General features: G+C 44.7%; 3 protein-coding genes across 5 annotated transcripts; 2 read left to right on the top strand and 1 right to left on the bottom strand.

Moving 5' to 3' along the window:
• Nucleotides 1-48226: 48226 nt before the first annotated feature.
• SHQ1 (SHQ1, H/ACA ribonucleoprotein assembly factor) lies at nt 48227-85161 on the bottom strand. Of its 3 annotated transcripts, none has more exons than XM_085590296.1 (12): nt 84096-85161; nt 82402-82584; nt 81886-81950; nt 81320-81442; nt 80408-80559; nt 79609-79721; nt 77759-77886; nt 73151-73305; nt 71830-71883; nt 69895-70018; nt 67096-67216; nt 48227-49404 (listed from the first exon to the last, which is right to left on the bottom strand). In XM_085590296.1, the coding sequence occupies exons 2-12, from the start codon at nt 82542-82544 to the stop codon at nt 48756-48758; spliced, it is 1827 nt and encodes a 608-aa protein (XP_085446422.1). In that variant the 5' UTR covers nt 82545-82584; nt 84096-85161; the 3' UTR covers nt 48227-48755. The 3 variants fall into 3 exon arrangements, with proteins under 3 accessions (XP_085446422.1, XP_085446421.1, XP_085446420.1); XM_085590295.1 differs by having other exon boundaries at nt 84984-85161; XM_085590294.1 differs by having other exon boundaries at nt 85111-85161.
• A 3593-nt stretch (nt 85162-88754) lies between these two features.
• GXYLT2 (glucoside xylosyltransferase 2) lies at nt 88755-109646 on the top strand. Its single transcript, XM_085590293.1, has 7 exons — nt 88755-88978; nt 94815-95004; nt 95227-95358; nt 100998-101249; nt 102948-103071; nt 105665-105837; nt 106438-109646. The coding sequence occupies exons 1-7, from the start codon at nt 88803-88805 to the stop codon at nt 106618-106620; spliced, it is 1230 nt and encodes a 409-aa protein (XP_085446419.1). The 5' UTR covers nt 88755-88802; the 3' UTR covers nt 106621-109646.
• Nucleotides 109647-113489: 3843 nt separating this feature from the next.
• On the top strand, nt 113490-140020 carry PPP4R2 (protein phosphatase 4 regulatory subunit 2). The gene is made up of 9 exons (XM_021538964.3): nt 113490-113650; nt 114348-114429; nt 129730-129900; nt 134354-134447; nt 135262-135299; nt 135621-135695; nt 136061-136204; nt 136474-136742; nt 137686-140020. The coding sequence occupies exons 1-9, from the start codon at nt 113617-113619 to the stop codon at nt 137997-137999; spliced, it is 1221 nt and encodes a 406-aa protein (XP_021394639.2). The 5' UTR covers nt 113490-113616; the 3' UTR covers nt 138000-140020.
• The last annotated feature ends 3472 nt before the right edge of the window (nt 140021-143492 follow it).

Below are 143492 nucleotides of genomic sequence, written 5' to 3'. Positions count from 1 at the left end.
AGAAGGGATCACCCGGCGGAGCAGCACACAGTCCCTGTGATCCCGCTGAGGTCAGACCCCAGTGCTGTCACCAGAGTCCTGTCTCTCCCTTCTCACCCACCCACACCAAAGAATCTCTTCTTCTTTTTTTTTTTTTTAATCTATTTTTAGATAGTCTTTCATAGTTTCTTAGGAAAAAAAGTTGTAGAACTGAATTAGCAAGTGATCAAATGCCGACTATCAGGAACTTCAAACAGCAAGCCAAAAACTTTCTATCAGAAACAGCCTGTCGAAGAGCAAGGAGAAAAAGGATCTGAAAGATGAGGAGCAATATGCAAGCAGCAGCCAGTGCCAGGAATCTCCAGGGTCTGTAAACCCTTAAAATGCCAGACAGACTGGAATGAAAAACAGCCTGAAAGGTAGAGAAGCATAAAACACTCTGCATGCAACAGTGTTAAATATAAAACTCGGCTGAGTAGTAAAGAAAGCCAACAAAAACTAGAGGCTCTAGCTAAGCATCCTGCATGCTGTACTCTACAGATAGCAAAGGCTGTGCAATTTAAATCTGTAATCCCTTCCCAAGCAAAGAGGCTTTTGCAACAGCACAATCTGGATGTCACCGGCATATGAATAGGCATCTTGGGACTGATCTGGAGTGCAGAGGTCAAAGTTTAGTGATGTATGTACTTGTCTCCCTAATGGGTCTTATTGATTATTATCCATAGAAACAAGCAACATCTCCAAACCTGCCTCCCCCTTTGGGCTAGATGCTGGCAACCAGGAAAAAGCACCGTGATCTCCTAGGTTCACACTGTTTGTAGAACAGTGAAGTCTGTGATAGGGAAACACACAAATGGTCATTAGATCTGTGTAACATCTGCATAGCAATGATCAGTGGGAGCGCAGTATCAAAAAATAACTCCTGATAAATGTATTAAAAATATTAGGATGACATGAGCGAGGGAAGTCAACATTGCAATTCAATCATCTAAGTGAATTATGCATTGTGGAAGGGACTGAAAAGTCCCAGTACTGGTAAAATCAAATTCACAGTTGTCCAACCACAAGTATTTGAGCCAGGCACCTTAAATACTGCAGTGAAGTTGTGCTGTGATACAAAGTGATGGCAGTCCATTGCTATCTCCACAGCACAAACCCCATTTTGTTGAAGCATCTTCAACAGGAGAGCAAAAATGGGAAAAGCACAGGAGGATGGGACCAAAAGTACCAATGCTGTGTATTCCTGCCACAGTGAGCACTGCAGTGGCAGCCAGCCAGCACAGTGGTGTGAGCAAAGCCAGCTCAGGTAGGGCACTGGGAACGCCCTCGGGTGGAGACTAAGCTGATAAATAAGCAAGGTAAGGGTGATTATCAGACCTCCTCAAACTTCCTGAGTTTGCAAGGTAGAGCCAGAGAAAGCAGGCTCACTCTGGAGACTTTGGTACTCCCGCTTCTAGCTGCTGCCAGAAACTGGAAGTGAGGAAAAAATAGGGGGAAAAAAACCCACTCAGCTTTGTCTATAGTATTTCAGAATCTCAGAAGCCGTCCCATTTGGGTTCAAGTTCAGGAACCAGCTCAGGTAGCAGAGAGGTCCTGGCTCTCTATGGAGATGTTTGTCCACCTCCATCAGCAAACACAAGGCCACTAAGGCTGGTCCTGCTGATGTGCAGCCTGGGATCTGGCTGTCTGCTCTGGCCTCCTCATGCTCTCCCATCTCCCAGCTTGCAGGCTAAAAAGTGGCAGAGGAGTTTGGCAGGGCTTCCCTGGACAGCAGCAGCCATTTCCCACCAGTGACTCCTGCTCCTGGCTCTGTGGGATGTGCAGTTTGCTAGCAGGGGTTGCATAAACCTGGTTATCCACCTGCACAGCCTCATTTTGCAAACAGTGGGTCTGCACACCTGAAAAAGCAGAGAAGCTTGGGAGGATAAAGCCAAGTATGGACTGTCATGGATATTGAGCCACAGCACAAACCAGAGCAGCAGTAGCTCTGTTACTCCCGTGGAACTGTAACAACATGATCCCAGCCCCTGTCAGGAATGCTGTTGTTCAATACACATCTAAGTCACACAACAGCAGCAAGCCTGCTGCACCCTCAATTTTCTCCCAGGTACAGCAGATCTGGCTTGCTCTGGGGTGTGTGGAGGCACCAGCTCCAGGCAGCCAGAGATGCTGTGCTCTGTGCAGCTGGCACTGGGATCAGCAGCATCTGGGGGAGTGCAGCTACTCACTACTCACCAAAACAGCAACAACAAAAAAGCCTCTTTTCTCATACAGCTGATTTCCCTTCCTCCCATTCTCTTAACAGATGTCAGAAAAAAGCATGAATGGCTGCAGCTCTGTGCTCAACTCACAGATTTCACACTTGCTGCGGAGCTGGCCTTCTGCTTCTGAACCCAGTTCTGGAAGGTGTTGCTTTTTGAAAAGAAAAATAGAGAGAAAGGGGGAAGAAAGCCCTTAAACACTTAATAGTAAACTCCTTCGAAAGAAAACTTGCTTCAAGCCAAAAAACATTTGCCAGGTTTCAACTAAATGTGGGTTTTCACAACTCTGTAATAAACACCTCAATATGGGGGTTTCAAAATGAGAATGCTAAGACAACTTTGCTTCAAGCAGTTCTCTCTCTCTCTATATATATATATATAATACATAACTTGTTTTTTTAAAAGAAAAATCCAACTACCCCAAGGAGACATTTGATGGTGTTTCAGTTACATATATATATATAGGAAAAAAACCCCAACCAAACACAGAATAAAACAAAACTAAAAGCTGTGGATTTGTGAGTTGCCCATCATTCCAGTCAAGCAGGAATAAGACTCTCCCCAGAACCAGATCATAGATCTGGATGCTGCTGCAGTGGATTAACCTGAGAGCACTGCAGAAAGGAAGCATTTCCAGGTGAGAGAAGGGGTTCACTGCAGAAATGCTCTTGCAGAACCTACCTGGACCTTTTATCTCATCCAGACCCAGCCAGCGTTCCCACAGTCTCTGTGACTCTGAGCCCAACCACAGTGGAGCTCCAGGTCATGCCCACTAAGGCTGTAGGTGTCAGAGGAGAGGCAGCAGTGCTCTCCAGTGCCAGGTAGGGATGGAGTGAGCCATTTATCATTCCTGGGGCTGGAGGAGTCTCAGTCCCTGACCTCTCAGGTGTTGAATGGCTTTTCCTGATGCATAAGGTGAGATCCCAAGGAAGCAGAGCTCTGGGTGTGAGAGATGAGCACATCCATCTCTGCACAGAGCCAAGTCTGGCTGTTTTACAGACAAACTTTGATTTGTTTTGGAATGCACCAAAACGCCCTTAAATCCAATTTAGTCATTAAAGGGAAAATACCCCATGAGTGCCTCATGGCAGCTTTGCAGCCCCAGAGGCACCTACAGCTTGTGAAGGGACAGGGGTGATCCAAACCAAGCTGCCATCACGGTGCTGCCAACCACAGCATCCCTGCAGAGAGGAGCAGTGGGACTCTGCTGCCAGGGGACCAATGGCCTTAGGCTGGTTTTAATTCTTTAATTCTTGCCAGCTCCCTCGTGGTGTCACACAGAGGAGGGATTGGGAAAGCTGCAGCAGGAGCACAATCCACATTTCTGCAGGGAAGAGACTGTAGTTAGGATGGCAGCCATGAGTTAGCTAAACTTGTCCAAATAAAGGGGGGGAAAGCTACTTATGTTGTTTCCCCAGCCTCAGAGCAATATACTTCCCTAAGATCAATTCATAACAGGTTGTTGTGTTCAGAGCTAAAATTAATCTTACACCAGGAGAATGAATTAAAACAATGAAGAGTTTCCTGCATTCATTGCTAAAAAAATTAATCTTCTGAGAGCTTCCTTTTCTACTTTCCAACTGGCCACCTTGCTTTCATTCAAGGAAAGTCTGAGTAAAAAAATGTAAAACTGCTTCCAGGTGGTTTTGGTTAAAGCAAACAAAGAGCTGTGAATTGTGTCAGAGCCTGGTTTCAAGGCATGGCAGAAGGTGGAGGGTTAGCCAGAAAGAGAGAACCACCACTGCTGAGATACAGCCACTGGCCTAATTAGGTGGAATAGCTATTAGTGATTCCACCTAATTAGATAATTAGATTAATTATCTAATTAACTGAGATTGTTGTTAGACAAAGGCAGGTAGAGCTTCAGAGGTGATAAGGAAGACATCAGGGCAAGGTTACTCTGATTTATATTGATTTCTTTAACAGTTCAAGAACTCCCCTGGTTCCCACATTTATTTACCCAAGTCTTGCTCCTCTAGGGTTGTTTTAAAGTGATTAAAACAAGGAAGGGGGAGGATATCCTTTTAAAAAAAGAGAGGAAAACAAAAAGGATGTTTCACTGCAAGTCTCCCCCCTGCTACTGAAAATCTGGGATTTGGCAGAGCAGAGAAACCAAATGTGGCAGGGGAACGAGAACTACCTGTGCTCCCCCTACTTCTTGTGCTTGGATCTTGCCGTGCATCCTCCCCACAGACCTTTTTGGCTACACAGTGTGTTTGTCTTTGGGGAGAGAGACAACATGCGAGCTAATGATGCACCAACAGCGAGCGGGAGCTGTGGCTGGCAGCTTTTCCTGCATCCTCGCTCTGTGCTGGCAGTGCTGGTGGGAACCACAAGCCAATTAAGGAGGCCTGGTTGTGGTAGACGTGGCATAAAAGGAGCATTAGAGCATCCTACCCCAGAGACCCGGCAGTCCTGGATACCCAAGGGCGAGAGCAAGGCAGGTTTGTCAGTTTAATAAGCCAAGTCCTCCTCACTCAGGCGTGAAGATAATATTATGCCAGGCAGGCCCAGGTGGAAGAGGCAGAGCTGGAGCCTCCAGCTTCCACAATTTCAGCCACCTGCTTTGAACTTCACCACCACAGACTCGGGCCCACAGTGCAGCCCAAATTTTTAGGAGGCACATGAGGGGATGCAACTGAATCCACCCTGTCATTCCGCTCCTACATCTATTGTTAGATGCATCAAGGAATTTGACCCACTTTGGGAGTTTCTGGTAGTTTTTCACATTCCATTTGTCCTTTCTGACTAACATTTTGCACTTGTTTTTCTCAGCCCTGGCTCTGCTTCCTGTGGTGGATGCTCAGATTGCTGGAAAAATACCCAGCTGCTGTATCCCACTGTGTTTAGAGCTTCTAAGCTCTGAGTGGATCCAGGACACTACCCACACTGGGTTTTGGGGCATCCTCCTTTCTTGCTGAGCTTCCATCCTCCAGCCGACTGAATTCAGATCTTACAGGCTTTGTACACTTGTCCACACCAAAACCACAAGCTTTGCACACCATGACATAATCCTTTCAGAGGCCCATAATAAATGCAATCCCAGGTGGTCTTTCCCTTGGGTTTTGGAGCTTGGCTGGTCCCAGCTCATGCTGCAGAGCACAACAGCATTTAGTGATCTGGTGACTAGCATGTCCTCAGCACAAGGGCCCTTTGGCTCAGCTCCCTGCAGGAATCCTCACAAATCAGCCATATGGCAGAAGAAAATGGTTTACACACCTTGTCAAGAGCTCTGAGTGACTTACAGTTTATCTCCTCTGGCTCTGGATGATCCCACAGATACACCAGCCCCTTCCCACAACAAATGCCTCCCCATCTCTCTGCCTAACTGTGCTGCACACCTCTGAAGTTTCTGTTTTGTATGCCCTCCTATCACTTGACTTCTTCATTCAGCCTTAATACCTGTGTATAATAATAGCTTAATAACTTTATAATAGCTTCAGCCTGTCTCCTGGGAGGTACAGAAATAAGCCTATCTTTCCTGGTTGCAGACACTATGTTAACATATGCATTATTGGTCACACCAGGACCATTGGAACTCTCAGCACCTATTGCCCCTACTCCAGTGCATGTGCCTGGACATCCTTTTTGGCAAGATGCTCTTCCAGGCCACAGCATCATCCCATGGAAAAGCTGCAGGGTGTCACTGCCACAGCAGTGCCTCGGGTATCTCATGGGGCTGGGCAGGCTGTGCCCTGCCAGGTGTGGTATGTGGGGTTCCCACACTCTCTTCCTGCACCCCAAAAAGCCACAGAGGCCACAGCCACGATCTCAGGCAGAACTTGCTGTTTCCTGACAAAACAGCCACATCTCCACGGGAACTAAAGGGTTGCAAACACAGCCACATCCCTGTGAGCCGTCGGCCATCTGGTAAGAGTATTGGAGCGAGGGACTGTCAAAGCCAACAGACACTTATTTTGCAGAGTTTTTCCACTGCAGAGAAAAATCACAAAAATTTCTATTTTGTTGCGTCATAATCCTGGTAGCTAAGAGAGATTTTTATCAGTTTCAACAAGCTCTGAAACCCATTGCAGACCTTGGGGAAGGAGCACTCTTCAGCCAGCCATGGGATGTGGTGCCCAGGGAAAAGACAGGTCTCCAGGAATCCTGGAGGGTCATGTCCCCTCTGGAAAAACTTTCCCATTGGAAATCTATTACCAATGTGCCAAGGCTGTCCCCCATTATTCAGTAGGACAGAAGGAGACCACAGGCTGAGAGAAATTAAAGCAGATTTTCTGTCCCTATCACAAAATCTGGCTGTTCTGCTACAACAGTAGTTCAACAAGTTGCAGGAACCAGGCTGCAAGAAATCAGGCAATAAAGCTGGAGGCTGATCATCCACAGAATCCAGCAGCATTAACGTGCTGATCACATTTGGTGCTGAAGGGCCCAGGTGGGCAGTTATTTCATTTTTGGGGGCTTGGAAATGAACCAGCACATCTCGCTGGCATCCCCAGAGCTCATACCCCCAGAGGACAGTAAATCAGGGAACGGTGCACAGGCAGTGCATTGACACTCCTCAGCATAAATATTAATTTTCACACTGTGGTCAGGTTCTCCGAGTGTGGGGAATTGGTGTGGCAACGGGATTTTAACGAGGTCTGGCTGCGATTAATCCCTTTCTAGGCAGCTCCTCTAAAGACTCCATTCCTTGCTCAGGAATTACAAGACTAAAGTGAACTGTAAGAAACCACAGTGAACACACAGATGAAACCATCCAAGGATGGAAAACAAAGGTACTCGCTAGAAATTATTAAAACAGCACAAAACCATGGAACTTACCCAAAACTGAAGGTACATTGGAACGAGTAAAAAATATCATATTGCAATTAATGTAGTGCAGGACATGAGAGCAAGACAGAGCCTACCTAAGAAACAGCATTCCAGTACTGGAGCAAAACCTGTGGCCAAGCCTGGCAAGTGTGCTGGGAGACACCCATCCTGGCCGGGGGCAGATAGGAAGCAGCAGCAGCCCGGACAGGGCGAGATAAAGCAGCACTCTGCAAATAAACTGAGATCGGTCACTGGGGTCCCGGCTCTTCCACCACGCACCCCCTGCCTGCTTTTACCCCTGCGGCAGAGAAATTCCCTGCCCAGAAGGCAGCCTGGCTGCTGCCAGAGTACGCTGGGAAAAGGGAGAGCGAGTTTGCTTTGCTGGGGAAGCAAACGCCTTCCTCCAGCCGATCTCCATCGCTCTTTATCCGCCCGCAGCTGCTCACAATCTGGCCCCGCAGATAAGGAAGCAGCGCTCCCCATCCTTCCCGTCCCCGCAGCCGGGGAGGTCTGGGGTCCCGGGATTCCCGGGGCTGGGGATGGCAGCCCCGCATTCCCGGGGCTGGGGATGGCAGCCCCGCATTCCCGGGGCTGGGGATGGCAGCCCCGCGATTCCCGGGGCTGGGGATGGCAGCCCCGCATTCCCGGGGCTGGGGATGGCAGCCCCGCATTCCCGGGGCTGGGGATGGCAGCCCCGCATTCCCGGGGCTGGGGATGGCAGCCCCGCATTCCCGGGGCTGGGGATGGCAGCCCCGCATTCCCGGGGCTGGGGATGGCAGCCCCGCATTCCCGGAGCTGGGGATGGCAGCCCCGCATTCCCGGGGCTGGGGATGGCAGCCCCGCATTCCCGGGGCTGGGGATGGCAGCCCCGCATTCCCGGGGCTGGGGATGGCAGCCCCGCATTCCCGGGGCTGGGGATGGCAGCCCCGCATTCCCGGGGCTGGGGATGGCAGCCCCGCATTCCCGGACTCCGGCGAGAGCGCGGCCAAGCCCCGCGGCTTTGGCTGGAAGGTGGCACGGAGCGGCAGCTGGCCATGGGGATGGCAGGCATGGCACGGAGCTCCACACGCATCTGCTCCAACCCACAGCCCTCCTGTGCTTCAGGAGGGTGCTGAGGGCAAGGGCTGCTCTGGATCCCTTCCCAGACCCATCCCTCCTCTCCATCCTTTTTGCCATCCCTTTCCCAGCTGTAGTAGTAACTCAGTACCTTCCTTTCCTCCAGCTCTGTCGAGTGCATCCACTGTAAAAGGGCCAAATTCATCCCAGGTGTCCACACAGAGGCTTAACCGGAGGGACGCTTGGGATGGATTTAGCCCATTACACAGCGTGTTAATCATATTACTGCAGAAATCTGACGCAGTTCCCAAAGCACAAGCCGATGAATCCTCCTGGAGCCCAACAGGCCTCGTTCCAGCATGCCAGAGGTTCTTTTATTCATTAATCATATTTGCTTAATAACCTTGTATCTCTCCAGCGGAGGGAACTGCCAGGCTCACAGAAGGTAATTGTGGGATGGCTCTTCTGGAGAGCTGGAAGTACTGGCATTTTCAGCCTGTGTGTGTGGCACAGCCCTGGAGTAATTTCCCTCCTCATCCTCAACCACAAGGACATGGAGAGAGATGCAAAGCCCTGCAGATGCTTCATACCCTTCTGTCAGTGCTTCTCTCTCAGTCTGGCAGCAAAGTTTACGACAGCAAATTTATGATCTTTGGGTCTGAGCTGCCTCTTGATTGACAAGCCCCCTCCAAGCAGCAGCAGCACATTTAGTGCAGGTAATTACTGATGATGTCAAGGAAAAAATTGCAGAGAAGATCCTGTTTGCAGCCTGTTAATTGTAACTGTTCCTCTCACTAAAAGTTTTGATAGGTGTAATCCATCAAACATGCTTTATGCAACTTTGCAGTGCTTGACTAAAGGCCGATTTTATTGCTTTAGCAATCAATGGGGCTGCACTGTTGGAAGCAGAAGATCCCATTGGTGTTTCCCCATCTCCTGTATCAGCACCCGGTGGAAGAGAGGAAGGTGCTGATTCCAGAACCTGTTTCTCTCTGCTGCTCACTCGCTCCATGAGGTATCTGCTGCTGTCGTCCCAGGAGCATATTTGAGCTCTTGTAGTCTATTAAAGCCTGAGATTAGTGCTCATGTTGTTCCAGCATGTGGTCTCGCTTTGTAGCTGAGTTCAGGAACTGCCCTTTTATTAGGCTTGCTGAGAATCAAGCTTTTTAAATATCCTGTGATTATATCACTGGAAATCTTTAACTGGCACATTTTCCAAAGTCCGTGCTGTTTGCTGTGTGTGGTTTATCAATCATCCCAGGGTTCTCCATCCTTCAACACACTTGTTTCCATACATTTCCTGGGTGTCAGTCCCAGAGCAAGATGGAGTGATACCCCACTACAATCCCCAATCCTCAATGCATTTTTTTCCCCACTTTTGTTCAGGGAAAGGATTCCCAGCTGGCAAATTCTGGGGCTGGAGCATGGAAGGAGCGCTATATTTGATTGCTCATTCCTGTTCAGTGTTGTTCACCTCACCCACAACTGAGTTGCAGCCCAGCAGATGATGCACCATCCCTTGAAGGGCCAGGGGTTTGTAGGGGATGTGCAGTGCTCATCTGCTGCTTCCTCCTCTTCCTCCTCCCAGATGAGCAGATTCACATCAGCAGTCCCATGGATGCTGTTAAACTACAGCCTGGGCCAGTTTTAAATGAAGCCCAGATGATCCCTCTCCTCCTTCCAAAGGGTGGTAAATCTCCTTCAAATCCCACCAACCTCAGAGGTGCTGGAGAAGACCCTCAGCCTGGCAAGGTGCAGCTTTTACCAGCGCTCCCTGTGCCGCCAGCACTGCCAGCTGCTCGTTAATCCCTCCTGCAAAGGACTGCCTTCATTCCCGGTTTCCAGCTGGAAAAATGCAGGAGGACAGGCACCCAGGGACAGGCGGGCAGCACACGTGAGGGGTGCTGTGAGGGGCACAGCAGAACCCTCTTCTGCTCCTCCTCCTTGGCTCATCCCACCGGAGCAGCACATCCCGCTCCAACGCAAAGCACAGGTGACACTGACGGAGGACGACAGGAATGTCAATGCTCTTCCCATCAACAGCACAGGGAAAACAGGGAAAGCATATGTGTGTGCAACTGTGTCACTCTTCTTCCTGAAATGCACCACCCCAGTCCCCGTTCTGGAAATAGAAAATCAAGGACCTGCTGGCACATACGTATGGTGGGAAAGAACTTGGAAAATTCAATTTAAATGCTTTTAAAAAGAGAAGGGAAAGCCAACACCCTCCCAAGACAAGGAGACTAAAAAGCACTGCAGCCACTGGAAACAGCCACAAATACAGGCTGGTTCTGGCAGAGTCATGATATTGTTTAATAACATTGCTGGAAAGCTGATTGCATGGTTTAAAAGCAGCCTTAATAAAGAAGTAACTAGAAAAAATGTTAGTTTTGAAGTTACATTATTAGGAGAAAGCAGACTAGTCTATGCTGTATGTTAATGGCTGAATCAATGTATTAGAGCAGGAATCTGCACTTGGTCTCACTGTGTAAACCTGCTCGATATTTCAGCAGCCAGATATTTTTGCCTTGGTTCTCACAGAGAAAAATACACTCATTTATTTCTCTGAAATACCATATTATGATGGATGCAACTGCCAGGTTATAGCTAATGGATGTAACATGATGGAAAACATCATTATTTAGGTGTGGGAAATTGTTCTTTAGGAATCTGGTGTCTGTAGCAAACCTGCACTCCTTGAACCTCAATTCCACAATGCATTTCAGATGTGGATTTTAAGTGACTGTTTCTAATTAGTGTATCACAAAGCCCTGTCAAAATACCTTTTGGTGAATGGCAATAACGTGTGCACAGGATTTAAAACCCTGTCTAGAGAGCAGCTGTGGAACTCCATGCTTGGCTGAGCAGCAGGAGAGCAAACGTGGTGACCACCCCTGGCACTCGTGGGGGCTGCTGCTCCTGTGGCACTCATCCCCCCACGTCCTCTTACAGGGAAGGTGCCTGGGGACACAGAAGCTGGCAGTGCAGATCAGGCTGCTGACATGACATCTGCAAGATGCTTCTTCCAAGAGTCCTGCAGCTCCCGAGGGCCCTGCAGCTCCCATCTCCCACAGCACGGGTACCCAAGGGCCACGCTGTGGGGGTGAGGTGCCTGGCACTGCTAAGAGACATTCCCAGCTGCAGAGGGAAACTGGGAGCTCCCCAGTGGCACTCAGCAAAGGGAGAAGGCGTTTTCTACAATTTCCCACAGGAAAATGAAAAGGAGCGATCGAGGAATGCGAGTGCAAGCATTCCAGCTGCTGCGGTGAAAACTCATCCCTGGTTTGGGATTTCCCCTTGCTGCCTGGGGTGATGGAGTCAGCCTGGTGTAACACCTGAGGAGAGCTCCAGAACCAGCCTGTGCTGAGCTTTCTTTGGCCATTTTTTCACAGTCCAGCACTGACTCATGTAATGTCCCATCACACTGCCCAGCCCGAGGGTTACGGGTCACAGAACACAGATCCCTGAGCCCAGCAGCCCCAGCCCAAACACACTCACTCACAATTCTGACACCATTTCCTTGCAGCAGAAGAAACCCCTCTGCTCCCCAACAAGGGCACACATATAAACATTTGCAGCTGGCTCCCATCAGCCACACAGAGGCGAATGCTTCAGGTGTTTGATAAATGCTCCTTGCTTCCTATTAATGCTTCTGCTGTGTATCAAAAGAGGCATTAAACCTGCCTCTGCAGCCCTAGCAGGGGCACTCCTGATGGTTTCTGCTCTGCTGGAATAACACGCTTTGCCACTTCAGTGCTTATTTGTGCTCCCAGAGCTGCACGGGCAACTCCCACTGAATCAGGGCTGTTCAAGGGATGGGCTTCAGAGCACTCTTGTGGGTGCCTTAGCCAGTTTGAGAGGTGCCAGCATCCAAAGCTGGGTGCTTTGTGACGCTGTCAGATCATCCCTGTGCCCAAACAAGAGTGAGACTCCAGCTGCAGTTAATGTGGGCTGAGCCTTTGTGGTCACTCAGGCTTGGCTGGCACCAGAGGAGCCACCAGACCTGGCTCTTACCAGCTCTGCTAGCATTGAAAAGGCACTGACAATATTGTCTCTCATTAGCTGATTGAGAAATTAATGCTAATCACCTTGTACCAAGCCTCCATCTCCGGCAGTGTTGTGACTGTAGCTGTCTTGTGTACAGTTCTCTTCTGCTTCTCCAAACTGCCCCAAAAAGCCTGGTCCACGCAGAGCTTCAATTGACCACAGCACCAAAAAAATGAAGCAGCAATCATTATTTTTTTGGAATCCCAATCTTAGATCATTTCTAGCAACCACTATATAGTTTTAAGCAGTTGGCCGAGTCCTGACTGTCAGAGGAAAATTCACCATGCTGGATCCAACAGCCCGAGGGGGGAGGCTGCTGCTGCTCTGTGCCCTCAGCACATGCACAGCACAGAGCCCACATACAGAGAGATACCCCGATGTACAGCTGGCCACACACATCCCAGACAGCACTCATTAATGGGGCCAGCACCGGTGGCCTCATCCTGCTGCCCTTCCTGGCTGGACAGGGTGGAATTCCACTGGCAGCAAGGTGGCCCATGGACCCCGTCACCTGCACAAACCTCGCCAGGGAAGCTGTCATGCTGCCAGCCAGCAGAACCATAGACTCACAGAATGGTTTGGCTTGGAAGGGACCTTTAAAATCCTCCAGTTCCAACCCCGTGGCACGGCAGGGACAGCCTCCAGTAGCCCAGCAATGAGAACGCTCAGTCGGCTCACGAGCCAGCACACAGCCCCTCGAGTTATCCTCATTAAAGCTGGTACCTGTTGCAGAGCCAGGCTGGAGGGAATTGCATTAGGCTGTTTATGGATGAGAGCAGAGCTGCAGGGAGGAGGAGGAGGAGGAGAAGGAGGGGGAGAGCTGTGCCGCAGCCACCGCAGCTTGCCGAGCAGGGAAAGCCATGCCAAGGGGCAGCTGGGGAGCCACAGGCACCTCCCAGGGCTGCAGCATCCCCATGGAGCCAGCCCCTGCCAGCAGCCCTCCTGGAGGGGTCCCTGCCCCAAAGGAATGGGGACACCCCCGCCAGCAGGCCCAGCACACGGGTCAGGGCATTGTTCTGGCCACGCTTTTCTCCAGCCCGCACAGAGGGCTTGCAGCTGCTGGGGGTTTTGTTGGGCTTTTTCTTCTTTCTCTTTCATGGCTGGGAGCTTATTGTGCATTTCCAACAGCAACCGAGTGACCCAGGTGATAATTCAGCTGCCACTCGGCCTGGCACCGGCACAACTTGGACGCGTTTCAGACACCTGGCATCACGCAAGCAGGGAGGGAGACAAAGGGATCGATAGCCTCTGCCCCAAAGGCAAACAAATGGCATCGATTAACTCCAGCGGCCATGGAGACTTGCAGGAATTATCTGGGATTCAGCAGGTCTCACGGAGACAAACTCCTCCGCGTGTTTCTCTCCGCAGGGAAGTGGTTTCACGCCCCTGCGCCTCCTCCCCCGAGCAGTGCTGCGGGGCGAGTCCCCATCTGCTCCTGCTCTCAGGTGTCCCAAACCCTCCAGGAGCACACACAGGGGCAAGAGGCCCCAGAAACCTGCCAGCCCCCCTGGGATCACTGCTCAGAGACAAACATTAAGTAGAACACAGGGGGATTTTGCTGCAAATAGCAACAGTGCAGTTACAGGGTTTGGAGACAGATGTGCAGAGAGAGAAGCAATCCACGCCTGTAGCTGCCAACGCCTGGTTTCAGCTCCAAGGCATCTCTGTGTGAAGCAGCTGATGGCTCTTGGGATACACACACAGCTCCCAGCAGCATGGTCTGGGACCACAGGCTGCCCTGGAAAAGGGTCCTGGGGTCTTTACACCACATTTTCCTCCTGGGGTTCAGCTCAGCCTCAGGCTCCCCCCTCAGCCCTCCCTTTGGCCATGGTCCCTCCCAGCATTTCCTGCAATTCATGACTCCAGGCTTGATGGAGGTCAGGAGTTAGCACTCTTCTCTAAACTAGTCCCTCTGAACTGAATTCCCCTCTAAATTCTGGAGGTGCTGATGCTCCCCTGGCAGAGCTCGGTGGGACCTCCCAGCCAGGCACTGAGCAAACCTCCCCAAATCCTGCCTGTGAACAGTCCCAGCCCCCTGAGAGGGGGACACTGCTTTGTGGCACAGAGCCCCATCCTCACCAGTGCGCTGGCAGCCTCTTGCTGCTCCTGCTTTGTCCCAAGAGCTTCTCCCAGAGCCACTGTGCTCCTGCTGCCTTTTCCTCTCCTCTCCCTTCACCCTTGCACTGCTGTTCTCGCTGCCCAGCTTGATACTCAGCCAGCAAGGACATAAGCCACTGATAAAAGGCTTTTATTTATTATTCAGCCATCTCCAGGGTTTCAGTGCCACAATGCATTACCCTACTTCCCATATCCATTATTTATTTCCTGGTTCAACACAGGTAAAGCTAAAGTGAATGTGAAAGATGTTTGAAGCCCATACACAAAAGATTAATCCAGCCCAGCTTCCCCAAGCTGAAATCCCTTCTCTGCTCAAAACTCGGACTAAAGATGAAATCCGGCTCCTGCTGAAGCCAAAGGGAGTTTTTAATAATGGATTTCGAGGGCTCAAAGCCTTCACAGATATCTGAAGGAGGAGTGGTCCTGGATGCAGGCTTCTCCTCCCAGGTGGGTCTGCCCCACCACCCCTGTGGTGCTGCCCTCACCATCTCCCACACAAATGGTTCTGAGCTCACAGTGCTGTGAGATCAAAAAGTCTTGGGATCTTGCTACTTTTTTTTTTTTTTTTTTTTTTTTTGGCATTGAGAATTCGAAGGGAAGCAAATTCAGGAACCGGAGATGTTCCCGAGCCCTCGGGTCACAGCCTTACTGCCATCTGCAAAGGAAGCAATCGAATTTCACCTCAACCCCCGTAGAGCCCAGGCTGGCGCCGGGGCCAGCCCTGCAGGATGCTGCCCTGCTCCCACCTCCCCGGGCTGGCACCTGCTCTGGGCACCAGTGCTGAGCTCCCCTGGGCAGCATTTCTTCAGAGAACAACAGGATTTCTTTGGATAAACTGTGTCTCCAGGAAGGAGAGGGAGGAATTTTATCTTCCACACCTCAGTCCCAAGAGGAGAGTGAAGAAAGATCAGCTGAGATTATTCAGGCATTTATATTCTGAAGAAAGCCAGTGCTCCAAGAAAAGGGAAAAAATCCTTAAAAAGGCAGGGAAAAATAAAAAAAAAAAAGGAAATGTTCCCCATTTTTTGTGCAAAGGATTGAGAAGATCAGGGCAGGTAGGCTCACAACAGCCTTCAGAAATGCTTTGCCATCCCTAGACCTACACCCTGGGACATGGAAGGGGAACTCCTCAGCACAGGGTGGCTGGCTTCCCTCCCTGCCTTCTCCCACCCTTCCCACCTGCTGTCCTGCCTTCTCCCACCCTTCCCACCTGCTGTCCTGCCTCTCCCACCCTTCCCACCTGCTGTCCCAGCAGGCCCATGCAGCTGGGGCTCCCCAGGCAATGTCCCTGCCAGGCTGGGCTCCAGGGACCCCACGTTTCCATGTCAACTCATGCCTCGCCCTGTCCCTGCCTCCTTGGACGGGCTTTAGGATTCGGATTCACCTTTTTAGCCCAGGTTCAGCTGTGCCCAGCGGCAGCAGGGTGTGGGAGATGTCCCACAGTCACACCCCGTGCGAGCATCCTCCAGTTCCCTGCTGCTGGTGCCAGCTCGGAGGAGCGATGCCCCTCGGAGGGCAGGGACACGGTGCTCAGCGTCAGGAATCCAAAATCCCTCGCTGCCCCTGCCCTGCTCACCCAGGGCTTGCTGGAGAAGCGTGGCAGAGGATGGAGACCTGCGGAGCACCTCTGTTCCCCACCTCTGCGAGAGGATGCTCCCCTGCCCCTGCCACCCCCTTCGCTGTGACAAAGCCAGCTCCGGGGGGCTGCAGCCCTCCTCAGATATGCAAGATCCCCCAGGCAGGAGTGTTGATACAATGATTAGCCTGTTTGTTATGTTAAATAGCGCTACTTAAACACGCGGTGCCCTTCAGCCGGCGCTTGGGAGCCCGTGTCAATATTGGCTTGGGAGCAGCAGCAGCAGATAAGCGGGAGGTGAGGAGTCGTCTCCCATGTACCACAAACAATGCCTTCGCCGTAGCTTTCAAACCTTCTTTGATCACTCCCTGCAATTGTCTTGTCATCAGGAGAGGACTGCATCTCTTTATAAATAACATCAGCTTTGATGTGATACCGCCACCTTTTCTCCGAATAAAACGGCCTCGATTCAGCGCAGCTCTGAGTAAAACCCCTAAATATTGTTTTTTCCCTCCTTAAGAGCACATTTAAGTCCCTCGGAGAGCACGGGAAGGTGCACACATGCCCAGCGTGGGGAGGATTCATCACACGCTGCGATTTGAACGTGCACTTAAGTGATTTACTGAACCGCAGCATTAAATGGGAAGCAGCGATTTCTTTTAGCTGCCTATAAATACCAGAAGTTCTTCTCATAGCTGGAGCCTACTTTTAATGACTGGTGCTTAGCTACATCGAAGTTTTAAACCCCGTGGAAAAAAAAATATAATAATAATAAGCCCTACTTCAGCACATGGCTAACACAAAAGCAACACTTCTTGTCCATATGGAGAACATATTGGCTGCACTCGGCTGTGAGGCGACCTTTATCTTCACTCGAGAGATGAGACCAATTAAGCCGGAGGTGGCAGCGCTGCCGGTGAGTTATCACTCTCCTTCCTCGGGCAGATAAAGGTCGTGAGGCGATGGGATGCTCCTCCACCACGCTGCCTCTGCTACCTGTTGCCCTGAGACAGCTGCGGATGCCCACAGGCTGCTGCTCCCTGCATGGCCCGGGCGCTAATTTCCAGCTAATTGGAGATTTTCCACCCCCCAACCTGCGCAGAGGGTCTTTAAATGTATGTGTATACATAAAAAATGCATACATACACCCCCTGGCTCCAGCCCGAGCAGCCTGAACCAAACCCTCCCTGCAGTGCCAGGGGTTTCTCCCCGCGCTGCCAGCCCGGCCCCACCGCTGGGCACAGCTGGGCACAGCTGGGCACAGCTGGGCACAGCTGGGCACTCGGTGGCCTTCGAGGCATCCATCAGCACAGCCGGGTATCACGGCCGGGGCGCAGGGCAGCCACCTCCCCCCGGGGATGAATTACAGAGCAATAAACCACGCTCGTCTCAGCGGCAGCGGTTTATGCCTGCCATCAATCAGGAGACACAAACAGCTCTGTTCCCAGCAGGGCTGGCAGAGAGCGAGGCACATCCTGGGGATTTACGGGTCAGGATGGGAGTGCTGGGCACCTTTCTACCTGCCTGCCCGAAGCTGCCCAGTGGAAAAAATCAAATCACAAAGTAAAAGCCCAAATCTGTCAGGAGGAGCTGGGGAGGGAGGTTCAGGAGCAGGGTCCAGGGGGGGCTTTGGCAGACGTGTTGCAGGTGCAGTTTTGCCATCTGCTCGATAGTTTGATCTCAAATTGATGAAAGAGCATCATGTGGAAAAAAAAAAAAAAAAACAATATTTTGGGATTTGAGGTTTTGGAGGAAGGGAGTTGAATATGTGTATTTGCAGCTCCAAACCCTTCAGTGGCCATTAGATACCTCAGTGCCTTGTTGAGTATGGCCCTAAACATCTGCTTTCCCATTACTTACAATTAGGAGAAAGAGCAAAACCCAAGCTGGCTCATTTAATGTCTGTATTCTAAGCACAAACACCTGGACAGGGAGAATATCTTCACTTGATACCTGCTCTCCGGTGAATTTGCATTTTCCTATTAGGCTCGTTTCTCCAGTGGAGTGGAGCTGCTTTCTGAAGCATCCCAAGCATCCCAATTCCAGCGCTCTGGGGCAGCCAGCCTCTTGTGCAGACCTCAACCAAAAGGAAAAGGCAATAAAACTACAGACCCCAGCTCATTCTTCAAGAGGAAAGCTCAGGTCCCCGAGCAGCACAAAGTCTGCAAACCTGTTTCACTGGGGTGCAAAGGTTGGAGCGAGCTGCAGCAGCACAGGCACATCCCAACCCCGGAGCCCCTGGGGTCGTGTCCCTGCGCTCCTTGGGCAGAAGCGCTGCCTGGCTGGCCCGGGTGAGCAGCAGAGCAGCTCCTCCCTCCCTTCCCCAGGACATCCTCCCCTGGCACTGCGAGCACCAGGCTCACACATCTCCACGGATCCCAACGTGCGCCTCGTTTCCTGCAGGAGACACTTCAAGGACACGGATAACAAGGGATAACACAACAAAGAACCATTCGAGTACTTGTGAAAGGCTTTTCCCTGGCTCCAGGTAGCTTCTCTAAAGCCATCAGTTTTAATGAGTGTTTTGTTATTGCCTAATGTTTCAGGACCTTACATTTTATCTTGCTCTGCTAGGAAAGTTTTCCTTGCTGTTGTATAGATGTTTTTCCAAGCTAAAAATAGGACTATCTTTTTACCAATCAAGTCGGTCTGGGATTATGTATTCAAAGAGCGTGACAGAGATGTGGAATAAAGGTTTTATGAATCACAAAATTGAATTCTTTAGGGGCTGGCAGCATTTTTCTGAATAAAACAACAACTTAATGTCCTACGTGTTGTACTTTATGAACTGGGACCTAAACTTATCTTGTACAAAGGAAATTACAGAGGCAATCATGGGAGGTCTTTTATTAGTATTTCTTCTCTCCCCGGCACAGAGGAGAATATGAATTGATTGTCAAAGATTTTTTAAGTGCCTTTGATTGAAGAGATGATCTCTGATAAGCTGCTGGAGGAAAATAGAAGCCAACAGCTGCTCCATTTACCATCACTTAGCCTCCAGTTCTGGCAGTTTGCTAAATAACTCCTTTACATTCACAAATACACCCCTGTGTCACGGCCATGCCACACACACCTCCCTGTCCTGTAAGTGTGGTGGGTGCCAGATATTCCGTGGGGCTGCAGGAGAAGTTGCACTGTGATGCTGGGAACACACCCAGGTGCTTCCCCATCTCCCCAGCCTGCATTCTGCCCTTTTCCAGCAGTGCTCCATCCCTTCTTAAGCTGGGAGAGAGAGAATCATTCCTGTTTTAGAGCCCAGGAGAGAAAATAAGCCACTGGCTGTCCAGGGCATTGTGTCTAGCAGATAATTAAAACATCAAGACTGAATCTTTGCCGTTAATGAATTTTGAAGGGGTTGCTGATCCCTGCATAACTCTGCCACGTGTTCCCCCCTGCGTCTTCCCCTCACAGCTTATTACACCAAGCCATTGTCAGACCCTTCTCATAACTCTGGTAGCTGCTTATTGCCATAAATCACCTTTGCCCATGCCACACGACTTGTTTTTATTTTAACACCTTCACTGCCCGTGCATTTCCTGGGCTATGCAGGGATCACAGCCTGCCCAGCAGGAGGGCACTGTCAGCTCCCCTCCCTGCCCAGCCTTTGCCTCCCCAGGCTGCAAATTGGGACAGATGTGGGCATGCCCTGCCCCAAGCCGTGCCAGGGTGCTGGGCAAGAGGCAGCACCAGACTCTGCTGCTGAGGCTGCTGGGTTTAGGCAGTCCCAGCTGAGATCTGCTCCCTCCAGGGAGTATTCCCCAGGAGACCCTTTCCTGCTCCATCTCAATTATAGAATTAATCTAAATGACCTCCAGCTCATCAAACAGTGCCAAATGCAGGGTGCACATCTGCAGCCCCCACCTCTGCACGTGGAGCAGCCCTGCATGAGCACAGCCGGGGGACAAGAAACCTCTCAGGCTGCTGGTACTCCCCCACCCAGTCCCAAACAAGTGCCCTGGGCACAGGATCACCCTGCAGATGTGGGAGCAGGGCTGGAGCAGGGCACCAGCCCCACACTCCCTCCTTGCCTGGCTGCAAATCCTGACCCAACAAAAAAATGCACATCCCACACCTCTCCTGCAAGAGGTGCCTCGAGGCACCAGAAATCAATCCCTCTGCACAGTTTTATTACTCAGTTCAAAGTGCAGTCAGAAGATGTCCAACACATTTCCTCCTCCTCCCTCCCTCCCTCCCTCCATCTAAAGGAAAGGAGGAAAATTAAGTTGCTGCTGCTGTTGGCCCCATCCCTGCCCCGGGCACTCCCGAGCTGGCTCAGCAGCACTTCCACACGTGTTGCAGCCTGGTTTCTTGGCAGCCTGCATTTGATGCTATCCTGGAAAAAAGGCTCTGAGAAGCTCACAGGCTCTGCATTTAGCACAAGCAACGCCTTTTCCGAGGAAAACACTTAAAGGGTTACACAAGAATAAAGCTAAAAGGGCTTGTAATTAGTCAGAGTTGGGCAGGGGCTAAATTAGCCAAGCAAAGTCATTACCCGCCTGAGATCTTCACTGCAAGGCAGCAGAGGATGCACACACATCTCTTCAAGGTGCTCTGCTAGGAGGCTTTATTTATCCCAGAAACCCCCAGTGCCCCAAACGAAGCACAGCTGCAAACCACTGGCCCTGCAGAGCCACCACCTCGTCCTGCTGCAGCACAGGAGGAGCTGATGGGAGCAGATAAACCCTGCTCCAAACCACCCTGACCCAGCCTGGCACATTCTGCAGAGGGCTTCATGCCCTCTGACCTCCCTCACAGCCAGCTCTGGGGCAGATGGGAATAAAGCAAGGGATGCACTTTGGGGTGCAGCAGCCCTGGGGGGCTTTGCCTGCTGCCCCCATCATGCCCCAGATGATGCAGCTTCAAGAATGAGTGGAAGAAATGGTGGTGGATTTTGGGGCACTTGCCAAGGCAGAACTGACTTTTTCCTTCTGCCACGAGGCTCTTTCTGCTGGAAAACATCCCTTGGATGATGCCTGGGATTGAGGGATCGGAGCAGGACACACAAAAATACCAGTCTGGGCCAGAGCATGGTGATCAGACCGTGCTGGGAGCGTGGCTTTCAGGGAAACTCCCCCAGCCTGAGGGGAATGGAATTCTGTCCCACTGCAGGGCTCTCCAGGATGGCTGGGGGCAGTGGGGATGGAGGAGCCAGGCCAGGACTGTCCACACAGGTCAGAGAGGCCCTTACCTCATTTTCCGAACAGAAGGGAGGAGGAGCTGTGTTTGTACCGTGGGTAGCTGTGAGGTTACTGGAGAGATGGAGGGAAACTGAGGCAGCACTCTCTGCAACACAAGCAGTTCCCAAGGGGCTGGAGGAGCATCACTGCAGCGTCCTGACCCAGATGGACAACTCTGCTGGTGGATGAACCTGCCTGGAGGCCACTGTACCAGGGCCAGAGCTGCCAGCACTGTGACACCGTGGCTGTGGGACACCCAAACACTGGAGATCCAATCTCCTCCTGGGGTCTCTGAAGCACAGATACAAATCTGTTAGAATTTGATTTCAGGATGCACTTGCACCGTAACTGATACCATAAATGTGGAATCAAACAAGGCCTCCTGCTCCCTCCAGGCTGGGAGTGCTGCTGGCCAGGCAGGATCCTGAGCTCTGTAGTTATAGCAACAGGCACCGTCCTGATGGTTGCACAACTCCCAGCTGCTCCTCGGAGAGTGCAACTCACTGCACAAACCTCTGAGCAGCAACAGCCACAAAAACCCCACAGGCAAGGGCTTGGGCATCCCTGGAAGTGGCCAGGGCCAGGTTGGACAGGGCTGGGAGCAGCAGTGGAAGTTGTCCCTACTTGTGGCAGGGGGTTGGAATGAGGTGGTCCCTTCCAACCCGAACCATTCTGTGATTCTGTGGCATGAGCCCCCTTCCTGCAGCACGCCTGCCTCAGGAGCCTTGGGAGTTCCCCAGCCACTTCCACGCTGCCACCTGTGTGCACAGCCCCCCAGAAAAGCAAAACACCACGTGTTTTGTCTGCACGGACCTCAGAGTGTTCAATCCACATGATGCAGAACATCTCCAATGCCTGCTGCCACCCCCGGGAGTAACGTAACACTGTCCTTGGCACCCAGGGTGTGTGGGGTCAGCAAGGCACACTGCATCTGTAAGTGACACTTTGCTGATTTCCTCTTCTTCACCACACGCAGCCAGGCTAAAGAGCAGTTCTCTTGCTTGCAGCTCAGACACCCTGCTAGAAAATCAATAGTCATTTGGTGGTATTCTGGCACTTGGCTGGCTGCATCGCAATGCCTCGGGAGGAGCAGCTCCTATTCACCAGCCTCCCGAGCAGGCAGAGACCAGCAAGAGTCAGACTGGCCTTGGGCAGATTCTCTGAGGCCATTTGTGCAGCAGAGCCTGACAAATTCACCCAAACCTTCAGGAGTTTCATTTTGTGCCTGTCCAAGGGGCTGCCCCAGCCCATCCAATGGCAGAGAGCAGCCTGGAAACATCCCCTGGGCTCTCTGCATCCTCCCCATCTGGGCAGAGCATCACTGTCCCCAGCACCCCCATCCTGAAAGTCCTGGAAAACAGGGAGCACACCTTGCATCAGCCTCACTAGAGCCCTGAGAGCTTTAAATGTCAGGTTTCTATGGAACACATCCCAGCCCAGACCAGCAACGGGTGGCCCCAGTGTGGAGCCTGGGTACCTGGAGCCTCTGTGGCAGGGAGCAGAGCAGGCAGGGAGCATCCCAGGACCAGCTCATGGATCAGCCACAGGCTGACCCAGAAAGACTGCAGAGCACAAAGCACAGGTACCAGCTTATCTACCTCACCTTGGCTTACTTACCTCCAGAAACAAAACAGGAATTACAGAATTCACTGCTAGAAGCAGGATCACTGCTTCAGCACTGGCAAGTGCCCCTGGATTCCTGAGCCAGTATGGGACCAGCCTAAAGCAATGTGATTCTGCTCGCTGGCTTGACCAGGGAGCCAGGAGCAAAAAAAAAAAAAAGTGGGCATCAGCCACCGTTTAAAAAAATCAGGAGGCATAAAATAGCTTTGAGCTGCTTGGAACCAAACCCAAAAGCTGATGGAGCGGATGGCATCTTTGTTTAATGAGGAACAGAAATTGCTCTTTTCTGCAAATCCAGGACAGCACCAGCAGGGCTGGATTTCAGCAGCTTCCAAAGGGCAGCAGACACGGTACTTTTAAATGATAAATAAAATGTAATAGTCCGACCTCAGGAACACAATTGTCTGTTCTCAATGCTCCCCTGTTCCTTTAATTCTTCTCCATCAGTGCAGATCTATGAACTGCCACAAAGCCTCCCCATCTGTGTGGCACAGGCACAGCACGGGACGGGCTGCACGGGGAAGCAGATCTCTCCGAGAGCAGCAGGGGAAGGACATGACTCTTTCCCCTGGGCGCTGTCTGCGATAAGAGGAGAATTAAGACCGCCAATCTATTTCTAATGGAGAGGTTACGACAGGGCATTTTGGAAGCAATTGAAAGGTTGGTAAAGGGGCTCAGCCAGGAAATGTATGGAGTCTCATTACCTTTTATCTTCTCAGCACATAAAGTTTGCAGAATCTCTGTTTAGGTTAGCAGGAAAGCTCTGCAAGAATTATATATGCTGCCCACATGCTTATCAAGGAGAGCGAGCTGTGCTCTATCAGCCAGCTGTGGGGCTCGGCAGAGATAAAGACATCGCCCTGCCCACGGTGCCTGGGGATAAATCATCCTGTCCTCGCTCTGCCATTAGCCCTAACCTCTGCCTGGCCCCTTCCAGCCCTCACAGCACCGAGCTGCCACAGCCAGGGCCAGGAGCGTGCCTGGGGCTGCTCCCATCACCCTGGGCTCTCCCTGCAGGGAGGGAAAGCAGTTTCCAGCACAGCTGTGAGTGCCCTGTTCTACACAGCCATGGGGGCTGCAGCTGAAAGATGTGCACCAGGAAAACCAGGGCTTGCATCAGCTGGATTTCAGGCTGGATCCCCAGGCTGGGGACCAGGGGCTGGCTGGGCAATTCCTGTTTTTCTGCGGACCACCATCACCAGCTCCGTGGGTGTCTCTGTCCCTTTTTGCCTTCAACCTGGCTGCCCATCAGGTCCCACGGTTCCCAGGTCCATCAGCTCCCCCAGCACCTGCTGCTGCCCTGCTCTGCCACTGGACACCATGGAAAAATCTGGCTCCATCACACACATTTCCCCCTGAGACCTCTGACAGCCCCAGACCCTGCGTGAAACACAGAAAACCACATGGGCCAAAACGAGGTATTCCCAAAATGGATAATCCCAAATATCCAACGGAAATCTCTCCAAATGTATGGAGAGGTTTAGGATGGATATTTGGGAAAATTTCTTCAGGATGATTGGGCACTAGAACAGGCTGCCCAGGGAAGTGGCGAATTCACCATCTCTGGAAGTGTTCAGAAGTTGTGTGCATGTGGCACTTGAGGACACTGCTTAGTGGTGAACACGGTGACAGCTGGACTCAGTGATCTCAGAGGGCTTCTTCAAACCAAACAATTCTGGGATTCCATCATCCTCCCCTATTGCTGTGGCAAAGAGGGTTTGCTCCAGCCCAAAGCACTGCTGGCAGGGTTGGCACTGTGGTCGGTGTGGAGGGGGGACAGTGGTGACAACCTGGGTTGGAGGACAGCAGTGGGGGACAGCAGTGACCATCTGGGACAGCAGTGGCCATCTGGGCCATCAGTGACTGTCAGGGCTGTCAGAGCAGCCCAGTCCCCACATGGCCGATGTCACCACCAGCACTTGGGGACTGCCAGAGCCATGAAGGCAGCACAGGGATGTCCTCAGGTGGCAGAACCTGCTGCAGATCTCAGGATGTGCACACAGAGAGAGACAGCCACCTCCTGCAGCGTGTGTGACTCCGCAGTGTGGGCACAGACAGGGCTGTGGGCACTCAGGGAAATCTGCCACGGCCACCCAGGGAAATCTGTCCCTTCCAATGTGTCCAATGGTCACGAGGAGTGTGCTGCTCAGGAGGCTCCAACAGAGCTGGCTGGCCACAGGCTGCTGTGTTTGCCACCAGCCACCAAGGCATGAGAAGTCCCAGAAGACTCATTGGTTTGTTTAAGCACCGTATTTACACCCAGAGAAGAAAACTGCCTGCGTGAAGGAGAACAAATTAAAATTCAATTTCGTCTCTACCAAATAAACGCTCTCATCAGTGGGAGGATGGTAGAGATATATTGGTACTCACATAATTCCTTGGTGGATTTTATGGGCCAATTGATAAAAAATATTCTCATGAGAGCAATGCACATTATTTCTAGAGCTCCAGTATTTTTACTAGCGAGGCAAGGCAGAGATGTGTGATTTACACACTGTGTGCAGAGGGCTGCCCCGGCACGGGCAACAGAAGCACAAGTGATCCAAGGGGAATTCTCCCCTGGAATCAAGGCACAACGCCTCTGCTTGGCCTGTGGGGAAATGACAACCTGAGCCAGGATTTTTGTGGGTGTCTGCCGTGGGCCGAGGTGGCAGATGGAGCACACAAGCAACGCAGGAACACCTGCAGAGCATTCTGTGTGCACAAAGCCTTTCCTTCCCCGCGGTCTCAAGGGCATGAACAGTTAAATAAAAGCAAACAAAGATGGTTTTTCTGAGCTCTGAGTTTCTGGTTTCTTTGAATGCATAAGTCCTGTCTGTGAGGAGCAGAGCTCATTTAGTTAATTAGTGTCACCTACATAGAAAAGAGCACTCTGAAGCTCAGACTCCGGAGCACAAACTTGAAACTCACAGGAAAACTACCCCAAAACTTGGAAATCGGGTGCTTGACTGATAACAGCATTTTTGTATTTTACTACACCCCTGCTGTCTGCTGCTCCTGGCAGATCAGCAAAGACCAGGACTCCAAGGAAATTTTTCTGTGGGATTCTCCTTGCCCAACTCAAACTCTCCACCCCAGGCACAACCTCTCACCTCTGGGACTGGGAAGGAGACTTGGCTGTGACAGAGGGCTCTGCCAGGAAATATTTACTGGGCTTCAACAGCCACCTGTTGGGGTTTTATTTCTTTATTTATGCACGTTTGCATCAATATATATCATAGCTCAGACAATACTTCTTGGCATAAATTTTAATAAAATAATCCAAGATGGTTAAAACCAAAACTGACTTCATTACTTCTGACTGTACCAGTCACTGTAATCAACTCTGGCATGTTTTAGGCCACTCAGAAGGTTTGTCTCTGCTCATCTGTGCTGACACATATAGCTATTTTATTAAAATCTAATCCAACTACAGAATAAATAAAAAAATACGATAGTAATACTGAGGTCTAATTAAAGATAAAAATCTGTTGCCATCTTTCTAGCTTGAACTGTCTTCATTTTGCGTCACAGATTTGTATTCATGTCAATCAGCTCATCAGGCTTTTCTAGCCATGTAAACAACTCCAGGGGAGTGACAGGGGCCCTGGAAAGACACCCTGGTGATGGTGACGTGACCTGAGCACTGCTTGGGCAGGTTCAGGTGAAAATGCACATTTGATTTTGCTGGTTACATCTTGGGCTTCTTGAATCAAATCTTACTTTCCAAAAGGCATTTCCGTGGCTTCAAGGTGCTCACCATGAAACAGTGATTTTTGGTATTTTTTGGGTATTTTCAAAGGCAGGAAGCGCTGCTGCATCCCTCAGCTAAAGATACCAAATTTAGCATCTTGTGGGAGGCAGCTGGTCACAGTGTGCAGGGCTGTGTCTGTCATGGGAGAGCTGAGTGTTTGTGAGCTGGCAACATTTGGGTCTGTCAGACCTCAACAAACTGTGCAGGTCCACGTGCAAAGCAGACCCAGCAGATCTGACACTGAGGATTTCCAGGCAGACCACTGGGTTTGAAATCAGACACTGCTGCTGTGCCAGCTTGGGTCCACACCTTGCATTCTCCCTCTGGCCTCCCGTTCCTCGCTTTAAACTTCAGGAGCAGCTTCTCAGAGCCCCCAGACTGACCCAAACTGTGAGAAGACACAAGGATGTGACCAGACACTTGCAAATTGCTGCAGTGAGCAGCAATCAGAGCCTCCAGTACCAGCACCACCATGGATTTGCACCACTTCCCTCCAACACGATGTGCCTGTGCTGCCTTGTGGGACTGGGGGACTTCTCTGGCTCCCCAAACTGCAACAAACACACATAAAACCACATCCTAATCAATAATTTATTACACTGAGATGGCAGCATAATTAAGTAACCAGAGGGCTTTGGGCAAATATCTGGTAGCATAAGGTGCAATGGGCTTTTGGCACGAGTTTTATTCAAACACGTTGGATCAATTTGAATCAATCTGACATGTACACACTTCAGGGCATGGGTAGTTTCAAATCAATTAAACTCCTTATGACTTTATGATTAGAAACCTGAGGTTAAAAACATTAATACAAAATCACAGTTTATAAAGTGAAAAGTAAAATCCCAGCGTAACGTTTCATGAAGATCACAGGAATCATTATATAAGCTTCATTAAACAAACAAGGTAAGAGTAATTAGGCTGTACATTGAGCACAGTAGTTAAAAAAAGAGAAACTATAATTAGGAGGTGATGGCCACTTAACTAAAGATAAGGAAATATGGAGAACTGTATAATTTCAAAGAAAAACACAATTTATTTCCTCGTGGGATGGTGTTTCCAAACAAAACCTTCCATGGCAGAAGCTGGCTGGAGCAAACAGATGCAGGACAAGCAAGCGAAGAAACTGGTCTGAAATTGGCCTGGAAAGAGAGAAAAAACACCACATTAGGCAATGAGGTACAGATAGTTCTGGTGTAAAATAGTGAATAAAATCCTAATTTGTATCACAGCCACAAGCTGTGCTCTGAAGCTGCGACTCTGCAGAGTACTGAGCAGGTGCTTGGGTCTTCCCTGTGGGGAGAATGCACATGTAAGTCCCACTAATGTACAAGTACAGGAGTAAAATGTGACCATCATCACCTGCACTGATGAGGAATGGTTCAAGGTGGGTGTTTGGGAGCATTTCTAGGGGAAGGCCTGCCAGTAGATTTTGCCCTCTTGTGCATTTAGTGTAGGAATTGCCAAACTCAAACATGCCACCCCCTACTAAGACAATTAACAGGAATCTCACAAGAACAAAATCCTTGCAATGAGCATTTAGAGCATGATGATTTTACTGCTTCTCTGGCTTGGCACAAGTGATCCAAACTGATCCAAACCATCCCCAGCATAACTGCACCCTCAAGCAGATTGAGGCCAGCACATCCTTCCAAACACTGAGAGAGAGCCTGTAAGTGATTCTCCTTCAGAAATATGGATAACGACGTTGCGTGTGTTTTATCTGCCCTACCCAAAGCATATCTGTTAATAAAAAAAATCCTCTGTGGATGAGAAAATGGAAGGGGCTTCCCAGCAGCTCCCTCTCTTATGCACAGGGCATCAATCCCTGCTGAGGGCACTCAGCCACAAGTGCCAAAGGGCAGGGTCCAAAGTCTTCAAAGTTATCAGGAAAACTCATCAGCCTCAGTGAGCTTTGCCCAGGGCCTGGTGCCAGCAGATCTCCTTCATTCTTTCTTTTCATGGGGCTGAACACAGGAGGCCCACGAAGGCTGTGGGGACTTAACCTTTGCTCACCCCTAAATGGATGTTTCTGTAGTGATGTGGAGGAGCTGAAGAATAAAAATGCAAGATGCAGACTCAAAGAATCATTAGAAGGATTAGAAGGGACCCTAGAGATCATCTGGGACAATCCCAACCTGTTCCAGGCAGAGGAAGGACTTCCAGCAGCCTTGCAGGCATGCAGGCTGCTGGAATTGTCCTCTGTGGTGGTGTCCCAGGAAACCCAGTGTGCCCAGTGTGCCCCAAGTGTGCCCAGTGTGCCCCCAGTGTTCCCAGTGTTCCCAGTGTGCCCAGTGTGCCCAGTGTGCCCAGTGTGCCCAGTGTGCCCAGTGTGCCCAGTGTCACAGCCAGGTGAACAATAATCTTCTCACATTCAGCCCAGGTGTTTCCAGGCAGCCCAGCTCCATGTCCTCCTCTCTCCATCCTTCTCCTTGGAGAGCCCCTGCCACCCACCCAGGCCCACACAGCCCAGTGTGGGATGTCTGTCTGTCTGTCTGTCTGTGGCCAGATGATTCACTTCACACATAAATACATCTGGTTCTCCTCCCCCTCTCTCCTCCAGGCTTGCTGGGGCTGCAGCACTGGGTCAGCAGCATCCCCTGCCTGGAGGGGTCTGAGCAAACACAGGACCTGTTTCCCAGCCACACAACCCAGCCAGGCCGCCAGAGCCCCCCAGACCCCATCACAGCATCCCAACAGCTCAGAAAATAAGGTGTCAAGAGTTGAAACAAACCCCAGATCTGCCACTTTGAACTTCTTGGCAACCGGTTCAGAGCCTTTGAAGCTGCATCCCACCTCCCTCACGGTTCAAACGTGCCCTGCACGCCTCCCTCAGCTGGCCAGCACATGGATGGGCAGCTGCAGCACCCTGGCAGCCCACCAGCACCACAACAGACCCCTCAGCACCCCAAAAAACCCACCAGCACTATGGCAGACCCACCAACATCCCAAGAGATGCACTCCAAGAGAGCCGAGCTGTGCGTCGAGGGAGGAGGCTGTGGGGAAGGCAAAGCCTGGGGGTTGTTGCAGGGAATGAATAAACAGAAAGAAGGGCTGGGCCCCTGGGATCAGGCCCTAAAGGGTGAGGAAAGTGAGCCAGGCCCCAGAGCCGTGACCCCGGGTCAGAGCACGGGGAGGTTTGACTCGCTGGCCCAGCCTCGGCCGGCTCCCTGGTGGGTTTTGGCTTGGTTTTCAGGGGTGGGATGAATCACTTCGCCACGCTTTTCCTCCTGCCCGGAAAGGTGAGAAACTGCTAAAACCCAGAGAAACCCCTGAAGTCGGTGATATTTCCTGTGGCTTTGCTGCAGGCGCCAGAATCCATCTGAGCCCGGGGAAAGGCTCCGTGTGCGCGAACGGGAGGGGAAAATCTGGTTTTGTCCCACAGGTGCTGGGGCCGTGGTGCCCGGGTGGCACTGTCCAACCTCCTCCCTGCCAAGGACAGGGCAATGAGCCTCAAGTACGGCTCGGGGGGCTCACAGAACCTGGCTGTGCCACCAGAGGGGTCTGGCTTGGGGAAGGGGAGCCAGCACAGGAGGATTTTACGAGCTGGCACAGGGCAAGTGGCCAGGGACGCCGGAGCGCTGGCCAGGAGCCAGCACGACGCTCCTGCATTTATTAGGGGACCCGCTGGCTTGCCAGGAAATTACACAACAGTTAAATACTTTATATGCTGAACTAGTTTATTAAGGAACTGCTTGAGATTTTTTCCTAGAGGGACCGTTGTGGAAATGGTGATGCTGGGAGCGGGAGCTGGCCCCGCGATGTGGCACAGGCTGCGACACAGCGTGACGCTCAGGGACATGGTGCTGCTGCTGCTCCCAGGGAACAGGAGCACAGCGTGCAGGAAAAAGATTCATAGAACAGGGGATCTATCCCAGGAGCCTGCAAACAAATCCAGAAGAGCAAATCCCAGCGGGCGGCTACAGTTTCACATCAGCAAAGTCGTGGCTGCAGCACAGGCTGGCAAGCCCACGTGGGCTTTTAATCTGTGAGTGTGGGCACTGGTGGGCAAAACCCACAGTAGGATAAATCCCACAGGAAATAAATGCTTGTTCCATGCCTGGGATGGACAGGTTGCCACCAGGGCTCCCTGTGCCAGCACCCTTGCCCTGCTGTGCTCTCAGGAGATGGGATCAGACCCCACTGTGCCTTCTCAGGTTTCCACTCATTTTCCATGGCTGCAAACCCAGCTGTGACTCAGCCTGGCCTCACGCACCAGGCAGGCCCTAGAGGCTGCCAGGATGGTAAATGCCAGCACAGAAACTAATGAGGAATTGTCCCTGCAGGTGAGAAGTGACTCAGGGGCAGACCCCGGGCTCGCAGGTGCCAAAGCCAACACAGATAAATGACAAACTGTAAACCTTGAGACTAGAAATGAAACAATGCACTGAGTGAGAAGGTCACAGTATGGACTGAGCAGGAAAGTCATCAAGGATGTTGTAGATAAACACAGAAAGGAGAAAAAAAATAGCCCCACATTTTCTTATGGCAGTGAAGAGCTCCTGTCTGACACCACATGCTGGTGGCAGGGGGACTTTGCTTTGCAGAGGGACATGACCACAGCCAGGGGGTTGCACACACATCCCTACAACCCACCCAGGTTTTGGTCAGTGGCCTCAGGCACAGCAGCAATTGTCTGCAGGGACAGGGAGGGGAGGGCAACCTTTTCTGATCAGGCAGGATAATCAGGGAGCCTGAAACTGCCAGGGTGGCTCTGGCAGGGAGCTCCTCAAAGGAGGGTGTGAAAATCAATCATAGACTGGATATTACACAGGAAATTATCTGAGATTGGCTGTTAGGAAAATGTTCTTCACTTGAAGGGTTGTTAAGCCCTGGAATGGGCTCAGGGCACTGCTGGAGTCATCACCCCTGGAGGGATTTAGAAGACGTGGATGGGGCACTTGGAGATGTGGGATTTAAGACATGTGGATGTGGCACTCGGAGACTGGCACTGGCAGTGCTGGGTTAACAGTTGGACTTGATGGTCTTGGAGGTCTTTTCCAACCGAAATGACTCTGTGATTCCATGAAAATTGTCTCTGCCAACACAAGCCAGAAAGGCGGCGCGTGGCAGGAGGGGCACGGCCGTAACCGAGGGAGCGGCGGCCGTCCTGCACCTCCCAGTGAGGAGCAGCAGAAAATGAGTTTTCCATGGCCACAACAACTGTCAGCACCGTGTTTGCATCTCATCGATCACCTCTGGACAAAACAGGGAGGGTGAGTGTGCTGACCTTTCCAGGGAAGCTGCCGAGTGGGAGCGCAGGGCTTGGCTGTTACCCTGAGAAAAGGATTTGTCTCGCTCCCCCCAGCCTCAAGGGCACAGGAATCATCTCCCTCCAGGACTGGAAAAGTGGATTTCCCCTTGGCTTCGCCCAGAATTCAATACCTTGCTGCACAAGGCATTCTCAAGCTCCCCTGAGCTCCCACTCCTCTCCCTCCTGGCTTTGAAGACAAAGTTGTGCCAGGTGCTCGTGGAGCTCCAGAGCGCTCCAGCCTCAGCCCCCTCTGCTCCTGGACAACCAGGCACACACAGCCCAGCGGGCACTAGACCACGTACAACTGCTGGGGTGCCACCAGCAAGGATGTGGCGAGCAGCAGCTATGGCCACTCACCCATGAAATGTAAATTTAATGTAGCTATTTGCAATGTAAAGTGCTTTGCACTTTGAAATATATGCTATTATTTGTGCCTTTTATTGGAGAGAGGGGGGAAAAATATATTCAGAAACAGTCTCTTGTGCGTGTTCAGTTCTTTCTGCCTCCAGAGTTACGGAGTTTATACTGAAATTTAGCAGCTGTGGGATCTGTGGACCAACAGTGCCATCACCACTAAATCATCTCTTATTTAGCTAATGCCCTTCATCGCTCGCACTCGCCTGCAAAAGCTACATCTAGAATAGAAAATTACCTGCCAGGCTCCCAGCACACTGGGCAGGAAAATTCCTCCTTCCTTCAGGTCCTCCAAAATACATCATCCCAATAATACCAACCATGTATTTGTAAATATTTCAGGACTAGTAGGTTTATTTTTAGGCCGTTATAATATTTTCCTAAAAGTCCTTTTTTTTTTTTTCTGGTTCTCATTCCCCTTACCAAAAATGTCCACCTCCAAACAGTGAAATCTATTGTAAAGGAATAAATGAATTAAAGACTGTTTAATCCGGTCACAGAATTTTATTCTATTTAAAATGATGATAAAGACTTAACTTCCTAGTTAATAAAATGAAGTTATTTTTTTAACTGTACCTCTGTAGTTATTAACGAAACAAGAAATAAGTGTTCACAAACAGAAATATTTAAATTCATTCAAAATATCATGGGTTTGTTTTGTCATTTCCTGACTTTCAAATGCTCAGAACCATAGAATTACAGAATGGTTTGGGTTGGTTAAAGGCCATCTAGATCCAGCTCTTGTGGCAGGTGGCTGCAAGGGACATTCACCAGAGCAGAGCCACCCCCAGCCCAGGTGAGCTGCAGGAGTTCCCTGCATCAGCCTGGTGGCACAGAAAATTGGAGATTGATGATGGTGAAGGAGATTTTCCTCATTTAGTGAGGTAAGAGGCAGAGATAAACACTCCTGGGGGCTGCAAGGCTGGGAGGAGGGGTCTTCCACCTCGTTAGGTTTCCAGAAAGCTCCATCTGCTGTCACTGAGGGCTACACAAGGGGACGTGGTGGTTTTCCAGGGAGCTGGCTCCAGAAGAGAGCAAAACTTAATCCAAGCACTCTGTAAGCCACAGCCTTAGTGATGAGTAATAGAAAAAAAAAAAAGGAAAGGGAAAAGAGCAAAATGTGGGTCAGTAAAAGCTGTACAGGTGGTTCCCTCCATTTGCTGTGCCACAGAGGCCAGTGGGAATGAAGGAAACCCAGAGCAGAGAAATCCCAAAACCTTATTGCCAGATCTGCAATGCTTCTGGCATAGGAAGTCAAGCAACAGAGTTCTGCAGGGCAGCAGAGAACTATTATGAAAAACCATCATTTTCTGGCTTAAATTGGTGAAAATTAGGAGTTACCAAGGTAAAGGCTAAAGCAACAACAAAGCAACAGAAATATCCATCCCAGAGAGCCAGATTGTGCTGAAGTGACCCCAGACACGAGGGGGGTGGCCCAGGTTCCCTCCCTGGGTGCAGAGGTGTCAGAACCCAAAATGTCCCTCAGACATTTTTGGATGTTCCGGGCCCAGGTCAGAAGCATTTGAGACCCTGGCACAGCTGGACACAGCTGTGATTTTGGGTTTGAGCCATGGAATGATTTACCAACCTTGCAGGAAGAACAAGAAGTCACAAAAGTTTAGATATTAGAGTAGAAGTAGTCACAAAGTAGAGGGAAGAATTTCTGAGTGCTGTACAGGGGGGTTTGGTTTTGTACATGGGGGTCAGAGGGTTTAAGATGGATTTGGGATTTGGGCCTGCCCTGTCCTCCCTCTTTCTCCTTCCTCACCTCCATGTTCTTGGTGATGTTGGCACTCACAGATTGGTTTAGAGTAGAGAAGCACCATTTAATATAGGTAATAGGCATTGGGGAAAAACTGTAAACCTGTAACACGTAATGTACCATATAAAAGATAGAAAAGCACCATTTAATATAGGTAATAGGCATTGGGGAAAATCTGTAAACATGTAACACGTAATGTACCATATAAAAGATAGAAAATCACCATTTAATATAGGTAATAGGCATTGGGGAAAACTGTTACCATGTAACACATAATGTACCATATAAAAGATAGAAAATCACCATTTAATATAGGTAATAGGCATTGGGGAAAACTGCGAACATGTAACACGTAATGTACCATATAATAGACAGCAGCAGCCCTGGGCGGGGAGAGAAGAAGCAGTCGGGGTCAGAGAGGATGTCAGGGTGTGTGTGTGCCTCTGCCTGAGCTCTGAGCAAACCACAGCAGCCCCAGGAGAAAATCTTTGAGATAACTTGCAATAAACTGCCTTGAGACCAAACAACAGAAGATTTCTGAGCTTTTCTTTGGAAGCTTGGGTTGGAGGAAGGATTTTTCCACCACACGGAGCCACCCTGACCCAGGCTGAGCTCTGGCACAGAGGTGACACCTGTACATGTGCAGGGGTTTTGGGCTGGACTTGGGCAGACCTTGCTCCTGGTCCCACAGCCTCCATCCCCAGGCCCTGCTCCCAGTGCCTGCCAGCAGAGCTGTCGCTGCAGGGACTGCAGGGTCAGACACCCATGGCTCATGTAGGACCTTGCAAGTGTCCATCCCCCCAGGGGTGACCACGGGCACTGAATTGGGTCAGGCTTGGACTCAGCTCCCCTCACTCCAGCACAGACCTGGGGCCATGGGGTCCCAGCATATCCATCATCTCCTTCCCAAGCTCCTGCCACTTTTCTGCCCGGTTTTCCTTCTCATTCAGCACGCCCAGAGATGGGTTAAAACCTAAAGCCATTTATAGTAATTATGCTGAAGGTTGTCTGCAGATAATGCAGCAAATAACACTGGATTTGGAAAAAAAAAATCTCCACTCTTAGCTTTAATAAAAGCATTTCAAAGCCCTGGAAGGTTATTTATAGGGTGTGTAAATGTAACTGGAGGGGAGGCAGAGTAAAGGGAGTTCAAAGGGTGTCTGTGAAAAGAAAAAAACCCACTGTGTTATTGACACTGCTTCCTGCTTTCTCACACTCAACAACCTTCTTAAAACAAACTAGAGGAAACAACAACAAAAAAAAGCTACTGAGAGCTATTTGAGATTAAATAATACTTTTTGACAGCTGGTAGGAAAGGGACTGATTCTGCATTCATGCCTACAATAGCATGCTGCTCCCAGCCCTGGCTGGCATTGTAGAAGCATCTGAAAGCCCAGAGGGAGCTGCTGGTCGGGGCTGGCAGGGACACAGGGATGGCAGGGACACACACAGGGATGGCAGGGACACACACAGGGATGGCAGGAAGATGGGGACAGGGATGGTAGGAAGACAGCTGTGGGAAGAGCTGAGCTCTTTCCTGCAGCATCAGCAGGCTGCGGTGCTGCCATGAGGTTCTCCCTTGGACCATCATCCCCCAGCATCACCCACGGGGTCTCTTTGTGGGATAAGTGGTTTTCATTCCTTCAGGCTGAGCTCGCTGCTCTCCATCTCATGAGGACCCCAATTATTTTGGGATGCAGCTCTGGCCTCTCTGCTGCACTCTGGGCTTTGGTGGGAGACAGCAGCAGCTGCTGGGGGCTGCCCACGCAGGCTCAGCTCAGGATACGTGGGAGAAATTTTCCTGGCAGAAACTTGGCTTTAGGCAGAAATAAAATCATGTAGTGCCATCGTTTCCTCATGGATTTGGAGCATCTGTAGGCTGAACAGGGTTAAGAGCAAGGCTGAGGTCTGCCCTGTAGCTCCCAACTTCTCCAAGGAGCACCTTCCCACTCCTGGCCCTCAGGAAAACCACCCCATGTACCTACAGAAACTGCCAGAAACTCGGATTTCTCCTCCACCCACAGCATCTTCTGTGCACGATGTTTCCAAACCCAGTGGCTCAGCCCTTTTCTTCCACTCTGTCCGGGAGATGGCCCGAAGATTTTTGGCTGGCAAGAAGCCTTTGAGGGGATGTAACAAATGTTCTCCATTGTAACAGAAAGAAAAAGAAAAAAAAAAAAAAAACAAAAAAGTGATAGAGCAGGAAAAGAGTTAAATTCCTTGCAAGAACCAGGGTGGGGAGGGAGGCACACCTAGACAAGGATTTTATCCCTTCGGTTCAACCAGCCTGAAGGGGGAAACTGAGGCAGGTGCCCTGCTGTGTCCTGAAGTGCCACCTGGAAACCTGCCCCAACCCCCAGAGCTGACCTTGCCGCTCCCAAAAATGTTTGCAGGGAGCGCTGATGAAGCCGGGAGGATTGGAATCACGGGACGGGAAAGCTGCACTAACATCGATCCTGTAAAGCGTCTCCATCTTCTGCTTTTCCCTTAAAATACAAAGGATCACAGCAGGTCACGCAGGGGATTGGGAAGGAGCAGAGAGCCCCGGGGCATGCAGTTCCAAGGAGGAATTCCAAGGAGCAGCGAGCTCTGCTCAGCAGAGCTCGCTGCTCCTTGGAATTCCTCCTTGGAACTGGAGCTCTGCTGATGAGCATTTCCCCATGGCCAGGGTACAATAGCAGCTCCGTTTTTTGGGGGGTTCTCCAGCCTTCATCCCACCTGGCTGGGGGCAGAGGCATCCTTGGGCAGGGTTTGGATGTGCTTGGCTGAGCGCAGCAGCTCGGGGTGGAGTGATGCTGGGTGAAAATTTCAGGAGAATATCTCCATCCCCTGCTCTGTGCAAAAGGCAGCTGGGCTGGCTGCTCCCCTCCTGCTCGGAGAGCCAGCCGGCGTGTCGGATATTCATTCATTTTGGGCTAACTATCTTCTCCATTTTTGAACAGCTTCAATTTTCCTGATGTCTCGGGGAATGGTTTGTGAGGAAATAGAGCCTTGAGGGTGGACAGATGGAGAAAAATCTCTCTTCTCACCAAACTGATCGCTCTAATCTTTCATCTGCTCAGCGCAGGCCTGGGCTGCTGGCACGGGGAGGTGTCACAGCTTTACCTGTGGATCAGCACGTCCAGGGGAGAGGAGCCTTTGGAGCAAGGCTGGGAGGAGGATGCACGCAGCACAAACCCAGAGCATTTCACCTGACAGAAGGAAAAGGAGACGAGGAGTTCGGATCCAGAGTCCTGAGCAGCCTCAGGGTTTGCCCACAGAGAGCACTGGCACAGATTTAATTGCTGCCCTTGCCCCCTCCCTCTGCTACTGCTGTTCTGGGGGTGAAGGAGCTTCACATCACTGCTGCTAATAAGGAGAGAAGAGAAACCTGCTGTCCTTGTTATGAAGCACTTGTGTAACAACACATCCACGCCACAGGCTGCAACCAAAACTCTGACAGTGCTGGCAAAGTTCAGGAAGGGGTTAAATAAACAAAGAGCTTCAGGGAATTATTTGGACACAGATCAACATGCCTAAGGGCAGGAAAATAGAGCTTGCAAGGTCTGTTCCCTTCTGGCGTTCCCTGATGCAATGACATCATAGATACACGTTTCCCTGCCCAGTTCTAGGGTTGCTGAAAATGTGACCAGCTCAAGATGCTCCCCGTGAAAGAAACATCTTCCCTCAATGGGAAACACTGGTGAGCTGGCATTGAGCAAAATAAATAAAAAAGGAACATGCCATTTACTGTCCTGATACCCCAAATTCAACCAGGTCTGTCAGGAAGAAACAGAGCCTACAGCAGCCTACACATGGTGTAACTCAAGTGCCTGCACCCAGAGCAGCTGACTCGTTTGAACATCACCCTTCTGGCCCCCAGACAGCTTCTCAATCCTCCTCCTCCTCCCTCAGGGCTCACTTTTCACTTCCAAGCTGTCCAAGTTGCTCAGGAGAGCAGCCCCAGCCTGCCCAGCTGGTCCCAGCCTGCCCAGAGGTGGCCCCAGGGTGGCAGGACACCGGCCCAGCCTTGGGGACGTTTCTTGCCAGGACCTCCAGCAGCAGAAGTGAATCCACGCCTGGGGTGAGCACATCCCTGGGATGGATGTTGGTCAAGCCATGGGGTGAGGCAGCCTCTGAGACAGCACCCAGGGAGATCCCCCAAATCCTCCTCTCCTTTGCCTCCAACCACTCCCAGGACTCTCAATTAACATTTAAGATCTCACTGAATAGCTGGCTGATTTATTTCATTTCTAGGGCCAGTAATTTATGGAAATATATTCTTAAAAATCAAACAGAATGCACTTTACTAATAGCTGGGCTATTCTCTGACATTTTGCAGAGTAAATGAGCATTTGTGCCCAGTGGCGTGTTGTCCCATGACTGAACCCCTATAAAGGGCTTAGAAAATATCTATTAGCCAAGCTCATTAGCTTAAATATCATTAAAATAAATTTTATTTCTCTACACATAGGCCCCAAAGTGAACACTACTCTCAGTGGTTACAGGTCAAATGCTCACTTACTCTTAAGGACTCTGTGCTGAAAATAGAAAGGGTGTTAAAATTAGTTTACACATCTGCAGTGGTACAGAAATGATGTGCCCGTGCCTCACTGATCAGTTTAAAAGCGTTAACGTTGCATATGCTGAATTTTCTTTTCCAGAAACATCAACTTAACGATTTCCTGCTGGCTCTGTGAACATTAAAAAGATCTTTACCTTTATTGTTCAGCTTTTTAGATTTATTCATGTATCCATTTCTCTTGCTTAGAGACCCAGCTGAATGAAGGGAATAATTCAGAGTGGGTTTATTTTGGTGTAGCTCCGTTTCTCCCATTTCTGGTTTCAGTTCAGGGGGGTGGTTTGTTTATTTTCCCATTTAGCGGGGCATAAAATAAACAAACGCAGCACCAGCTCCACTGCAACCACACCAGCTCAATTAGGCTGATTTAAAACTCCCCATCAGCAGGGCTGATTTACGGCCCCTGCCCGCTGTGCTCCACTCTCCTCTGCCCCCAGCAGCTGCCACCAAGGGACTTGCTGCCCATCCCTGTCCCCAGCCAGGCTGTGGCAATGGCTGGCCCACAAAGCACCATCCCCTCTTGAAGGGTCCATGGGATATTAAACCTTAAACTATTCACATTCCTCCACAGGTGCTCAGCAGAAGCCGTGTAATTATTTTGCTTTGACCTGCCGTTAACAAAAGTTGTATTTTTTTTGACAGATACACATCTAAAACTGGAAGGTGTGACCCGTAAGTTTAATAAGCCCTGCATAATGGATATAAAAATAGGTCAGAAAAGTTATGATCCATATTCTTCAGCGGAGAAGGTACAGCAGCAGGTCAGCAAGTACCAGCTGATGGAAGAGACTGGCTTTTTGGTTCTTCACACAACAAATGGGGCAGTGTGTACAGGGGCACCTGCAGATGATGCAGGAGCAGGCAATGGACCTTCAACCCACAAAGCAGGTATTTTTGAAGAGCAGAGATGATGATTTAAGTGGTGGTGGCTCTGTTGAGCCCAGGCTGCCAAAAGGGAGCTTGTCCTTCTCTTTCTTGTTATGCCTCAACACCGAGCTGCTCCCCAAACTCAAAATAGTTGCATTTGTGTGATTGTAGGGGCTCAAAAGGCTGGAGAGGAACTTTTCACAAGGATTGTAGTGACAACCTGAAGGAAGGCAGGTTTAGATTTTACACAAATTAAAAATTCTGCCCTGTGAGGGTTCTGAGGCTCTGGCACAGAGTGCCAGAGCAGCTGTGGCTGCCCCTGGATCCCTGGAATGTCCAAGGTCAGGTTGGACAGGGCTTGGAGCAGCCTGGGACAGTGGAAGGTGTCCCTGCCATGGCAGCAGAGATAGAACAGGATGGTCTTTAGGATTCCTTCCAATTGCCATCCTGTGATTCCACGATTTTTGTTAGAATATGGAAGTTGATAGGATGCAGTGCCATCACCAAGGACAATACTGGGGGGGTGATGGCAGAGAGGTCACCCAGCCTTTGCTGTGCTCTACTCGACCCCCTGCTATGGGCACGGAGAGCTGGGGTGGCTCCAACGGCCCTGGGCTGAATTTGCAGAAGTTCAGGTCACCGATGAATAATCTCGTCACAGCACAGCGAACACCAGAACCCACAGAGTGATTTTCACAGCCAGGCTGAAGCAACGAGACCTTTTGAGCTCGAAAGAACACCCTCCCAAAACGCTGCTCGGGCAGGGAGCTGCACCCCAGCCCTGCAGCTGCTCGAACTGCAACCCGGGGCTGCAGCTCAGCCACCTCGGGAGAGAAAAGTACAGGCTACAACCAAAGCAATCTGTGTGCTGCTATTCTCCAAGCATCCCACGAGTTGTATTTTCCTCGTTAGCGGCACCTCAAGAACATTGCTGGCAGTGTAGGAGAAACCCAGCACTGAGGTGCCCCGGTCCGGGCTGTGACAGATTGCTCGGAGAAACAACGCGGTGATTGAGGAGCCGGACTAATCACAGCAATTGATATAAATTACCGTGTCAGCTACACCGATGCCGCAGTCTGCAGGTTCACACCTCATTAAGCTTCCAAGTGCCAAATGAATCAACAGGGTTCAGCAGAACCATTCTTAATTAATTGCTGTAGCAATAGGGGAAAAGTAACGGGAAAAAAAGGCTCAGAACTCGCGGGGCAGGCGGGCGGGCTTGCACAGACTGAAACTCTGCTCCGATTTAGCATTTGAGATTAAAGACGCCCACGGATTAATCTCAGCCAGCAAAGAATTGCCAGGGGCCGGTTTTGGACGAGGGTGGAGTGAAAATTCAGGCTGGCGACTTGCAGGCGTTTTTCCTCGAGTTGTGGAGTGCGTTTTGCATGGAGCTCTTGTGCCGCCTGTGAAATCTCCAGGTCCTGATTTCCCACCCCACCCGCAGCGGGCAGAGGCCACTGCTGGGCACCTCGGAGCCTCTTGGAGCTGATGGAAATTGCAGTTCAGCAGCTTATTTTGAAGACAGATGTGTCCATTTTTTCCTGCCTGTGTTCCCCAAAGAAAGATGCAAGCTTAGCAGGGAGGGAAGAGGCCAGGAAAGCTGTGGTCTCACCTCTGGCTGAGCTCCCAGCCTCTTTCTCCATGGACTCTGCAGTGCCAGGCTGCTGGAAGGACACGAAGTCAAGCTCGGGACAGAACAGCAGCAGCCACAACTGAGCTTGAAAAGCAAAAGACTCTTCAGTCACCATGTCCTTGTCCTCACAGGGGGCTTTCCTCCAGCACACGACAGCACCCAGAGGTCTCATCAAAGCCTGGAAGTCCTGGAGCTCAGGGAATGCTGAGGAAATGGCCTATGGGCTCGTGGCATCTCCTGTGGCTGAGCACGGAGCCAGCCTCCACAGGCACTTCTTGTGGCATCTATAGGATGGATTCTACCCAGCAGCAGCATCCAGCTCCCCAGAGCAGAGTCACAGCAGCACGCCCGTGGAGCAGATCCAGCAGCTCACGCTCTCCAGGGGAGGCTTGGATGTCTTCTCCTGCCTTCCCTCACACGCGTTCCGCCAGCTTAAAGCCTCCCTGGAGCTCCCATCTGCTCACCACACAGCTTGTAATTGTGTGTGTAACGCGAGGGGCAGTTCAGCACTCAAACCACATTCCCAGCCGTGGATGACTCCGGGTGGCTGCACTTTCCCCACTGCTGCTGCTCACCCGGCCCCTTCTCCCTGATCTATAAAACATCCATCTCCTGCTGATATCCCAGCAGCTTTGAGCTGTCACTGCTCTGCTCCAGCGTTCAGGCCCAGTTACACCACATCACCCAGCTTCCCTGCACCACTGATTAACCTGCAACCTGCCAGCAACATGTAAATGGAAGAGAAAAATGGAATATGAACGCAGATTTCAGCTCTTTCCTGCTCGTGGCTGGGGAGCACCACTGCCTGGTAAGGGAGATTTACTGCTGGAATCTCAAGGTGCCAGGAGTGGAAGGGAGGTGCCCATGGTCACTCAAGAAAACAGAGTAATGAGTCAAAATTACCCATCCTCAGCCCTCACTGCGCCTGGGGTGGGTTCCAGTGGAAATACCCAGCCAATTTCAAGGAACTCGGGGCTGTTTTAAAGCAGCATCAGCAGCCAGGAAAAGCTGATACTGCAGCTCCAGCCCTTTCTGCAGGGCCTGGTTGGGTCAGAGCCCATGGGCAAGGAGGATGGGGATCCCTGAGCAGCCACTCTCCCAGGGCTGGGCATTCCCAGCACAAAGCCTCCTGCATTCCCACAGACACATGCACCAGGGTCTGCTTCACATTATCAATGACAATATCTTCCCATGACTCACCAAAATCCAACAGATTCTCTTAATGGACTGGTCTGTGAGTTTTCTCACATTGAATCACTTCTCCTGCTGAGCTAATACATCACTGTTTTGTTTAGTTCCTCTTTTCCCCATAGAAATCTCTACTTAATTAATAAAGCCAGCAATTCTTTAAGGAAAAAAAAAAAAAAACCCAAAACTAAACCATATTTCTAAGCGTCAGAAATACTGTTCTAGCAACTAGCAGTATTTAAAAATATATATTAATAGCAGTTTGAGAATGAGGTTTTGATAAAGTTTGGTCCAGAAACACTTGTATTATAAATATTTATATTATAAATATTTTGTTATTTTATGCTTATTACTACAAATCAGCGCGATAACATTTCTGCCCTTGTTTTATTTTAAATGAGTTAAGGTGCAAATTGGAGGATTAGCAATCCAAACAGAATAGCAGGAGTACAAGCAGGCTTCCAACGTGTAAAAGCCAATTGCCAAAGAGTTTCTGTTCTAAGCGAGGAGCCCAACACGGGGAGGAAGGTTCTTGTGTGGAAAGTCTCTTCACACCTTAATTACAGCTCCTGCCAAGCACTTCAGCTCTGGAGTGGGATGTTTTCTCTGGTGAGAGGATACCATTAGCGCAAGGAGCAGCATCCAGGGAAAGCACCTCGCAGGGGGAACTCCTCGGGCTTCTGTTTTTAGGCACTTTGAAAAGCAAATTGATGAACGCACACACGCCTGTGCGAGCGCACACACGCCCTTCCCTGCCCGTGCTGGCTTTGCGCTGACACCCAACAGCTCCGCAGGTTGTAATCCAAGTGCGATTTAGCACTTTCCATTCGGGTCATTAAGAGCAGGCTATTAAGGCTCCACGAGCTGTTTCAGCTATCAGAATCCTGGAATATGCTGAGTTGGAAGGGAGCCGTACAGATCATCCCAACCCAGCTCCTGTCCTGCACTGGGCACCCCAAGAGTCCCACCCTGTGCCTGAGAGCATCGTCCAAACCTGCTGTGTCAGAAATAGATTCAGGGAAGGCGTACCGCTGCAATTCTTCACAGCTCAAACCTCCAGGATTTCAGAGCATAATCATGTTAGCACCAGGGGCTTCTTGGAATAGAGAATTATCCCAGTTTTTAGGCAGGGCTATTGCCCCTACCCTCTGAGAGCCTCTTCTCCCTCCACCAGCGAGACCGATGGGGTTTGCTGTCGGACATCTGAAGGTAAAAGGCGACTTTCCACTGGCGCCCCGTGCCAAATCCTTGTCTAATCCTTCGCAGCGTGGCAAAAGGACTGGAGCGCTGCCAGGCACCTCGGCTCAGCTTCGCAGCTCCTGAGCGGGACACCCGCAGCTCCGTGCTGCCGCCTGAGCGGATGCAGCTGCCGGGTCACCTGGACACAGCCTGGGTGTGACTCCTGACAGCACTGCCCCGAGTGAGAAACCCACCAAGAAAAAGTGCCGAGGCGATTTAAAACACCGCAGGATCCGCAGCACGACTTTTTGATAGTGTCCCCCCTCCAGGTGTGTTACCCCCAGCATGTCACAGCCCCTGCGTGTTGCTTGTTACATGGCACACAACAGGTTCTGGGCATTTTTTACCCTTCAGGTGTTCTCCAGTCGGGCTAACCAGGCTGATTTGCTGAGTTCCCTGCTGGCAGCAGCAGGAGAACGAGCAGCACATTTCCCCAGAGCCACCCTTGATCCATCAGCTGGGAGCGTGGCTGTGGAGAATAAAGCTCCTTGCTCCGGGCAGCAGTACTGACAGCTCATCCCACCCCTCCTGGTTCTCCTGCACTGGCTGCCACGGTCCTGAGCAACTTCTTCCTAAATCCACAGCGCAGAGAAGCACGCTTGCCGTTTGTGGAATGTCACCGCTGGAACTCAAATTCACCGCTCGCGTGCTTTGACCTTGTCAGCTGCGCTCCCACATTCAGATTTTAAAATTAATCATCTAATTGCGGGTAAGCGGTTTTAAATTCGGCCGAATGGGGCATGAATCTTGCTGGGTGGGAAACGCAGGGCTCTGCAGCGAGATGGATGAAGCCCTGCTCCATTCCCCGTTTCGCTCCAAGGCTTTCAGCGGCAATTGCCGGCTCTAATTCGAGATGGGAAGACTCGCTGTAGGGTAATTAAGCACGTGGGGAGCTCAGGAGAGCCGCCTGCCAGCACCTGGCAGTGGGATTCCCCTTTCCAGAGGCACCTGCACGAAATGGTAATTCCTTCCCTCCATTTCCCACTCCAGTCCCGGCGCTTCCCCGGCAGCTCGGAGGAACAGATGGAGCAATCACCCTCCTCCTCTCCCGCACGGACCCCTGCTGCTACCCAGCCTTGTAATACACGTAATTAGGCAAATCAATGGACAATGCGGCGTATTAGAGGAGGTGGAGTTACATCAAGGCAAAACACGGATGCCTATTTACTTACCGCAGGAAATGGGACATTTCTGCCTAATTGCCAAAAATTGCGGGCGGGAGATGAAATGTAATCACAGCCCTGGCAGGTAGGGTGCAGCCAGCAGGTCACTTACCTGGCTTGTCTGGAGCACAGCTGAGGGGAACTCGGTCTCATCGTGATATTCTGTTGATTTATGCTTTAAACATCTCATTACCATCGATGAGTTACACTCCCAAATCTCTCACACATCCGTAATTAGACAGAGGGATGTTTGCAGCCATCCGCCCCACCACCACAACTGAAGGTTGCAAAATGCAGGCGGCAGCAGCAGTCCCTGCCCTCCCTGGGAACAGAGCACACACAGCTGGGGGCTCCTGACTGAAAATTCTCCTCCTGGGGCTCCCCAGGCACAGCTTTGTTTAAGGTCAGCGCTGCCTCCGTGCTCCCTGCTCAGCAACTCCTCTGCTCTGCTTCTTCAGCCCTTGCAGCTCCCACCCTGTGGAAATCAGGACATGGTGAGCTCTCACCATATCCCAGCGGCACAACGAGAAAATAAAAAGTGATATGAAATATAATATATTGACCTAAAGAACGTGTGTGCTGCAGATGAGCACCCTGTGAGCAGAGGTGGGACCTGGTGGAGCAGGGAAACACTCAGGAAGGGGGCTCTGCGTGGAGAAAAGGGGTACAAGGCAAATCAGTGATGAGTGAGAGAGGCTTTTACCTTTCTGGGCTGTTCAAGGAACAAGGAACAGAGCAAGGGCAAGAAGTTAAATCTGCAATTTCTGATGTATTCTTAAACACCTTTCTGTGTATCACTATCCAAGTGACTCAAGGCCATCAGTGCCTTGGGAGCTGTGGTGCTCACCCACACCACTGCTCCTCTAAACCCCTGGAAATTTGACAAAGCTGACCAAAATTAGATCCTAGAAACCTCCTAAAAATGCAAGTCAATAGCAGAAAGAGAAATCTCCACTGCCAGATTTGAATTTTACTCCTTTTTACTCTATTTCTGTGCTCCCCTTCCAGAGTCTGGACCTTCCTCAGTTAGGCCTGGCGCCTCTGTGAAACTGTGGAAAATTATTTCATTTCAGTCACTCAGCACATCAGCATTAAAGAGAGGGACTGAGCACAGAGCTCCTGGGGTCACTGGGCATTACATTATCACCTTCTGACCTGCTGCTTTCTAGACCTGAAAATTCTTGTCCTTTTCCACGCTTTTCCCTTTTCCCACAGAAATGAGCTGCTCTTGGGTCAGAGCTGTCCCTCATGGAGCTCTGCCAACATCTCAGTCCTCACCTAAGGGACACAGATCTTGTTTTTGTCTCCAAGCATCCTCACAGTGCCACCAACTGTGCCTCAGTTTCTGCTTTGTGGTGGCTTATGATATGAGAAAACAAAGAAATGCAAACCAACATTACCAAGTGCATTTTGGATCTGATCTCAGTCAGGTCACCAAATTCAGCATTTGTCAAAGCGGGACTGTTACTTCTCCAGAACCTAAGGATATAAAAATAGCTTGATTTATGGGTACCACAATACTACAAACCCAGAGCTGTTGGATCAATGCAAAATCATGCCTCACATGTGCCCACACAGCCACGGGCTGCAGCCCACAAACTGAGGAAGGGGAGGAACAGCTCCAGGGCAGGCTCAGGGTGACTCAGACAAGTGACACAGACACCATTTGTTTGCTTGCTGTGAAGGTACAAATACCATCCACTGCTGCAATGCTCAGGAAAGGCCTGGGAGCTGCCATGGGACACTTCCCTGGTGCTCCCCCTGCTCCCTGCAGGCTTGGGGACCCTCTCTGCTCCCTGTGCCACCGCCCAAGTGCCACCACAGGGCTCCACATCCATTTTCTTCTCCCAGCTTATCTCCCCCCTTGGTTTTGGAGTGCATTCTTCCTTATCTGGGAGACAAATGGCCTCCACGGAGAGCCCTAAACAGCAGAGCCATTTATCTGGCTGACATGTGTTTCCCTGTTTGTTTTCTGCAGCCTTGAGCCACGGCTGGGCTGTGACAACGCTCAGCTGTGGCACTGGTGGAGGGTCACCCGGCCCTGCACTCAGGGCTCCGAATCAATGCCTGGGCCATATTTATCATTTATTGCAGTAAATCAAGTCTAATCGATGCTTTCTTGTTTGGATGTGCAGCAAAGCCCTTACAAGCTTTTCGCAAATCTGTTTGGAATTTTAAAAAGCCAGGGGGAAAAAAAGGGATTTATTTACTTGAGCTCTTCTAATTTTTGATTTGGGGAAGAAGAAAATGTGGCACTGTTCCCATGAGAAAAACCAATAAAAATCAAAACCCATTTCTGGTTAGCTCTTTCGGATGGTTTCCAGTATTTCACTTGTTGCTTTTAACACCTTAAAGTACTGCATGAATAAGCATATCCCTAAGTAATCTCCATCCTTTTCCAGCCAACTCCTGGATGCTAAGGCCTCCCTCCCTGTCTTCTAAATAAATGTGATTTCTTAGGAGTTCCTTTTTGTGTGTCTATTTGTTTGTTTGGGTTTTTTTGTTTTATTTTGATTTTTTTTTTGTTTTGTTATCCCAAGTATTAATACTTCACAGACTCGATAAACCACAATTTTGGCTAAACAGTATTAAAGCTCCACTTTTCTTTTAGAAGTGTCTCTGTGCATTCTTTCTGGAGAAGCAAGGCTTCCCTTTCCCACACACTGCTCATCCTGAGCACTCCACCTGTGCTGGGTACTTCAGCCTCAGGTGAAATTCTGATCACCCCACAGGCAAAATCTTCACACCCCACCCCTCCAGAAGTCACATCAAATTGCCATCAGCCCATCCACAACAATCAACACCCCTTATCAGCTCCACAGCCAGAAAACAGAGTTTTCCACAGCTTTCTCCAGCCCCTGGGCAGCGGCAGAAGTTCCCGAGTTCACCCCTGGAATTTGGGGAGAGCAGGACCATCGCTCTTTTCTTCTGAAGTGCATTTCCCCCCTTCTCTGACTTTGGCAGCTCCAGTGTGGATTTTATTGCTGGCATTTAGCAGAATAAGTGCTCCCAGCCACACAGGGTGGGAAAGGTTTCTCCCCCAGGGAACAGACCAGAGACTGATGAAGGGAGCAGCAGGTATTTAAGAACATAAAGAATATTGGCAGGTGAGGGTTGCAGCTCTCACCGAGCAGGAGCTGGTGCAGGAACAGAACTCACCTGCTGATTTCCAGCAGGAAACAGCACTGGTGAAGACTAAGTCCTTTAGCTTAGGATTTTGATACACTTTTTAATAAAAAAAAAGTTGAAAAGTAATCAAAACTTGCTTCTCCAGAGGAGAGAATCAGATGCTCCTGGTGGGTCTGTGCTCCTGCTGAGCCACATCTGGTGGTCCATGCTCCACCTTCCCAAATCCTTCTGCAGAAATTGGCTAACAAAAATGCAGGTGACTGGGAGCAGCCATCTGATTTCAATAACATAAATTAGCTAACAAACTGTATTAACCTGACTGGATTATTTGAACATTTTAAAGGATAAATAAGTTGGCCAAAGCTGTGGGCCAGACTAACAAAGCCAGGACTACCCAGGCCAGGTTTGCTCTCAGTCCTGTTCCCACATCCACAAAGGGTGTTGTTCCTTCACTCAGGTTAACACTGCTGTGGTGGAACTGAGAGCATCTGCAGAAAACCATTAAATAACTGGGATTTCTGTTCTCTCAACAGCAACAGAAGTGTCCACATGTAGGAACTGCTCAAAAACAGCACAAAAAAAGAATACCTGACAAAACTGCTGAACAAACTTATGAAGACCTGCAGAAATATAAACTTCTCTCTGAGGCATAAAAGACACAACCACTGGATCTTGTATTGATGGCATAGAAATTTCCTTTATTTTGTACTAAAAATACAGAATTTACATAATTCAAAATAATTTGCCATCACTATTTAAACTTTTAAACTTATAACCATTATTTGAAATGGTTTGCTATGAAGAATTTTAAAGTAACAGTACAATGTCACAAACCAGTTATACAAACCTAATAAGGATATTTTTCAAGTAAATCCCAACAGCTAGAGAAAATTAAAATGAGTCATTTCAGTTGTATTTGATTAGGACATCATTCTATCACTGAATAAGCTTAATGAAAACAGTTTCTAGAAGTTTATTGAAATTATACATTCTCACATGAAATATTAAGACTGTTGAATTGGAGAAAAATAAAAATTAACTCTGACAATATCACACAGTCCTATCAATTATTTTCAAAGCAGTCTTGTCCTCCAACAAAAAAAGAAAAACATCTTTGTGCAGCACAGGACAGCCTTGGGACAGCTCGTTATAGAACAAGCTGTGAGCTCGTGGGTCACACTGTGCTCCTGCACGGTCCTTTAGTTTTCATCTTCATTTGTGCTGCAGAGGAAAAGCAACGGGTTTGGCTCGGGAGACACCTCCAAGAAATTTCCCTTCCCAGCAGCATCTTCTGAAAATCTGTCAGGCTCGGGTACGGGGTTTTCTTCTTGTTCCTGTGAAATGCAGCCTGCAGTAGCCAATCCTTCAGGCTGCTCTGAAAGCCTCATTGCAGACTGGATTTGCATTTCTAATTCTTCTACCAGTTTTCCAGAAGGAGTCGTAGATTGCAAGGAAACCTTTGATTTTCCATCACCGACCTCCATCGCCAAAGTGTCTGTGCCCTGCCTCAATCCATTACAGTCAATAAGTGGAGCTGTCCTCTCCTCCTGGAGTGTGCCTTGGCAAGAATTTATTTCCCCATCTTCACTGGTCGAGGACTCCTGCTCATCTGAATCAGAGCCTTCTGTCTCAGATGATGAAGTGCTGCTGGATTCTTCAGAGTCACTTGTCTCCGACTCGGAGCAAAGCAGCTGTTGCTTGGAAACTGTGCCAGCAGCTTTTAACGCCTTCTCTTCCTCCTGTACCAGCACTGCTGCTGCTTCCAGCTCTTCCAGCTCCAGCCCCATGTGGGACTTGCTGAGCGTGGTTTTCTGCAAGGACTCACAGAGTGCAGCCAGCTTTTTTGACCTTTAACAAAGAACAAGATATGTCATTGAACCTGCCAAACAGAACTTTCCCATTCGATAACGAGAACACGAACCTTAAACGTTTCCTCCATTTGCTTGGTATGCAAACAACGCTCCTCTGCAACCCTGATTGTAAAAGTGGATGTTACAGGAAGAAAAATAATCAGAAGGATTCCTAATTACAATTATTTAGGGTAACTCTTCCCACAAGGTTAGACAATATCCCACTGAAAGGCTTTGAGGATACCTTCCTGAAAGATCCTGCTGCTGGATGCTTCAGCTGTGCACAGTGAGGGAAAAGAGATTTCAGAACAAACTTTTTCAGGTTTGCTGAGTTTAGCAGCACAGGGCTGGCTGGATGAAGTTTAAGTGCAGCAAAATCCTTTTGGTTTCCTACCCTCCCAGACATATCTGTGAAATGCATATGAACCAAGAGAACATTCTGATTAGTGATCCATGCTCCTCCTCTCCCACCATCACAGGAGATGTTCAGTAACTCTGGCTGCAAATGTAACTTCACCCTTCACTTGAAGTTCAGCTGAAATACAATTCAGCAGGAGCACCAGGACCATTTAGATAAATGCCCCTAATAAAGCAGACACACCACACTGGCTCCAAATCTCTGGTGCAGCCCCATCCATTTCCTCGAGAGCTGGAAGGCAGAACGTGCTTTACCAGAAAAGGGCACCATGGATTAATAAATAAGAGTGCCTCAAAATGGAGGGGGGTGAGGGCAGAGGGGAAAACTGGCATAAAAACCCAAACATACATCCTGTTTCTTGTTGTGGAGTTTTGCCTCAGCCTATCAATCAGCTTTTCACCACTTCCTGCAGCAGCAGGTCTGCTATAAATCCTGCAGTAACTGACTGGGTTTCATTTCCTCTGCCAGGGCTGTGAACCTGCAAGGCACGACACTGACACTGGAGCAAGGAGCTGGGGATGTAATACACAGCTCCTGCAAGGCAAAGTTAAAGTGCTTCTTCTCTCACTTGAATGATTTTAAAGATCTTTATATTCTATTTCCCAGGGGGCATAATTACTCAGTATAACATAGATGCTTCCACTTTTTTTTTTTTTTGGCTCCTAAAGGAATTGCATTTTTTTAAATGGAGCAAGGGAAATTCAGTGCAGCTCCTTACACATTTTACAGACAGTGCAACATTTAAATGCTTTAAAAACTTGGAATAAAACACACTAGACTTCCTTAGCTCAACCCACTGACTGGGAAAACTGAAAAATAACTTTCTCAGAAGTAAAGCAACAGAAAACAATTTATATTTCTAGAATTGTCAAATCTAAAGCTAAGAATTAAATACATGATCTTACCAGCCATGGGTCTCTGAGCTGATGGTTTCCCAAGGTTAAAGACAAGCAACTACTCAGGAAAATAAAAATGAGACACCAGAAACAAGATCTTGTGTGTGAGAGACCTGCAGTAAACAGGCCCTGCTGTTTCCTAAACCTTTCGAGTAGTGTTTGAGAGATTAGACAGCAAATACTTAATTTTTCAAGTATGATTAATGGAATCCATGATTACTTTAAGACATGCTCATTCAGTATGCACATTTGTGGTAATGATATCTTATTATTATGGTAATAGTGTTCTTACATAAACATGCATAATAGGTTTTAAAGGTGTTACACATGATAATTATTAGTTATCACAATGTCAGTTGCTTAAGGAAAATGTTTAATTACAGGTTAAACTGATCAGATGCATGTTTTGCTTAATGCATAGCTTTGAGGAACAGATAACAGAAGCAACTCGGGGCTTGTCCATGTAGTCTGGAATTAAAATTCCAAGACAGGACTACAATAATCCTTGTCTAGGCACAGGAGAGTTTCTTCAGGTGCTAGAAGAAGAAAAAAAGAATCTTGTTCTACATATCTTAAATTATAAAGGAGCGAAAATGGGCTGCAAAGAACAAAGAATCAAAGGAGATTTAGCAAATAAAGGGAGATGGATAGAAGTCTGAGAAAAATAAAAAGAGGATTATGGCAACAGCAAAGGGAGATCATTAGAGGTTTACAGCAAAGGCCACCTGTGGCAGCCTGAAGAGAAGAGATGGTGATGGCACTGACTGCAGGGCTGGGACAAGCAGGGTGGGAGCAGAGCAGGACACATCTCCAGGTAAAGCCAAACTCCTACAAGCTCCAGTTGTGCTTTCTGTTCCAGGGAGTACAGAGAGCACAGGATCTGAAGAGTCAAGATAGCTGTTATCTCCACAACATAGAGCTATGAGGAAGAAGTCTCACTGCAGACAGACATCAGGGATTTGATTGTTTCCAAGGAAGAGTCCACATAAGCTGGAAGACAAAAATCAACCCAGTCACAAAAACAAAAGCAGGAATTGGGATGGGGAGTACATCCAGCCACAAAATCCTCTCCTTTTTCCCAAATGATGAAGATATAAATAATTATGCTTCTGTATGCTATGCATGTCAGTCAGCACTATGTAAGGAAAAAGGTTCAAAGAAAGAGTGATAATAGCTCAGACCTTCCCAGCTGCCTGGTACTTACCTTATGTGCAGTACTCTTGTTTTAGCAGTTATGTTAAAAAGACCAAACAACTCAAAGAGAACTTGAAAATAGAGAAATCAGCAGTCTGCTCCTCATTCTGAATAATGGTGGTACTGAATACTCAATCATGGCAGGGGAATTACAGACCTAAAACACTCTGTAGATTATTTGCAAACATGGCAGTGAATGTCACTGGATCCTCTGGATCTCTGGAAGTGTCCAAGGACAGGCTGGACAGGGCTTGAAGCACCCTGGGACAGTGCAAGTTGTCCCTGGTTGAAACTGGTTGATCTTTGAGGTCTCTTCCAACCATTCCATGGTTCTGTGAAAGATTCACACTGCCATCCCAAAGCTGCAGGCAGTAACATCTCGCTGTGGAATGGAAAGTGACTTTTTTTGTACAGGCACAAGCTCCAGCCTGCTTTTGTTTTTGTAAACAATAGAAGGATTATTTCTACTGGCTCATCAATTTGGCTTTGCATTCACAGATGCACACAAACATCCCCTGCTCTGAAGTACTCGGTGTAAACAAGGTGTAAGACATGGCACAACCCAGCAGAGTCTCTCTGATATCTCCCCTGGCCAAGTGACAGCTCAGAGCTGCCAGGGCACATCACGGTTCTCCTGCCCCAGTACAGCAGCAAAGGAACCAAGCATGGGACCCTCAGTGTCTCAAACACTGACAGCAGCTCTGCTGGGCAGCTTGGTGCTTGAATGGGACCCAGCTGATCTTGGAATGAACTAAAAGTGATGTTGCTCACTCAGTGCTCCAGTGGGAATCAGTGCTCCACGCTGGCAGGGCTGACAAGCCCTGTTTTAGAGTGTGAAGCACTTTACATTAATTATCTTTAAGCCTTGCAGGCAAGATAAACAAGTCTCAGAGGCAGCAGAGCCGTCAAGCACAGACGTGCCTTCGCCTTCGGAGCGTCCGGCCCTGCAGCTCCTCGGGATGCATTCAAACATCCAAACACAAACCAGCAGCCTGCTGTGCCACTCTGCAGGGCTGACACACACTGAAAGGGCTGTTATTTAACTTATCTCCACTCAGCAGGAGCTCTGGACACACAGGATCCATCTCCTAGTAAAGCTGCTGCATTAAGCAAAAGGCTTCCTGTGTGCTGCATTACAAGAGCCTTCATTTTCTATCTTTAACAAACAAGGAGCTACCAAGTTTAAAGAAAAAACATCAGCCTATATTTACACTACCTTTCTCCACGAGGCCTGGCAAAACTCAGAGGAGAAAGTTTCACAGACAGCCTCCTTCTTTGATAAAACAGATAAGATACCAAGCAATATAACCAGACCAGTATCCCCACTTTAAATGTGTTCCAAATTACATACCTGCCAGCACTGCTTACAATTTCCCACAATTATTCACTTAGCCAGAGGCACTGCAAGTATTAAGACAATTCTAGAGTTAATATTATCTCAGACATCACCAGATATTATCCCAGAGTCTCAGCAGTTCAGATGCAGAGAGTGTGCAAATTTACTATCTGTGAGACATTGAAATGTCAGTTAAACTGCAAGGAATAGTGAAATTTTCTGCCTTGCCACCAAGACTGGTCGAGGACAGGCTGCAATAGCACATCACTGGTGTTTCTGCAGGGTCTGTCACTAGTGAACAAAAGGGCACCTGCAAAGGGACAGGCTCTCCACACCCTTCAGATGGTCTCATTCTCCCCCTGCTCACAGTGGCTCTTGCAGGATTCCATCCATCCATCACTGTCTTCCAGCCTAAGCCTTATCTGCCCAGACATCAGGGGTATGAAGAGACATTGTTCAACATCCAGTCTCCAGATAAAGCCAGATGAGCTCCCCATAGAACTCTGTCAGGATCCTGATGGAAAATCATTTCCCTATGGCAGTAAGTCTACAGCTCAAGTTCTCTCAAAGCAGAGGGCTCAGCAAGTTACAGCCAAACACAGAAGCAGAAGATAAGAAAGTGAGCTCATATAAGAATGACACAGCTGGCAAAGCACCCATCAAGAAGAAAATAAACTAGTCCATCAAGAACAAAATAAATTGTTCTTTGCTCTAAAATTCAGGTGCAGCTTCTATCTAGTCCCAGACAGCTCCTGGAGAAACCAAACTGGTGATCTTTGGGGAAAGCTTGAAGCTGATAACTGGGATCACCCTGGTCACTGATCAGCATATTCTGAGAGCCAGGGGTGAAGGACAAAACAGAGGAAAGGCACATACAGAAAGTGGCTGTAACAGAACTTAAACTTCAGGGGTTTAGCCCAGAAGTAGCACAATTCCTTCAGAAAGGTGACTAACAATGAGAAACATCCCTCCACACCCGATATGCACTTTCAGGCAGCTTGAAAGAAAAAAATAAAAGATTGAATTCTTATGATACAGAATTGACAGACAATTTGATTTTAATAAAATATTCAAGACATGAAAGAGTCTAGGTTTGATCAGCCCTGACTGGTAAGACACAGGAGCAATAACGATGATGGCACTGAATACTAAAGCAGAATTCATTAATGCAGAAACAGCTCGAGTCAACAGGCACAAAAATTGCATAAATGGTCCAACAATGAGGTTAGAGCACAAAACCCCTCCAGTTCAGGAGAAGAACCCTTATAAATGGACATTTAGGTGCAATAATAAGAAACTCATCACACTAAAGGCACCATCCATTTGCCCAACCACTCTTTAAAAAGTCATGGGTTACAAAAGAACTTGAGCCTCAGAATCTGCCCAGAGATAAGAGACTAAGGCTCAATTACACTTTTTAGAGTGTGTTTTATAGCATCTCACATATTTCACCATTTATTATTTCACTTTCAAGGTTATTTATAATGAGTGCTTCAATTATACACTAGTCAGTGACCTCCAATCATAGCGAAATAGCTTTGAAAAAGCAAGTTCAGGATCAAGGAACAAAAATACTCCAAAGGAAGTTCTGAAGGGAATTCAGAGCAGAAAATAATCTTGGTAAGTATTAATAGTGCCACCCACTTTGCCTGTCATGCACACTGCTGTATTACAGACCATGACAACAACTAACTCTACACAGTTTTTACTGCTGAAGTACCTTACTACAGACTTGTACCCCAGTTCCCCACATGTTTGGGCCATCTGTGCACAGATTTTATTTCACCTAGATCTGGGAACACAACTATTCCTTTCAGGCTAAAACTTAAAGCACAATACTACCTTGAAGGCATGAACTGAAAAATACACACATCACCTGAACCCTTCCCATGGCAGCAAAAGGCCCTCACTCAGAAGAGCACAGAAAATCTTTTATAATCATCAGAAAGATGAATAAACAACATCTACTGAATTTCTTTCCAGCCTTTATTAGCTGGTTAGCTCATCATACCCTACCTGGCTTAGGAGATCTGAAAGAATCACAGAAGAGGTTGTACAATTAACAGAGATAAAAACAAACAGAACCATCCAACACTTGCATGTGCTCAGTTTATTATACACTTTTGTAGTAAGAGGGAGAGGCCATAAATAACTCCATTAAAATCTCATTAGCTCTGATCAATGAGTACAAAAGATAATGGAAGAACGTTAGTACAGGAAAAACAGGATCATTTTCTTCAGAACTGAGGTAAAAATTGACCTAAACTTTAACTGATCTTCTACCTTATCTGCAATGAAAGACAGACGAGTGTAAACACAACAGCAAAAACACAATATTTGTTCACAGGAATTAGTTCTGGATTAATCACTGTTTTCAGAGGAAAGAAACAAACCACCTCCCCAACACAAAGACTTAATTTCTAAATGTCAAGTCAGTACTCAAAAAAATAAGTGCTTAGTCTGTGCAAGATCTTTTATGCAACTGCAGGTAGGAATTCTTGCTTTCTATCTCTCAAGATGATGGACTCTGATTTTTAGCCTAAATAATCTAACTTTACACAGTTACACTGTCCACGTCCATTCTGACTGTTAATCATTTCCTCTCTAACAGCTCCTGGAAACAGCAGGCAACTTTATCAAATTTAAGAGCAACTAAAATTTAAACATCTTTGAATTCATATGTATTTCATGAAAATAAGCAGAGGGATGAATACTGAGCCTCCTGGGACAAGTCTGGCAGGTCACAGCTATTGTAGGAGGCCAAGGCAAGCATCCACCAGCCAGCTGATCCATGCTAATTCCAGCTGTGGATACACCTCGTGCCTGGTGGAGGTGTCAAAGGATGTGGGGAAGGGACAAGAGCACAAAGCTTGGGTTGGGAAGTTTATAAAGTCTTTTTTCCTCCTTTCCTCACAGATTCCAGACAAAGCAGAGACTGGAAAAGCATTCCCTGCACAGTAAATCTTCACTGCAAACATGAAAACCACACTGAAAAATCAGTGCTGGGTTTAAAAAAGTCTGGAAAATGCATCTCCCCGTGAGCAGCATGCCCCCACTTCAAATGGAGAGGAGCAGAAAAGCAGAAATGCAGCACCAGGAGATGACTCTGGGCATGAGAAACCCCCCCTTTCTGTGCAGGTGACAAAACACAGCCCTGCCCCATAAACAATGGCTGATGGGGAGAATCCAGCAGGCTTAAGGGGAACATAAAATGCTTTAATCTTGGAATTCTGGCTTTCAAAGGGCATTACATGGATTCTGAAACCAAGAGAGTGATGTACTCACACTGCAATCCAACTGGCAGTCTTGTAAACATGAACTGCTATCTACATAGCTTAAAGTATTACAGTTTGTTAACCATAAATCAAATAGAAAACACAGCACCAGCATTTCAATTTAAGTGACTTCTTTTATGTTAATGAGTCTGAATGTTTCAAGTGACTTTCCCCCCTTATTTATTCTGGAATTCCACAGTGCTTCTTTTATAATGAATCTAAATACTGCATGAGCTGAACTTCACATTTATAAATATTTAAAAAAAAGATGAAGCTTTCCAATATAACATCTTACTTCCATTACTTGGTCTTTTTGCTAAGTTGAAACCAAACAGATCATGGATTATAAAAGAAATCAAGTACAGCTTACTTATGTAGATGATATTATGAAAATATTCGTAAGAGAAAACAGACTTGGAATTAATATTGGACTATAAAAAGAAACTGAAGAGTATTTATATGCTTTAAGAATAGTTTAACAGAACTCTGTTGCCAAAACAGCTCTAGTAAGTTGCAGCCAGTCCAAACATCTTATAATGGCACAGCTTCCAAAGGTATATATGATCAACACAAATAATGAAAGATGAATAGATAACTCACCACAAAACAGACACAGAGAGATTTTATAAAATGATAGTAATATTGGCTGTGTTACAGAAATGGAACACTGAACTGTTCTGTATTAGCCCCATTTCCCTCAAGTTTCTTTGCTGCCATTACCTAGAACTTGGTCTTCACCATCACTGCTGGTGATCTAGGAGAAAACTCTTAGAATCATGCTGCCAGATTAGACAATTTGTGTTACAGTGTGGGAATGAAAGGTACTCACACAGCAGGGCAGAAAATGTGAATTTTAGTCTCAGGATAATGCTAGCGAAGTCCTGTATTACAAAAATAACAACAATGGCAGGGAACAGGCTTAAAGGCACAATTACAAACATTACTCCAATATGATCCTACCCCTTCACAATGGAATTTATCCACCAAACAACAGAGTGGGGCTGGTCAGAGTTTAACCCTTCCACTGCTCCATCGCTGTGACTGACACCTGGAACACCTGAAAGGAAAACTTCACCTGCAGCCCCCTCACTCTCAGTCCACAGTCTGAACAGGAAAAGACACCAATCCCAAGCATCTGGCAAACTCCTGGCAAAAAAGCAGATTTTTGCAAGGGCCTGTAGTGAACAGCCTGCTCCCAGCTCCTCCCATATCCTGTTGTGCTCGGGTACCTGCTCCCAGCTGCTCTGGGGCACCACTGAACAGGGGTTAGATATAAGAGCAGTTTTTAACAATGAGGGTGCTAAAACACTGGAAAAGGCTGCCCAGAGACACTGTGTCTGCCCCATCCCTGGAAATATCCAAAGCCAGGTTGGACAGGGCTTGGAGCAACCTGACCAAGTTGGAGATGCCCCAGCTCGCTGCAGGAGGGTTGGACTGGATGCCTGTAAAGGTCCTTCCCAACCCAAACTGTTCCATGATCATGCCTCATAGAAATAATGATTATTCTTAAGCTAGCTGCTGAGCAGGTTGGAGACAAAGCAGGAAGATGTTCCCAGCTTGGAGCTCAGCCTCCCCCTTGGTCCAGAGCTGCACATTCCACCTGCTCAGAAAGGCAACAACTGCTCGAGCTCATCCTTCCCCTCATCAAGCCAGAAATCCACTCAGCTGAGCTGTGCTGCCTGAGCAGACACGACACAGATCACTGACCCTTCTGCAGGCACACAGGAGCTGCCTCCCAACAACTTTGGAAAATCAAAGCAGTAGCCTGAGGGGGGAAAAAAATGGCTTTCTTCTTTGCCTTCTCTGCCCACAGCAAGGTGCATTCAGACACAGCCCGAAGGAATCTGAGCTATAGAAAAGTGATGGAATAAATAGGAAAAAACAGAGGGCAGGAGAGCAAAAACATCAAAGGAAACTGCAGCTAGCAGCTGGAAGGAGAGATTAAATCCCTTGTTAAAAATCCATGTTTTACAGGGCTTGCTAAGACATACGTGAGGGGGAATTTCTGGTATTATACATACCTGTCTATCACCTTTCTGAGCCCTCAGGGCAGTGTTTTGCCTTAAGGCTCTTAGGTCAGTGTACTGTGTTAGCTGGGTATTGTTATTTACAAGTGCTCTGTGTGCACCTCCTGTTTTACAGACACCTGAAGTGACAGCTCAGGCCTTAAACAGAATGCAGGACAAATAAACAGAAATTGTATTAAAAACATGCATCAAAACACTGAAAGAGAAGACACACAGAATGTGCCTTCAAATTATTACTCACTCTTCTTAAATCCAAGAACTGTGATCTAAGGTGTAAGAGCAGATGACTTGGGATGAAAATAAATAAATAAATAAGAGTCAGTGTACTCTATGATGAACTGGTAAAGTCCTATCTAAGTTTTAAGGAAAATGATAGCATCTGCTATTTTAGTAGCATAAAGATTTACTCAGAATCTTCAACACTTTCTGCATCAGACCCAGAACTCATGTTTGAAGCTGAAGGTGTTTATCTGAGCTGTGCAATTTTGATAGAACCAAGTCAGACTGTACAGAATTACCCAACAACACAGGAAGAATGAGTCAACTCAATTACTTCTCACTAGGAAAATGAGAAAATTTATTGCTGTCTGAATTTTTCCTGTTCAAATAGACTGTGTGATTTATTTTTTATTTAATGCAACTCAATGGCTAAAACCTGAAACATGTCCCATCATACTTGTAGACAAGTCCTAATCAAGCTTTAATTTTCTCTACCAATGCTCTCCTGAGTTTGATGTCTTGACTTACCATAGGTCACTCAGACATTTACATTCAGGAAGTATTTTGCCCCCTAATCCCCTCCATTTTTCAACATCTTTTTGAACAAGCACTAGAATTAGTGTTTTAACAGTCTTACAAATGATGCACTTTAAGGTCATGACACTTCCTTCTTGTAAATGATACTCCTCTGCTTCTTCAGCTGAAGTGCACTCACCCTCTCACCTGCTCAGGTTCAAACTGTTCTCAAGCCTGACCCAACCTATTTTTCTGAAGCTGGTGCCCTCAGCTGTCTTTTATTCTCCAATCCATAACTGTGCTCTGCAAGCTTTTACTGAGTGTGTCATTTTAGCCTCACTTGTATTAAAAGGCACATTGTTCAAATAAGCACTTATGGCCAGTCTCGGGTAGCCTGGGCAATTCATTTTATACCTTTAAATAAATAATATTTAATGCCACCAAAAAAAACCCCTACTAACAGGACACATTATGTATTTTCTTACAGATTTTTAAATATGCATTAAATTAATCTCAAAGACCATCTGAAGCAGCCACTCTCATTATTGGCAAGAGCAGCTGGGACAGCTCAAAGTTAATTCAGCACTCCAGGCCACCAAGGAAGTGAATGGGAAGCAAACCCAGCACAGCACGAGTGCTCCAAGCAGGCAGCAAACAGTGCTGCACACTGAACTGCCTGCCAGCAGCAGCAATGCCAGCTTGTAAAACCTGCTAAGAAGGAATTACAATAATTGGGGATTGTAGTCCTGAGCTCCAGTAATTGGGGATTGTAGTCCTGAGCTCCTGCAGCAAGTCCTCACAGGGCAGTCAGGGTGCAGCCCCAGCTGCCTCACCGTGTTCCAGGTGTGACCACGAGCAGCACCAAGCTTTTGGGGTTTGTCCTTGTACCTGCATGGCTATTACCAAAGCAGAACAGCAAAGGAAAGAACAGCCTTCAAATCAAAAACCTTCAAAATAGGAGGGGTTTTGTTTTGCAGGGAGTGGGGGAAGAGAATTATGTGGCTTCCAGTGCATCCCACAATGCACATAGCATTAAAAAGCTATAGTCAAAAATATAATCCTCTCACTGTGAAACAGATCAAACCAGATCAAGTTAAGGGGTTTTGTGATGGGGTTGTTACACTACCCAATAAGTAAACACAACTGGCTACAGCAGAACATAAGCTAAAAACACAGGCTAATGGCAAAGCTGCTTTCAGAGCAGCACCATGAAAGCCATTTGGCTTTTCTCTGCACCACACACTCTGCAAAAAAACTCTGGAGTTTTTATCAAACCTGAAACTACTGCAGCCTCCACTAAACCAAGGCTGACATGGGCAGCAATGAAAGTGAAGCCAAACCCAAAGCCAAAGCCAGCCAGAGCAGGGAGCAGCTGCCCATGACCCTGTAACACCACCACGAGGGGCATTTTCCCTCACGCCTCAACTGGATGAAGTGCTTTAAACGTGCTGTACAAATCAGATTAATCCCACAGAGCCAAGAGGCAGGATTTTCATCCAGAATATATTATTGCTCATGTCTTTGTTCTTTGGAATCATGGCTGCTGGATCCAGGAGGTTAACAGCTGAAAATTAGCATATTCCTCTAACATTTGAGAATGCTTTAAAGCACCAATTCATTCTTATTATGTGTTAACACATTCCCTCTTCCCCCCATCACAAATCAAAAATTTAATAAACTAACATTAGCAGTGCACCATTTGAAAACCTTTTAGGACAGTTTTGTTCCTGAATTCTTCTATCTGAACTCAGTATCTTCACAGTAGAAGTGCTGAGACTACAAGAAAAAACTCCATTCACTCCTCGTTTAGTGGGACAGTCCTGAGTTTCAAAGGTTACAATTAAACCTTTCCTAGGAACGTCTAAGTGCCATAAAGGTGAAATAGGACTTAATGAGTATAGGCAGGTTTAGATGGGATATTGGGAAGAAATTCCTCCCTGTGAGGGTGGCAGCCCTGGCACAAGGAGGAATTGGAGCCTTGGAGCAGCCTGGGACAGTGGAAGATGTCCCTGCCATGCCAGGGGGTGACCTTTAAGATCCCCTCCAGCCCAAAACATTCTATTAATCTATGAATATCAACCCTACTAGCAGCAAAAAAAAAAAAAAATCAAAAGACTTAAAAGCCTGGCTTGTGTCTTTCAACTGTTTTGAGCTTTTCAAAACATCAAAACACTAAAGAAAACAAAAATGCCAAGAAGAAACAGCTGCAAAAGTGGCACAAGCAGGATCCTTTCTACACACTTGGAAACATTTTTCAAAGTTTTCCAGATTTTAGCAAATAATAACCAAATCAAATTTCTTTAATTTGCAGATAAATGATCCATTTCACAAATTTTAATGCACCATCAGAATTTATGTTAAAATTCTATTTCCATTCACTGAAAGATCATTTGACTATAGAAGCTTAAAGATGTTTATATGTTACAAAATATTTTCTCAAATGTAGCAAAAGCCTGAGGTAAAACCAATGCAATGGACTGAAACTACAATACTTAAAGTTGAGTTCTTTACTCCCTTGTGCACTTTAGGATCTGATGTGACACAGGCAGTAAAAATCCTGTATCTCACAAATCATTTTTTTTTCTTCAGAGTCCTGGACTCCTTCATGCCTTTGCAGCATCAGGCCTTAGCACTTCAGGGCAACATTACACTGTATTGATTAAACAAGGGATTCAGAAAACCTGGGGAAAATAAAAAGGGGCCTGAGCAATCACAGTCGATTTCATCACCTCCTGACATGCTGTGAATGTAATTAATCCTACATTTATTTAGGAGAAATTCACATCCTACACATCAAGCAGCAACTCCCTGCTGGCTTCAGACTGGGTAATTACAGTGTAACAAGGACAAGGCTTCCATTGTAAGGAAGAGATGAAAAGGAAAACAGACCTATGAGGCCAACCCACCTTTCAGGGGCTGTCTCATCTGCAAACCAGGAGAAGAAAATATGACACACTCAGGAAAATCTGATTTTAAATTAGTTAATACCGATGGAGACAGCAGGCTTCTACAGAGACTGTATAAATGCCACCAGGAATCCTGGTTCTCACTTTGAATCAAGGAGTCCATGCTCAAACTGGCATGTTACACCTACAGTCACCAAAATTAGCACCATCACATTTGTCTCAGGGTGCAGAGCACGTATTTGTGAAGGATAACAAAGCAAGTTGCAGATACAGCTCCACAGAACACAGCAAGGCAATTTAACAGCTCAGCTGTCTCAGCTCACAGCTCTCCCTCACTGCACGTGTTGAAGCTACTACAAAATACAACACAAACAATGATTTTTATCATCTTATGCTAAGTTAGAAAGTAGAAAAACATACATGGGATAAAACATTCTCCTGCACATGTCATACCTATAAAACTATGAGGAAAAACCAACTGTACAGCAGGCAGGCTGGATGGATGATAACCTGGTCTCGTGGAAGTCTCCCTGCCCATGGCAAAGGGTTGGAACTGGACGATCTTCACAGCCCCTTCCAATCCAAACCATTCTGTGATTCTATTCTGAGAGCACCAAACCCTGGAAAACTGCCAGGATCACTCAGAGCTTCACCTCCAATTCAGGAACACGGATAATACACATTTGCAAATATTAAAGAGTACACATTTAAAGCTAAATATGCATGTAAATATTAGGTAAAAGAGCTTTTTCCTTAAGCAGGGGTGCAGAACTGCCTGTACTGCCTTCCTGGCCAAGGACTTGAGGAAGCTGTCCAGCCTCCCACCCAGGTCATGGCCAGCAGGCACATATGTACAACAGCAGCCAAAAAACCCCATGTGAATAGAGCCTGGCACAAAGCGGAACACAAAACACTGGAGAAAGACATCAGGCCACACAAAGAAACCTCAGCACAGCAAGAGACAGTGGGTAAACTATTCTGACTTCTCTAAAGGACACAGCTCCTGCGGGGTCACAGGCACAGAGTCCTGACAGAAGGGAGAAAAAGCTCTCCTGCAGTAAATGCACACCTGGATTGCCCTGGTCCTAGCTGCCCATATTGCAGCCATCAACAGACCAGTGGTTTCCCCAAAAACCCTGCTCCTCTCCTTCATCCCCTTCTGCTTCAAGGAAGGTGTGAAAGATGGAGAAAACCCCAGACTTAGAACAAAAATTCAGTTCTAATTTCACCTCAGAGAGGTTGCCATATGTATCAGAGCGGCTTGTAAAGGCTCGGACCTGAAGAACAAAGGCATGCAAACCAGGCAAATTAAATTTAATTTTATTATGGAAATGAAAGCAATAACAGAAGTGACAGCAGGGTGGATGATAAGCTCACTTAGCAGGGGGATCAAATGAAGTGATGACATGTCATTATGACCTCAGGGGTTAAAGATGCAATTTTCCATCTGGCTGCATCTGGCTTTTCAACAGAAATGTTGACACCACCTGCTGAGATTTACCACAAGCTGCCTTCATAGGTCTTTGTCAACCTTTTGTTATCCAAGTTAACATTTACTTTTCCCTCTTTTCTGGTAAGTTTGGCTGAGCAACATGCTCCCTTTCTTCAAAACCTAACAACACTTAAAAGGATTTACATGCTACCTTACACAATGGATGGAATTATTAATAGTCACTTCACTAGCAGCTTGAAGGGAAATACTAGGAACCTAGAAAGCAGGTGAAACTGTCTTTAAGATTGCAAGCAGAAAGATGACATTTTAGCTACAATTGCTAATATTTTCCATTGTCTAAGACATTTTGGAATCTACTTTCTCTTTGTAACAGGCACCTAAATAAAGCAATTTTTCTGGGAAAAAACCCCACAAAACAAAAAAATCCTTAGAATTCCAAAGCTAGCTTGTACTCTCCATCCCCAATTGACTATTAGCCACCTGTGTGTGTTTTATTCAGCATCTTCATAATTTCCAATTCTGGATACACTGTGCTTAAAATAAATCAGCTTTTGCCAGCCCAGTGACACATTCACTTATTCATCTGATTTACCCACAGCCAAACTATGATCTCAAACCAAATTTGTAATCAGCTATTGACACTCTGCTGGCTATAAGGATTTTGTTTCCACATGGCATATTTAAAAGCTAGTACCTGCCAGGGTGTTTCTCTTCAGCTGGAATGGGGCTGTGTGCTCTCTTTCTGGATATATCCATTATGGTTTTGCCTGTGCCAAACTTTCTTCCTAAACCCAGAGATCTGTGCCAGCAGAGGTGAGCTGAAGAGCTTGTTTCCAGCTGGTTTTAAAGTGCCCAGATTCTTCACTACAAAGAATCTACAGTCTGTTTTAACTGTTTAAACAGAGGTCCCCACCTCCACCAGGAGTTTGTTGTTCACAAGGAAAGAAGAGAAGGCAAATCCCCCATGGATTTTGAGAATATCCTCAGCCACAAAAGGATGGAGGATATGGAGACAAAGGAAGTTAATAAAGGCTGTATGGAGCAAATAATAGTTAAGAAACAAAACAGGGGAAGTATCCAGACTGACTGGAGATGGAAATAACTTTAACACTGAAAAACCACCACAGTAACATCTATAAACATCTTCCCCTCCCAAAACTCTTCCACCATATCAATTATAGAACCACAGAATGGTTTGAGCCAGAAGGGACCTTAAATCCCATCCAGTGCCACCCCTGCCATGGCAGGGACACCTTCCACTGTCCCAGGCTGCTCCCAGCCCCAGCGCCCAACCTGGCCTTGGGCACTGCCAGGGATCCAGGGATAGCCCCAGCTGCTCTGGGCACCAGAGGTAATTATCAGAGGGATGTGTCACAACCTTCATCCTCTGAAAAGGAAGATGCATCACCCTCCTCTCCAGGAGCCTCACCATGGGAAGCTGGGACCCCTTGCTTGAACAGACAAATCACCACCCTGTCAAGGTATGTCCTGAATGACAAGTGAGCTTAGCTGTTCCCTTCAATATAAAGGAACAAAACCAAGTGTTCCATTCCCTTTGCACTTGCTGAACTTCAAACACTGCTGAACTGCACAGCAATGACTGCAGCATATGCTTAAATGCTGTCCTGATTCAGGCCTAAAAATAGGACTGGGTTCTGCAGCTCCTCTCTCTCTCTCTCTTGCTCTCCTAATGACAGACAGCCATTGTGCCATGTCACTCTGACAATAAGATAGCTTAATTGCCCTCTTTCCAGCAGCTGTCAGTTCTGCTTAACTGGGACATAATGTGAGAGTCTGGGAGGAAATGTGTTAATCTATCAGTCACTTATAGCTACTGTGCATTTTCCTGGGCTGGATTTAAAGAAAACTGGGTTTATCACTGACTTGCTAGTCATTATATTCATTGATATGGGCAGCAGAGGTATTACTGCTTAATGACTCATTTCTTTGTGAAAGACCCATGAAATAACTTTCTCCTTTATTTACTGCACTTTTTCTACTCAACTTCAACCTGAATTTCCCCATACTTGGTGAATTTTCCACACATATAAGGTGTGGTTGAAAAAGGTCTCTTCAAATTTGACAGTGTAAAATGAACTGGCTGTTTCAGGAACTAAGCAGGATTGAGGAATCAAAATGCTTGGAAACACCTGAAATGGTTTTATAGTATTTTATATGTTGTTACCTATAGGAACAGAGTCACTGAAATCACACAGAATATAAAAATCAACATCTACAAACCCTCATGAACAGCTATGAACTGAGGGTCTTTAATTCTCCAAGTAGTACTGCTAAGGTCACACGCAAACCCAGCAGCCTGTGCAGGCTGCCTCAATTCTGTCTCATTCCCCCTCCCTTCTGATCACAATTATTACCAAATTCCCTCTATATCCCATTCACTGTCTTGTGCACTTCAGATATTTTATCCCCCAGAGTCTCCTGTTAAATACAAAGACTATTTTAGCCACTGGTTCAGGAATCTGCATTGCTGTATTAACAAATAAGACAATGACTTTTTTTGTGTGTATATTAGTCATGCCTGTTCCAACTCACACCTTTTGTGGCTTTCAGAGAAGGCTGTGAAGATATAAAAGGAAGGCAAAATAATACAAAAGCTGTACAAAAAACAGAGTAAATCTGACAAGAACAATATAAAGCTTAGTAAGATTTGAACATGCAGCTTGCTTTAATCATTTAATCCCTTCCCACTGTTTTCCTACTGATACTTTTGGTTTTAAGCCATTAAAACATGCTGGTATTCCAACCAGTCTGGCTGCAAGCTACCCAAAACTGTGGAAATAAGCCATGCTGACTGCATTAAAAGAGCACAGGTGAGACACAGAAGTGCAGGGGTTTTGTCTGGAGGTGGCAAAGTCCCTCTTTCCTCTCAAGCAGTGGAAGCCAAAGCTTCCCACAGTGCCAGGGAGAGCTGCAGGGGCAGGAGCACAGAGCACATGGGGATTTGTGACACTTGTTCTGGTGTTAATAATCAATTGGTGCAACTGCTACAGCCCATAAATCAATGTTCCATGCAGCTGGGAACGCTTTGTATGTGCTGTCAGTTTTGAACTGGAAATTCCTTCCAACCTTTGTCCTGAAGTTACATAAGTGCTACATAAACATTTCTCTTCATAAGAAAGATCACAATAGAATGAGAATTCCCCAAAAGCTGTTTTTTCCCCCAAAACCCCTATTAATATATTAATGAAAATTCACGTTTTTATTTAAAATCCAATTCCTTCCTTCCGTCTCCAATGATGTCCCTGTATTAAAAAATGCACAGAATGTCTTTGCTTCTGTATCAAGAATTGCTGGACAGACACAGTTATTAAATTAAAAAACTGATCATATTCCCATATATAGGACACAGAATTTATTTTACTGGTATTTGTTCACAGATGAAGTGTGCTAAAAACATCTCCCACATCAGCAACTACTGAAGAACTTACTTGACTTTCTGGATCCAGATGCAATAGTCTGTAATGAAGAGATCATTAAGGATGTAGGCAGGGTCACTCTCCATAAAAATCCTGTGAATGTCCAGCAGACACTTCAAAACTGCAGCTTTCCCTGGAAACAGATTTTTGATTTTGTGATTCACAAGAAATCACAACAGATCATCTTTATCATCTCCCACCTGAGGGTTTAATAACCACAGCATCCACGACCACCTTGGAAACTGGGGTTGATTGCCAGGCTGGAAACAGCAGCACTGTAACTGTGTCCTTCAGCACAGTTACACATCCCTGGGGATGGGGAGCCTCTGGGTTCAGCAGGAATCTCTGCAAGACCAGAGCCTGCAGGCCCAGCCATGCGTGTAATTCTCCACAGCTGAAGCAGCCCCTTCCCCCAGCTCCAAACTCCAGCACAGGCAGGCAAGGCACTGTGTTTAAAAAGAAACAACCTAAGCTGAAAAGTAGCTCACAAATAACAAGAAGTTATGGCCCACCATCTCTCTTAAGAGGAGCATTTTCCCCTTTGTGCCTACACAAATACCAAGGCTGGGAACACACAGCACCCAGCAGGGCCAAGCACATGGAACTCTGTGAGGATTACCCAACAGCACACCAGGGCCTGGAATTAGGGAGAACTTTTCCTACTTCTGCTAGTCACAGAATAGTTTGGCAAAATGAAAGAAAAAACTCACTCCATATTCAGGAAGGAGCTAGTTGACACACATTCAAAAAATACAGTAAAAGATTAAAATGTGTTCTCAGTCTACAACTAGAAATCTTTCTGTTGTCAGTTTGACTTTTCCTTCATATGCAACATTCCAATGAGCTGGAATCTCCCCCGTTAGTATTCTGATGATAGTTGCTAAAGGGTTAAGTGCTGGAACACTTAAAAAAAATTATTTTCATCATTTAATGGTGGGGAAAAAAAACCCACATTCAAATGAAAACAGCCACCACTGCAAATGGAATCTAATAACCCTCTCCCAAGAGGCTGGCTCCTCCTAGGCTATGAAACCTGAACAGGGATGAAATTACATTTTACAGATTTAGAGGAGAGGGGAAAAAAAAAAAGAAACAAAAAAGATCAGAACTCCCCCTGCTGTTCAAGCACAAAATTTGTTTGCTTATTTGTAAGTAGTTCCATGCTGAAAAAATGCAGCCAGAGAACAAAAGTTAAGAGCGAGGAAGATGGTAATAAGGAGGAGGAAACAGAAAGCAAAAAGCCATGGCAAACAGAACAGAAAAAACCCACTGGTTTTGGAAAGTAAGTCAGCAAAGAAAACCTAAAACCCCAAATATAACTAATAACTTAAATTGTATCCCCATCAATGCTTGTCAAACATCACTATTTTGACTAAAAAGAACTGTGCTCTTTTACAAAGAAATGATGTGTGTAATTAAAATTTTGCTGATTTTTTCAGGTTCCAGCTGTCAAACTGTCAGCCCAAACCATATCCAACATCCACTCCTGTTACTCATCTGCCAAGTAACAATGTACATCAGTGAATGTTACACTAATTCCCAACTAAAAATGTCTTTCTTCATAAATTCAAAGTTTTGGATTATAGTATCTTGATAGGTCTCTAATGAGAGGCTGCAAATCTTGCCAGACTTGGAACAGGGAATCCTGAATCAGGCAAACTATCAAATGTCTGCTTTTAGAACATGGGCCCATGATATTTAACAGTTTTTGCATAATTACAGCTCTGCATTATACTGATCAATAAGTAAACTGCTTTTTTTATGTGCAGATACTACTTCCTGATTATTCAAAAAACCTCACTAGTTGTGAATAAAAAAAGCTTCCAATGTGTGTAACAGGAAAGTCAGAGAAGGTGTCTGCAGATCACTGGATCCTTCTGGAGCTCCTTGCTGAGAGAGCTGCCAGACAACAGCCTGAAACCTGAATTTTACAGACTCAGAAATCCAGTTCTCTTCACACAGACTATTTCAAAATGAGGATAAAATTTGACCCCAGCTCTGTATGTGCCATTTGATATGATAATCTGATTTTAAACCATCATGAAATTCTACCAGCTATCATCCTGTGAATTTGGAAGGAAAGTTTAAGTCATATATCTCTATTTTACATTCTTTTCCCCATTCCTTTTCTATGTGTTTTCCACTTTTTCAAGAAGGTGCTTTATCTAAAGATAAACTGAACTTTGCTGTTATTTTCTCTTTTTAATGGAACAGTAGTCTGAGACACAAGGAAAGAACTCTACAAACTTTTAATTTAAAACATCCTGGTAACAACTCACCCAGTCAGGCAAAGTTTCACTGGATCACTGAATTTTCACTGCAACACTGTTTTCCATTGTGACATTAAAAGAAAAACAAATTTCTTACCTCTCGTACTGTATTCTCCTCAGAAAAAAAAACCCAAATGCTTTCAGCACTGCATCAGTGCAGTTTTGTTATCAGAATTTTCTTTTTCACACTTATGAACAGCAACATAAGGCAGTGCAGATAAGTGAGGAGGGACCACATCCATCTTCCCCTTAAAACTTCATTCCCTGACTGTTATAATGTCAATGGGATTTTCAATCAGCAACGGTTTTTGGCAGTAGTAAAGATTAATATTGCCATTTGTGTGGGTTTTTAGTCCTGCAACTCACAAGCATTTAAAATAAACCACTGAAGCACTGTTTCTCAGTGATCCTTCCATCCAAAAAATAAATCTAATGCTTTTCTCAAAGAAATAACTCATGCTAAATAGAGAAGTTGCAGGTAACTTTAACAAGCCAAGGTATGAAGATGGCTGTGTACAACTTCCAGTCCCTAAACACTCACCCAGCTGCAGAATCATGACTGTGTCATTGAAGGCACGTGTCACCAGCTCAAAATGCCTGTACAGGGGATAGCACAGCACTCTTCTTCCAAAAGATACCAGGACATCATGGATGCTGGAGAAACTCTGTGTGCATCAGTGAAAAATCTGAATTAGTCTGTGTGCTTGTTTGTTTTCCTTTAAGGAAAAAAGCCATAGCAGAATAGGGGAGAAAAAAAGCACATTTTGATTTATTATGCCTCTAAAAATCTGTATTTGAATAGATATGGAAATGTACATGTTAAATAGAAACAAGACATTCCACACTGAGTTTGCATGGCAAGATAACAGAAGTTCTGTACATTTTAGTGGTTTGGGATTTAAAAAAATGTAGAGAACATAGGAATAAAATATCTTACTCAAGACTTTACCATCCTTTAGATTAAAGCAATAAATTACATCTGTCCCACATTATTATATATATTTAGGAAAAGCTATAAAAAGCCTTTTAAGAATAAAGGAAAATTAAATCCATATGATATTAACCAAATACATGTGTACATGTAAGATCTTTAAAAATGATACATGACTGCTTTTCATGAAAATTCTAGATATTCAAGACAGGGATAAATATACCTGCCTGGGGAGAACAGTTCATTGTCCTCCTTCATGAGTGAGGAACACCTCTAATTTACTCAGGCCAGAGGCATTAAGGAGTTATTAAAGACTTTCTTAAAAGTGATTTCCCTTCCAGCTTTCACTTTTCAAGACAAAATGCTCCATTTATTAATGAATTTAAAAAAAAAATACCCATTTCATCTTGAGCTCTCAATCTATTAAAATTAATAAAAGCACTTTGCTGACAGCCAGCACTTCTTTGCACTCTTTGACTACCTCAACCCATTGTTCATTTTAATGGATCACCAGCATGCATTTAAATCATTTATGGTTTGTGATTGAATATTTAGAGGCTAAAGTGTGTACATGCCATGGCCAGAAAAAAAGGCAGTCAGCTTAAACAAACCAGAACTGAGGGAATTTTTTTTTGTACAGAATGATGAAAAGTCCCAGCCCTAATGGTCTGTCTAACAGAGATAGTTATTCACAGTTTGGTGCCAGGACTGTGAGTTTTCTAGGTGTGAAATACACTGTTGGCACAGGCTGCAACAAGAACTGCTCTATCATAGGGTAAGCACGTGCAGAAAACTCCTCCACTGTGTTAGGACATGGATATAGAAAAAAAAAATTGTGAATTAAGACAGGGCATTTTAACTGCACTCCTTTGTAAGCTGCTACTGCAGAACTCAACATAAAACCTGCTGCCACAGGACAAGTTATAACTGAACATAACATTCAACACTACTGGAAAAGATTGAAGAACTGGACCCAAAAATCCTGTCCAGATTCAGTTTTGATCCTGCAAAATGACACTGGCTCAGCAGACTCAGCCCAGAGCTGGGACAGGCCTTTTCACCTTCCTGCATTTTATCAATTAATGGATTTCAGGCCAGGTCAAGTCCTTTCCACCTCCAGCTCTGTGACAATTTCTTTGCACAGGCCCGGGTGCTTTCAGAGAACAACCTGAACATGAAGAGATTGGAATGCAGGGTTTTCTGTAATCTCTGCTGGTTCCAAAGGATGAGCAGCAACTCAAACAGGGATGTGGCACCTGGACATGGTTTTGTGGTGATTGTGCTGGTGATGGTTGAACCTGAGGACCTAAAAGGTCTTTTCCAACCTTTATTTTTCCAAGAGTAAAAGAAGGGGGCAGGTAAAGCAACATGTGCCTACTAACTTCCAGAGCCCAGAAATAAATTTCTGGTACCATTAAAAACAGGATATATAATTAATTAATCTTCAATACTGAAAGAGTAAACTTGGCACAGAAACAACAGAAAATGCAAAAAACCCCAAGTAATCCAGCAAAAACATAACACAAAACTTGACTTTTACCTTACCTCCAGCCAGCACAACGTTGCACTCAGTTTCCTGATGTTCCAAGATGATTCAACCTGATTTTAAGAGAAGACAGTAAAACAAGTGTTATCTAATCCAACACTGCTGGCAAACTATTTAAGATAACATTCTGGCAGCAATTTAAGAACCTTTGTGAATAAGAAGCAGTAATTACATTATGTGCATTGAAATGGCCACAGGACAGCATTAAAAATTATATTGCAGTGCAGATGTTGAATAACTGAGTTGCTTTCCATAGTAGGATGATCCAGTCCATGAACAAAATCTTTAAAATATAACAGCAATACACAGAGAAATGGTATTTTAGTGGAATTCTGTCCCTTTGCACAAAGCAACAGAGACTTGAATCAACAAAAGCCAAGCTCAAGTGCCTTGTTTCATGAAAACAGCTCAAGACTTTTGGCTTGCAGAGAGAGTCCTGAAGCCAGCAGTACATGTAAAATGTCATTATTCTTAATATGTGACAGATTCATACTATTTGAGTGGAAGTGTGGTCCAGTGGGATGACTGGGGCAAAAAGCCAGAAAGCCTTGATCTATAATCCTGCCTCCAGTAAAGATTTGTGTGGCCTGAATGTCTTGGTTTTCCTATTAAATAGGAATAAAAAAAGGGCAGTGGGGGAAGGGAGAAAAAACCCCAGTGTGTTTTCCACACAACATCATACAGTTACTGCAAAACCAATAAAGAATTGCACAACTGTGGTCCTGGCAGATTTGCAATTCTGTGCAGATCTAACATGCAACAGAACAACAATCCCAGAGTATTCTGGTGAATCAGCAGGTCTGGACATGTTGCTTGTCATGCTGCAGTCCATGCCCTGCATGTCAGTCTGATTAAGCCAGGATGGTTTTGATTACATGTGCCAATATTTTGGTTAAAAGCATTGGAAAAAACCTTCTTGGTTCATATCAGCACAGGAGATGTGAGGCATAAAGCTGTATCTGGAAAGCAATTCCAAGAGGGCAAGGTATCCACACAGAACAAAAAAGAACAAGTATTCTATTAATTTGCATAAACCAAGATACACAAACCAGAACTATACAGAATTGTCTGGAACCTCCTGCTACTCCACATCTCTCCTATTACAGTGCTGCTGAAGAAGAACACAGGTATTAAGAAATCCTACTAATCCCCACAGGCACCAAATCTAGAGATATAAGTCTTTCATTTTAACTTCATCATGTAAATTTAATGCCTGGGAGTAAGTTCATGTTAAAAGTTCATGTACTGCCCTAAATGGCAGTACAGGATCCAGCACTAGGTTCCTAAAATACATTCTATTTTTTACTTTTTTCAACTTACATTCTTGTCCCCTTCATTGACACGGATCTCGTAGCAATATGCCAGAAGAATATCAATTAATCCAAGATATACGTGGCGACGGCTCCTTTTATCCAGAAGATAAGATTTATTTGTGAACTTTCTCATCTGCTCTCTCTCTTCCTCACAGAAGACAACTATAAAAAGTACGAGGATAATTGATTATGAATTTAAAGCTGGCACATTCACTTTAATAGGTGGTAATACTACCTCAACAGTGCCTTTAAAAAGGAGCGTGTAACTAATCACAAGTCACCCATCACTCAAGAAAAAAGCCTAAATCACTCTTACTTTCCCTTTTTACTTTTATTAAGCTCTGTTGTATTCATTTCAATGTCAAGCTCCAGCACAGCACTGCATGTACACACTCATGACTTTGAACGTCTCCAGGTGCCACGGATTTCTGTGGATGCCTAGATTATCTTATACAGGGATAAATGCACAATCAGGATCCAAATAAAATGAGGATTCTTAAGCCCACATTGTAGGGGACAAAAATCCAGAGGCAAGTGACAATTTAGAAAGAGTATAGCAGTTCTAACTCTGTTTTTTCTGTTCATACTAAGCAGGTCAGTATCACCCCTTGAATCACAACTACTGATGATGTATCTCTATCAGTAAATTTCTTTGTAAGTTGATTCTTCAGTGTAAACATGAACCATACTTCACTTTTAAACAGCAAAGAAACTCCCAGTGAAATTAATGAAATATAGCAGTAAAGTTTTCTTCCTTTAAAATTCGAACTCTGAAGCATCACAATGTCTACAACTGGACCATTAACACAGAAATTCCAGGTCTATTAAAAAAGAGCAAACAAGATGCAGACTAGAAAATTCTCAAAGGTAAATGCTACAAGATGCACCTTAAGTTGATGTAAAGTGCCAGATGTTCTAAATAAAATATCTTTCTCTGAGAAAATACTTGTGTTGAAACAAATTCTATCCATTGCCTATCATTTTTGAAAATTAATTATCCAGGCCTGAAACTCATCATTAACACATCCAAACCACCACCTACTTTGTTTTCCCCGTTCAGAACTCCCAAGTACATAGTGTGAAATTATCAGAACAATTAAAATTGTAATTACGTTTGTGCTGTACTAAGCCTGTACACTTTTGTGCACTTACACTGCCAAATTTTAGCTAACAATCTGTGCCACACTAATGCAAAGCAGCACTTGCTGCTACTTATCAAGTAAGCTAAATTAGCAAGTTTTTTGTAACTTTGATTTAAAATGTTTGGTGTATTTGCCAGTGGGAAAACCATGCCAGAATAGAAATGTGTGTTAATATACCCACATCTAAAGGAGTCAGACATTCATCTCACAAAGTTTCTGACAGATGAGACTGCAGACATTACCTTTACATTTTAATCACCTCTTTGACTTGTTTTAAGCTGGCCATTCCTCATGTTAAAAAAGAAGATACTTCAAATTGTGCTCCAGTGGCAGAGTGTCAGTAAAAGCAGAGTTTAATCTCTGAGGGGAGGATGAGGTCTGACAGCCAGAGGGTGTTTTGTTACAGCCCTACTGCTATTTTACACTGTGATAACACCACTTAAATCACTGGGAGATCTGTATCTCCAGACTACTATGACACTTCCAGCTCTAAATGTGTTAGGGGCACTTAGATAAAATGTGCTGGACCCACACAGAGAGCTGACTCAGTGGTCAGTTAGGAAAGTACAGGTCAGGAAGCACCTCTGACAATCTGCTGCTGAGAGCAGAGCCTCAGTTTATGATCCTGTCAAGCCAAGCCTTGAATCCTACAGCTCTCCCACAGGGAAAGAACTGAGTAGAACTGACCTCTCCTTCTCTTTTCTTCAAATTGAAATATTATATTACAATTTTAAGGTTTTCAAATGTGTGCTTCTACCCCTGTAGGTTAAGGAATCAGCAACATCAGAGAAGAAATAGTCAGCAGATTAGTCAGAATGAAGTTATTGAGATATATATATACTGATATAATATTTATCTTGCCCTTTAAATGCCAAAATATTTTATAGTGGAGCCTGATCATTAAGAGTTTTGCATGAATAAAAAGCAGAATTTCCTCACATAACAAAAACTGCTCTGCAGCAGGAAGGAATACATGACGCAAAGCCCTGAAAACTGAGCAAAGCAGGTAGACAGAAATTTGATAAAAAGGAAAAGTAATCCATCTTAAACATATGAATCCACCAATAATGGCATATATTTGAGCCAAGCCTTACTGAAAGGTGGAACTTCGAGAGGAAATTGCTTCTCTTTTTCTCTTTCTATAAAGAAATAAGAAAGAGAACAGTCACTGTAAGCATGAGAGGTTATCCTGAACAAAATAAGATATCCTTGGAGCATATAAATGTTAGATTAAATACATATGTCAGCCTGAGCCTTTGAAGATTATTGTGTTGCCTAAAGAGGAGTTTTTTACAGTAGTGCAACTGGAAGTAGAATAAAAATGAACTTTTAACCAAGCTGAATGTGACTGTTAGAAAATACAAACCCTTTCATCTGGAATCTGTAGAAGCAAGAAACTAATGTAAACTTCAACAGCAGCAGTGAGGAAGCTTTCCAAAAATGTTATTCCCTCATGGGAAAAGCTGTGTAATTAATAAAGCTTTATGGAGTATTACTTGACTGGAATGAGACATTCTAAGTGTGAACAGAAAGGGCTGGAAGAGAATACGCAGTAAGATGCAGAAAAAGGAAAAAAAGTCACTTGGGATAAGAAAAAATTTTAAAAAGACAAAATACACAAACCATGCACACAAGCTGGAGATAAAGTAAAAAGGTCAAATAAAAATATATTCAAAGTAAGGACAAGAGAGGTGAAAACTTTAAATGTTAATGAGAAGAGAAAACCAAAATGAGAAAAAAATTGGTAATGAGACATTAGAAGAACCTGATGATGTAAAAACAAAGAGAAAATAACCAAGGGTAAATATAAGAGCAGTAATCAACCAAAGAAAATCTTCAGTTAATTGCAATGTCATGCAAAAAATAAAAAATGTCATCTGTACTTCTAATTATTTCTTGCAGCCAAAGACATTATAAAGACAAAAGTAATCGAGATTTTGGTTCCAAGAAACCAATGAAGATAGTAACTGAAAAGACATCAATGTAAGTCAGGAAAAGGGAAAAAAACCCCAATTCTCTTTATTCAATGTTTCTGAATAAGAAAATAAACTTTTAAAAAATCTGATAATTTTTAATGTCTCTTTCCCACCATAAACCCACATTTACATTTAACCTGAGGAGCAACATGTCTTTATTCAACAACAAATCCTTCCTTCCCATGGGACAGTCAGGAATTGCTGATTAATTGCACCATTCCTCGGGCTGGGTAAGGCACTATAAAACCACAGGGGTCACATGCTGCTGGTGGTCAGATTCCAGCCTGGAACCACCTCCTGCCCATCTGCATTCCCATTCACGGGAGACCTTCTAGTAGAACCTGCACTCCCTCTCATGGTGGTTTCCTTCAGCACAGCTCACTCAGGGTTAGGAACCTCCAATTACTTCAGCCACTGTCTCAAACAGCACAGATGTTACCAAAACTGAGTTCTTTCCAAATAAAAGGGTGGGTTTGTTGGCATTAACATCACCCAAACTCCAGATTGCCTCTCTCATTATTTAGGTTGCCTCAAGATTCACAGAACAGCATGAGCCTCTCCACTCAGCCCCATGAAGGCAAGATTTTTTTAATTAAACAGATATCTGTTATTACAAATGGTATGGAGCACAGATGATCCTTCATAAAGTCTCTTTTCTGTGTAATTTCCATTTGCCAGGCTTTTGAGGAGTTTTTCTGGTTTTGAACCTAAAACCCAACAACAGACATGTTTTTCCTCAGTACCTCAGTTTGGAGGAGAAACATTCCTTATCAATACGATCATCCAGCAGCTCCTCATTTTAATTATATTCCTTAAGCCAAGAAAACAGGAGTAGTGTTTCATTTACTAAGGAGTGAATGGATAAAAACAAACAAAGGAAGCCCTCATTATTGTATTTTCAAGCCTCTTGTACCTTTGTCCAATGCTTTTCAAATCAAGTGTTTATGATGGACATAATTAACAATTTCAGAGGCTGAAAAGGCACCAGGAATGAAGATCAGATTACATTCACAGTAAAATACATAACATTTATCCAAATTCTATTTTTCTCCCAGAGAAAATGGGGAAGTGCAGGTATTATCAGTGCACTGAGAACTCCTGGTGAAGGATTATCATCATCTGCTTCAGGAATATCAGATTTTCATACAACTGAGGAAATGAACAAAGAACAATAGAAGAAAATGCACAATAGTAACTTGTAGTGCTCTCTGTAATCACTGTGTGCAGGGAGGCAGCCTCAGTTATCTGTTAGCAGTGTTCCCACAAGGTCACCTACTCACCCTGGAAAAATCCCTTTAGGTTTCTAAATGGACACAAAGAGTTTCCTTTGAAAATAGATCTCTGAGATCCATAAAGTAATGCAATAAATAATAAATATTGAATGCAATAGACTAATAAATTTCCTTTAAGAACAATAAGCTATAACACGGCACCACAACAATTATCATGCAAGCAATAGATGTGTGTGCATATATATATGTATATGTATATTCTCACCAAATGCAGGACTGTCATGTTCCTGATGACTTTCTCCCTGCAAGGCTGTCATCTTTTTATGAGCATCAATCCACCAGGGTTTGTACTTTAAAAGATGCTTAATAGCTTCATCTTCAAAAAAGTCAGCTCTAGGGAAAATAAAAAGAACTTTCATATGCTATTTATTTCAATTCATATATATGGGTACATATTAACACATCCATAGAATGCATCTCACTTGGCTCCAGGTTATTTTCCATGTTAGAAATGTGTTCTTTAAAGCAGAAAAGAATAATTATTTTAAAAAACCCAATATTCTCCTATCTTTCAGTATTCCTTCCTTACTTCCTCCACCTTTCCTGAGCTACCCAGAAGCGCAGGGAATTAATGAGCTTGCAGCATCACATAAAGCTGAACCAACTTGATTTGTTCTGAATGCAGCTAAAGGAAAACACTCCAAAGGCTTCTCAGACAAATAATTTGATTTTACTGGGTAGTCCTCCCACTTAAGAGCCAGGGAATTGGTGAGGAGGAAGTTGTGCAGCTGAAGGGTAAAGGTGAGGTAGAGATGAGGATGGACTTTAAGCAAGGACATGCAGCAGCAAGGTGGAAAACAAATTGTACATGAATTTTGGAAGAGACATCACCTCCATCTCACCAACACAAAGCCACTGTGGTAAAAATCTCAATCTAGTAATTCTGGGAGGATTTATCCTAAACGATTCAAGTTCTAAGTCTCCTCTTACCATCTGAGCTTTTTCAAGCCAAACAATGGTATAAATACTGAGAATTGAAAAAAAAAAAAAACAACCACAGGAAATTTCTCAATACCTTCTTCATCACCACACAAAACTTGGACACAGAATGCAATCTGCTTCCCTCTCACCCTGACAGATTTTTTTTTTTTTTTGGGTTGCCTCCCTTCAATGTCAAATCAACTTATCAGCCAGGGTACGTTTTCCTCAAGGCCACCAGAACAGTTGTTTGCCCCCATTTCTACCACAGCTTCTGTCCTCCTCAGGAAAACAATTTTTATTGAAGAAAGGCTGGTATCTGCTCTGAAACAACCAAGATACAGCCATTAAACTACATGCTATAGCTCTACCAGGCCAGAACACAGAGTCTAAAATTGAAACTTGAAATTACTGCAATTTACATCCCATTAGAGGTTAGGAAGTACTCCAGTTCTAGTGAAATGTAGTTCAAGAAAGCTCTTCTATTTTTTGTGTGTTACAGCAAGACGTGAGGATGCCTCTGAAATATGCAACTGAGGAAAAAATCCCGGTTTGCAAAGTTACCTTCTGAAACAACCCAAAATAGGTTAAGCCTTCCTGTCCCCAAAAAACAACACAGTACAAGTTCTTCCCACTGGCAACTACTCTCTTCTCCCAGCAGATCCATCTTGCCAGAATCAATTTATTAATAAATCTCATGGCCTTCATTTACTTATCTGAACCTAACTTCACCTGAAATACTCCAACCTGAAAAGGCACAAAGAATCATTTTCACTTCGCTACATGCAGTGAACCATAAAAAATAACACAAAGTTTTGGTCTGGACGTTTTCCTCATTCTATTTTAGAACAAGTTTCACATGATGAAGGCAAAAATCAAAGTAGCTAAGATAAAATTTCATAACTTCAAAACTCAAATTCCCCCCTCCTAGACAAGCATGGCTTATTAATCTTTCACAAGGTGAAAACAAAGTTCTGATCTGTCAACCCAAAATACCAACAGGGAATGGCTGCTCAGCTGCTGAAGAGGTAAAGTATGAAACAAGGTTCTTTCCAAAAGTGATCTTAAAACCAATCATTTGTGAAAAGGGAATGTGTTTCAGAGGTCCATGGCCAGGTGAAGTTAATCAATACTCACAGGTAATGATCAGGCTCAAACTTGGCAGCCTCAGCTGCCAAACGTTTCCTCCTACGTTCCTCTGCAGGAGTTTGGTCTGGATCCTTGATGTCAATAACATCACTGAGCTCATCCTGCAAATGGCAACAAAATTATAGGGCCAAGCCACTGGTCTGGCACACAAGATTTATTCAGGAAGAATTTAACGAGGATGCTTATCAGCATTGCACTGAAATCCCTAGAAAAGCTGCAATCTTCTAATTCAAGCTCCACTATGCAAATAAAACATCAAAATTCCAAGGAAATGCAATTATTTGAAGCTCCTTAGAACTCATGATATTATCAAGTCTATTCAGGCCATTTTATCATAAGGCAGGGAGGTTATTTTACATTATGATAAATTTGCAATGTTAAACAAAAGCACACAACCCCAACAAAGACAAGATAAGAATCACACATCATTTGTGACTTTTGAGAATACTCTCACTCTCTGAAGTGGCTGTACATTAATTAATAGGCAATTGCAGTGCCCTTTTAAACATCATTAGGTAGTTATTTCCCACCCCATTAATGCTGATGGGAAATGTATTTCTTCACAAATTTCATGGTAATAAATTAGTATGCATGTCCAACCAGAATGTAAATACTTTATTCATAAACAGCAATTCTACTCCAAGCCTGGGAATATTTTAATTCATACAACAGTAAGTTAGAGTTACACAACTGAGGTGAACTTTTCAAAGATTGTATTGGGAGCTAGGAAGCCTACACAGGAAGTTACCCAGAACTTCTAGGAGAGGAGAGGATAAAATGCATCTACCTGTAGCCTCTGGAACACCCCTGAGCGCAAATTCCCAAATCCATAGGGGTGCTGCAGTGGTGAAGGGCTTTCTTCATAAGGAATCTGTTCTATTTCCCAGTCTAATTCTTCTTCATTCTCTTCATTCTCTACCTCAGCAGAAGCAGCTGTATCTATGGAATGGTCAGAAAAGGAAAATCATCACATGGAAAAATACATACTATTTCTTCAAAAGGCTTATTGTGCTACTAGTGCTTGCCTTTCTTATTTTACTGCATCTTTTAAGAAATCTCACTCAACACTGGGTCATACAGATCTGTAACCACAGGTCCTGCTTCAGACTCCCCAACTTTCAAAAATTAACATCAGAAACATTAAATTTTAAATGTACTCACTCAGACTGAAATACTTGTCCTACTGAATTCAACAAGATCAGCATCTGATGCTAGGAGAACCCTGACAGAACCTAAGCGATCTTATCAATAATTTAAGGCACAATTAAAAAATCAGAGACAGCCAAACATTTTTGTGTTTTAAATACTGATGTTAAGCAAGACATGCACCAGAACCATGCACTATGGATTTAATTAGCTTCTCACTTGAACTAATAGTCCAGCTGTAGTTTGTAAAAAGCAGGAGACTCAACTGTGTGTGTATTCGACAGCCACTAGAGGGGTACAAAGACCTACAGAGCATTAGCATATTTTTAAAACACATTTTGGAAAAATTTAAACATAACTAAACCTCTAAGGTTGGCATGTATATCATCTGCAACGTATTTATTTCTGCTCTTATCCATACTTTGATTTATTCACACCATTCTTGTACCTTGGACTAGTCAATAATAAAAATATTTTGTATCACTCTAGAGATCAATAACGTTTCATTACACACATGTATCATCTTGTATAAACCAGATTGATTTTGTCATACCCATCTCTTCTACCAATGGTTTTGCTGATCTTGATTTCTTTGGTGCTAAAAGAGATGTCAGCATATCCAGCCCCTCAAAGTATTGGCCAGGAACCTCCTTGGGCAACTGGATTGTAAAAGTGCCTTAAAAGAAAGTGAGAATATAATTATTGCATTAAAATATCTGAACAGGCAAATGTGCCTTTTCCCTCTATGAGAAAGGCTCAGAGGAAGTAGGACACATGCAGGTAACATTTTATTTTTCATTGATCCCTGTGCATGTTTTTAACCTTATTTCATAACAATTCAGGCTTTTAATGATAAAACATGAAAGAGAATATTTAACTACTTGAAGTCTCCTGACTTACATTGTATAAACACAAACCAACTGAAGTAAGCAAGCTTTATTTCATTTTTAATCCTTACACCAATCCACAGAAGCTACATTCACCAATCTGATTATTGTTTTAAGTCATGTAACAAAGGTTCTGCAAGCAACAGATTTATTGCTTTATTGCCTTCTTTTTTTGTTTTAAAGCATAAATTACTGAAAATAGCAACATTTTTTTTGACACAGATACCAATACCTTCATCTGTATTGTAAGATGCTTTTTCTCTGCCGTTCTCTACAATTCTTCCAGGAAGTGTCAATCTGCAGGCAAAAAATGAGATGCCTCACTGAAAGCCTGACTAATTCTGAAGTTGATGTCTCAGCCTATAAAAATGTAAGGCACATTCCAAAAGCAGCACAAAAGACTTAACTCATCTTCACAGTAATGGAATCCATGCAGTTCAATCCCCCTGGATTCCTCCCAGGAAAAGACACACTCTACAAAATTTACACCCAGAGAGTTGTCTGGCCATTTATAATTAAAAAGCCATTGTGCAGTACATTTAGAAAAGTATTTCTTTCAACTCCCTTTAACATGGTTAAATGCCTAGGAACAAAGAGGGCAGATCCAAAAAACCAAATCTTGGCATGAACTGAGCTGTCTGTAGTCAGCAGAATAAAAGCTGCAGATGAAGAACATTCTGAAGGGACCACAACTAAGTTCATTTCCTACCATGAAGACCAACTTTTGAAAACTTTTCCCACTACTTGCCTGAGAAAGTATGGCTTAGCATAAAATTTGAAATCTTCCCCTTCAAAGTAAATGTCAAACTCTGAAGCTCTGGCATAAGGCACTCTGATTTTTACTGTAAGGAAATCCGGGTCCTGGGTCAGTTCAAAAGCTGGAGTTATCATGATGAATCCAGCAGGAAAAGCAAACACTGCTTGTGTGGCCCTGCAGAAACAGGAAAAGAAACAAATTATTGTAGCTTCCAGTTTACGAGAGTGAGTGGTGTCTCTCCAAAATTCTGTAAGAACATTTCAGATTCCCACATAATGATCCTCCATGTGCTCAAGAAGGAAGCACTGATGACAACAGCAACAGCATCCAAATTTTATCAAAAACATGAAGGAACCACCTCTCTGCACCTTAGTGAAACAACTGGATGTAGAGCTGGAGTACAGGAAAGCACCTATTACATTCCACATGAAAACCACATGAAAATTCAGTCCTGAAATTTTTCAGCTTTTTATAACTGTTATTTATAATTTCACACATAGCAGATCTTAGACCTTTGCGGTTCTCTAGTGAACTGAACACAAACCACTATTAAAAAATCCTAAAACATAGTAATACTTCCAAAAAAATAGAGCTGTGTTTTATATTCACAATCATATTAACCAGAATATGGGCAGAGTCAAGGGTAGTTTAGGTAACATCCCTCAGAACCCTATGTATGTGTATACAGTGGCATGTGTACATATTTAGCACAAGAAAAAAAATTTATATAATACTACTCATCTAATATACAAGTGTCTGACCTTTCAATAGCTTCTCACTTCAGGTTTAATTTAGAACCCATTTATGGATTGTTTGGGGATTTTGTTTGCTTTGGAAGATGAGTTTACAAAAGGTCACACAGTTTTGACAACTAGCTTTGTAAACCAAAAATATTCTAAATATTTAAACAAATAAAACCAGAATATAACTATTATTTGGGAAATAATTACTTTTCACTCACTTTCAGTTACCTTTACTAAACATACTCCCATTCTGACAATTTCACAACAGCCAGAAATCATTAACCATTAATGAGGCTAAATTAACAGAGCACCCTTTTTCTCGTATGGGTAATTAGCCTTATTTAGCATGAATGAAAAATATTAAAAGCTCCCATTTCACAATATCACATGATTCCTGGGGCAACATGCCCCGCCCCGTTCCAGGCTGAGAGGCTGCCAGGTGTTTTGTGGAATTGTATTGATAGTGAAAGGGTTTTAAAATCATGGAGATTTAGGGTTTGAAGGAAAATTAAGCTTAGTAGGCCCTGAGAAAATACCCTGGGAACGTGTAGGCCTGCACCTATGTAGCTAGTACATGATGAATGATATCACTGTTAGATGTGATGATTGTTTAGTAATTAAATATAATTACTGTTTAATCATAAGATTAATAATGAGAAACTGTGGTCAGTGGCCTAAGAAAGATCATGAGAAACTCATGCTTGAATAAAGTTAATGTATACAATAGAACAATATAAGTTTAATATGTAAGTTACATAACGATAGACTATAAAAAGCATTCAGCTCAAAAGCCATGTCAGAGTCAGATTTGGGTCTGTACCCCTGATTCCTAGAGCTCTTCATCAATAAAAGCACCTGCATATAATCATATCCCATGATTATGTGTTCCTGAACGCTGACAGTATCTAAACAGGAAACACCTGGCTTGTAGAATACCTATACCTGTACACCAGAGTCACTTTCGTGTGGATTTTCTTCTTCTCTCAACACCACAAGCACAGCTAGGAGGTACCAAAACCCCAGTAGCTCATTTGGACTCTTCAGTGATGACGTGCATTTTTATTTTCCCCAGTCAGAGGTTCACAAATAAAGAGCAGCCTCCAAACCAGGCCCAGCTCTCCCTGTTCTGCATTCCTGCTGCGCTTGGAGCATCCCTGGCCCAAATCAATCACCCCAAATCCCTCTTTGGGGGGTGCTACACAAATCCCTGATACCTCACAGCTGAGGAACCACTGGGACACAACACTCAGACCCCAGGTATCCTAAATAATAATCACACTTCCCAGCCTCTCCTGTGCATTAGGAAAAGGCAGCAGGGAAAGGACAGGGATGGTGCATGCGAGGCGTTAAACACAGAAGGGCTGGGGTTGAGGGGACCCCTCCAGGGCACGGTCACCTGGAGCAGGTGGCACGGGAACCTGTCCGATATACTTATTGCAGATTACTTTGTAAGGTCCCCCGGTGAGCTTGGAATGTCCTCAGAGGCAGACCCCACACCCCCCGGGCAGCCCGCTCAGCGCTCTGCCACCCGCCTTGCCACAGTTCTTCCTCACGCTCAGGGGAAACTTTCTGCGTTTCATTTCACGGGCATCCCCGAACAGTCTGGTCCCCTCCTCTGACACCTCTTGGCGGTATTGACGTACAGTAATCTCATTTTTCTCTTCTCCAGCCTAACCAGCCCAGCTCCCGCGGTCTCTCCCCATCACAGAGATGCTCCAGCCCCCTGCGCTCGACCCTCTCCTCGTCCTTCCTGCGCTCAGGAGCGCGGAACCGAACACAGCCTCCCGCCGGTGCCCTCGCACCGGGCCACGCGCCCATCTGCGGCCGTACCCTCCCTCAGCCGCCCAGCAGCGGGCCCTGCAAGGGGACAGAGCCCTCGGGGAAGGCGGCTGGCAGCGGGGAAATCCCGGGAAGAGCGCGGGGAAGAGCCGCGGCCGCGCCCGCCCGCGTCACTCACGGAGCCCGCGCCGCTCCCGCCGCCGCTTCCCGCGCCCGCCCGCACCGAGGCGGAGCCGCGCATGCGCAGCCGCGCCGGCCGCTCCCCTCACGGCCGCCCCCCTCACGGCCGCCCCCCTCATGGCCGCCCCCCTCACGGCCGCTCCCCTCACGGCTGCCCCCCTCACGGCCGCCCCCCTCAGCGCCCCGAGCTCCGCCGTGCGCCGCTCGGTGTTTATAGCCCTGCTCCTTCGCGGCACGAGCAGCCATTCAAAGATTTCCTGTCAATTCTTGCTGCCCGTCCATTTGGTGGAGTCTCATACGCGTGCGAGAGTTGTTGGAAAGGGAGCGATTGGCAGGCAGCGTGGCTGTGGAAGGCTAGGTCGTTTAGGGTGAAAAGTCGTAATCCGTCATCTGGACAGACGAAAAGAATGAATTCTTATCTGCGATTGCCAAAAACATCTTGCAAAGACTGAGCATATTTTATTTCAGCAGCTGCTTTTATAAATGAGTGTGGAAATTGAACTTGAGGGCGTTAGGGAGATGGTTTGTTTCTTTCCTGTGACACCACTGGTTAATCCAGCACTAATTCCTGCGAGCAAATGTGCTATTTCTGTTATGTTTACACTCCTCTGTCTCCTCCTTTGCTGCAGATAAGGTAGAAGATGAGTAAACACAAGAGTGACCCCACGAGCACTGTCAGAGTAGGAATTCCCAATTACACAAAGCTCTTCTGAGCCACTGGATTAATGCAAACACTGACAGGGTGAGCAGGGGACAGATCCTGCTGGATCAAAACAAATACAGCACGGAGAACAAGAAAATCCAAGAGCAGAAAAGTTGGTTTAAAAGCTCTAAGTTATTAAATATATCACCTAATGTAGAATTAATCTAATTCTTCCACCCTTGGACCATGAGAGGTATTCTGGTTCTAGATAAATGTCTACATTTTAAAATGCTACTGTCTTACTGTCCTGTCTGAAATGTATTCAAATATTTTTCCTGGAGGGAAAAAGCGTGATTATGCAACCTCTCCTAATAAAGTTTTCTTAAAAGAAAAAAAAAAAAAAGTAAACAAACAATCCTGCAGACTGGAAATCCAATGAATATGTACTGAACTGAGCTAGCAGTTCAAGTATTGCACAAAAATGAAAGTGTTTGCTTCAAAATAGATAGTTCTCCCCACTGATTTAAAATTGATGGATGGTTTTCAAACTCAGCCTAAACTTCCTTGTGTCCCAGTTTTTCACGTGCAGAAATTGAAGATGCATCGCATATAAAAAGCTTTTTTTCATGTTAAGAAGTAGTGATACGTAATTTCAGATGCTGATTTGTTTTGGACCTAGGCCTACAGTCATGTCCTCAGACACTTTTGATGCATATCCAGAGAACTTCAGCACTAATTAACTTTTAGACCTTACAAAGTAATCTGCAATAAGTATATTGGACAAGAAGCTGGATTATGAACCAGTAGGCACCATCTTCTCTGGATAAATTCAAATTTGCAGGACATGCCTGTGAAAGATAAAGAAGTTTAATCTGAGAATTTATTCTTGTCTGACACTTTCAAAGACTGCCTCAGAATTATTTTTTTAGAGCCTAAGAACTCCCAGCCTTTTTTTTTTTTTTTGGTGCCAATACTTTCCTTGTAACAGAACTATTTATATATTGATTTTTGTGAAGAAACTGGTGCATCAGCCATTTTACTTTTCCATCCAAGCAAAGGATGAAGTAGCATCTCCAAGGAATGAGTATTGCTTTCTTCTGTAAAATTCATACTGAATTTTTTTAGAACTGTCATGAAAATGTTTTACATGGAAATTTACAAAGACTACATCTTCTAGTGCATCTTTCTGATGAAGGGAATTATGCTGGTATATATTTAATGGAGCACAGAAAATTAAAATGCATTATCTACAATGTTTTGGGCAAGTAATTGGGACAACTTGCTGTTTGCTTGAGAAATAGAAACATGAAGCTTTGCAATTGATAGGCAGAATTGGCTCTACTTTGCTAATAATGAGTAAATCTGGCAATCTTGGAAATGGTAATCCAAAACAAAATAATTTAGAGAGCATAATGGACACATCTAGAGAAGAAAGTGATTGTATTGATGATAGAAAAATCACACATTTGAACAGCTTGAGGATTTCAGCCACTGGTACTCTTTTTCATTAAGTATAATGTTTGGTAGGGTTTTATTATAGTCCATATATTCTTGGGAAAGAACATATGTTTATGCATTGTGGTTTTGCTGTAGTTTCTCATTTAGTATTGTTATTTTCTCTTAGCATGAAGTAATTTACATTTTCATATCTGGCCACAATCCGAGTTGGATGAAACTCTTGAAACAGTAGTTGTTCATTGCATTTGGGCTGATGGTAAGGCAAAGCACATTTTGGGACAGCACTGGTGAAGGCATGTGGCGTGAGCAGTGTAAAATGGACAGGCCGTACAGTTCCGCTGCCAAGTGAATGCCACTGTCACTTCCAGTGGCTCCATGAGGGACACGAGGCTCCTCCTGTACTAAACTGGTGAGGCTCCACTTTCCCTTCTGTCCTCTTTCCAATGTTGGTGTCTCCATTCTTTGCACAGCTTGTACTCCAGCTCCATGGGGCAGCAAGAGTCCTTGTATTTCTGTCACTCTGTACATTTCAAGGTCGTAAACCAGTTTATGACCAGGATTTACTTCTGTGAAATTCACTGTTGTGATTTCTGCTGATGTCCCACAGCAGACTGGCTAGGATGGGTCACACGGGGACAAAGCCACCCACAGGTGAGTGAGCAGCTTGTTCCTTCTACAACTATTGCACTTGATCGTTTACCTGCCTTCGGTGCAGGTGGAACGAGGAGTGTGCAGTCCCTGCGAGGGATGAACTGGGGCTGCAAGGGATAAAAGGGGGCTGCAAGGGATAAACTGGGACTGCAAAGGATGAACTGGGACTGCAAGGAATAAACTGGGGGTGCAAGGGATTAACTGAGACTGCAAAGGATGAACTGGGGGTGCAAGGGATTAACTGGGACTGCAAAGGATGAACTGGGGGTGCAAGGGATGAACTGGGACTGCAAAGGATGAACTGGGGGTGCAAGGGATGAACTGGGACTGCAAAGGATGAACTGGGACTGCAAAGGATAAACTGGGGGTGCAAGGGATGAACTGGGACTGCAAGGCGGAGGGAGGCTCGGTCTCCCCGTTAGCGCAGGCAGAGGAAACGCGCTGTCGAGGCGAGCTCCCCCTTTTTCTCCTGATCGCGCTCACGCTCCCCCAGCACTGCCCACCCGTGAAACCAAAGGTGCCTCTGCGCGCCCGCGGTCCGTGCCCGGCGCTGCTCGCCGCGCCGCGTTAGCGGGCACCTCTCCCGCGGCACAGCCCCGCGTTCCGCCGCGCCCGGCCGCTCCCGGGGCCGGGCGGCGCTCGGGACAGCGCGGCGGGCGCTGCCGGGGCCGGGCGGCGCTCGGGGCGGCGCGGTGAGCGCTCCCGGGGCCGGGCTGCTGCTCCGGGGCGGCGCGGTGAGCTCTCCCGGGGCCGGGCGGCGCTCGGGGCGGCGCGGTGGGCGCGGCCCGGGCCGCCCCGCCCCGCGCCGCTCGGGCCGGGCCGTGCGGCCACGTCCCCGCTCGGGCCGGGCCGGGCGATGCGGCCGGCGGGACGCGCGGCGCTGCTGGCCCGGCCGTGCGGCGGGGCGCGCCCGGCCATGCGGCCGTGCTGAGCCGGCCATGCGGCGGCCCTGCAAGGTGGCGGCGGCCCTGCTGTGCCTGGCCGTGCTGCTGCTGCTCTATCTGCTGGCGGGCAGCGCGGCCCCGCCGCCCGCGCCCTCCGCGCCCGCCCGCCGCCCGCCGCGCCTCGGCCGCAGCCCCCCGAGGAGGAGCCCCGCGGGCAGCGCCAGCGCCAGGTAACGGGAGCGGCTCCGTGCCCCGGCCCTGCCCTCGGGAATCGCCCGGCCGCCGTGCCCGTGACCCGCCCGCCCCGCGGGTGCCCTCGGCGGTGTCACTTTGCTGCCGGAGCGTCGGGCACTTCCCTCTCAAGATGTTCTTGCCCCGCTAGCGGTCGGCGGTGAGAGACGCTTGTGCGAACTGCTGAGGTTCGCAAGTACGAACTTTTCCCTGCGCGTTTCCCCCGGCAGAGGTGGCACGGAAGGATTTGCCTGTGCCCCTCCTGAAATAGCGGCTTTGCCCCAGCGCTGGCCTTGTTTCCGAGGCTGGCTGGGCAGAGTGGTGCTCGCTGGCTGCTGCTGTCACCTCGGAGCTGCGCTTTGCGGGTTTGCCAGGGAAAAGGGAATCGCCCTGTGCTGCCGCTGGGTTCCGAACTGCGGAGGCACTGGCAGATTTTAAGCTTTCGAAATTTTTGTTTTGAAAGTTTTTTAGATGTAAATTAATTCGGCAGAACTTTAAAGGTGTTTTTAATCGTGGTGTGGTGTGTTTCCTGTCCCAGCACCTTGCAGGCAGGGTATTTTTTAAAAAACTAATTAATTGAGAAAGGGCAGTTTTCAGTGGGTGGAGGACTTGTTTTCCCCTTTGCATTCCAATTATGTTATGGCCAGCGTGACCTCATATATCTAATTAACTTGGTATGTCTTTGTGTCTCTGATTCATGATTTCACAGAGATGTTCTGAATGAAAGACTATTCCTGTTTCTTGAGCTCCTACTCCTTAACTTATTAAAGCAGTTGGTTTCTCCCCAGCATTGTTACCCCGCTGAATGCAGGAGATGTTTTCTGGGGCTGAGAGTGGGCCACGGACAGAATTTAAATGCCGCTATTAAAGCAGGATTATTTCCACTAGCAACTGTACCTCCTGAAGTCATTTTTCTTTAAGGCATATCTCTGTGATTATCATGGAAATCAAGAAGAACACTGAAGGAGGGATCCGGGAAAGTGTGGAACTGCCAGAGAGTGTAAACAACCATTCCACTTCAAAGCACTTTTCAGTGGCATCTTCATGTTTCACAATTTGACATTATCTAACTTTTTGATTATTTGTTGACTTTGCAAGTCCTTTTTAAAAGGTCTGCAACACAACAGCAAAAAGGAGGAATTTAGTATTCAAAGTGTGCATTTTCTTCAGAATTTTGTTTGTGAGGTTTTCCCTTGTCATCCTGCATTATTGGCCCCAGCAGGAGTTTATATAAGTGAAAAGCACAATGCTTTAGGTCCTGTTCAGCCATTTGCTGAAAGATTCTGTGTTATATTAGTTACTACTAAAATTTATTCAGGTGAGGTTATCCATAAAAAAAAAGAATTTTTGTGGGGAGGATGTGACATAAGTGGTTCAAGTGGAGGTGATGCTTGCCTTGTTGGAAAGGCATCAGGTGTTGGGATCTGCTAGGCTTAAAAAGCCTGATCCAAGTTTAACTGAAAGCACTGTTGGGGGGTTTGAATTTGGATTGTAAGAAACAGGCCATGATTATCATTTTAGTTCCTCCTTATGAGCAAAGGAACATAATTTTTTAATTTGATGCAAGCGATCCCACCTTATCTGATTCATTCAGGATAATAACAAATCTGATTAGGATTGTAAAATCTTGTGAGGTGATCACAGTGTACATGAGACTGCAGAACTGAAGTTCTGTCTGTGTGAATGTGAAACATTTAAATTCAGTTTTGTTAAGTAGGTGTGGGAAGATGAATTGTATTTTGTCTGATTTTTGTCTGATGAATTGTATTTTGTATTTTTGTATTATTGCTTTTTGTTGTCCCATAATATCAGAAGACATCATGTTTTAAGGAGTGCAGAATTCTTTTAACAAAAGAAGCTATAGATAAAGTTTAATGTAGGCATATGTCATTAGCTGGCTGGTGCTTCACAAATGTTAGCAATACCATTCATGTGTCCTGCTTTGGTCATTAGATAATTTTGACAAATCTAGGTAAAGTTCTGGTTAGCTTTGAAATTTGGATTTTCGTGGTAGTTTTATTGCTCATTCCTGTTGGAAGTAGCAAGTTCTATGCCTTTGGTGAGACTTTTTTATATGAAGAATTTTAAATACATGCCAAACCCATGTGTGCAAAGTATCAAAAAGGTGGACTGTTTTACATTTGAAGGGCAGATGTGACCATGCTCTCTCTTAAACCAGCATGGCAAGGCAGGGGAAGTGAACCTTCACCAGCACATTTAGTTCCCTGAAAGTAACTTTTTTTAATGCAAAACATCCCTTGCATGGCAAAAAGATACTTATTCTTTCTGTGTGCCCAGCGTGTGTGCACATACATGCAAGTTTGGCTTGAGTTTGATAATAACTTGCTGAAACCCCAAGTATTTCATACTTGTTTCATGAAAACCCCACTTCATAAAAGGAGAGAGAAACATCCATTCTGTTTTTGAGTGGCTTTTTCCCCTTTCTCTGAGTGGTAGGAGAAGGTTGAAACTTCAACCACTTTTGGATTGACAGCAGCTCCTGTTGGTTTTGTGCAACTGCTGCAAAGTCTGAAAGGTTGACTTAAAAACATTTGTATTTCAAGAAGAAGAACATTTGTATTTCAAAGTGTCCAAGAAAATGTGTTTCACATCATGGAGCTGTTGTTGGGACGTTGACTCAGGGAAGGAGCCTGCTCAGTGAATCACCAGTTTTGATACAACGCCTAAATCTACCCTTGTTTGTGCTGCAAAAGTAAATGAGATCATAATGGGAAGAATGTTTCAAAAATCAACAACTATATTGCATCTTGGAAGTGTCTGCATGCGTTATCTTTCAGGAATAAATTTTAAGGCTTGAATAGATTAGTAGGCTCTGTAATGAGGTGGGAATGCATTATTTTGAATGGATTTGGATTGATTTAGACAGGTTTTGCGTTAATTATGTTTGAGACACTGGCTGTGACTAATAAGAAAATTACATGTAATCTAAACTTTAAGACCTAGGAATGCACACTGTTGTGCTTAAGCACTCAAGCTGCTCCTGCTGTGTCAATGCCTTTCTGAAGAAATTATATTCAGTAAATAAAATACGAGTGAGCAACTGGATGGGAGTTGCTCTGTATTGCTGGAAGGTCTTTGCTGTAAACATTTTATTGTGCTCCAGTCTTCAGCCACTCTGTGGGGATGTTTTCTGGAGTGCTTAATCTTAGTTTGTGTATTTGTTCTTGTCAAACGTATTAAACTTCAGGGCCCAGGTCTCTGCATTGCTTTCAGTGTGCTTAAACATTTATTTTAGGTTGTAGAATCCAGCTACAGAGTGTTCATAACAGACAAGTTGAACAATAAAGAAATTAATGTAAATGTTAGGAAGAATTGGCTAATGATAATAATTGCATTACTCTGTGGATCTTTGGGCTTTTTAATGTCTTGGGAGTGTTTTGAGGTGGGAAATTCTTAGTGCTGTAACAGCTGTTCCCATTCTACAGTAGGACAACTTGGCTGTGTCCTGCACATCTTCGAGGGATGTTCTTCCATCCAGCTGTTGTTCCTCCCTGTCCTTTCCATTCTCCTTTCCCTGTAAGGGGTGTGTGCATGAACAGGGCAGGGCAGGGGAGCTGGGATGTTCTTTGCTTTGATCTTGTTTGCCCTCCAGGCAGTTTGACTTTGCCTCTTCTACACCTGCCCCTTCTCAGGCTTCTGGATAACTGATAGTTTTTAAAACCTAAGTTAAAATTGCAGTAAAATGCATCCTACTGTGCCACTGTTGTATCTCCCATTGCAGCTCACCTTTGTTTTCACCGTCCTCTAAGTTTCTTTATGTACTTACAAAAATGTTGTGTCCCAGAATTCTTCTGTATCTCGTTGTACTTCTCTCACTAATTATTGCCCTCAGTGTTCCAGACTATGACTGATGTAGTTCAAATAGCTCCTTTTTCTGGGATGATTATTCCAATTCAGGGCACTCCAGGCTCTTGAACCCCTGAAATGTTGGTAATGCTTCACCTCCAGGGCTCAGCTTTCTCCTCCCCAGTGTCTATGTTGGATGTCTGTTGTTTCCCTACTCCCATGGGCTATCCAGGCATTCTGCTTTCACCAAGGATTGCTTCTGCTCAGTTTGTCCTTTGGAAGTGTTGTCTACACATGGTGGATTTTTCACTGCAAAACAGCTGCATAATGCAGAGCTCACTGTGGCTAGAACTGCCCAGGAAAGCCGAGTGCTTTGGTGTGGGGTTTTGCAATACTGCAATATAAGTGCAGGGTTTAGTCCCTTTCCCAGTGAATTCCATTGCCAGAAACTACATCAAAGCAGCTCCCAGCCTGTGCATAGCTTGATTTAGAGACTCAATTAAGGGGAAACATTACACAGATGGAGAGAAGGGGGAAAAGGTGATCTGTGTGAGCAGCTAATTACTCACTTCAATAATTCAGCGATTTTTACACTAATAGGTTGCAGAGTAAATACCACTTCACATAGACGTAATATTCCATTATTTATACACTGATGAAATTGGGGGTTAATTAAGATTATAGCAGAAGATTTTAAACCCTCAGTGAAACGTGTTGCTTTGTACAGTCAGTGAAGTGCCAGTGCCTGGTGCTCCTTTACACAGAGGTGGGTTACTCTGAAGGGTAGAATGCTGCTGTTACACAGAGCAGCACTTCAGTGTCTGGAAAAAATAATAACAGCTTAAAACTATAATTTTTCTCCTTATTTAGAACTACTGTTTGTAGCATTAACTCCAGTGATTAATTGTGTGTGTAATTGTGTGTTCAGAGCAGGGCTGGGATTGATGTCCTCTGCTCAGAGATATGTTCAGGGCAGGCAGTGATCTATGATTTGCCTTTTGAACTCTCCAGGAATGATTACTGTGCCTGGGGTTGAGTTGCTTGGTCAGCTCCATCCTGTGTGATGGAGCCTAAGTGCCATCTGTGTTGGAATGTGGATAAAACATGGTGCAAAGCATTCCTTGAGGATTCAATTTTTACCTCCACATTAAACACAGAACCTAAAGACTGCTTTCAAAAGGTCTTCAACTCCCCAGGAGAAACTGATTTTTCTGGCTAGCAGGAAGCTTCATTGTGCTTCTTACTGTGTTCCCTGTATCTGGATGAAATGTATTTAAAGCCCACACAGGTGGGTGCTAAGTGAAAATCCCACAGTTTGGCCTTTGGAATATAGTCTGATTCATCTGGGATATGTGACTATATTTGTTTTCAAAAAGCTGTATTTTAGCAAAACATCATGGATTCCATGGGGTGAAATGGAGAACAGTCCTTGGAAACTCTGCCAGTACCTTCAGGCCAGGATTAAGGCATGCATCTTTAATAGCAAAATTAATTAACTGTTAGAACAATTTACATATGGATGCAGTGGTTTTTGTTCATTTTTTTTTAAAGTATAGCTGTCTTCTTCTTCCAGTCTAGCCATTATGGGCTTTAAAATGAAGTTGCTGGATGCAGTTGTGTGATCTGCATTGTGTTAGAAAGTTGGCTGGGTAGCTGTAACTCTGTCTGGCTTTGTGACCTCTGGGCTGGGGAAAGAGCTGTCATTTGCACAGAGCAAGGTGGTGTCTGTTTTGAGGTGCTGTGAAATTGGCTTTATCTGTGTCTGTAGTGCAGTGATGTTTGCAAACCCAGAAAGATAGGAATAACAAAAAATAGCCTTTCTCTTTATGTTATAATTATAATACTATTGATCTGTACCAGGGTCAGGAATTACCATGCTATTTGCTTCTTCTGTAAATATCTACCCAGAAAAACCCCTCCTGATCCCTTGCAAAATGATGAAGAAAAACCAACCCTGATGTCTGTTAATGAGGGATTCTCTTCATGTCTACCTCAGTAATTTTTATGTGCCTATCCCTAAATTTTCAGGAAGCCTGGAGAGCAGAAACATCCACAGGACTCCTCATCCTTGCAGTGCATGCATCTGGCAGTGGTGGCATGTGGGGACCGGCTGGAGGAGACCCTGGTCATGCTGAAATCAGCAGTTCTCTTCAGCAACAGGAGGCTCTGCTTCCACATCTTTGCTGAGGATTCCCTTAAGCCTGAATTTGAGACAAAGGTGGGTTTCTTTGTCAATTGGTAAATAAATAACTAATTCTAGTTATAAATAAATAAATAATAGTTATAAGTTTTAAATCTCTGATAAAACTTGCATTAATATCAACAAATAGCAGCCGAGCGCGTTGCTTACTGTACACACTTATAAATTCCTTATGCATGCATTTTTTTACAAAAGCTCTATAACGTGTAGTGTCTGATTTCCTCCCACCATGTCTTTCAGTTAAAGGAGTGGCCTTCCTCATATACTAAGAAGTTTGAGTCCAACATTTACCCAATAACCTTCTCAGTAGGAAATGCTCAGGAATGGAAAAAGTTATTCAAACCATGTGCTGCCCAGCGCCTGTTTCTTCCGGTAAGGCACCTGGATTTCTGAGTAGGTTGTTTCAGGAAAAGGAAAGCTTTACTGGTGTAATATTGAAACCATTTTAAGGCTGAAACATCTGCTTAAAGATAATTTTAGTCTGTGCTTTAAGACACTGTAAAAAAAAACCAATAATAACCCACAGAAATTCAGCCTGGCTTTTTCCTGGCTAACAAAGGATGTGTGTTTCTGATTTGTCTCTGGTTCCATGAGCCTCTCGGGCTCTCCAGACTCTCCAGACTCCAGAGAGAATGTGAGAGCTTTCTCAGGGCAGATCTTTCAGGGTAGATGCTGCATGCCTTTTGTAAATAACATTCTTTACAACATGCCTGCTTTACCCACCATCGTCCTTTCCATATGTTAGCCCTTAAACTGATGCTCTCAGCATTCCCTTTTCTTTGAGTTTTACTTCTTTTTTCCAAGACTTCTCAGAATTGCCCTTAAGGTAATAATTCCAGTGTGTTTAAAGTTGGATTTAATGCAAGAGCTTGGTCTATCCTGGACTCTTCAAGTTCACTGAAAAGTTATATTATACTCAGTGTCGTAAACTTGGAGAGAAGGGAAGTGTTGATACCAATTTTGCATATCAGAAGTTGAAGGAACGTTTGCATAAAGCAATTTCTGTGGAACTGAGAACATCTATCAAAAATATCTCGTGGGTTGCTGTTGATTGGGGTGACTCCAGTGAAGTGACAAGCTGTTCTCATGATCCAGATTTCTTCATCGCTGTCTTAGGAGAAGTGGAGGGGGGACAAAGAAATCTTTCCCCTCTCAGATGGAAGCAATCAGAGACAGCTGCATGTCCAGATATGTAGCCTGTGAATACATATGTGAGAAAATATGTGCTGTCAGCAGTTCTGCTGATCTGCCTTTTAGGGGTGGACTATCAACAGCACAAAGACCAGATGGGCTGGAAGTAACTCCAACTGCAGCAGGGGTCCTCTCTCCCCTGAGTAAATATTTGTATCACCTGGAAGATAATCCCTAAGCTGAGCTTGTTCCATACAGAGTGTCAGGATGTCCTGGGTAAACAGAAATCTCTGTTCTTCTGGGATACTTTCTGTCATTTTGGGAGACTAATCATAGGAATTATTTAACTTTTATTTCCCTTCACTGTTCTGATGACAGAAAGGGGGTATGCATTCATGCTGACTCCTTCAGGCTGGTCAGTGCTTTTGCCGATTCCTTTTTGTCACTCACACGTTGCTGAAGTTCTCCAGTAACTTCTTTCAAGGAATATTAGACTGTTGTTTGTTGTGTTAGCAGAATGAGGGGGCAGCTGTAGATGTTTGTTTCTCTAGGGGCAGTTGCAAAATGCTGTGTGTGGTCAGGCTGAGGTTTATGGCTTTGTGTAGGAGGGGCTATCCAAGAGGAGTTGCAGCTGACAGAGTTGATGTGGGTATAACAAACAAGCTGTTATCATAGCTGAGTGGCAAATGTCCTTGAGGACCCTCAAGGTTTGGTGCTCGAGTTCACAGGCTGGCACAACGTAGGCTGTTTCTGGGTAATTCCAGCCATTATTTTGTTTTTTTTTGGTGCTTGATAACTGGGTTCTGATATCCCACTTGAACTGTCAGCACACAGTGGGAGCAGAGGGTTCCAAGTGTTCACACTGTTTAGAGAACTAATTCGACTTTTATTTTTAATAAATACCATCAGAATATCAGCTTGGTTTTTTTTCATCCCTCTCTGTACTGAGCACTTTTCCCTGCAGCAGCATGAAATGTGCCTGGATTTAGGGAGGACCCCAGGAGAGCAGTAGTTATCAGCTGCTTAGCTCTCAGTTGTGCAAGTTGTCTTGCTCCTGATAGTGCTAAGCCCCAGTGGAATGCGAGTCTTTGATTCACAAGTGCCTTTCCTGCCAAAGAAATCTCCTCTACAGCACCAGCAGGCGTGTGAAAGTGGACAGGAGGGTCTGAGGAATGTGTTCAGGGAAAATTGGGTAAGAACCTTTCAGTGGTTTTACCCAGTATGAAAGTAGAGCTGTGGGATGTGACCCTGCAATTCACAGTACTGAACTGTTCTGTCCTGGGCAACAAGTTGAAGTGCACATTCCCAACTTGCTGACTCTACCTTGAATGCCAAAATATAAAGGAAGACTCTACAGCATCCTGCATTTTTCAGAGGCATTCTGAGACCTCTGATTTGCTACTTAGATGCAGGGAACATAGATGGAGCCCTCTGTGTGATCTCACAAGTCAATCTCCTGCTGCACTCTGCTGCAACAAAACCATCCAGGGCATTTGTAGAGGGAAGATGTAGATCTTTTTGTAAGCACAGAGTGAAACTTTAACATTAAACTAGGAGGGCAGTGCTCTCAGCAGGCACTGGGAACTGGTTTGTGAGTGTTAAGACAGCAGGTGAGGAACATCCTCTCCTCCCAGGGATGTTGGTCCCTCAGGGCTGGCTGCAGCTGTCTCTGTGCTGCTCTTCTGGAGCTACCAAAACAATCAGCTAAAGTATCCTGGAATGCCTAAGGGATTTTTGGATGATTTTTGGATGAACATTTAGAGCCCTTCTCAAAACACTTAATCTACTTAAGAGCTTTTAAGATAGATTAGCAATATCCCTGTGTTACAGCTTTCCTCTTGAGGGATGCTCAAGTATCCAGCCCAGGGGGAATAGATGCCAGGGCCTTAGCTAGACAAAAGTCTCTGCTGTAACTTGAGTTAATCTCTTACTACAAAGAGGTTTAGAAACTCAACTTTGTGGCACTGTTACTCTAGCATTAAGCTTAGCGATTTGTCCCTAATTTTGGATAAATCTGTGCTAAGCTGCCACATGAGCGCTCACAAACCCTTAGGTAGCCCAGCTTCACAGTACACCAGTGTGTGTTTACTCAGGAGTGTGTTATTCTTTGCCAACCTTGCTAACACAGGGAGAATCTATGGAGACAGAAGTTGTGAAATCAAATTACAGATAATTGAGTATTTAAGTGAAGTGCCAGGCTAAATATAGCCTGAACATGCAGAACTTTTTGACAGATTTACTAAGAATACTCTATATTGCTGCAAAAAAAAAAAAAAAAATCACATTTTTAAACTGTAAGTGCCTGCAGAGCAAGGGGAAGACAAGCAGAGCAAGCCATGTTTCTGGCCATTTCTTTCCAAAATCCTAGGCTGTCAGGTGTTTCTGCATGGTTTGTGTGAGCTCAGACCTCCAGACACAGCCTGGCAAAGCTCCTGCTCTAGGTCACTGTGTGTCACTGCTAACCTGCACTGCAAGTTCCTGCTCTGTGAGGAGCTCCTACAGCTGCAGTTGGTGAAATTAAATCCCCCCCTTCCCAAGGCACAGCCAGGAGAGATGTGAGCAATTCAAACTGACATCTGCAGCTTTTAAAGGAGTCTTAACACCCAACATGTGAAAGTGGGAAGGGCTTAAAGGAGGTAGCACAGTTCTTTTTTTAGCCACTCAGGTGTCATTGCAGGACAACACCTTGGACAAAGGAGAGAAGGAAGAATCTTTTAACCAGCAGAAAGGAGAGCATGTGACTCCTGAGAGGTGAAATACAAGGTGCTGGTAGGCACTGCACAAAGAACTGAAATACCTGCTTGAAACTAGGAAAATTATAATAGTCCGTAGACTTCCACAGATTTAAATTTATTTGTGTATTGAAAGCTGCTGAAAGAATATTTTTCTTCTGGAAGAAGGAGTGGCCAGGCTTGGGAGGGATGAGGAAGGTCTGTAGGTACCTATTAAACTTCCCCCTCAACTAGAGTAAGTTTTTCCTGCTGAAAATGCTTCAATTTGCCTTTTTACCAGGGCCCCCTTAGACAAACCTTACATGGTCTACAGTGTGCTACAGGCAAAGTCTGCTCTGCTTGCATTCCAGTGTTACCTCCTGTCTCAGACTAAATTTGGGGGTCATTTTACTTTTTTTAGTTTATTTTGATTTGATGTGACTTCACATAGCGGGTCCCTGTGAATCAGGGATCCTAGGTAATAATAATATTATAGTAATAATACTATAGGCAAAATAATTAATACACAATACCCAGGATATCCTTAAACTGAAAACCTTTCTTCCTTTCAGACTGTCTTTCTTCTATTGATTTATTCTTACAGTAGCTGTCTTTTTTATTGGTTTGGTTTTTAATACTGGGCTTGAGGATGCTTAACATCTGCAAATATTTACTCTGAGCTCTTAGTGTATTACTGAACAATTTTTGTCACTTACTGATACCTCCACGTGCTGGCTTCTGGGGTTTTTGTGGGGAAATGCTGTATTGCTATAATCTTCCATCCAACAGGGAGATCTGGACTGTGTTGAATGTGTTTACTTAGAGTTTGTTGTAAGCCTAACTTCTGTTTAAAATGCAGAGACAGTTCCTTCTCCTGCTTGCCCTGTTCTGTAGGAAGAACATGTATTTATCCTGTCAGAAATACAGGTCAGGGATTTGTTAAACTTGACTAAATGTCAGTCTGAATCCCAATGTGTTGAGTCAGGTGAAAAATCTCATTTAAGTCTTTACTCACGGATTTGGCATCTTAGTGGATTCCTGTTGAGCATGCTTAGAGGTGGTATTTTTCACCCATCAATCCTAATGTTGTTCACTCTTATTTCACAGGTAATCCTCAGTCACAATGCATTAGAATTTATGGAAGACTCAATTTCTTTGGTGGAATTTCTTTTAACCTGTATAAATAGGAGAGTTTGTCATTAATGTCATTGCAGTTGGATGAGAGAGGGATTGTTGTGTTCCACATGGTGAAAATCCAAAACCTTTTGGGTTTGCTTTTCAAAGAAAGATAGAGGAGTAAATAGGGGTTTTGGCTAGACCAAAGTAAGAAAACTTCAGTACTTCAAGAACTTCTGGACAGTTTCAGCAAATAGTGAAGAAGAGCAACAAAAATGCAGTTGGAACTGGTGGTCAGCTGTAGGTAATGATCTCTATTACTTTACAAAGACTTGAAGCAGCAGGTAATTTGTCCCACCGTGGATATTAATGAAGGAGTTTGTAAGGATTTGGGCAGCCACAAGGGGGAACATGGTCAGCAGGAACTGCTGAAATATCCTGGCTCTAATCTGCATTTTACACCCTTCTGACCTGACCAACTTTACTGTGGTTATTCCTCATACAGAATCTGGTAACAGAGCTCTGAACACAACCTGGTATGTTTTAATGTGACATTTCTGTTTAAAAACCAAATTTTGTTCTTCAGGGGGATGTACATATGTTGGTGATCTTAATTAATGTGAAACAGTTGTATATATTAATTATATATGAAGGTAAGTCTAAATATTCTGGTCTCCTGGCTTACCCTTTCTGCCAGTGGACATCTTGAAATTAGCTCTGTAAATATATTTTATTTACATGTAATTTCTGAACAGGTGCTAAGTAGTCCTTGCAGGTATTTTTGGGAACTCAGTGAATTGCTGCTTCATAAGAAGGGTGATCCAACCTCAGTGCTCTGGTAGCTGCTTTATTATGCAGTTCAAAAAAAAAAACAAAACCCACAGCAAACAACAAGCCAGTAATCTGGTAATGGTTGTTCCTCTGTGTAATTACACATACCTGATAAATCAATAACCTCTTCCAAATGATCAGTTTAAAGTAAAAGTCCCTTTTGCCAATAATCTTTGTGTTTATCGTCTCTCTGACTTGTTTCTCATGCTGCTGCGCAAACAGGTGATTTTAAAGGACGTGGATTCCCTGCTTTACGTGGACACTGATGTGCTGTTCCTGAGGCCCATCGATGACATCTGGCACCTCCTGAGAGAGTTCAACTCCACCCAGCTGGCTGCCATGGCCCCCGAGCACGAGATCCCCAAGATTGGCTGGTACAGCCGCTTCGCCCGGCACCCCTATTACGGCACCACCGGCCTCAACTCCGGGGTGATGCTGATGAATTTGACACGGATCCGCAGCGCTCGCTTCAAGGTGAGAGCAAATGCAGCTGGTGCAGGAACTCGGGATTGGTGTGGTTTTCACAGCTTGGAAAGCTCAGAAGTTCTTCTACTCTTCATGCAGTACGATTGTGGGAAACCCAGCCTTGCTCTGGGGTCCCATGTGGTGGTGAAATTTCTCCTCCAACCCGTGATTCCAAAGAAAAACTGCGCAGGCTCTTGCTGTTCAGTCTCAAGGCAGTTTATTGTTAGTTATCTAAAAGATTGTCTTCTCAGGCTGTGGCTGCTTGGTCAGCAGAGCAGGCAGAGGCACACACACACCCTGACATCCTCTCTGTCTGCTGTCTTCTTCTTCTCTCCCCTCGCCTAGGGCTGCTGCTATCTTTTATATGATATATTACGTATTACATGTTTACAGTTTTTCCCCAATACCTACTACCTATATTACAAAGTGCTTTTCTACTCTAAACCAATCTGTGAGTGCCAACATCACCAAGAACATGGAAGCAAGGAAGAAGAAGGAGGAAGAACAGGATCAGCCCACTTTCCTCCATCTTAGAACTTCTGACCTCCATGTACAAAGTAAAAACCCCCCTGTACAAGTGTTAAAACCCCCCTGTACAATACTAAAAAAATTTCCCCTCTGTTTTGTAACTACTTTTACTATACTATCTAACCCTTTGTGACTGCTTGTTCCACCTCCAAAGTTGGTAACTCATTACATGGCTCAAACTCAAAATCCCAGCTGTTTCCAGCTGCCTGCCAGGATCTAAAATGCTTCTGACCAAGGCCTGGAACCTCTAAAAATGTCTGAGAGACATTTTGAGTTCCAACATACGATTGCATGAAGTTCGTAATACAAAGAATCAGAGAAATACGGAATATGTATAACTGGATACTAAAAGCTGTTGTGAATGTGATTATTAAAATAAATGAAGCTTCCTCAGGGTTGGAACAGTGAGAACTTGCAGCTGAAGGAGTCTGGTAGCAGTGTTAAAAATGGCTTCCTCAACTTACATTTCCCTAAAAAGATACATGAAAGAGCAAACTCGGGGATCTTCGGTGCAGTTGCTGTATTGTTTTTAAAATTGGAAAATTTGATGTGAACACCCTGAGAAATTGGTGATTTTTGCACCTTTTGTGAGTAGACTTTTGCATCCTGCTGCAGATAAATGACTCTGTGAGCTGGTGTAAGTGAGAAGGGAATGTTTTCACAACCGATCCGTGTTGTTGTGCACATATTCTGTAGTCACTAAAACTTTGCATACCCCAAGGGGATCCTCAGGCACTGCCAGGGGTTTCCTACATTATTACAGGAACAGCTGGAGGAAAAAAACCCCAAACATTGCTCTTACTACCATAATTCCCAGGGGGGATGATCTTTAGTCTGTAATTGGCCTTGCTTTTCTACCTTGATTTTCACCTTGTCCCTGCATTTTCCACTTTTTCACTTTTTTCCCCTCCTGTTACTTGGAATAGGAAGATTGTGAATAGCAGGAGCTGACATCAGAGCTGGGCCCAGGAGACCTTGTTTTCCTGTTTAGATAAACACAGTGAGCTCTGCTGTTACAGCCCTGTCCAGGTCCCACATTTCCTGGCAGTTTTTCAGTTTTCACCTGGGTATCCAACATGGCTTAGCAGAACTTATAGATTTGTGTGTGCCCACTCTGGGTCAGATACCACAGCACTGATCATTATATTAATCCCTTGTTTCTGTTTTCCTGCCCTGCAGAACAGCTTAATACCAGGTGGCTTGACGTGGGAGGAAATGTTATATCCATTGTACCAAAAGTACAAAAATTACATCACATGGGGAGACCAGGATTTGCTAAATATAATTTTTTACTTTAACCCAGGTAAGGAGTGATTCTTGGAGTCTTCATTATCTGCGTTGGGAAAATATCTTGAACTTGATATTTTTAACTGCTATTTGTTATTTATAATATGCATAAATACTCTGGTATGGAGTTATTGTGTAACTGCATCCTCAAAGGGTTTACAGCCTGTGAAAATATTTCTGATATTGCTGCAGGTAATGAGGCTTGGACTTGGTTCCATTGAATATATAAATCTGTTTTCTGGAGATTTGAGAAAATAGTGAGGTGTAAAAGAAATGATGAAGTGAAGAGACAAAGTTTATGTCATGGGTGTCACTGGACCAGGGTGTAGCTGCAAAAATGTTTTTGTTTCAGATATTTATCTGCATGTAAAAGTGTGAAAATTTCTGCAAAGCTCAGCCCCATTTTTCTGAAGTTTAGCTGACTTGTGATACTTTTGCAAATCAGTAACAAAGCTAATATAGACAGAAAGTGGACACAGCCATTGGAATATCTAAAGCAGCTTCCAGCCTCTGAGCTGAGTGACCCGGTCTCAGCAGGTACCAGATGATGTCACGGGTGTCCTGCTGGTGAGAAATGCAGGGATTTAAACACTGGAGAATAGCACACACTTCCCAGAGAAGCTGAAGACCTAATTTCATGCTTCTACATGGATGCTGAGTATCCATCCCTACTGCTTCTCTTGGTTTCCTATGTGACCTTGTCATCTTAACTTATCCTAAGAATAAACCAAGTTTGAAATTCTCTTTATTTATTCTGCCCTCTTTTCTTTTTTTCTGAGGAGTCACAGGGTAGGTAATTGGATATACCCAAATCCAGGCAAACTGCTGGAGCAAGGAGAAGCAAAGCAAAAAGCAAACATCTGTTTACTGCAGACAGATGTCAAACATCAGCATCCACGGTACACCATAGATTACCCCAGTCTAGGGAAAAATAGAGTGGAAATTAATTTCCCAAAAGAAACAAATGTTATGAGAGTATGGTCTCCTGGAGAAAGAAAAATATGGAGCCAGATTAGTTGTGAAGTCAGACACAAGCTGTTCACTGAAGTGTGCAGGAAAAAAACAAAGGCTGCAAAAATACTTCAATATTGTGATGAGTGTTCTCTATCAAAGCTACATGAGGAGACTCTTCTGCACAAAAGTCTGCCTTTTCCTCAGAACTGCTAAAGAATGTTTTATGAATTGCATAAAATCAGACAGCTCAATAAAAGAAAATGAAAGAACTGTGTACCATTAGCACAGAAAACTGGATTTTCTGGGGTCTTAAGCTCTGGGTTGTTGAGACTGGCTGGGGAGGGAATTGGCCAAGACTGCTGCAGGTGCCTTTTTATAGGTGTGAGTTAAAACCACAGAGAACTCTGTTCCCTGGGCCTGAGGAGCTGCTCCCTTTGCCCATCTCCAAAGACTGCTCTCCCTTTCTGGAGAACTCTGCTGGAGAGGCCTTAAGGGAAGAAAAGTTGAGAAAGTTTTTCCTCTGCTTTTCAAGAATTGCACGAGACCAGCTGCAGGCTCCCCAGGAAGCTGGGAAAGGCTAAGGGAAGAATTCAATCTTCAGTGCTTCTGCCATGCCCTGCTGGCACCAGCCATGATTCATTGTTCCCCAGGGCCAAGGCAGAAAGGTTACAGGGACTGGAGTGATTTATGACAAGCAGATTGCAAGCGCTGTGTGCATGGGGTTTAAAAAAAATCACCAGGAGAAATGGAGTTATGAGCCCTTTTGAGAAATTAGGCTCATCTAAATAACCTAGACCTGTGAAATTAATGGCTGGTGATTCTTTGTAGGGCTGTGGATAAAATACACCACCCCTTATGCTCTGCTGTGTGACAAATTGTCATGGCCTCTGTGACAGCTTCAGCAGCAAAGACTGGATATACTTTGCAAGTTTTCCCTTGCTGGCTTCAGGAGGAGTTTGGGTTTTTCATAACTCCAGTGCTGTGTTTGCTTCCCCAGTCGCTCCTGTCACTCCAGAAAGTCCTTCTATGTTAGAGGGACTGGACAGTGCCATCTGCTGTGTGCTCTCTGCTTTTTATTCTTCCACTTCAGCTTTCCGAAGGGCTCCCCTGGGTTGTGTTGGGTCCCAGATTTTGTGTTGTCCTGTGTTATGCTATGACACGAAATAACTCACACACGGATGGCAAAAGAGGGAAGAAAATAACTAAAAGAGAGATTTTTATTTTTTGACTCTGCAATATATAGAATTCCAAAAGTGACAGTGGATTGGAGGATGGAATTGCCACCTCTCCAACCACACTGGTCAAACCACACTGGTCCATCAATTCTCTCCTCCCGCAAAGAAGAATGCAAACCAATCATTATTTACATAAACATGCGTGAAAACCCTAGTAAAATATGTAAACATCAGAAAGCATAAAAAACTTTTAGAAAAACTTTAAAACTTTCAAAAAACCCAAAACAACAGTCGTGTCTGTTCAGGACCAGCAGCTGGGGAGTGCAGTCACTCATGAGGGAAGGAGATGTCTCTGTTGGGGATACTTGCAAAAGATGTGACTAAACATTCCCCAGTCATGGGTCCCAGGCTGGTTTAATTTGTTGTAACTCTTGCCTGACGTGTCTCTTCTCCTTCCCTGTGCCCTGCTGGCGTGGGCAGAGTGTCTGTACGTGTTCCCCTGCCAGTGGAACTACCGGCCCGACCACTGCATGTACGGCAGCAACTGCAGGGGGGCGGAGGACGAGGGGGTCTCCATCCTGCACGGCAACAGAGGCGTCTACCACGACGACAAGCAGCCCACCTTCAAGGCCCTCTACGAGGTGATCCGGGATGTAAGTGCTGCCTCCACACAGCCCCTGCTTGTGCCTGGGGTGGGTTCACTAAGATTGCTCTGCCAGCCATCAGGCTGGGCAGTTGTGTTTGGGTAAAACCCGCCAGACACAAATGAACGTGGTTGCTTTGGCTTTGAGGTGGTTTAAACATTTCTCCTTTGTGTTGTAGTAATCAAAAAGGCTGATAAATGGCTTTTCTGGAATACTGAAGGTAGAAAAAAGATGCTGGAGTGGAGTTTCTCATGCTAGGGCTGCAACTGTGTCCATAAATTCCCAGAGAAAGCTTATCCTCCCTGAGCACCTCAAGCCTCCAGGCACACAGAGGGCAGAAGCTTGTCCGTAGGCACAGGTTGGGATGCTGTGTGTGTACAGCTCTGCTTGCCAAAACTCCTGTTTCCTTACAATATCCTTACATTAATAAAATTCCTGTCAATGCACACTGTCAGGCAGGCAGGGTGTGAAGTGGTGGGGTTGGTGACACTCAGCAGGTGAGGGACAAGATATTCCCTACCAATGGAAGGTTTTTTCTTACAGAAACTTATGAAATGCCCTTTCGCAACTAGTGAGAACTAAAAATTCTTTTTTGTTTCTTTTCCCTAGTTTCCATTTGAAGACAATCTCTTCCAGTCCTTGTACTACCCTCTGCAGTCGAGGTTTCTGGATACAGTGCACACTTTATGTGGGAGAATTCCACAAGTATTTTTGAAGCAAATTGAGAAAACAATGAAGAAGGTGTATGAAAATCGTGTCATTGTGTACTTGGGGGCCAACCACAGATACTAACTGTAGCTCTCTTACACAGAAGTTATAAGTCTTGTACTCCATTTCATGAAGGATATAAATGAAGAATATGAACTCTTTTACTGAAACTTGGAATTAAAATATTTCTTTTTCCAATTTTCTAATAACCCTTCAAATTACAAAAAGCAGGAAATCCTAGAAGCCTACTGAGTTTGTTGCTGAGAATAGCAGCAGAATCCTTTCCTTGTGGAGTACAGTTGTGGCTTGCCTCTCCAGTCCCTTACAGTTCAAGAATGTATTCTCTGGCTTGGTAATGTGAATTGCATTAGGCACAGTCCAAGACTATTGTCAGTGGAGAGTACAAACCCAGGTACTGTTGATCCATCCTCCTCTTGAAGTGCTATTCCCTGCACAGTAAGAGCAGTATTCCACTGCCAGACAGTTTTCCATCCTTGCCTTGGGAGATGGCCAGTGCTGCCCCTGACTCCCCTCTCCTGCATGGAAATGTATTTCTGCCTGGCACTTCCCTTTCTGGGATCACAGAACCACAGAATTCTAGAATGGTTTGGGTTAGAAGGGACCATCATGGATGTCTTGTTCCACACCCTGCTGTGGACAGGGACACCTTCCTCTAGGCCAGGTTACTCCAGCCCTGTCCAAGCTGGCCTTGAACTCTTCCAGGGATGGGAAGTTGAGACCTTTATGCTGGGTTCAAAATGAATAGCCTCAGAGTGGAAGAGGATACTAAATGGCTTTGATGTTTATTTAAAATACTTAATTTAGCTTAAATTTCCAAGGTATGATCATCATCTTGTGATATGCACAAAGAGCTTATTTAAATTGCAGTAGCTGAAAGATGCTTGGGACCATTCCCTGGGGAACTGGAAGTGAGGACACTCCTACAGAGCAGCTATCCAAGAGCAGAGTCACTCCTAAAGAGCAGTGATCCAAGAGCAGACTCCCAGAGGGCATTTTCTAGGTGTAAGCCCTATGGGTGTGTGTAGGAGTGCTCAAGGAAGCAGCAGAGAACATGATGTTACTTTGCAAGTCTGTTGAGCAGAAGACATCAGCTATTACTCGGATCTGCTCATTTTCGTATCTAACAGGCAAAGTAGGAGCAGGGTGAGATAATGGAGCCTTCCCTTAATGAAAGGAAAACTGGCACAGACAGGACACCCTGTACATGTATCATACATTTATTTGTTAGAGAGAAATGCTTGGGGACTGTGGATGAGGGAAAGGATATGTTCCCATAGTTAAAACAGGATTTCTGAGCCATTGCAGTTTTGGGCATTCTCCCCTATTGAGTCAGGACTAATGCAGGGATAAGAAAACACCAGGAGTCTCCCTTTTATCTCACACATTTCGCTTTCCTTGTGTGGCAGTTCCTGAGAGGAGGGGAAACACGACATTGGTGCCATCCCAGGCTGCCAGACAAGAGCCTGTGCACGGGATGGAGTTCCAGCAGGCTTTTCCCAAGCCCTGGAGTGTGAGAGTGTCTGTGACACAGCCTGGCAGAGAGCAGAGGAGCAGTGGGACAGGCTTGGAGTAAGGGACAGCAGAACTGCAGGACCTCACAGTCTAACAGAAACTTTGTTTGCACCTCTGCTGCAAATCATAATCACAGTTTGGTTAAACAACATATTCTGACTCCAGCCCTTATCTCACAGTGTTTGCCACCTGAGTGTAAATTGAGTGAAGGACAGAGGCAGCTTGACTGTTGTGATTGAAAGCCTGGGACCCAGAAAATCACTTAAACTTGAACAGAGATGCCTTCCCAACTTGCCTTAGGATTTTCTATTTCAGCTGAAATAGAAAAATGTGTAAAAATTGCCAACTGAAACTTCACCTGTACATTTCTACCTTCTGAGAGAAGTTTGAAATGTAACCCAAGTGAGTGTTGAAGATTTCAGAACCAGAAGGCAGAGAAAAGGTAAAGCTGCTGATTTAAAAAGTTTAAAATAATGCATGAAGGTAAACCTTTAGGCCTGCAATTCTGAGAGCTTGTATAAAGTATTAGCTTGCTTTTGGTCTTTATTTTCAAATGACAGGGTAATGCTGACACAGGTCTAACGAAGCTGGTGGAGCTGCATGCTGGGCAGGCCAAATTCCTGATTTCTGTGGTGTCTCCAAGGTACAAACAGCTGCAGAGCAAAGTCTTGCTGCCCAGACAGCTGCAGCCCCAGTGCTGAGGCTCTGGAGTTTCAGAGGCTGTGGTTGTGTAAGCTGTGATTCAGCAGAACCCTGCAACTACGGGCACATTCAAATGAAGGAGTGGAATTCATTATAAAACAAAGGCATTGCATATGAACTGATAAGAGATTAAAGCAATGCTTTTCATGTTCACAGGAGGTGCTACATTTTGTTTAGGAAGAACTGAGTTGTGTTTTCAACAGCTATTAAATATATGAAGTACTTGCTTTAACATGAAGACTCTTGTTAATGTAATATCAGCTGGCAGGAAGAATGGGGGAGGAGCCCCCCTGCTGGGCTTTTTCTGAGGGAAAAAAAAACCAATAATTTGAGCTCTCCAAAGTGTTTAAAAACAATTACATAACTTTGTTTTTTGTTGTCGTTCAAATTATTAATTTATATTTCACTACAGCTTCCAAAACCATGTTATATTTTATTTTTAACAGTAGTTGATTGTAATATTCATCTTACTTAGAAACCAATCTTAATTCATTTTGTACTTCATACTTGTGGCTAATTCCTTGTTAATTAGCTTTCATTTATCTTAATAATGGGATGTGTAAATACTTACAAAGACTTTATGTCCTCATTTCCCCTTCCTCTCCTGTGTTTTAGTTATTTCCAATGGTATAATGGATAGAGCTCACCAGCATTTTGCTTACAGGGGAAACTGGAAACTGCTCAGTGTGTGTGTGTGTGCGCACAGCACAAGCATGTCTGTAAAAAATGTCCCTTTTCTCTGTCACTGAATTGCTTGTGGACTTTTCTTTGACAAGTGCACTGATTGTTACAGCTCCCAAGGAGGCTGAGCAGTGCATTTCTGAGTTGAGGATGATCCCTTGGCTTACAGTACAAATAAATGAAATTTTAAGCAAGCTCTATAATTTGCTAGTTTTCTTTTAAATGCAAGATTTTGTGCTGGTCTGGTTGGGGTAGAGTTTTGTAGGTGTGATGTTTTAGTGTGTGTATACTGGGTTTGACAGCAGGGAACACAGATAAATGTTGCTCTTTTACAGTTTTACTGTAGTGAGAGAGTCTGATATTGGATATAAAGAGACAAATGCATTTAACTTTCCCCAAAGTGCTCGTGTGTCATGCTGCAGCTCCAGCTGTGTTACAGCGAGCATAGATCAGATCAGCATACTTCTCTCAGAGGAAACTGGAGTTTTATCTTTTACTCTTTACTGTTTCTCCATAATGTTTCACTCCTTGGAGGTAATTTAGTATCATTTCCCTTCCCTTCTTGTATGCATTTTTTTGACGTTCTTGTATGGTCACTGCTGTGCTGCCCTTGCTTGTGACACCCCTGTGTGACAGAAGCTCCTGGGCTGTCTGTTCCCAAATCCTGCTGCTGACACTGGTCCCAGCTGGGTGCTGTGTTGGGCTCAGCTCTCTGAAATCAAGAATGGATGGGCAGAGGTGGGCCAGCTGTAAAACACCAGCCTTGTGTGGGTTCTGGGAAGGCTCTGGGTGTGTGGGGAGTGTTACACACTCACAGTCACACTGCTCAGATCCAGGCTTTTTCACTTGGCAAAGTTGGCTCCAGCCAGTATTGCTGTGGGGAGAAGAGAGATTTCCCAAGCTGGGAATAAAGTACAACTAACTGAAAGAAATAAATCTTGACACTTTCTCAACTGTCAGAGAATCCTTTTCTCCTCTCCATCAGGTACAATAAAATGTGATGGTGGTAAATAAAGAGTGAGCACCCTCCAGAGGTGAGATGGGATGGGGCAGTCACCAGGATAGTCCCTTCAGGGAAACATTCCCCACTGCTCTTGGGACAAGTGCTGGGATCAGCCTGCACCTCCCGCTGGCACGAGATAAGGAATTGTTATCTGAGCTTCAAAAGAAAGAGTGATGTTTGGAAGTTTTGCTTTCATTCTGGATCAGAATAAAAACCAAACTGTCAACACTTCCTTTGAAATGAAAATGGAGACAAAACACCAAATTGAGAATCAGCATGGAAGAAGAACAAAGCACTTTGTTAATGTTTTGTTTTGAGGTGAAATATTTTGGTTTGACTTTCACATTTCTGTAAACGTACCTTAATTGTTGCTGTTACTTTGTGAAAACTGCACTATAGCCCAAAAGTGTAGTAATTTCAGTATTAATTTGTATTAATTCTTTCAGTATTAATTGGTAATTAATACTGAAATAATGGCACAGAAATGACATGGCTCTTTATTTTAAAGACCTGTTCTTGTAGAAGCATCTCTTCCGAATCCCCCTGAAAATGTTAATTCCCTCTTGTGAGGGTTAGAACTGTGCACAACAGGTTCACACCTTCTTGGGGTTCACACCTTCAGGGAAAGATCTCCTTCCCATTCTGCTCAGCACTTCCAAAGGGCACCGTGGTTCCTCACACCTGAGGCTCCAGGTGCGAAAACAAGGCTGGTTTTAGTCTGACTGATCCCAAAGTTTGTGGCGTGATGTCAGGAATCTCCTGTCCCAGGGATATCCTGGGAGGAGGGGGTGAAATACAGCTTGGAAAGAAAACTTGGCCAGCCAGTTTGCCACAGGCTCTTGGATTAATAGGAGACAATCCCTGGGGTCCTGCTGGGACCAGTGGCTGAGCCAGGTAAAGCCTGGAATGTTTGTCACATCTGACTATTCCTTGGGTATTTGTGTCTCCTCTGGGTAATCTTTCAAAGAAACAACTCCCACAAATACCATTTTTCTCTTTTCAGCCTCTTTTTTTAAAGCACTCTGTGTGAGCTGTTCTCATCTTTTGATACTCCCAAGTCTTCTGATTTTTTAAAAGCACAATAAAGATGTTTAGTCATTGTCTCAGAGGAGAAACATAATTTGTCTCGAGGTGGCTGTGATATACTTTAAAGAAAAAAACCCAAAACTTTCCTTCTCTGGATGTTTCAGAGATCCATGATTTTTAGTGTCAAGTTATTGTACCATACTCATGTTCTGCAGCTATAAATTTAAACAAACCAAACAAAACCTCTATGCTCCCTTTGATGTGTATTGATGTACAATATTTTCTGAAGACCTAAGTGGGTCTTGAAATATAATATTGTTGTCATTTTCTTATTGTTCTCAGTGGATTCTGCTGCATCTCCCTTGCTTGAATGCTGAATTGAATTGCTACAGATTGTTTCAAAGCACAGCAATCAATTTTGGTTCAAACTGGGTGGAAATACCTTACAAATTGCTGTCACACTTCAGTGAAGGGAAACTGCTTTAAGTCAAGTCGGGTCAGGGATCTCTAGATACCTAATCTAAGCTTCATTACTCAGAGCAGAAGTAGCTGCTGGTCTTACACCACAAATAATTTTAATTATTGATTCATGCCCAAGGGTTGAACAGCCTATAACTCTCAAAAAGTATGTTTTTAAATCTGAAGCATAAATCTTAATGAGGCTTAGTGTAAATTCAGTGGAAGAAACAAACAAAAAAACCAAAAAAAACAACCTGGATTGTAAAACAGCTTCTCATTGTCTTTACCTAGATGTTTAAACCACCACATCTTCCCCAACAAGGTTATTATTCTTATTCTTGGGTCTCAGTGAATACTCCACAAACAGGCTGGGAACTGACACAAAATGAAATCATCCTCTTTGTGTACATTTTTATTACAAGGTGTGTCAAATACCTTACAAGGAGTAATTATAATTTGTTTCATTAATGAAGAAGCTCAGGTGTGATTGCCTCACCCGTTTGCCTGAGATCACACAACAAACCGATGATGAAACTACCTACAAGCTTTTTGTGTCCTAGGATTACTTTTAAATGTTTCAGCTTTGAAAATGGAAGGAAAATGTCATTTGCTGTGAGCTGAACTCTTTCCTAGGTAGTAGAGGGGTTGGGATAGAACCTTTTATCTGCTCTTTGCCAGAAGGAGTGACAGCTCTTTCCTCTGCCAGGGCTTTGCATCCTCAGAGCCAAGAGCTGGCACAGGATGGGCGAGGGGATCATCCATCCCCAGGAGCACAGGGAATATGTGGGAAGGAGGAGAGTGAGCGGAGACCTCACTGGGATGTGCAACATCCTCGTGTTTGGGAGCAGAGGGGACCGGTCCCCATCTCTTTCTTCACTCTCGTGACCAGTGACAAGACTCGAGGGAATGGCATGAAGCTGTCGGGGAGGTTTGGGTGGGATATTAAGAAAAGATTCGTGTCCCAAGACTGTGGTGGGGCACTGCCCAGGCTCCCCAGGGCATGGTCCCAGCCCCAAGGCTTCCAGAGCTCCAGGAGCGCTTGGACAATGCTCAGGGTGGGATTGTTGGGGTGTGTGCGCGGCCAGGAGCTGCACTGCATGGTGGACCCGTTCCAACTGGGGATCTTCTGTGATCTCCTTGAGGTTAAAAAGGCACGTCCTTGCACAAACAGGGACTTGGGGAGGGCAGGAGGAGCGCGGTCACCCTCAGTCAGAAAGCGAGGAGGAAAGCACGAGAGCTCTCTGAGGGGCCGGCGCGTGAAGGGGAAACGGCTCCGCGTGGCCTGCCGCGAGGATCCGCAGGGCAGGGCCGGCATGAGGAGGACGATCACCCGCGGCCGGCAAGCCAGCCGCGAGCCGCCCTCAGCCCGCCCGAGCCCTTCCCGCCGCTTTTCCCGCCGCCGTTCCCGCCGCTCCCTCACGGCCGCCGGCCCCGCCCATTGGCCCCGCCCCGCCCACGCGCCCCGCCCATTGGCTCCGCCCCGAGGCTCCGCCCATTGTCTCCGCCCATTGGCTCCGCCCCCGGCGGGCGGGGCCGCGGGGCCGCGCACGGGCACGGCGCGGGCGCCATGTTGGAGCGTCGCTGAGCGCGGGGTGCTGCTGAGAGCGCGACCCGGTCTGCGCGGGACTGGGGCGGGGGAGCCGCGCCGAGCCGCGGGGGAATCGCCCGGGCGGACCATGGACGTCGAGAGGCTGCAGGAGGCGCTGAAAGGTGGCGGCCAGGCTGGTGGCGGGGGCTGGGGGAGCGGTGTCGCCGCGCTGAGGGGAAGGCTGAGGTTCCTCAGAGCCTGTGGGGGGAGCGCCCCTCGCTGAGGGCGAAGGGTCCCCGCGCTGTGGGGAGGGAGCTGCTCGCTGTGAGGGGTCCCGCAGAGTGGGGAGAGGCCAGGAGTCGTGGGGAAGTGGAGGGCAGAGCCCGCGGTCTCCCTGCCCAGCGACCCTCGGGGCTGCGTGAGGGGGATCAGCGACTCTCGGCTCTGCCCGGCTGCCGCCCTGGACACCCCGGTCCGGCCGCCCCTTCTCCCTCATTCCTGCCCCTTCCCCCGCATCCCGGCCCCTTCCCCCGCATCCCGGCCCAGCCCGGACCTGTCCCCTTCTCCCTCCGCAGCCCTCTCTCTTCTGGGCTCAGCTTGAGCAAATCGCTCTCTTTCTGTGCCGTAGCTGCTCGGAAGAAGTTGCAAATCAACTTTTGCTACTCTGCTGCGTGCGGTTTCTCCGCAGGAAAAATAATAAGTGTTTCCCAGGGCTGAGGAGCTGGTGGAGTTCATGGGAACAGCCGGGGCATTGTGAGAGCACAACAGTGTTTTTGTGGGAGCTGTACTGATAGTTCAAGCAAATCGCTAATTATTGTGAATTTTTGTTCTGTCCCATCTTCATTTACCATTCTTTTTGTGTCGTTCTCATGCCAACAGATTTTGAGAAGAGAGGAAAGAAGGAAGTGTGTCCAATACTGGATCAGTTTCTTTGTCATGTTGCTAAGACTGGAGAGACGATGTAAGTGTGACTGTTTTGGTGGTCCTCAGTCGTGACTTAAAACAATTCTTGCATTTTACGTCATTGAGATTCTACCAGGATTCTTTTTTTTGCCTGTAGGTTGCTTCAGTGGGCTAAATAAGCTTTCCTCAGTTCCCATTTAATTTTGTATTGATTAATTTAGTTTGCTGATAGTTTGATCTAACGAGGGGAGACTTCTCGTATAGGCTTTGCTCTGATGTGCCTGTCAGGTCTTACTGATCCTACTCAGCACAATAAAAAACCTGTTGCTTTCCCTGGATTTTTGAGAGAGATTCAGGTTTTGTATGTTACAAGTTAAGCTGCTGTTGCAATGTTTTCTATACACTGTTGTATAACTGTGTTTGCAGTATCTACATTGTGTTATTTACATAAAGATTGCAGTCGCTCACATTGTTTCTTTCTGGGCTCTGTAACCATCCTGTGACTGTCTGGGCGCTGCTGCTGAAGCGGGGACGATCCGGAGGCGCTTTTGCGGACGGGGATGTGTGGGAACCGCGGGGAGCGCCGTGTTTTTCCCTGGTGCGGAGGGAATTTCCCTCGTGCCGCCCTTTGCGGCCGCTTTCCCGGAGCTTTCCCGGGAGGCAGCGGAGGGAGCCGCGCTCCTTGCGGGGCTCGCTGCTGGTGACTTCCTTGCGGCTCACTATCTGGCAGGAAGGGGAAAGGCTTCCCGGCTGCGCTGCCGGATTCGTGCTCACTTTCTGGCGCCCGGGCTGTCTCCTTGTTTTTGAGGCCTAGTGCCAGACTACGGCTCCAGCAGGGAGATATGCTTTTACGAGTGTTTTGTGATCAACCACCGACCCGCAGGGGCTTTGTTTGAGTTTCGAGAGTCCCGCCAACTTATTAGAGGTTCTGGTGATTTTTTTTTTTTTGGTAGCTTGCTAGTGATGCTTGGATTAATGGTTTAGAAAGAAAAACAAGTTCTGAAATGTACTTTGCTCTTTGAATAGAAGGCTCATGCTCAGCAGACATACACAGCTGTAATGCTTCATGTTTTGGTGTAGTGCTTATTATACAGAAAAAACACACCACAGTAAGCCCATACTAAAATATGTTTAAAATATTTTTTCCCATTTTGAGGTATTTCTTCAGGTTGTTTTTACTGTTTCTGCCACTATCATGTATATTCCAAAGTATTTTTTAAAAAGTGATTCTATAGGGCCAAATTATTGGGAAAATTGTATCCTTTCTGATTTTATTTTCATTTAGGAAATCTAGGTTTATTTTTATTATTTTTATTTTATTTTTACAAACTTAAACCTCAGCTGGAGTCTGTCATCTGATATACAGATCCTGCCTTCTGTGTTTCCAGGGTTTTCTTGCCGTTTTTTTTTTTATATAGTTTTTTTAAAAGGTGTTGGATGTGAACATCAGAAATGCCTAATATAATCTGGAGATAGGCATGGAAATACTGTTTTATAATACTGTATTTGCTTCAGATTATCTGCCAGAGTCAGTATTTGGTCATCAGACATGTGTTCATCAGACTGATGTGTTATGTATCACAATATCAGGGGGAAAAGTGAGTAAAAATTAAAATCTCCTGGAAATCACTCATATGAAGATTACTAACGTGCCTTTTAAGAACTTAATGTATTTTTAAGCTGGTACAGCTTGACAAGTACAAGTGTTCTGGAATAGGCAAACCTACCAAATACACGCAAATTTAAAATGCACTAGATAATCTTTATTTTGACTTATGTAAAAACAACTTTGTTGAATAGAATCTAAGCCAGTAATAAATAGATACTTTGGAGTGAGAAAATAAAATACTCGTTTGTAGTGACATTTGTTAGGATTTTTACAAAGTCAGAGTATAGTTAAAAAAAACAAAACAAGCAGGGATGATGGTTTAGTCAGGGGTAATTACACCCATGGTTTGCAGACTTGATTATTGAACAATGATCTTACTCAGTCACAGCCTGTTCCTAATGTAACAAACAAAAAGTACTGAGGCAAATCAGGACAAGTGAAATGTGAAATATTTTTGTGTTCAGTTGTTAGTTCTAGGAGAGTTACATGGTCTTCATAGGAGTTCTGTCAGCTTTTTAATTTCATCACAAATGCTGATTTTTAGAAGATAAACTGCAGTCTCTATCCTGGGGTGAATGCTCTCATCCTCCATACGTTTCCAGATGCAGTTGCAGCAGATTTTGGTGACTCAGTAAAATTAGTTTGAAAAGGTAGTAATGAAGTAAATTAAAGTGACATTTTAGGTTCTCCTCAAAGCTTGATCACTCAGCTCACCCAACAGATGGTAAGCACAGGCTCAGGTGAGATCGTTGGGTGCCTCCCTGCCCCCACTTGTTGCAAAGTGCTTATTCATCTGAGGGAGCTGGGAACAGGTAGGTGCAGGTTTAGGTGAGGCTCTGATCTTCCTGGGATTTCTCTGGCAGAAGCCTTGGCTGGTGCTGCCCGTGGGTCACTGTTTCACTTGGGCTGTCGAGCTGCTTCTGCAGCTCCACAGGAACCTGGGGCAGGAGCTTCTCACAGTCCTGACTCCTTAGGACGAGGTTGGGTTCACTGATCCACGTGTTCTGTCCCGGTGACTGGTACTGCCAAGCTGGAGAAGTGGTGAAGGGCAGGAACGGAGGGTGAGGTGCTAAAGCCACCAGTGCAGCCATGACAAGGCTCCTAGTATCTTTATTATAATTAGAGGTCTTTTTCACTTACAAGGGAGGTGTGGAACAAAAACATTGCTAATTTTGGTTCTATTATCACTGTAAGCTTAGATGTGTTATCACTACTGTGCAGTAAAATTCTGATCATACAATGATGTACATTCACTTCATCTTTTTGAAGTTGAAGTTTTCCTCTTGTGCAAAGTTAACCATTCACTTAATTGCTGTTGAGATTATAGCCTACATCTACAGAAGCCAGTCTAAACTTCCTTTATTAGAGGTGACAGAAGCAAAAGTCTTATTGCTTGGCTACTATGAAATATTTTTGTTTCTTAACAGTTGCCAAGGTAAGACTTAGCCTTAGGTGAAATACAATATAAAGTTTGTTTTTCAACCTTTTTGAAGTTGTCTTGAATCTTAGGGTTTTTTTTCTTTTCAGAGGCGTAACGTACTTCTCAATTAGCTTGACTTTTTACTGAGATACTAATGTGGAATTTCCTTAGTGAGACCAAGTACAGTCAGTGAAGTTTGTTATAACCTCCTTGTCTCCAGTTTGTAACAGATCAGTGTGATTTGCAACACTGAGGAAAGTGAAGAGAGAGGAAATTTGTTAGTCCTAGTACTTAGCTGTATCCGAAGGACCTCTAGAAACAGGATGAGTTTTTGTCCTTTTTTTCATAAGAAATCCACTTATCTGTTTTCCAAAGTAGAAAGAGCTTTAATGGATGGGTTGGAAATCAGAGCATTGCAGTACTAGAAATAAAACGCAACAGTGATTTTTTTTGTTGTTTCTAAAGAATTCTTAAAAATAGTTTATGAAGATCACTTATCAATTGTGATCTTGTGTCCTGTATTTAAAATGTTTTCTCTTGCCTCCTAGGAAATTCTCTTGGGTTTGGAGTCATTCTGCCCCTTCAATAGCAAAAATGTTTTAAAACCATTTATTTAGATACTTCACTGAGAAAATCCAATGTGTTGGACTGGAAAGGAAAATGAGATTTTTTAAAGTGGAAAATAAAACTTAGAAAACTAAAGCAATCAAGAATTTTATGTTGGCTTTTTATGCATTTCCCTCACTCCTGCCCTGGGGCAGGGAACCTATAAAGTGCAGTTTTAATGGCTTACTGTAGGGGAAACTATAATGCAGAAGCTTACTGCCAGTGAAGGAATCCAGAAAGTACCAAAATCTGCAGCAATACAGTTAATGGGCAGAAGTGATTAATTGTAAAATCCTTCTAGGCCTAAATAGAGAACACTGCCCAGGATGTGATGCAGTCACACCGGTTCCTCCCCTTAGTGCAGCTTAAACAGCCATTAAAATACATTCTAGTTTTATTTCTTCCTCTAATGGCATTCTTTTGGAAGCTCTGAAATGCTTATTTGAACCTCACCTGAGCCTGAAAACAAGTTGTTTCTTCACATGTTTCCTGGAGGGCCAACATAAGTGGGTTTTTAAGAGTTTCTTGAGTCAGGTTTAATTCATGTGATTGTAAGGCAGATCTGGATATCGGTACTGTCATCATAGACCAGTTGGAAGTGACTTGTGGAGGTGATCCAGGCAGATTCTGTGCTCAAAGGGAGCTAATTCCAAAGTTAAATAAAATTGATTAGGGCTTTGTGCAGCATTTCTGAAAATCTCCAGTCGTGGCAATTCCGTAGCCTCAGTTTGGCTCCCTGTTTCACTGCTTAACCATGTGCACTGGGAAAAGCGTTTCCCTTGGAGCATCCTGGGCCCCATGCATCTCAGAAGAGAACCTGTGTCCATCCCCTGGATGCAGTTAGCCCTTCCCTGGTGAAGGTCAGCAGCTGCATTCCACCAGCAGAGCCTGTCTGAGTTTGAGGCAGCCGAGCGGCAGCCTTTACCCGGGCTGGCAGTGCTCGCTTCCCTCGGGCCAGCACGGGGTGCCCTGCTGTGAGCTCTGAGCGCCGCGTTTGTAACTGGGTGTGGTTGGACTTTGGATCAGGCACTGCAGTGGAGCCTGAGCTGCACCAGAGCTGCAGCTTTGCCAGGGCTGCTGTGCCTTGCTCAGGTTGAGCTACAGTGTTCTCTGGTCTTCCCTCCTCGGCAGTCAGTCAGGTGGATCAGGGATGATTTGCCTTTGGCAAATTACATAACCGTAAATGTAAGTTACATAACTGCAGTTCCACCAAAGATAATGGCAAAAATACTTTTGACCTTTTTATGCTGTTTCATGTACTTTATGTAGCAGTGAACTTTTTTCATATTACACTTTAAAGCTTTTTTGAATCAGTTTAACTGTTCTAGTAGTTTATTACAGCAGTGAAATTGTTTGCTGTAGGAGAGCTAAATGAAGATACAGTAGCCATGAAGTCCTACAAGAATAAGTTTGCACCCGAGTTTGAATGTTAACTATGTAGTGTATAGGCTTGTATAATATCCTTTCTCTTGTTACAAATGTATAGGTTTTTTTAGACATATGTTCTCTGGCTTATTTCACATGCTTAAATTTAAATCTATTTTTTTCCCTTAAGTATGTTCTCTGCTTTTATTCAACGAGCAGTTTTCTTGCTCGACATGTGTTTCTTAGCATATTTTCCGATTTGGAGACAACTTACTTTCTGGAAATCTTAATGCCTATTTGGGGAATGTAGTTCCTTATGGGTTTTTTTAAATATGAAGTAAAACAATTCTCAAGTTCCTGCTGTAATAAGCACGATCATATTTTTCTGAAAGAAGTCTGTGTGCCTTTGATGCTGTAAGCCTGTTCCATTTCCATGTTCTCAAGGCAGGAGATGTAAGTAAACTTCCTTGCATTGTTGTCCACTATTATTCCTTACTAACTCCATTCCATTCAGCATCTGGAATTACCCCTTACTAATTCCCATTCTACTGACACTGTTTTCTGTTTCATAATCCACTGATGTCTCAAAAGGACAGGGATCTTTTGTCAGAAACCCTGCTGATGTACCTTTGTCAATACTAATTTAGCTTCCTTGCTCTTTTACCTCTGTTGCAAACAAAAACTTCTGTATTTGTGAATTGTGTAGCTGCAGTACTTTAGAGCAGTCAGTGGTGATATCAATGAAATCACTTACTGCTTTGGGAAACACACACTGTTGTAGTGTTTTATTTTAAGTGCTGCCACTTCATATCTGTTGGGAGTGAGGTTTACAGTATAAAGGTCAGACTTCAACTGCCATTATAAAATGTGTGTGATGAACTGAGCATAATAAACATTAGTCTCTCTATGGAATACAGAGAATACAGTGTAAGGAAAGGCAGAAGACAAACTCTGCAGCACTGAGGTTTTTGGGGTGATTGGCCTGTTTTAATCACAAAATAGCTCTTTGCACTTTTAGATTTGCATAGTGTGGCTTCCTTCCCTGTTGCTGTAAGCACATTTCCTTATAATCTTTTTGGCAGTCAGTCCATGTCACTTTGCACAGAAAACCTCCCCACCATGTATTCTCTGGTAGTAAATGCTGTTGCATGTATTTCTGATGATCACTTTTACTTGTATTCTGTGGTCATCCTTCTCCTCAAACTCACTTATCTGCCTTGCTTGACAGTATTTGTTGTCATCCTCAGGGTTTCTCCTGGTTTGTACCTTCACCTTTCAGTGACATTGCTGCAATGACTGCCTCAGTGTGACCTCTGATATTTTCCAGTGGGCCTCAAATCTCTGTTCTGTGCTTGTTAGTATTTCATCTGAAGGACTTTCCCAGGCATTTGGGTATTGTTCACTCTATAATATACTTCTCAGTGGCAAGGATGTTTTTGACTTTGTAATTGGTGAGCCTTGATCCCTCTTCCTGTCTGTAGCTTTTGGCAAGGTTTCTGCTTGATGGCACCTGAGGGGAAGGCACAAGGCAATAGTGCACACAGAAGGAGGGGTGCAAAGCAGCCTGGTTGACTTGGGGAAGGTGGATAAACAAGACTGATGCTGCTTTTCTACAGAGCTGATACATATCTGGCAGCTTCAGCTTTAGAAATAAAACTACTTGAAGGCAAAGACAAAATTTCCATGATGGCAATATCTGGTGAAGTGACAGGGGAGTGTGATGATGCACAAACACCTAATGCCTGTGGATTAGGTCAGTGAGCTAAGGGTGCACCTTGTCATCCCAAGCTTAGCATGTGTCACCTGAACTGCCTGTGGAGATGCCAATTGGGTGGCTTTTGTTTCTGGTTTGGAAGGAATCGGTAACAAGTGCAATTTCTTTGATCCCACTAGTACCACACTGAGAAACACGATGGAGACCTGGGGGTTTTTGGGACAGTGCATAAGGTGGCAAGCGCAGGGACTCACTGCAGCAGAGATCCAGGATTAGCTCCTTAGGGTGCATTTTCCTAATCTGGTTTCCCAGCTTTATTGCTTGATACAGTAAACATCTGATCATACTATGTCAGTGTGACCTGCAGCTCCTCTGGGGTGACCAGCTCCTCTAACAGTGGCAGCCACACTGACCAGAGGAGCTGCAGCATTTCTTGTGTGGATTTGGTTATTCTTGGCAAAAAATGGGTGTCCTGTATTGCTTTCTACTGTGCTATAAGGAAGTTCATTTTTGAATGAAGAATGTTGCAATCTTGTACTTTTTTATTCTGTGGTCAGTTTCTGACTTAAAAATAAAATGAAAGGTACTTGAGTTTGGTTTCAGATAACTATTCACAAATGTACTTCCTAGAAAATTTTGGACTGAAGTTTTTTTTCTGTTCTGTGGGACAGCTATATTCTGTTGGAGTCAGCTGAATATTTATCAGCAGAGATTAGAATTAGTCCCTTGGTGATTATAGATAGTGCTTTAATGTCTTCTTCAGCTGCTAGTTTCCATAACTAAGTCTTAATCTTTGTTGTTCCTGGCAAGAACAGTAGTAATTTGCAAGCAGCAGAGGTGAACACTCTCACTACTGAAGTAGTTGTAGTTCTAATGTCTGACAGTTTCCCTGGTTCTAGAATGAGATCACTGTGCTCCCAAGGAGAGCAAAGACTGGATTTGAGCTGACAACAATCAGCTAGTGAAAATGGAAAAGCACCTCCTGTGCTTGTGGGAAATACCAGTTTTTCCTCCTTTGAACTCTTCAATATATTTTTAATTAAAGTGAAAGGTAACATGAGGTAAAATCCTGCTGAAGATAAAATGTGAGAGGTTTAATTTTACATGAGTTATCAGGTGAAAGGGAACAGAACGCTCCCTCAGGACAAGTACTTTGCCAGTGTTTTCCCAGCCGGAGCACACTGTGCAGCAAGGCAGAGTTCAAGGAAATTCACCCTACCTGGAGCACCTCAACTTTTAAATTGATTGCTTATTGCCATGCGTTGATGCCGGTGCAATGCCAGTGCACCCATGAAAATATACTTTTCCTAAATAAGAAACACTCATAAAGGATCTAGCACTTGCTTAAGGCTTTGATTTGATGTTAGGTTGAGGTGTTTGCCAGAAGCATGTGAGAGGCCAGTTTCCCTTGGTGGACAGGGGATTTTGCTGTGTAAATCTGTTGTCATTGTTTGGAATTTCCCCTGTTAATCTGCACTGTGTGAATGGTGAAAAGAGCAGCAGCATGCAAAATCATGACACTAAAATGAACTGCATCAAAATACTGTTAAAGTAAAGCATGAGAAATAGAAAAATAAGTTTAAAATACAAAGAATATTTGACACAAGAGTGGAATTAGGTGAGGTATGTTCTTTTACCTGATAAATGAGTGCTGCTGCTTAAAGAAATGGCTTAGCTCCCTACTAGTCACATCACACATCTTACTCAGCCTTATCTGCAGCATTAATTTTGTGGTTAGATCAGTGATCTGCCTCACCTCCCTGTGTGTGGGATCACAGGAATGTGTGGGAGCAGCAGAGCAGGCTTGCCCCTTTTGGTGTAGACAAAGGACAAGGTTGAGTGTCTGGTGGGATATGTGATTGCTGAGTGCACTTCATTTTCCCTGCCTTTTTGCTTTCCAGATAGTTCTGGAGATCCCATTGATCGACCAGAATAGAAAAGGAATTAACTTGTTTTGGATGAGACTTTAATTTTGCTTTTGACAGCCTGGGGAAATTACTCTGTCTTAGAGTATATCTTTGTCTCCTAAGAGCTCTAGAACAAGACACAAAAGAAAAACAGTTACTAAAGTTGGCAAGTTACTTCACTTCAAAACACCGGTTTCTTACTAGCAGGTCTCTGTGGGAGTGTCCTGTAAGTCAGCAAAATCTGGGGGGGTCAAAGGCAACACTGGTGGCTCACATCTCTTGTTCCATGTTCTGTGACTCCCTCAGAGATTGTCCTCTGGTTCTTTCCTTGTGTGTTCTGAGGACATTGCCTTAAAATCAGTTTAGCTGGACATAAAGTGTTTGCATGCTAAATATACCAATTTGGTAAGTTTTTATGGGTTGTTTTCTTGTTTGTTTTTTAATTTCTGCTTGTCAGAGAGCCAATAGTAGGAGAAGTGTGGAGAGGGAAGTATTTCCTTTTATTAAGTTCTGATATTTCTTTTATGGCCTGTTCAATGAGCAGAATCAATAGTAGATCTACTTTGGTTTCATTTTATGTTCTGTGTGGTATTCAGCATCTCTCCAAAACAGATGGCACCCTCTTAAAATTTAAGTAAAGTAATTTTGTAATGAACTTAAACACTGTGAAATTTGAAGACAGACATCCCACCAGGACTCCTGGGGCTCTTCATGTTTTAAGTACATAGCTGGGTCTCTGGAAGCTTAACATCTCTTCAATATAATGTTTTTCTTAATTAAACCTCTAATCTGAAAGGCACTTCCAGAAAGATTTATGGAATAATTGCAGTACTTTCATTTCAGGAGTTAGTCTTGTTTCAGGCACTCTGAATTCTTCCTCCAGTTCTGCAGTCAATTTTAGGTTTTGTCCTGCTTTACTTCAATAGGCCTTACTGGAGTTGGAACCTTAAAATCTGTAGCATTTGTCTAAAGTGGATGAACCATATGCACTCCCCCCGGGTTATGTTTGATGTTTTATGCCAGTTTTTAAAAAGAGACATGAGTAAGGCAGTGGAGTTGTCTTCTGCACTCCTGGAGACTTGACAGCCCAGCCTCCACCTCGTGTCAAGTCGTGTGCTGGTGTAGAGATGTGCTGTTACAGCAAAGCTTTGCAGTGCTAAATTCATGACAGGGAACCATACAGTTTGTTCAACGTGGATAGTTTTCCCTTAAAAATAGTAGGGGTTTTTATCTTTGTCAGGTCTTGCCCAAACAATTTAGGTAAACATTTCAGGCTTTTTGCTCTTCTCGTTGACACTAATCTCCCAAAGTGACTGTACCAAGTGGCAAAAGAATCAATTATAAAAACTTGTCCAATGGTCAGAAGAAAATATCAGTTAATTTTCTGACACAAAACAGTGCAGAGCTGGTTCTGTTCCTCCCCAATACCATTGTGTAAGAGAGAAAACTGCTTTCACTTTCTCTAGGATAAGCATTTTGCATAAGCAGGAGATAAGGGAATGGGGGGATGTCTTTTACACTCTGGGAATGATATGATTAGATTATTTCCATGTAAAATACAATTTTGTTTGGATATGCATGTTCGGAAGGATGAATCCTATACAAATCACATTAGCAGAGACACAGTCATTCTTTGCAAGCAACTTTGTGCTACTGATTCTTTGAAATCAAAGCATTGCATCAGATTTTGCCCTTCTCTCTGTCTGAGGTGGCCTGTTCCCTGCTGAAGATCATGCTCATCAAATAGAATTGATGCATTTCTAAACTTGGTTGATGTTGCTTGGCAAATTCTGTTCATCTGTAGTAATGGATTAGTTCCAAGAGCAAATCATGTAATTCAAGTACAGGTGTGAAATAGATTGATTGCTTTTCTTAGAGAACAGAGCTATTTAGGATTGTGTTCTTCCATGGCTCTGCTCTGACAGTGTTAGATTGTGTCTAAATTAATCTCTCTTCTTTTTGTTGTTGTTTTTTATTACTCTTCCCTGTGCAGTGGAGATATTTTTGCTGCTTCATCAACTCTCAGTGACTCAGTACTGAGTTGCACTGTTCTGACTGGAGTTCCCCATCCCTCCTTTGTGGCTTTCCTCTTAGAGTTTAAGTTTCTTGTCTTCACCTGATAATTTTGATCCCATTCTGGGGTTTTGTTAGTTATGTGTGGGATGAAAAAAAAAATGTATTAGTGATTTTTTTTTTTTTTTGCATAGTCTGTAATTTAATTTAATCCCTACTGGCTCATTTCATGTCTCGTGTCTTCTCACCCTTTCCTAGCCTTTTGTCACCATGTCTCTCTAATTATATGTAAATTTTCTCTAAACTTCCTGATGTTACTTGTAGGATTGGCTGTTTGGTCAGGTGCTGTCTGCTTTCCTGATTGACTTTGAAAACACAGCTGAGTGTCTTCAAACACTGAAATGTTTTCCATCCATTTTTCCCTAATGTTTCTAATATTCAATGAAATTGCAAGGTCAGGGACTGCACTGGGGTGCAATATTAGGGTGTTAAACATCTTCTCATACCTTGTGACACATTAGCATGTATAAAATATTTAAGGTAGAAAGACTGAATTTGTTGGACTCTTGTGTGAACTTCCATGCTCTCATTTGTTGCTTGACTTTTAAAGGTGCTTTTTAAAAAACAATTAAATTTTTGAGTTAAACTACCAGCATTTGTGTCTGCCATGGGAGAATTTGAAATGGGTGGTGTCTGTGTGGATACAAGCTGTAGTTCTGCAGCGCTGTGATTGATTGTTCCTCCTCAGCCATTCCTTTGCCTCTTTTTTTCTTTTTAGGTGCTTTTTACTTGAAATCAGTTTCTTCCTCTTGGTTTTTTGTATGCCAGAGTAAATAATTTAGGTTGATAAAGGGGAAGTTGGTGCAGGAGCTGGTGGGAGGGAAGCAGAGGACTCTTGTGATAAGCTGGCATTTTTTCCTAAATTATTTGGGGTATGTGTGGAACTCAGACTCATTAGCCCAGGAGAGCTCTTTGTACAGGTACATTTACACAGAGTGACCCAGATATTGTAGTGAAATCTGCCTTCATGTACAGAAAATGTATATAACTACAAAGCCATCATTTTCTAAAATGAAAGTACACTGAACCAAAACATTTTGGGATCAGCTTAGTTTTTAAATATTATTTTTGAAGGTGTTGTTTCAGATCATGCAGTGTTCTCGTAACTTTTTTCTTTGAGTGGCTCTGAAAGCTCTCAAAGTTGCTGATACAAATTCCCAAGCTAGTGTAGTGGACAGGAAGAGCGTGGTTTGGAAGAAAAGGCTGATTATGTGCAGTGCTGAGTGGGAAGAACAAGTATTCATAAACAAGCCTGCTCTGAAAAAAAGTATGAACAGTATTTTCTCCATGGGATTTCTTCAGTTTGTTATTCTTACAGAACTTATCTTGTTTATCAGTTATTTTCCAGTGTATAAAACTTATGAGCTTGTACATAAAGTGGAGAGTAGAAGAATTTTATTTTTCTTCTATTTGGCTCTTGATCTAACTATAGAAGGTATTGACCAATCTGTTCTCTTGGTTTTGGGTTCTCACATTGTGTAACAAAGCAGAGAAAAATAGAGGTCTTTCTCAGGAAGCTTGTGATACATGTGGAATATTTTCCTTTTCCTAAAAAGCAGATATTTGGCACTTATTTGTCTGTTTTGTTGTCTATTTCTAAGCAACCAGTCTTTCAATGAATGGGAATAACTTCAGATTTCTAGAAGTGTAGATAAAGATTGCTTTGATAACTAGTAGGATATGCAACTTGTAATCTTAATTTTGTATTGCCAAGCAGTTTGACCAATTGTTATGAAGGAACTGGTTTTCTCTGTGAGTTTGTAATGTTCAGCTGATGCCAACTTGTACGTGTAATTTTCATAGCTTGGTGAAACAGGAAAGGTGACTTTTGTGACACTCACTTTTGGTCACTTCCACTAAGTCAATGGGAACTGAGAAAATCTTACTGCCCCTGCAGAAATAATTTTGGTTTTTTGGGCAGAAATGAGTTCATTATTTTTAACAACACTGATGTCAGGAGGTGCACAGGACAGCTGTGTTTATTGTTTCAGTTGCAGCTCTGTCTAAGATTGTAACAGTGGCCTTTGAGCAGTTCAGCTTTCCTGCTGCTGCTACTGCAGCCGGAGCAGCAGGAATCCAACAGTGCTGGGAAAAACTGCTGGAGAATCACAGAGAATGAGCAGCAAGGCTGTGCTCAGCCCCTTCTGCTGTGGTTACAGCTTCTAGCAACAGCTTGTTGGGTTGATTTCAGCTGCTATTGCTCTCTGGGCTAGCTGTGGTCACCCTGGGATTGCAGGATGAGTTTATCCTCAAACTCTGCTGCCTCTGTGTAACCTGTCCTGTGTTACCTGGTCAGCAGCCATTTAGCAAGTGGTTTGGAATGCAGGTTGAGAGATGCTTTCTGTGTCAGTAGTTCAGTATGCTGCAGATGGAAGTTCATAGCCTTTTTATAATGAGAGAAATACTAATTAAAATTTGTAGTTTAAAATCCAGGTGATCGTTTTCTCAACATTTCGATATGGGCAAAATGTTACTATTTTTGTTTTCTGTAGTTTCAGTACTGTATAGGAGCTGGTGGGTGCTGCTGTCGGGGATTAGATTGCCATTTTAAACCTCATGATGTTGATTTATTTCAAACACTGATGGGTTAATAGTCTGTGAAAAGATAAGTGTTACTGTTTAGCAAGAAATAAATAACAATGAAAACAAAGAGCAGCTCAAGTTTTAAAGTGTGGAAATATATCCAAATGGGGTTGTTAAAGAATGTTTAGAATAATAGTGGAATCCCCTTTCATGAGGCAAATAAAGCTCTTGGGATGCTCTGTGGGGAGTAATCCCACACTGTCTTGGGGTTATTTGCTGTGGTTGTGGTGTGTTTATGTATTAAATCTGTGATTTGTTACTAACACTTTGGTTTCATGGTGGTAACACTGCAGAATTGTACAGCTTTTCAATTGAACATTTGCAGTAGTAATGCCCGATACTGTACATTGGAACATTGTAGTATTCTGCTTGGGATGTAGAATGCTGATTGGAGACAATCCAGCTGGACTCAGTGGTGCTCTTTAGTCCATACCATTCCCTTTTGGGACCTTGATGTTTATTTATTTATTAATTTTTATTATTATTCACTAAGTCCTATGATCCCTCCTGTTGTGAGGTGCCTAAGGGTCTCCTGTGAAGGAAAACGGAGGTTTGCTTTCCTCTTTGGAATTCCCCCATTCTTGCAAAATTTATCATTCCTAGTGAAAGACAGGGGCTTTGTGTTTGGATCTCTATAGATAAACCTGAGCTGTATTCCCCCTTTTTCATCTTGTAATTATTTCTTTGAGACAAAGGAGAAAATTAAGGCCAAAATGACGTGGCTCTGCATTTCTGGTGCAAGCAGGCTGACAGAGCTTCCGTGGCCTGTGGTTTGGGATTTGGGATTTTGCTTGGCCTGTGGTGGTGCTGGAGCTGGAGAAACAAACATCACCACCCGTAGTTCACAGCACAAATAGCTGGGTCAGCCCCCCAGAAGGGCAGCTGCTACATGGGGACAGAAATAGTCAGGGCTGCCAAAGGCAGCCTGTGGAGATAGAGCCTTTGGCTAAATGGTTTTCTCTATAGTTTAATATTGCTTTGAGCAGGAGCTGAAGGGCTGTCCAGGGGCTCATGATTTACACTTGTTTGGTTTTAGCCTGCTCCTACCAGATCGTGTGTGCTACAGATAAACGTCAAAGATCATTTTCTTTCTTTATTGTTGGTTTGTTATTCCCCATTTCTTTTCCTCTGTGCTGGAGCTGTGCAAGCTCCTGCATCAGGAATAGAAACAAATCGATCCTGAACTAAATCACTTGCTGCTTCCACGTGGCTCCCTGTGCTGCTCAGACATGCAGGATCCCAGGGAGGCCCTGAAGGTCTCCCGTGGCTGCTCTCTGGGGCCATGGGTGGGGAGGGGCTGCCTCAGCACTTGTCTCTTGTACCCAGTGAGAGGGACCTGTTTGCTTGAAAATTTCAAAATCTAGAACTTTATAAATGATGAAACTTGAAGCTGTAAGGCAGGAAGTAATTTGGAATGATCTTAATAGCTTACTGCTGTGGGAATTTTTATTGGGAGTCAAAGTTATTTTGCTCAGTTGTTTGTCAACAAGTGCCCACTGTGATACAGAAATACTTGCCTTTTTGAGAAAAAAAGGTACCATGGCATGTTTTTAAGGTGTGTGGACTTCCAAAAGGCCTTCAGTAAGGTTTTGTGAGGGAGCAGATAATGCTGCATTATAGTTACTCTATGGATTCCAAACTTGAAACATTTAGTGTTTTGGTGTGGTGGGTTTTTTTTTGGTGTGGGTTTTTGTTAGTTGGGGTTGTTTGTTTGTTTTTCGTTTGTTTCCCCTTCCACCTCTTATGAGCTCAGTGAAAGCTGCATGCTCCCTTTACATTCATTCTATAGATAAGTGTATATTTCACAATTAGCTTTGCCTTGTCAGTGGATATTGGTTCTTTAAGGAAATGGCTTCCCCTGCTGTTATTGGCAGTTGATTTGTGTTCCATTGTTCCAGTGTAATTGTTGAAATAGTTACCGTGCTTTAAATTCAAGAAGGGAAACAGCACTGCATTACTTACCTCGTTTATCTCAGGACTGGCATACCAGGGTGAACGTTGTTATGCAAACATAAACTTACACTGTTGTTCTTTGGGTTTAGGCTAACTTGCCTATGTCTCAATGCTTGTGTTTTATGCAGGGTTCAGTGGTCTCAGTTTAAAGGCTATTTTATTTTCAAACTGGAGAAAGTCATGGATGATTTCAGAACCTCAGCTCCTGAACCAAGAGGGCCCCCCAATCCAAATGTGGAATATATTCCCTTCGAAGAGATGAAAGAAAGAATTCTGAAAATCGTCACTGGATTTAATGGGTATGTATCCTTTGTTTTCTAAAATCTGGATTACAAACGTATTTCCCCTGTTTTTAACATGATAGTTTGTACTGTCTCTGTGACTCTTCATTTTGCTTCCTCAAATAGATGAGCAGAGGCAAATATGCACCTTAGAAATATATTACAGTAGTTCCTGAACTTTATATTGTGTCACTGAATGAAAAGTGTGACATTCTGTGCTGTCATTCACTTTGTTTTTTCAATATCTAGTTAGTTTTTAAACAGTGGAGTTCAAAGATGTATCACATTACTGTCTGCATTTAAGAGGTTAAATAGACAGTAAAGTCAGATTTCTTTTAGTGTATTTTTAAATACCAAATGGAAAGAGGTCTTCTGGTCTTCAGTTCCTGATTATTTTGTGGCAGTTCACGGCTTTTGAAGAAATCATGCTGTCAGAAACAGGGTGTGACCAAGAGGCAAAGGTGTACCTGGGTTGGTGTTACTAAATTATGTCAGATTCAAATTTATAGCTGAAGTGATCGTGATGAAGGACATGGGGTGTTTGATCTGTTGATGACAGTGTCCTAGATTGAAATGTACCTGTGCCATTTGCTGGTTTCCTAATTTTGGAAGTTTCTGTTTTCTTTCAAATAAAGCTCCTGATGTTTTTGTCTTATTTGGTGTGTCCTTTTTACATAGCTTTCATATTATTTTTGTTAAACTGGATTACATACTTGCTATAAGCTGAGTCATTCTGCTTGTGGTGCTCAGTGCTTGTTAAGAGACTCAGCTTGTTGATAAATGGGCATGTTCTAAATCTTGCCTTCCTGATACTCTGAAATTTCAGGTTCAGAGGTGCTACTGACATGTCCTTAGTATTGTATTTGATGCTGTATTTATAATTTATAATGTCATTGTTCTGTGCTACGTCATTTATTTATAGTTTAGGAGTCTTAAGTCAGATTTCCTCTTCCCCCCACAATTGCGCTCATGTAGGGGACTTCTAAGAATGTGAAATTCAGCTTGTTCTCAGCTCCCCAATATTTATACCGGGCTGCTTCACTGTAGGAATTTAAAAACAAACCTATCCTTTATTCTCAAGTCTGCCTCTCTCGGGCCTCCCCCAGCTTTTTGTTCATGCTTCATTGCCCACAAAATGGGTAATGTTCTCCCAGGGACAGCTAATGAATGGGCTGCTGTTATCTGCTGTTGTTCCCAAGTGCACTGAACAAACCTCTGGATGACGAGTCTGGAGCTTGGGCTGTGCCTGTGCTATTTTCATCCTTTGCTGTAACACTTCAGGGTGCTCAGCTTCCTCATACTTTGCACTGAAGCTTCCAGGCTTTGAGGAAGCAAACTGCATCCATTAGTTACCTTAAAGGAAATAATGCCTGGGGATGTTTCAGAATCCGGGACTGCAGAGTGGTTCATTTCGTAAATCCTGTAACCCCCACAGGGAGGATGTGATTATAAAAGCTGAATCGTGTGGAGATCTGCCCAAAAAGTAGCAGCAGCAGGTTTTAGGTTGTGTGATTTGTATATCCAGGTTTCTTTAGAGCTGTGCATGTCATTTCAGGGTACCAGGGCAAACAGGGAACCTACTTGATGTGACTTATTATTGGGACATTTTTTATTAGTGTTTATCTAAGAGAGAGGGAAAGAGTTCATTCAAAGTAGCAAATTTGTAAAAATTTTTCATTTGAGTCAAAGAAGTAACACATTAAGAATGACCCCTGTTTTGGGGTCTTTCTAGCAAAAGTGCCTTTTAAAGAAAGCACAAACTGTCTCTTTTAACCTGTCTGTATCTTATTTGACATAATGTCTGCACAGGTCTGCAGAGCCAGATTCTCTTTATAATATTCTTACAATTGCTTTGGAGTAGGAATTCTGCCATTTTTTTATCCTTTTATCCTTCATTAGTGGAACAAGGAAGTTCCATGTTTCTAAGTTATTTGGGATCTCTGATGACAGAGAAACTTTTACAGGATTAATAAAATAGATCATAATCCAAATTTCGTTTTCAGGGGATTTTTTGGCTACAATTTAATGTAGGTGTTATAAGTAATTTTCTCAGATCTCTCATCAATCCCGTCCAAATGAATTTTTGGTTTGTAATTCACTCTAGACTGTAGTGCTGGAAGTGCAGTTTTGAGTGTGTTGGTATAGAATTTTAAGTGGTTACCTTAAGTAGGCAGATCAGGACTATTCATGCAGCTCATGTGCTGAGCTAATTAAATTTCTGAGTATTTACAATCAGTTCTCGTACTGTTCACAGACTTTACATTTGTGTCCATTTATAGACTTAAACCAATTGAAATTGCTTCTGCTTTAAAACCACCTTGTTGAACTATTAAAAACAAAGGGTTCTTGAGGGGAAGTTAACTTTGTGCTTTGTCAACTAAAAGCATTTGTAAATGCTGAAGGAGTTCCATGCAGAGGGGTGATTGTGTGACACCGGGTGCCATCTGCTGCTCGATGCACGAAGTTCACTTTGCTGGGAAGAATTTGGAGGGAATTGAATTGGCTTTTGCCTTTTTCTTTTTAACTTGTTGTAGCTGAGAGTAAAATAGGAACACAGCTTTTCCTTCTGGAGTTAGTTGCAATCTGCGCATTTCTTAAATTTTCTGTCCTACCTGGGGAATTAGCACTGCATTGATGTTCCAAAACACTTCATGTCACAGCATTCCAGGGGACCAGTTAAAAGTACAGCTAAACCCAAATTAGCCAGGTACTGATTCCCCAGGATGTGTTATAGATCTGGCTGATGGAGAATAATTCAAAAATGTGTATGTTTTTGTTTCTGTTGAATAAATGGATTTTTGAATGGACTGTCTATTCTATTAAAAAAATAGCAAAATCTCTTCTATTATGAATTTCCAACCCAAAACCAAAGTGACCATCACAAGAAATAGTACGATCAACTCATTATTTTATCTATATGAAAAGATTAACAGATCAAGTAAATTCTTTGTGACTTAAAAGTTGGGAATTTTGTTAAAAGAAGGCACTGTGCAGAAGCTGAATATTGCGAGAATGGGCTGGATCTTAAAGGTCTCTTCTGAACTTGATGATTTCATGAAGAATTTGGGTGTCAAAGATTGCTGGTTAATCAATGAAGAGCAAGGTATGGGAAATAAATAATGCCAGAAGTATTGTCAAGCTTAAGAGCCTTCATGTAATAAAGTGAATTAGAAGGAACACTTGTTCCTGTGTTTTTTTTGGTTTGTTGAGGATTAGGACTTCCTCAGTAACATGATGTACAGGCAGTTCTGGAAAACATAATTAAATTGTTGATACTTAGTCACTCTGAGTACTACTGGCTTTTAGTCAGAGTGAAGTGTCATGTGGGATGATGCATTGGAGCTGTGCTGACCTCTTTGCACTGAGCTGGTGGGGATATGGGCATCTCTAATATGGCTTTTTAGCTAATGAGCAAAGCTGGAGATCAGGCTGAGGTGGCTCATGACAGGCTGGAGACACCATGTACTGACTTCCTCAGAAATTACTAAACACAGAATTTGGACAAAAATTTACAGTATAGGGGTATACACACTCATGCATGGCAGTCTGGATTGATGCTGCTCTGGATTTGGTGTCAGTTGTATTCCCAACCACAAAATGGTTCATAAATATTGTATTTTATCAGATATTCTTCTTAGATAACTTTTGAATATGGCTTCAACTTCCAATAGTTAACTATAAAAATGCATGGTACTTCATAATTTTACTGAAATATTTTTTGACAGAAATTTGTTAAAATGTGACACTGAAATTGGATTGAAAGTGTGTGACACCTCAGGTAATTGGGAATTGTTTGTCAAGTGTTGCTTTTTTGAAAGGTCAGTTTCTCATTTCAACAGGATTGAAACTGAGTGCAGAATTGTCAAAACCAAAAATGTGTTTGTGTGGTTCCTATGGGCTTATACATCACTTATTATTATTATTATTACTTGTTTTTCCTGATCTTTTCTTGATAGATGAGTACATTGTCCAGTTGTAGCAAAATGGATTATTTGTAACAGCTGAAGTATATATGGTTCTACTAATTCCAACATTCACTGCTTTTTCTGTAAATGTGTTTTGTAAAACTTGAAATAAACTACAAGTTGAGATTTTTTTAGCTCTAGTGTGTATGACTCAAATTTGTTTTGAATCCCTCACAATTTCTATTCTGTGTATTGGAATAGTACAGTCAGAAAGTTTGCTGTTGATGAGCTGATTTCCTTTTCATTGTTTAAATGAAGCTGTGAGTTGTGGGATGATGCATTTAGGATTCAACTTGATTTTTGTGGTGGTGAGCAAAGGAAACAGTTTTGTATGAGATAGGGGAAAATGAAGCCTTGAGGTGCCACCCAGTATTGCTCATGGTAACAAATTTCAGTACTGGTTTGGTTCCACCTTCTCAGAAAGGGGGAGAAAGCAGTAATGTTGCTTCCTAACAGTTATACTTATCAAAATAAAATTAAACTGTTACAAATCTATTTCATTGCAGCATCCCCTTCACTATCCAGCGACTCTGTGAGTTGCTGACAGATCCCAGGAGGAATTACACAGGAACAGACAAATTTCTAAGAGGTGTTGAAAAGGTATGTATTTTTCTGAGAGAGAACACAGATCCACAATCACAGCCACCAATTAAAACCTTCTCAATTGCTCCCAAAGGTCTGCTGCTTTCCTTGTGGCTCAGAGTCAGAGTACAGCTAATGGCTGCTCTTAGATGTCTGAGTTTGTTTCATAGCTTTCAGCATCAAAAAGCAGTTTTAAAATAACTGCAGACAAAAATTAATCTCAGGGCTGCAACTGCTGTGTTTCCCAATCACTCCACATGTAGTTTTTGGAGAGTGGCAGTTTTTGTATGGAGTCTTAGGTAGAAATGATCAGATGACATACCCTGAATCTTTTGATCAGGAATTTCCTCCCACATTTGATTTCAGAGTAGATCCAGAGGTGAAGAAGAAGGGAGGCCCATCCCCCCAGCGTTGTTGTTTCAGTATTTAAATCCTGTGGTGTAGCAGAGTGTGCCTTCAGAAGAGCCCACAGGTGTCTTAACTGGCAGTTTATAGCTTGGATCAGAACGTGGGATCCTTCAGAAGCCAGGAGGAGACTTTGAGAATGTGGTTCCACAATAGGATGCTTCAGTATTTCTGTTTTCCAAAGATCCCTCAGTTAGAAATTAGACACTCAGGCCTGAGGCTTAATGTGCTAGTCTTGTTAGGACAGTAACAAACTTAATAAAATCCTGAATTTTAGTGTAATTGTGGCCTGACCTTATAAGAGGGAGCAGAGGTATTTTAACAGATAGAACTAAAATCCTATAACTCTTAAAAGTTCTGGAATATTGTCATGAGCTGAAGCTTCTGTTTCTGAACTCCTGATGTATTTGTTGTTTGTGTATTACAGAATGTCATGGTTGTCAGCTGTGTATATCCATCTTCAGAGTGAGTATAAACCTCTTTCCCTTGAAACTTCAAGCTTGTGTTAGTAACAGGGAGGATGCATGTGTGTGTCTGATGGCTCTCTCTTGCTGTCAGTAGTTGTATCTAAAAGCCAGACATGCAGAGTTCAGGTTTTGTTATCAATAGTTCAGTCAGCAGCAGGGATGGTGCCTGCAAATATAATCATTTGGGATTAAATAAAAAGCCCTTAGGGACTGACAGTGGGGGCTTTGTAAGTTTGGGATTGGGAAGTTCTGTGCAAACAAACTTGAAGTGATTTAAAGTTCCTTTATTCTAACATTTTGTTGTTGCTCTGTTTGTTAGGAAAAATAATTCCAGTAGTTTAAATCGGATGAATGGTGTTATGTTCCCCGGGAATTCACCAGGGTACTCTGACAGGTGAGTTTAGCTCCAGGTGTTAACTTTTACTGGATCAAAGCAGTGAAATTCTGGGAATAAGCACTCTTAAAAATGAGGTGGGACATGGATAGTGGGGAATGGGGATAGAGGAAGCATGAGCGTATATGCCATGTACTCTGTATTTTCATCTAAACTCATTGTTGAGAATTTTTTTGTTGTTATTTAAATTTTTTAATCAAATCTGCATATTGCAGGTGAGGAACATTTTATTCAATATAAAACAGCAAAGCCCCTCATCGATTTGTTTAGTTTTGTTGATCTTTTAAAGGAAGGGTATAACTACTTTGTGCCAAGTAGGATTTGGATTAGTAGGTTGGATTAACTTTTGGTTATTATTTTTAAAGATCGAATGTAAATGGCCCTGGGACCCCCAGACCCGTGAGTCGGACGAAGGTTTCGTTGTCAGCTCCCATGACAACCAACGGTTTGCCAGACAGCACAGAGCATAAAGAGCCCAGCTTGCAGCAAACAGAGGAGAAGAAACACAGGTTTGTCAGGAGGAGTGTATTTGAAGCTCAGGGTCTTTATTTATGTTTTAAAAATAGTTTAAAGAAGACTGACCCTCTAAGGGAAGCATAATAGAGTCTTAAATCAGGAGTGATGACTTCGAGGTTTTGTTATGTAGTAAGTGGAGCAAATTCAATTGTTACCACGTAATGTGTTTAAATCAAAAGAGTTGCTACTTTTTTCTTAAAGTGTGGCAGGATACAGAATGTTTGTCTTCAATAAAAGCTACATCTGGTTTTGTTGCTTGTAGTGAATCACCAGCATCTGAATCAGAAGGTGCTCAGAGCAGCCCAGTGAAAAATAAGCACTCTGAGGATGATCCTGCAGAAGCAGAAGGACATGAGGTAAAAAGACTTAAATTTGACAAGGAAGGGGAAGCCAGAGATGTACCAAACCAAACTGCCTCCAGTGAAGTCTCTTCAGGCATGGGGGAAGAGACAGAAGCATCCTCTACATCTCAGGATAAAGAAAAAGATGCTTCCTGTGCCAGACAGCACTGTACAGAGGAAGAGGAGGAAGGTATTTCAGATTTCACTGCCATCTTTTACTTCCAAGGAGTTGGGATTTTCTTTGCTGGAGACCAGTGCTGTGGGAATGCTGAAGATCTTCAGTTGTGCTTAAAGAAGAGCTGCTTGTTTGTGCTTCAATTTTACATAATTTAGCAATTCTGTTATTACTTTTTCCTTGGTCCTATGCTCAATTTGAAATTTACACAAGGTTACTTAAAATCTTCTGAGGCCATGAATTAGATCAGGGTGCACCAAGAATTCAAGAATCCCTGTGTTAGGTGTTGTCATCCTTTCTCCAGAATGGGGATGGGTCATAGCTCTGTTTGGCTGTCTTTATTAATTATGGAATTTAGTTAAATACAAACATGAATTTATGTTCTTTCACTGAGGAGACTGAGCAACAATTTCTCCATATCCTATTGGAACAGTAAAAATTATCTCACTGTAGGGCAGGCTCTGTACCTAAGTTCAAAAAAAAAAAAAAAAAAACTGGAGTGAAGAGACTAATCTATTTTTTACATATTCTTCCAAAGTTTCCTTTGAATTATTTTTTGTGGCTCTTGTATTTGTACAGAGCTCGTGTAGATCATGATGGCCGTACACCTGAAACAGCTGTGGCTTCATAATTTCCAGAAAACTGCTTCTGAAAGCAAGTGGAGGATGTGGGGAAGCCAGAAAAAGTTATTTCTTAAACTTTGTGTTTACCCAGTGAAACTCAACTAAGTGAAGCTACCTGTTAAATAAAATAACTTTTCTGTTTTGATTGTATGTTGGATATCCTGACAAAGGTGGCTCTGATTCTTCACATCTTCTAATAAAATTGGGGTTTGTCTGTTTTTCCTGTCCTTGGCTGTGCTGTGGAAGTTTTGCTCAGCATAGCTCGGAGTGGAAAGCAACATGATCAGGGTATGTTGGAAAACCTCATGGTAATTCTGTGCTTTCTTTGTTCCTAGAGTCCTTCATGTCTCCCAGAAACGTTGGTCCAGAGAGAAAAGATCAAGACAAAGACAGTGACTCCTCGAGTGTGGCTGAAGAGAGCTCTGAGGAGAACAATCAGATGGAGGAGTGTGAGCAGCCCCGGGCAGAGAAGGATTTGCACTCTGCTGACAGTGACACCAGTGCATCTGCCACCAGCGGAGCTGACTGCAGTGACACAGAGGAGCTGGGGGCCTATGCCAGTGAAACTCCAGAAAGCTCCTCAGAGACCCCGATGGAAAACAGTGATGAAGCCACAGAAGCTGCAGATGAACCTATGGAGCAAGACTAATTTAAATAAACCTAGAGGCAGTATTTTCCATAAGGCTCCGGTTTTACACTGTATAAATAATTTTATGTAATAAAGTGGACCTTTAGTTTTACAAAAAGAAGCAGGTTGTAAAATAAACTTCTCCATGGATTGAACCTTGAAAGAGTTGTACATGATAAGAACTGTGAATACCAGCTCCTTCAGGTCCTGCTTACCGCTGAACTTTCGTTTGGTCAAATCAGTGGTTTGTGTATAGTTTTTTTTATTTAGAATAAAAGTTTTTAAACTGGAAGGTAATTATAATTTTGACAACTTTTTTGGAGATCACCACACCTAGTTGTATGTAAGCAAGAAAGCTTTTTGTCTTGTCTTTTTCTGACAGCTCTAGCAGTTACTTCATATTTTGGTTACAGTTTCAACATTTGACATGTGAAATTCGGGGTTTCAGGCTGGTTTCCAGATTTTTATTTAAATACACACCAAGAAATCTTCTGTTGTGTGTTTCAAATGTGTTCCATTTCACACACACATCTCCACACAGCATGCACACCTCCGTGTACCCTCGCTGTTCTAAGGGGGAAAGGGTATATTTTTCTGTTTCTATAAAAGATAAATACAGTAAATACTTTTTCTATAGGAAAAGACTGAGTTCACCTCTCAAGGCACTTTGCTTTGCCTCTGGAAAAACAAAACGCATGAAATGAAATCTGGCCCATATGAAACCCTGAAAATACTAACATTGTTGAAAACACCAGAGTAAACACATTCCAAGAGAACTGTTCCAATGACAACATTTTTGTATACTTCTGAGGTGCCTGAGTGAAAGGAGTTCATTTATTTATGAGAAAATGTGCTTTATGTTGAGAACGTTGTAATCAAAACATTAGCTTAAACTTTTGTAGAAGAAATGTTTGAAAATAAAATACCTTGGAAGAAATGAGCAGGTATTTGCCTTTTTGAGTGCTTCTTGGAGCTTGTGAATATTGTAGAGAAGTCTCAGAGTTCCTCCAAGGTTTGCAGGTGGCATCGGGCTGATCACACCACTGGATGGGAAGGACGGAGACGTGACCCTGGTCATGTTCCTGAGCTGCAAGGGTTAGGGGTGCAGAGGAGTCACCACGATTTCTATAACATTTTGGAAGTGAACTAAATATTTTTGAACATGCTACTTTGACAGCCAGTGTTACATTTTTTCAAACCAGCTCAAAGCACAAACTACTGCTTTAAACTCGATATTTTCCAGTTCCCATATTTAAAGACATGCAAGCTGCAACCTCCCAGTCACAATTACTGGCTGCCAAATTTATACCTGTTTCTTCAACTGTATCTTTTTGATATTTAGAATTTTTAAATTTCTGTAAAGTAGGTTTTTTGTAGATTGTAATGAGTGCTCACTGCCATTGTGAAACGGTATATAATTGTATAATTTCTGTGTGTAAACTGAATGCTTGGGCTTTCAATACAGTATTCATATAAAGCAATAAATATTAATGTTATGAAATATCTGAGTACATTTTTATCACATTTGTCCCTCTTTGGTTTTAAATTCATGTACCTGAAGTACAAAAATGACCTCTAAAATGCATGCTGATAGTTTCTTGTACTACATGGTCTGCTTTGTATTGTTTGGGGGAAACTTAGGTTTTGGTTAATACCAGAATTAATTTGGCTCAGTTGAACTATTTATAAACTTATTTCTTGGTGATGTTGCCTATCAAGTTGTGAGCAGACAGGATTCAGGGAGATGCTTGCAAAAAAAAAAAAAAAATCTTGATTGAGATCCCCTTGCAGAAGGAAAATTGTACTTTGACTCATTTTCATTGTGCTGAAGGGTTGGATGATGTGTGTTATCAAACTAAAGGACTGAACCAATATATTGAAATTAGGAAAGTTTAAGAATATAGTGACATCTTACACTTATTTTTTTTTTTTAATATTTTGCCAATGAGAAAATTTTAAAATTTCTAAGTTTAGAGATTTCTGAAATTTTCTTTAGATTGTTTATTTGTGACGATATTGTCAATAAACTTGTTCTTTAAGCACCTGTGACCTTTCCAGATGTTTGTTTGAGCAGCATTAATGCCCCTCCTGCAGAGACCTGCAGAGGGATTCTGAGGTACGGATCCATTTCTGTATCTGCAACTTATTTGAAAAGCTAATAAAAACTGAAGTAATGCTTCAGCCTCACAGCAAAGATCTTAATCCTAAATGTGCACCCTACATTTACCAAAATCTGCTTTAAATTCCCTATTTACACACCCCAGAGCACACGGCTTCAAACTGACAGTGGGTTTAGATTGGATGTGGGGAAGGAAGTCCTGACTGATGTCCAGGGCCGGGTTGGATGGGGCTTGGGGCAGCCTGGGACGGGCTGTAGGATCCTCCCCAAGCCAAACCATTCTGTGACTGATGCTGGGTTTGCATACAGCCAAGAGCCTTCTGCTGCTTGAAGGAAATGTGAGATTAAACACCAACTTGTGCTTGATAGTGTTTGTGGGTGGGTTTCCTATAAAAAACTACGTGGGACCAGAATGAAGGTGAAATGGAGTTTATTCTTCAGAGTACGAGGTTGAAGTCAGCACTTAATTCTGCTCTTGATACTTAGAAAAAAATTTAAAGTTATTTCCTTATGGTATCCAAGGTTCTCTCAGCCTTGATTTTTAAACATCAAGGGAGGCCTTGGAGAGAGCTTTCTAATACAGCATGGATTTGGGGTTGTGGAGACTGGATTTGGATGTAAAATGTTCCAAAAAAGTCCTTGAGTTGAGTGAATGGAGCAGAAGTTGCTGGATTTCAGGGTTAATTTATGAGCAGCAGCTTCTGCTGAGAGATCACGCAGGGACATTGCTCCTGGTGGGAGAGGTTTGTTGTGCAACAAATAAATCCTGGAATCCTTTTGCCTGGAATCCTCGTGTGTCCCAAGTGGAGCTCAGCAAAGCCCATGGACCTCTGGGGCTGTCCTTGCCTGCAGCTGCCTGAGGCAGCACACAGCTTTGGGAAGGGATTTTTGCTGCTCTTTGCATTCCTCACCAGCTCCAGGACTGACTGAGATTTCTTTTGAAAATCCTTTTGGATCTACTGTGGACTCCCACAAAGTGAACTTTTTTTTTAATATGAAAATTGTGTTCTGGAGGTTTCCAAGGCTGGGGCACCTCTGCAGCACCAAGTATTGTTTTTAAACATTTCAGCAGGAAATACTCGTAGCTGGAAGAGTAAATTTGGATTGTGTTCAGCTGATGCCTGGCCTGGGGGATGCAGGAAATGGACTAAAATAATCTGCTTCAGCCCTGAGTTGTGTGTGTGTGTGCTGTCCTTTGCAGTTCACTGAGAAGCTGCATCATCCTGGTACAAAAGAATCACGTTTTTTTTTTTAGCTTCTTTGTTAATTGTATGTGAGGGGAAAAAAAATAACCCGAGCAAAAGCCTGATAGAATCTTACTTCTGTGTGTTTTCTGTTGCAGTAGTTAAGTGCCACCACAGTGATTTAATAAAAGTAAATGTATTTTTTCCTAGAGTGGATGCCTCCTCTTGATTGCAACTGTACAGAACACCCTTCTGCACTCCTCTGACAGTTTTTATGCATACAGTGCACTTCTAGGAAGAGTTTAAAGCTTATTTGCACCTCTGTCTGTCTTAGGTCATGTTTTTCAGTGAGACAAGAGTTACAGATTGCTGCTGGCATCCCTCCATTACCAGTGCGAGGCCCATGTTGTGTAACTTGTAAACTCTTGTTAATCAACTTTTCATCCTCATTCACCTCAAGGACTTCTTGAAGTAGTTCTGTAATGCTGTGGGAATCAACATAGGGGGTGTAAAAAGGGTTGAAGAGAAGGCAGAGCTGTGTGGGCCAGCAGCACGATGGATGTGCTGGGATAACACGGAGGGGACAGCGAACCCAGCACAGCCTGGCCTGTCCTGGCAGGGAGGTCACACAGCTCAGCACATCCACGAGCAAGGGGGAGCACGGGAATTCCTTGGATAGGTGAGAAAACTCCTGTGCAAGCTCATTCCCATGATGGGAAACCCGAGCTGTGGAGCAGCTCTGGGCATGGGGCAGAGCATGAGGGGAAACTCGAGATGCTGCAGGAGCAGGGTGATGGAGAGCAGCATTCCCTGGAGATGGAGGGGGACATTCCCTGGAGATGGAGAGCAGCATTCCCTGGAGATGGAGAGCAGCATTCCCTGGAGATGGAGAGCAGCATTCCCTGGAGATGCAGAACAGCATTCCCTGGAGATGGAGGGGGACATTCCCTGGTGATGGAGAGCTGCATTCCCTGGTGATGGAGAGCTGCATTCCCTGGAGATGGAGAGCTGCATTCCCTGGTGATGGAGAGGGGCATTCCCTGGTGATGGAGAGCTGCATTCCCTGGTGATGGAGCAGGGCATTCCCTGGTGATGGAGCAGGGCATTCCCTGGTGATGGAGAGCTGCATTCCCTGGTGATGGAGCAGGGCATTCCCTGGTGATGGAGAGCGGCATTCCCTGGTGATGGAGAACTGCATTCCCTGGAGATGGAGTGGGGCATTCCCTGGTGATGGAGAGCGGCATTCCCTGGTGATGGACATGTCTCGCTGCTGCCGGAGCTCAGGGCTCTGTTGGGTACAACATTTCGTGTGCCTAGGGCAGGAAGGGCCGGGGACAGGGACAGGGACAGGGACACGGAGGGACGCGCGGCCGGCAGAGGCCGCCTGGGGAACGTGGGATGCGTTGGGACATCACAGGAGCTGCCACAGCAGCACTGTCACAGATCCCTGTCCCACAAACAAACCCAGGAAGGTCAGGCAACCTTCCACATTACAGAAACCAGGGATTCCTTTATAATTTTAAATCCAGCCCCTTTAAAGTTCGCAGCTTTGCGAACTTTCCAACTCCCACCCTGGTTTCGGTGGGGGCTGAGCCGTTCCTGTGTTAATTCCGTGGCTCCAGGAGATGGAGCTTTAGAACAGACAAACATCACACGGAGGGAAAACGGGCAGGGAGATGTTCCAGGAGCAGCAGCCTGAGAGACGGGAGGTGCAAAAGTGTTTTTTTTGCTTTTCTCCTCTCCTGATTTGGAAGGATGTTAAGGGGATGCTTTGTTCTCCATCCGCTGAATGACTGCTCATGGGGGGGGACAGACGCTCCTGCCGCGCTTGGCGTCACTTATCTCCCTGGGAATCTCAGCAAGGAGTGACTTCCCTGCCACAGGGACCTTTCTCAGGCACTTTCCACACCTGGGATCTTCCCTTTGGATGTTCTGTTGCTGGGGAGTCCCCATAAATCAGCCCCTGGTCAGTGACTGCTGCACTTCTCAAATTCTGTGTGCATTTCTGGCTGTGTCAAGTATTGATTCTGAGTTTCTCGATTTCTTTTTAATGTTACTTTGACTCTGGTCACTTCCCAGGTTTGCACTTTCCACCTGAACTATGGAAAAAGCTCATCTGGGACTGGAGCAGCTTCATCCTGTGTGTGTGCACCTGAAGACAAACTAGATTTGCTCTGCCAGATGTAAAAGCTCCTAGGTGGGAGTGCTGAA

The sequence above is a fragment of the Lonchura striata genome, chromosome 12, assembly GCF_050655825.1.
Source record: "Lonchura striata isolate lonStrDom1 chromosome 12, ASM5065582v1, whole genome shotgun sequence".
In the NCBI taxonomy this organism is placed as follows: domain Eukaryota; kingdom Metazoa; phylum Chordata; class Aves; order Passeriformes; family Estrildidae; genus Lonchura; species Lonchura striata.
The sequence above is the reverse complement of the archived record's forward strand: the minus strand, read 5'-3'. Positions and strand labels throughout refer to the sequence as shown.

Coding starts and splice junctions, on each gene's coding strand:
- SHQ1 (XM_085590296.1), bottom strand. CDS start 82,544: ATGATAACTCCAGCTTTTGAACTGACCCAGGACCCGGATTTCCTTACA. Junction 70,019..71,829: donor CAACGTTGTGCTGGCTGGAG/GTAAGGTAAAAG, acceptor TGATGCACACAG/AGTTTCTCCAGCATCCATGA. Junction 67,217..69,894: donor AGTCATGATTCTGCAGCTGG/GTGAGTGTTTAG, acceptor ATCTGTTTCCAG/GGAAAGCTGCAGTTTTGAAG.
- GXYLT2 (XM_085590293.1), top strand. CDS start 88,803: ATGCGGCGGCCCTGCAAGGTGGCGGCGGCCCTGCTGTGCCTGGCCGTG. Junction 95,359..100,997: donor CCCAGCGCCTGTTTCTTCCG/GTAAGGCACCTG, acceptor CTGCGCAAACAG/GTGATTTTAAAGGACGTGGA. Junction 103,072..105,664: donor AATTTTTTACTTTAACCCAG/GTAAGGAGTGAT, acceptor TGGCGTGGGCAG/AGTGTCTGTACGTGTTCCCC.
- PPP4R2 (XM_021538964.3), top strand. CDS start 113,617: ATGGACGTCGAGAGGCTGCAGGAGGCGCTGAAAG. Junction 129,901..134,353: donor ATCGTCACTGGATTTAATGG/GTATGTATCCTT, acceptor ATTTCATTGCAG/CATCCCCTTCACTATCCAGC. Junction 135,696..136,060: donor TCACCAGGGTACTCTGACAG/GTGAGTTTAGCT, acceptor TTATTTTTAAAG/ATCGAATGTAAATGGCCCTG.